We start from the raw sequence: 140,664 nt of genomic DNA, 5'->3' as shown, positions 1-140,664 counted from the left end.
ATCCATATCTAAAACATAACTTCTTTTTAAGTGTAGACATCACTTTGTGTCCTTCGGTTTTTTGCCTTGTGTTACTTTTCATGCTCATTACTGATTCAGTTGGAGAACCTGCAGCCTCCATGTCATCAACTTGTCGCTCTGCACACTCTTCAGCTCTGTCAGTCATCAACACTTGCTCCAGACTAAGAGTTTCTCTCAGAATTCGTCATCTGAATTAATCTGTCAAGAATCCATTAATGACCCTAAGACGTATAGCGTCTTCATCATTTAATTAATTGAATTTACAGTGTTTTATGAGCATCTCGAGTCTCTCCACAAAGTCTTTAATGGTTTCACCAACTCTTTGCTTTGTTGTTCATTAACGAAAATATATATTTTATACTCAACATTTTGTACCGGATTGAATTTAAGATTCATTGTTTATCTAGTCTGATGATATGTGATTTCTTCATCAGTTTGAGATACTTGATATTCTTTTTGGTATCAGTCTCTTCAAGTGCATCATTGAAATCATTAAATGTCTCTAACCAAGCAGTCCATCTATCACAAATATTTTTCTTTTTGCCCTTTTCGAAAGGTGTTGATGGTTTGAGGAACGCAGCAGTGTTGTAAACCGGCGTGGAACCTACTGACACCGCTGGTGGATTACTGGAACATGGTGTGGATAACTCATCAGTGAGACCATGCAACGTGTTGGCCTCTAGCTCATCTTTAATTATGGTGGGAAACGTGGATTTCTTTGCAGCCTTCTGAGAAATGCCACTATTGCAAAAGGCGCTGTCAGCTCTTTATTTCTTTAAGACCGATGAAGTTTTTCTGAGCCCCACTCCTCATCTTTGTGGGCACCCACCTCGGGTATGTAGGGCTCCGGAAGCACAACCACGTGCACTCCTCCCTGGCCCACTTCTGGTATGGATGGCTCCGTAAGCACAACCCCGTGCACTCCTCCTTGACCCACTTCACAGCTTGCTGTGGTATGATGACTGTCTTTAAACAATTCGGTACGTTGCATACTATTTTTTGGGAACGTCAGTTTGTAGGTCTTCCAACTGCCTAAATCTGTCTTCAGCGTTCTACTCTGTATAATGTAGAATTCTATCTTGTATGGCACCTGAAGGTATAGCCTTAACAACAGGTTCTTGGCTAATAACATGTAGATTCTTTGCACTGGTTTTGTACTCTTTAACTGCTTCACAGCAGCTAGAGCTGCACTTTGACTCCACATGCATGAAGCATTGATTTTGTACTTCGACAGTGACACATGTGGCTCGACGAGCAGTCTGCTGGACCATGGCAAACTTTCTGAGAGAGCACAGTAATTCTTTGGGTTACTTATCCCATCCCCGTCACCAGTTGTTGCATCTACCCCAGCTTGGGCAACCGCAAATGACTAAACCACACACACAGCTTAATATTAGACATCTTTATTCTGCTGCCTGTGATCACAAACTCAACATTCTAAACCAAGCTTTCATTGCGTTCTGCTCTAACACTGACATCACAGCTCTACGGAGCATGGTCAGAACCAAAAGAGTTTCATCGTAAAACTCGCAGGACACTACACTATCATGACGCTAATTCACGGCGTTACCCTTCAGAGAGATAGATGGATATACTAAGGTGTAAGACTAACCTTAGGGATGCAACTCAAATGCTTTCCTAAAGAGCCAGATTTTTAAATCAGTCCTGAACCGTTTCCGAAGAGGTCAGGTGTGTGATCTGTGAGGCTCCATGAGTACCAGTCTGGCAGCCGCATTCTGAAGCAGATGTAATCTTGCAATATTACAACTGGGGAGGCCTAGATAAATGCTATTTGAGTAATCCACTCTCGCGCTGATGACAGCGGCCAAGATAGTTCACATCGCATCAACCGAAAAAACACAGTTTTACTTTCTTGATGGTATGTAAAACAAAAAAACATTTTGAGACCACAGCGTTAACCTTTGGCCTTAGAGACAGCTGTTGATCAACTGCTGTATCTAAGCTCTTTGCTGCTGGCTTGGGAACCGGTAATGGTCACATTTTATCGGGCCAGTAAAAATTGGACGAAGATGCGCAATTATAATGAAAAAACACTACTTTGGTTTCTCCGTGTGAGGAGTGTGGTGTATTATATGGTATGGCTGTGTAGCCTTACCCTGTAATACACTCACAAGACTGCCTTGGGTCCAATCAGGTTTGTTTGTAAAAACCTTCAGCTCAACCCTGGGTAGCTGTGACTTCAAGCAGCAAGGCACAAACAAAGGAACTTGTGTAAAGCATTTAGAAGCAATAAAACAATGGAATAAGAATGTTACTCAAAGCAAAAAAAATCCAACACCAATTTATAAAAATTTATTACATTTTAATGAATTTTTAGACACCAAGATGAGCAAAATCCACCTGGAGGTTCCAGAGATAACTTTGACCTTCAAAAATCATTTCTTGCGGTGTCTACGGGCAGCTAGCGGCAAATCAATGAATGTGGCTACTGACTTGCTGGAGTGGGCTACTTCTGCTTTAGTGGCCCTGGTGTTGGTTCCAGAGGATCAGTCAGCGGGTCACTTATTTGTTCTGGGACTCAGGAGTGACTTTTCCATGAGCCACAGGCACAGTCATTGCTAGCTCAAGGTGCAGCAGGTGCAGTCCAGCAGACGATACCGTCTCTTCTGCCAGGTTCAGGAGTCAGCAGGACAGTCCTTCTTTGGTCCACAATGAACTGAGGTTCAGGGTGCCATATTAATGCCCAAAAACTGCCCTGGGGGCATTCTGCAGACACTAGCCAATGTGACGACTTCCGGCTACTAGTGGCATCTAGCTATCCAGCACTGCACTATTCTGCTCCCTCCCAAGATGTCTGAACCTCTCCTTGAACGTTAGGAGCATGGTAGCCCTCCTTAGAGGTGTGGCTACCTGTGGTCTACACGTCCACAGGAAACTGTTTGGGCACTGGTCTTCCCTGTCTGTTCCTGCTGCGAGCTCGTCTACCTGAACAAAGGGGTAGGCTTTCTAGATTGTGATCGCCATTTGCCCACCAAAGGTGGCTTTGCCTTTGAATCACACATTTTGAGCCAGAACCCTGAGTGGCGTCCTGCAAGGTGAGGTGAAACCTCCCTCTGTAGCAGGCTGCCATTGTTCCTAGACTGGGACTCGGTCACACCTCTCCCGAGGAGGGCAGAAAGCTGCCTGTAGCCCAGTAAGACCACTGTGCCAGCTGGGCACAGAGGGGAGAACTTTCTAAAGCGACATTAAATCTGACCTGGGCATCAAGCCAGGTTCAATGCCACAATTCATTTGATAGCTTGAAGTACCCATCTTAGTAGTCCCGTTCAGGAGTTGGCCGGACCGCGGGGTCAGCGGACAACCATGTGTTGGCCAATGGGGCTATTAACTTTTCCACAGCAAAATGACAATTTGGATGTTTTGCTGTTAGGTCTTATAGAATTACATTCCCTGCTTAATAATATATCGCTCGGTTGTTTAGGGCTCTATAAGCCTTCCACAGGGGAGACTTACATATATTGTTAAGGAAAGAGGGGGCTTTGCCATTGGTTTAAATGCCAAAGTCAAGTTAACAGTTTAAAGTTGCTCTTGCAGGCTGCAGTGGCCGGCTGGGAGCCATTTTGTACTTTGTCACGTGCAGGGTGGCACAACCAGGGTGGCATCCCTGGGGACACTCTACTCGTACATGATTTGGGTAACGTGGGTACCATATACTAGAGACCTATAAATAAGTCAGGTTATGCCAATTAGGGATCGCCAATTCAACATATTATTTGCAAGGGGTTTGAACACTGGCACTGAGGTCTGGAGCCCAGGCCTCAGTGCACTCAGATCCCAAAAAACAGCAGCATCTGTCCAAAACTTTGGGGTGATCATGCAAAAAGAGCCATTTTTTTACACTCCGATTTTAACTTTAAATAGTTATTCCTCACCAAGCCACTGATAAAGCACATCATATCTTGAAGCAGGGACTAGGACGCAGCTCTGTTATCAAAAGATGATCAAATCTGAGAGTCGTCAGCATAATTAGAAATCCAACACCTTCTACTAGTCATTTGCTTTATCAGGGGTTGAATGTAAATGTTGAACAGATGAGGCGAGGGAGACAAACCTTGTGGGGCCCCACTATCAACTTTAACTTCTGGTTCCCTAAACGAGGTAAAATGGATCACCTGAACTCTATCAATGTAAGTGCCATCTGAGGAATGCCAGAAGCCCTTGCACGGTGGAGCAGGATGCTATGGTCCACCGTATCAGAGGCTGTGGAAAGATCAAGCAGGAGTAATGGCGAAACCTGGCCCACATCCAAGTCTTTCCAGGTCATGAATGACTGAAGGAGCTTCAAAGGCAAGAAACCCTCTGGGCCTGCCTGCACCAGGATCGCGCCCAGCACCAGGAACCCTGGACAGATCGATGCCCAGCAATACTCTGCACACCTTCTGAGGTTGCTAGCCCCAGTATGCCGTTCCCCCAAATGCTGCCACGCCTCACACCACGGTACGAGCTTCCACCTACACCCACTGCTGGTTCTCCAGCAACAACCTACAAAGAACACCTTCCACACCCCACCCAATACACATGTAACGCATGCCACACAAGTGCCAACAACACCTACACCACACCCTACACCACATGCCACAGCAAACCCACACATCAACACCCACTTGCATGCATGCTTCTGACCATACGATCACTCAGCAATCACACAACCGAAATATGGGACCTGGTGATCAGTGACCTGTGAGAAGTTGGCCTGGTATATGCTGTCCACTAGTTATAGTGGGCACCCTGTTTCAGTTCAAACAACCCCTTATTGGTTATAGGTTAAAGACAACCTTTATTGAAAGCTATCCTAGTGGTAGCTATGGAGAGCAGCCTTCAGGCTAAATCTTGAAGGAATGTAAAGCAGCTTGTTTTACCAGTCTATAATCTCTTGAGTTCCTAAATGAAAGATATCCACGCCAGGTATATATATAAAATATATGTATTATTACTAAACACACCCTCCTAGTCTCTTTATGAGACTAGACGTCAAAAAACATAAGCTACACTTCAATAATCACAGTAAAATAGCACAAATACACGTCAGGCCCTAGGGGCGAGCCAAACCATATACCAAAATAGTGGTATAAGAACCACGACTTAACTAGACACAAGGCCTAGAGCCTGTAGAATCGCTGTGACCCCAAGGAACCACCCAAGGTAGTAACACAGGGGACCCACGGGGGCCGTGTGCAGTGTGTGAACACAGCCGCGAGCTCCCGTTAGCTTCTTTGGGGAAAGTCGCGGTTAGATTTTTAAAGATTAGCAACACTTAGAAATGAGTCAGGACCAAACCTTTTTGGACTTAGGAAGTTCTAGGGCTAGCACCCACAGGAGCACCGGAGTACTCGTGTTACCTCACCCAGGGAAGCCGGGTGCATAGGTGTCTTTTGGAGTCGGGTCGCGTCGTCAATTTCAATAGGAGCTGGCGAAGAAGTGCTGCTGCCGTGAAGATGCGAAGTGTCCGAAGAGGTCCAAGCCTGGATCGAAGATGAGAAGAACCTGAAAGCAGTGGGGACAGAGTCTGGGTCACTAGCCAGTGACCAGGAAGGCGATGGACAGATGCCCACCAATGTCGGGGATTTCAGGTGATTGTGAAGCTTGACTCCTCAGCCACGAGGACCAGGAGGCGTCGAGGACAACCAGGAGCTGGATTCGAGATGTCCCACAAAGGATGTCAAGTGCTGTAGCATCGGTGCCCGGATTGGACACAACAAGCCTTGGCAACAGCAACCCACGCAGAAACGAGAAAGATGCTTCGATGCAGACCAGCAAGGTCTGTGGGACTCACCACTTGATAGGGAGTCGGTGCACATCTGGAGCAACGAGGGAAGCCCAAGGACATTCAAAGTTACCCCCTCAGTGACCCACTAGTCAATGGATCAGGGATAGCGAAGGGACCTCTAGACGAAACACAAAATGGCGGCCTACGGGTCACTCGGAATTACCAGGCTGACAATCTTCTGTGGATTCAGTGCTCGAGGTGAGGGCTATAAGACAGCCCAAGCACGACTTCAAGAGACGTCGTGAAGTCAATGCACTTGCAGAAATGCACTGTGACCAGGAGTTCCGGTTCCACGCTACTCACAAGGGCTGCGGGTCTCAGCTTTGCTGGGGACTCGGGTCGGCCTCTGAGATGTCTGGAAATCCTCTTCCTGGGCTGCAACTACATCGGAGTCCGGCGGGAGCTTCGGAAATGCAGACCGGCAAATTGCTTTGTTGGTGCCTGCCAAGCAGGGGAGTCACTCCTTGACCCCAAGGGAGATTTCTTCAGTCCTCTGGTCTTGAGCAGAGCGTCGAAGGTCCAGGACTTGGCTTCAGAGTTTCGTCCAGGGTAATCTAAAGTTCTGGTTACAGAGGTTCCTTACTTATACCTAAGGAAGGGGTTGGACTAGCTCTGAGGACCCACCTATGGGAGGGTTTGGAAAGAGGGGTGGCTACACCCATTTCCTTTGTCCAGTTTCGTGCCAGAGCAGGGGCTGGAAGACCCTGAACCGGTCTGAGCTGGACTATGCACAGGGACACCAAATGTGCCAGCCGTGCAGGACTTCAAAGCACTCAGAGAGTGCTCCCACCCAGCCCCAATACACATAATCCTGTCTGGGAGGTGGTTACACCTCCCTGTGACAGGAAACCTATTGTCCAGGCCTCACCTGCCGGAGGTTTGGTCAGCAGTAGGAGGCCAGACTTGTGTCTGTGACTTCAGCATCCATTTTGTGATGCCAGGGCTCTATTAAGTTTCTTCTGGGTATACCAGTTCTGCCATGTCTCTCCCTCTAGAAGGGTGGGATCATACTCCCTGTGGGGGTATGATTCCAAGTTGTTTGACACCAAACATGAAATGTTTCCGTCTAGCCAATCCAAAGTTAGCATTTACCGTTTGGTTATAATGCATTTATGAGTATATGGTCAGGCTGCACTACTGACAACCCCGGAGAAGAGATTCCGAAGGCTGCAGAGGGGCTCAGCTCATGCCTGGGCACCCCCTCACATATAACCAAGCACCCTGCCTTCAGGATTGATAAGTCCTGCCATTGCGGTGACTGATAGGTTTGTATGTGCAGTATATGGTGAGATATAGCGAACATTACCACCACCGATTGTAGCTGTACTAGGGGGAACAGTTGCCTTAGGGGCAATGGTGGATGGAGTAGATTCTTTGGACTTAGTGTAGTCACTGGTCCAGTGAGTTTTCTGCTTACTGATTTTGCACCATGGTTTCTTTTGGCCTTTTCCCTTGTTAGACTGTGAATCCCCACCTGAAGAAGAGTTTTGAAGCCCTTGTGAAGACTTCTGGTCTTTATCTTTCTACCCACCCTTGTCAGAGGTTTTAGGATCTTGCTTCTTGGGTTCACCACCTTGGTTCTGTACCTTCTGCCTCACCCTGGTTCTGACCCACTTGTCTGCCTTCTTTCCCAATTCTTGGGGAGAGGTCAGATCTGAGTCTACCAGGCACTGGTGCAACAGCTGATTCTAACAATTATTAAGGGTCTGCTCCCTCATAATCAAATTGTTCAATCTTTGATAGTCATGCACTTTGCTGCCAAGTAACCAACCTTTCAGAGCCTTAGTAGCACAATCTACAAAGTCTACCCAGTCCTTAGTCTGTGCCTTTTGGGTATCCCTAAACTTTAACCTGTATTGCTCAGTGGTTAGGCCAAACCCATCAATTAAGGCACTCTTCAGACTGTTGTAATCATCTGCTTCCTCCTCTCTAACAGTGAGGAGATTATCTCTACCTTTGTCTGCAAAGGAGAGCCATACGATTGCTGCCCACTGCTTCTGGGGGACCCTTTGTACTTTACAGGCCCTTTCCAGTGCAGTTATCCATTTGTGGATGTCATCCCCACTCTGGTAGGGAGGGACACTCTTATTCAGGTTTCTATGGTCATAAGACCTCTTCCTATCTCTAGGGATGTTGCTGCCACCATGTGACTCTGGTCCCACATTTTTGTCTAGCTCTGTAGAGCTCTAGGGCCTCCCTATCTAGGGCTACCTGCTTTCCTCTGATTTCAAGCTGAGCTTCCTCATACTTAAACAGTCTCTCGCTTCTCTCCTGAGAGGTTTCCCTCCTATGAGAGGAGATTGAGGTCCCTACTGATGAGTTAGAATGGTTAGACTCCCTGGAAGAAGATCTTAACCTTCTAGGCCCACCACCAACTCTCCCAGGAGGGACAAAGAGGGGTCCATTATGGTCCTCTCCACCACTTTTTAGGGGAGTAGGATTTTCCAGGTCCAGATCATTGTCATCTGCCTGGCCAGCCTCAGAGGTCAGCTCATGGGGAGTTACACCCCTAGGCCATTCCTCTGGTGCTGCCCCACCCACTCTGCCTAGCCCTTCAGATCCTAAAGATCTGCTAAGGGCATCCAGCCTGAGTACCTCTATGAGATGCTGGGTGGTTGGACCTTTGCCTGTCTTCAGTTTCCTAGCTGTACATAATGCTCTCAGTTCCATGAATGGGAGTTTATCATACTGGAAATCTTGGGCCCCATTGGCTTCTGGAAAGGACCTACTGGTTCCTGGCCTTGAAGACATTACTAGTGTGGTGTGGTGTATTGCACTACCTACTCTAGTGTGTCCTACTAAATTCTCTTGAGTTGTAGAAAGGGTGTGCTAGCCCTTAACACACAACTCTAAGTTCAGTAGAACTTACTGTATTCTAAAGCTTGTATTATATGTACCTAGGGTACCTTTAGTGGTTTTCAGTTAGTCACTCAATTGAGATTATCTGGCAAAACAATAGCAAGCTGGAATCCCACACGCTGCACACCAATGTGAGAAGTTGGCCTGATATATGCTGTCTACTAGTTATAGTGGGCACCCTGTAAGAGTCCAAACAACCCCTTATTGGTTATAGGTTAAAGACAACCTTTATTGAAAGCTATACTAGTGGTAGCTATGGAGAGCAGCCTTCAGGCTAAGTCTTGAAGGAATATAAAGCAGCTTGTTTTACCAGTCTATAATCTCTTGAGTTCCTAAATGAAAGATATCCACTCCAGGTATATATATAAAATATTTGTATTTATTACTAAACACACCCTCCTAGTCTCTTTATGAGACTTGAGGTCAAAACACATAAGTTACACTTCAATAATCACAGTAAAATGGCACAAATACACGTCAGGCCCTAGGGGCGAGCCAAACCATATACCAAAATAGTGGTATAAGAACCACGACTTAACTAGACACAAGGCCTAGAGCCTGTAGAATCGCTGGGACCCCAAGGAACCACCCAAGGTAGTAACACAGGGGACCCACGGGGGCCGTGTGCAGTGTGTGAACACAGCCACGAGCTCCCGTTAGCTTCTATGGGGAAAGTCGCGGTTAGATTTTTAAAGATTAGGGACACTTAGAAATGAGTCTGGACCAAACCTTTTTGGACTTAGGAAGTTCTAGGGCTAGCACCCATGGGAGCACCGGAGTACTCGTGTTACCTCGCCCAGGGAAGCCGGGTGCATAGGTGTCTTTTGGTGTCAGGTCGCGTCGTCGATTTCAATGGGAGCTGGCGAAGAAGTGCTGCTGCCGTGAAGATGCGAAGTGTCCGAAGAGATCCAAGCCTGGATCGAAGATGAGAAGAACCTGAAAGCAGAGGGGACAGAGTCTGGGTCACTAGCCAGTGACCAGGAAGGCGATGGACAGATGCCCACCGATGTCGGGGGATTTCAGGTGATTTTGAAGCTTGACTCCTCAGCCACGAGGACCATGAGGCGTCGAGGACAACCAGGAGCTGGATTCGAGATGTCCCACAAAGGATGTCAAGTGCTGCAGCGTCGGTGCCTGGATTGGCCACAACAGGCCTTGGCAACAGCAACCTACGCGGAAACGAGAAAGATGCTTCGGTGCAGACCAGCAAGGTCTGTGGGACTCACCACTTGGTAGGGAGTCAGGGCACGTCTGGAGCAACCAGGAAAGTCCAAGGAAATTCAAGTTACCCCCTCAGGGACCCACTAGTCAACGGACCAGGGATCGCGATGGGACCTTGAGACGAAATATAAAATGGTGGCCCACGGATCACTCGGAATGACCAGGCCGACAATCTTCAGTGGATTCAGTGCTCAAGGAGGGGGCTGTAAGTCAGCCCAAGCACGACTTCAAGAGACGTCAAAAAGTCAATGCACTTGCAGAAATGCACGGTGACCAGGAGTTCCAGTTCCACACTACTCACGAGGACTGCGGGTCTCAGCTTTGCTGGGGACTCGGGTCAGCCTCTGAGATTTCTGGAAATCCTCTTCCTGGGCTGCACATACTTCGGAGTCCGGCGGGAGCTTCGGAAATGCAGACTGGCAAATTGCTTCGTTGGTGCCTGCCAAGCAGGGGAGTCACTCCTTGACCCCAAGGGAGATTTCTTCAGTCCTTTGGTCTTGAGCAGAGCGTTGAAGGTCCAGGATTCAGCTTCAGAGTTTCGTCCAGGGTAATCTAAAGTTCTGGTTACAGAGGTTCCTTACTTATACCTAAGGAAGGGGTTGGACTAGCTCTGGGGACCCACCTATGGGAGGGTTTGGAAAGAGGGGTGGCTACACCCATTTCCTTTGTCCAGTTTCATGCCAGAGCAGGGTCTGGAAGCCCCTGAACCGGTCTGAACTGGACTATGCACAGGGACACCAAATGTGCCCCCCGTGCAGGACTTCAAAGCACTCAGAGAGTGCTCCCGCCCAGCCCCAGTACACATAATCCTGTCTGGGAGGTGGTTACACCTCCCTGTGACAGGAAACCTATTGTCCAGGCCTCCCCTGCTGGAGTTTCGGTCAGCAGTAGGAGGCCAGACTTGTGTCTGTGGCTGCAGCATCCATTTTGTGATGCCAGGGCTCTATTAAGTTTCTACCGGGTATACCAGTGCTGCCATGTCTTCCACTCTAGAAGGGTGAGATCATACTTCCACACCAGTTATTGGTGTGGGGGTATGATTCCAAGGTCTTTGACACCAAACATGACATGTTTCCATGCAGCCAGTCCAAATTAGCTTTTATCGTTTGGTTATAATGCATTTATGAGTATATGGTCAGGCTGCACTACTGATAACCCCGGAGAAGAGATTCCGAAGGCTGCAGAGGGGCTCCGCTCATGCCTGGGCACCCCCTCACATATAACCAAGCACCCGGCCTTCAGGATTGATAAGGCCTGCCATAGGGGTGACTGATAGGTTTGTATGTGCAGTATATGGTGAGATATAGCGAACTTATATCTCAGTAAGGGTTGCATGCACCACCTTACCCAGGCTGCAGTAGCAGACCTGTGGTGTCATTTTGGGTGGCTTTCCAGGGGTGGCATAATACATGCTTCAGCCCCTGGTAGGCCTCTGGGGTACCTATGCCCTGGGCACATAGTATACCATACACTAGGGACTTATAATGGCACCTCAGATCCAATCTGAACTGTACCTAAAGTACATGCAATCAATGTAGAGAGGAAGCAGATAGGCTGGGGCCCTGAATAGCAGGGTCCCAGCGAGACTAAAGTCGAAAAACAGTGAAACACCAGCAAAAAGTGGGGGTAAACATGTGAAGCAGATCCTACTCTCCTACATGACCCACCTGACATCCTCTTCTACTCAGAGACCTGACTGAACCCCTCATCACCTCCAAACATCCCTATGGCAATCCCAGCAGGCTACAAGATCGCTCAACAAGACTGCGTTCACAAGCCAGAGGAGAGTTTGCTATTTTCTACAAGAATCCATCAAATGCACAATATCCAGAGAGAACGCCACCCTATTAATGGAACACGTGCACTTCAGGCTGTAAATCTTCGTAAATTCACCCTGAACGGAACTTTGCCTACCAACCACCCGGACCACGAGCCACCTTTACTTGCTCTGCTCGTCATCCACTACAGAGTCTGCATAATCCTCAGTGACCTCAACTTTCACCTGAAAGACTGAAACGACCACTGCTCCACAGCACTCCTCGAAAGCTTGAGCAACTTTGGACTCACCCAGCTCTTCCCAGTACCAAAACACACCGCAGGACACACTGAACCCCATCTTCACCACAAGTGACCGCATCAAATACAACTCCACCAGACTGCTCACACAACAACTCCATCATCCACTTCTAAATCAACATACCTAAATTCAACACCCCTATCAACTTCAACATTCTAAGCCACAGCTGGGGCAATATCACAGAAGCAGAATGCCTCAGCACGCTCAGCACGGATCATGTTATCCCCACAGACACCTCGACAAAGACTTCACCAGCTTTAACAACTGGATCGAGAACTGTGGGGTCTCCCTGGTACTCATCAAACCCAACAAGCATAGACCAAACAAGCAGGCCAGCTAGTACACAGAAGGCTTCTGAGATTCCAAATGACACTGTAAACAGCTAGAAAGGAAATGGAAAGCCAGCCATGACACTGCCAACAGAACTACCCACAAGGCTGTGTTCAGACGCTATCACCAGCAAATAAGACACACCAAGAAAAAAGCACCAGTGGATCTCATCGAAGGAAGCTCCAACAGCTGCGAGGCAATCTTCTTTATCATCAAGGATTTCACCTCGCTCTCAGCCACTGTTAACAACGTGGCTGCCTCCCAACAACTCTGCGACAACCTATCAGGCTTCTTCCATAGGAACATGGCAAACATCTACAGCAACTTCGCACACCAACCCAACCCCAGAGAACTCATCACTAACCTACTGATCCCCAACCAAGACGGTCACCTGACCGCATGGACAACCCTCACCAGAAACAACACAGGGGCAATCATGCACACCATCCACTCCGGGGCCCCAACGCACCCGTGCCCCCACCACATCTACAACCTAGGAGCATCACCAAGCAGCACCACTCTGACCCACATCATCAACACCTTCGTCACATCTGCCATTTATTCAGATAAATGGAAACTGACAGAAATCAGCACCCTCTTCAAGAAGCCCACAGCTGGCCTGAATTCAATCAGCATCCTCCGACCCATCTCCCTGCTCCCCTATCCAGGCAAAGTGATTGAGAAGGCCATCAACAAGCAACTCAGAATCCACCTCAAACTAGACAACACTCAATCAGTATACAGAAACAACCACAGATCTGAAACAGCACTCATCATGGCCAATGATGACATTCAAATCACCTGGGGCCAAGGAGAAGTAGCGGCCCTCATCCTGCTCGACCTCTCCCCGGCCTTCGACATTGTCTCCCACAACACCCTCATCAGAAGATTCCAGGAGATTGATACAAGGATCCGCTCTCAAACGGATTTGTTCCTTCCTCGTGGTAAGAATCCAAAGGGTCAGGCTGCCACCCTTCACATCAGACCCCCCTCTTTTCTACATATCCATGACACCTCTCAAGTCAAGTCAAATCAACCTTAGTCAGCCATATTAAAATAGACCACCAAAGTAAAATACAAAAGCACACATAATGAGATAAAACATGGCAGATTAAAGCAGCGCCCTCAAAGGTAGGATCAAGGTACAGACACCGAGTTCCATACATGATGCAGTGCTGCATAAATAAAACGTCTGCCATTAAAGTACTAGAAATTCAGGGATTGAAGTGTAATACAGCAATTAAGATTATTTGATGAATAAGAGAAGCAAGACTAAAATGAGTCACAAAGCACAAAGATGTCCCCCTTATATTCAGAACTCCAGCCTCAAAAAGGCACAGCCAGTAAAGACGATCTCTGCTGATCCCAGAGATTGTAAAAAGTGCAGTGATGTAAGGAGTGCTGAATTAACACAGGTTTGAGAACCATAGACCTGTAAGCAGAGTAAAAGGTGCAGAAAAACATTATATGTAAAGTGCTTTGTGCTGTCACCTGCTCACGTGGGCAGGAGATTACACTGAGGAGAAGGGACCATTCTATGAAGTATGTTAAGGCGAAACCTGAGGAAGTTTAAACACTGATAGTGCTGTGCATCATACTGTAGGAATCGCTGAATGCTCCTAGAGGTGTCACGCTGCAAATAGGAGCTGTAAGAAGACATAAGGTTGGCTTAGATGATGGCCAGCTATATGGTGAATTGGTGAACACCAGGTCAGCTGCTAGCACAAGGCTAGTGGTTCCACGAGTGCGCAGGAATTTCTTGCTGTCACTGCCCATTAAGAGCCCTTGGCGGGGAATATGGGCAAAAAAGACACAGCATAGGATGGAGCCTCTGTTCTTCTGGCCTGAGAAACAGGGAGGTTCTGAAGAACCTTTGCCTCGTGCCAGCTGCGTGGTAAATCTGGAGGAAAGAGCAACACACCATTAGTACGTCAGTCGGTTGTAGGAATTAGATGTGAGCAGGTATGGTTCAACATTGTTGGCCCATAGGACCCCCCAGCATCAGGTAACAAGTACTCTTGGTTGTGGTGTATCATTCCAGCAAGTATCGAGCGTCGGCGCATGTGCGAACTGCGACTGGAAGGCTGTAACTAGTGCTCTCGAGGGACCTTCTCTAGAGTTGGATTTCACTTACTGAGAGATCCCACTGAGGGGAGTGAGCTTCAACCCCTATGAACTATTTGGTGGTCGCCCAGTGTGTGGCCCGTTCACCTTGATCAAGGGGGGGGAGGGGTGGGGACAAGCTTCAGAGTCACTACTAACAGATAGGTGTGGACTATGTGACCTCAGGAGGTCGATGGTTCAATGCATGGATCAGGCTGAGATAAACCTTCAAGCTAGTCATGAGTTAATAAAAGAGTAGAGTGACCAGAAAGACACCGACTGGGAGGCAGAAGGGTCAGGATTTGGTGCTGAAGCCAAGTTGTCTAGGTTTAGGGGATAAGTGGTCTGGGCCATTCAAGATGGTGCAGAAAATGTCTGATGCAAACTAGGTGGTGGATACAGGTGCTACACGGGAACCTAAAAGGGCATACCATGTGAACCTGCTGAGGCCGTACCTCCAGAGAGATTACAAAATGAAAATAAAGTAACGGTGGAGTCTCTCCAAAGGAAGCTGAGGAAGACAGTGAGGCTCTTCCTGACTTGCTGCATAGTGACATAATGGAAGGATCTGTGGAAGGGGTACAGCATGCTCCTGAGTCTTCACCTGAGCAGCAGAATGTAAGGAGATACTGGCACAATTTTCCGACCTAGTCTTAGTGACTCTATAATTGACACCTGCCTGTGTTCATGAGACTGAAACAGGTGATAGTCTGCCTGTCAAAATCAAGACTTGCTGCATGACTGACCAAGTTTACGATTGCATTAAGACAGGGGTGGTCAAGATGTTGGACACCGAGGTGGTTTCTTGATCTCTTAGCCCTTGGGCTAGCCCACAGGTCCCTAGTGCTCATGGGGTTCTGGCCTGGCTGGGTGCTTCAAAGTGCGTGAGCACCTACGACCTAGCCAGCAGCTACTGGCAGGTTGATGTAGGGCGTATATCTAAGGAGAAAGACCACATTTGATATCTTACAAGGGTTATTCACGTTTAACATAATGCTCTTTGGGTTGAAAAATATCCTGCCACTTTCCGACACCCGGTGAACCATGCTCTATTAGGGCTAGAAGAGTTCTCTGTGGCATACTTGGATGACATTGCAGTGTTTAGCAATTCATAGGAGGACCATTTGGGGTACGTAAAACAAGTCTTACTCAGTGTAGGAAGGTGGATATCTGACTATGGTTACCCCCAAATTTTTGCCTAGTGTCTAGCTGGTTTTTCGACTTAGTTGGCCTGAGATCCTGCCATTCAGGCTCTCAGGCTCTCTGCTCTCTCTGTAAAATGGACTCCATGTACCCTAGGTACATACCCAATTGGTTGGATCACCCTGTCAGCCCCTGTACCAGTGTACACTAGGTACCCAGGGCATTGGTGTATCCAAGGCCTGCCAGGGGCTGAAGCATGTATTATGCCACCCCAGGCTTGGCCTAACAATTTGACACAACTGGCTGATCCCTCAGCTGGGGTAAGTTGGTGTAATCACCTCTTACTTAGGTGTAGTATACCTATACCTAACCTTAAATGGGACACCTGGTAACCTATAAGTCACTCCTATGGCAGGCCTTAACAATCCTGAAGGCAGAGTGCTTGGTTCCATGTGAGATGGTGCTCTGGCATGAGCTGAGCCTGTCTGCAGTGGTCGGAACAACTTCCTTCTACTGTTTCCAGATATCGTCATACCATATACTCTTAAGTGCATTATGAACCTCGCGGTTAAATGCTATCTTTGGTTTGGCTTTATCAAAACATGTCGAGTAAGGTGTCATACGAATTGGAATACTAACCCCTCGCCAATTCTGGCGACGGGGTTAGCATTCCACCCTTCTAGAGGGACACGACATGTACAGTACCTGAAACCCGGGTAAAAATCAGACATAGCCTCAGCTCCACAAAATGGATGCTGCCACCACAGACACAAGTCTGCCCTCCTGCTGCTGGGAGTCCTTCCAGCTTGGGAGGTGTGGACAAAGGGTTTCCTGCCAGGGGAGGTGCGTGCACCACCCCAGACAGGATTTTGTGTATTGGTCAGGTAGGGCTTGAAAGAAACCAGACATGCCTGTGGCTCACAAGGAGCCTCGGTGCATATGCCAGTTCAAACCGGTCCTGGGGCACACCAGTCCCGGGCCTGGGGCGAGCTGGACAAAGGATTGGGGGTGTAACCACCCCCCTTCCTGGTCCCACCCATAGGGAGGGACCTAGCAGGTAGTCCGGCCCCTAGAATCCGCTTAAAGGTAGGAGCTGTGTCCTAAGACTTCAGACATCCTGGAATCAACTTAACACTAAGAAGAAGACGGGAACTTCGACGCTCTGCTGCACAGAGGACTGAAGCCAATCTCCCCTGTGGTCAGGGAGTGACCACCTTGCTAACGCAAGCACCATCCAGCGAATCAACGTCTGCTTTGCCGCCGCCTCCCGCCGGAGCCCGAGCCCAGAGACTGACAAGACCTGGACCTCCAGACCTCTCACCGCCCGATCCACAGTCCCTGAAAAGAGGAGACCCGTGGAGGCACCGAGACACGTGGAGCCAGCCATCTTGGATCGACTACGACAAGCTGACAAGTGCAACAACCGAGGCTCCCTCCAAGTTGTGCTTTGGGATCTGAGAAGCCCAACTCTCGAGCAGCATTTGCACCAAAGGTGAGCCCTCCAGCATCTCCACGATCTGCGTGGGGCCCTTCTGCATTTTGCCACTCGACGCGCCTAACCGGTTGCTGGCCCGCTGGCTAGTGGCCATCTTGGCGACGAACTCTACAAAAAACACCGCTGGTCTGGTTGCTCCAGACTGGCCCTTGCTCCTCTCCAAAGGAGCAATCCCTCTGACCTTGCTGGTCAGAACCAACAGCTGATTTCCGAATCCTCCTACAATTGCTTTTGCCAAGGCTTGTTTGCTTCGACCAAGTCGCCGACACCGCCGACAGCGAGAGCCTGCGTGGGACAGCTCGTGAGCCGACTCTTGGACGTCGTCGACCTTCAGGGACCACGTGGCTGCGGAGACAAGCTACCCCTCATCACCTGTTTGCACCCGACATCGCCTGGTACCTACCTGGTGCCACGCCGGTCACTGGCTAGTGACTGTGAACACTGTCCCCTCTGCTTTCAGGTCTTCTGCAACTCCGATCCACCCTTGGATCCACCGCATCTCTCCCGGACCGACCGCCTGCAGCATCTTTGTCCCAGGCTCAACGGAACAGATAGAAGAAACCCGACGCACTTTGAGGCCTATGCACCCGCTTCCTGTGGGTGAGGTAAAGCTGGTACTCCGGTGCCCATGTGTAGTAATACATCTCTAGTGCCTGTGTTCCAAATCTTAAGTTCCTAGTTAACCCGGAAGATCTCCTTTGCAGTAACTTTGTACTTTTTACGCACCCATTGAAACCTATGGGAGCACGCGTGTGACTATTTGCTCTGCACACGCCACCCGTGGACCTCCTGGTCACTAACTAACGTTAGCTCCTTGTAGGCCCAGCGATTCTAGAGGCCCTAGGCCTTTTCCCTTTTCTGTTCGTGGTACTTATACCACTATTTTAGTATATGGTTCGAGTGGCCACCAGGGCCTATCCATATAAAGTGCAACTTCTGTGTATTCTGTGATAATCTTGTTTGACGATTTGTGCTCCTGTGCTCATAAAGAGACTAGGGGTTACTTTGAGAAATAAATACATATATATTTTGAATATATATCTGTGTGGTGTCCTTTCATTGGTATAAAAGGGGGTTGCATTTGGTAAAACAGCTGGCTTAACACGCTTCACGAGTTTAGCCTCAAAGACTGCTTAGCCTACGCTACCACTAGGGCAGCTAGTCCGAAAAGGTTGACTTACAACCACACCATAAGGGTTGCTTGGCATGGTACAAGGTGATCACTTTAACTAGTGAGCATCATATACCAGGCCAACTTCTCACATTGGTGAGCAGCGGTTGGATTTGAGCTTGCTGTGTTTTACCATTGTAATCTCTTGGTTACCAATTGAAAGATCACATAGGTACCTGTAGGTACATATAAAACAAGATTAGATATACATAAGTTCTACTGAACTTAGTTGTTGTAGAGCAAAGGGAGTAGCACACCCTGACTACAACTACTAGATAGGTTTAGTAGGTAAACCCAAGTGTAGGTAGATTGCAACACATCCACCCACACTTAAGAGCAATGGCCGGGGCAGAGGGGTCCACTGTACCCATCTCTGTTGAGAGTGACCCCCAGAGGGCACCATCCAGCTTTGCTACCCTTAACCAGAATGAGCTCAGGCATTTGGCAACTCTTAGAGGCCTTAAACAGCCCAAGAACCCTACCTCTGCTGAGCTCAGAGAACTCTTACAAAATGATGAGAATCAGAGAGAACTCAGGAAAGCTTCCCAGTTAGCCCCCTTAGGGTCAGGAACAGGAGGCCCCCCTTCTGAAGATACTACAGAGGTACCCAGTTCCAATAGCCATCCCTTAGATGAGAATCATACTACAGGGGAGGAAAGTGGTGAGGATACAGAAAGTAGTGATGATGAAGGGAGAACTAGCCCAGTGCCAAGTATTATACTTGGCCCAGCTAAACTAAGGCTATTGGGGACTGACAATGGGTTTACCCCATTGGATCTCCCCAGTGGACTTAACACAGGGCTTGGGAGGCAAAGGAATCGCTCAGGTGACTCCAATGCTTCTCATGGCTCTAGAGGCTCTCAAGGTCACTCCAGGAAAAGGATGACCACCCCTCAGAGGAGGGAACATGAGGCCAGAATGCAGGAAGCCCAGCTGAGGATCAGGAAGCAGGAGCTAGAAGTAGCCCTGATGGAAGAAACACTGAGGAAGGCTAGGCAACCTAGAGAGAGTGGGTCTATACCCACTGGTGGCAGCATTGTCCCTAAGGACAAAGATAGGGTCTTTGATAATAGGAACCTGTCTAAGGTTGTGCCCCCCTACAAAAGTGGGGATGACATCCACAAATGGATAACTGCTCTTGAGAGAGCCTGCAAGGTACAGCAGGTTCCTGAAGACCAGTGGGCAGCAATCCTCTGGCTCTCCTTTGAAGGAAGAGGCAGAGACAGACTCCTCACTGTTAGAGAAGAGGATGTCAGAAATTACAGAGTCCTGAAGAGTGTTCTGGTAGATGGGTTAGGCTTAACCACTGAACAGTACAGGTTAATGTTCAGAGACACCCAAAAGACACAGACTCAGGACTGGTCTGAATATGTTGAATGTGCAACTAAGGCTTTGGAGGGTTGGTTGCTGGGAAGTAAGGTATCTGATTATACAGGATTGTACAATTTGATGATGAGAGAGCAGATTTTAAGTAATTGTCAAAACCAGCTTCTCCATCAACACCTGGTAGACTCAGATTTGACCTCTCCCCAAGAATTGGGAAAGAGGGCAGATAAATGGGTCAGGACCAGGATCAGGCCTAAAAACCAGGGTGGTGACCAAAAGAAAGATACCACCAAGCCTCAAGAGAAGGGTGGGGATAAAACAAAAGAGAAATCTTCCTCAGGGCCCCAAAACTCCACACAGGGTGGTGGGTCCCAAGCTCCCTCCTCTACCACAGGTAAAAAGCCTTACTGCCATGAGTGTAAAACTCCTGGGCATTGGAAAACTGACAGCAGTTGCCCAAGGGCTACAAACAAAACTGTTCCTCCAATTACTCCTGTCACACCACCTATTACTGTCAGCAGTAATCCCCCAGGTGGTGGGAGTGCCCCCAAAAATTTGGGTGGGTTTACTTGGGGAACACAGGGGGACCCTGGCTTAGCCAATTCCCCTGCAGCAGATACTCTTGTCTGTGATGGTGGCATGGGGTTTGCCAACTTCACTGCCTGTCCCAACACTTTGGGTAGGTACAGACAGGAGCCCTACATCAATGGTACAAAAGCTGAGGCCTACAGAGACACTGGAGCTAGCATCACAATGGTGGCCCATTGGCTAGTTCCCTCTGAGCAGCTTTTGCCTGGTTTCTCCTACCAGGTGACCAACATTGATGGCAAACAGAACAGTCATCCCATGGCAGAGGTATGTCTCAGCTGGGGAGGTGTCACTGGCCCTAAAAGGGTGGCAGTGTCCCCAACCTTGCCTGTAGACTGCTTACTGGGGAATGACTTAGAACTCAGCTTGGGCTGGAGTTGAACAAGACACCCATTCTAAAATGGTAGGCCTTTCACAAAAGGGTAGTAGGGTTGTGCCATTCACAACCCCTGTCCAAATAGATTTCCTCCCTGGAAAGGTTGGAAGGGCAGTGGTAGCCACAGCCCAGGCACAGACAGACTTCCCTGTAGAGACTGGCAGAGCTGTGACAGTCACAGCTCAAACACAAACTGAGTGCCCCCCTGAAAAGGTTGGCAAGGCTGTAATGGTCTCAGCCTATACTCAGACTGACATAGGTGTAGTGAAGCCTGAAACTATGGATCACTCCACACAAACAGAGAGTAGTGGGGAGGAAGAAAAGTCTCCCTCTCCCCAGACATTAGGAAAAAGTCAGCCTCCTCAGGGAGCTGACCTCACCCCTTGTGAAGGAACTGCCCCAGAGGTAGCCAGGCCTAGCCTGGCAGAGCCTCTGATGTCAGTGGCCCCTTCCAAGGTGGGACCCAGTCTGGTGCAGGTAGCTTGCCTCTCTCTACCCTGCCTCAGTCAGCCCAGGGCTGCAGAGGTCAGGGAGGCCAGTGGACCCCAAGAGGGCCCCTGTCCACAAGAACACCCCCATCAAAAGAATGAGGATTGCCTGGCTAGTAGCCCTAGTCAGGTGATGGGTAAAAACATTCCTGAGGGATCTCCTTTACAGGTAGTTAGGGACCTCCCCCGGGGGGATTCTGTTGGGCACAGGCAAACATGGGACCTTAGGGCCCCAAACCTGACCTGTCCCTCCAGTAAGCCCACAAAAGGGACCCAGCCTCCAGCTTTAGGTAGCCAGAGGCTGACCCTGAGAGCACAGTGCAACTCAGTTAAATAAAGAAAGGCATTCATGGTGGAGGATGATTGGAGGAAGCTGAGGCCTCACTTTGAGGACACTCACTTCAGTACTCCATCTCAACACCAGCCTTTTACTTTACCAAGACACACCAAAGGTAGAGATTCCCTATGGTGGAGACCCTCTGATACCCTTAGGGTGAGGGATTGCTTAGTGGACCATGAGACAGGGGGTAACCATGCCAGTGCTGGTTCCTCCTTATATGGCCACTTGGGCAATATAGGCTTACCTGGTCAAGGTCAGCCTTATCTCCCTTCGTTTGGGGGGGGGGGGTTGTGTAGGAAGGTGGATATCTGACTATGGTTACCCCCAAATTTTTGCCTAGTGTCTAGCTGGTTTTTCGACTTAGTTGGCCTGAGATCCTGCCATTCAGGCTCTCAGGCTCTCTGCTCTCTCTGTAAAATGGACTCCATGTACCCTAGGTACATACCCAATTGGTTGGATCACCCAGTCAGCCCCTGTACCAGTGTACACTAGGTACCCAGGGCATTGGTGTATCCAAGGCCTGCCAGGGGCTGAAGCATGTATTATGCCACCCCAGGCTTGGCCTAACAATTTGACACAACTGGCTGATCCCTCAGCTGGGGTAAGTTGGTGTAATCACCTCTTACTTAGGTGTAGTATACCTATACCTAACCTTAAATGGGACACCTGGTAACCTATAAGTCACTCCTATGGCAGGCCTTAACAATCCTGAAGGCAGAGTGCTTGGTTCCATGTGAGATGGTGCTCTGGCATGAGCTGAGCCTGTCTGCAGTGGTCGGAACAACTTCCTTCTACTGTTTCCAGATATCGTCATACCATATACTCTTAAGTGCATTATGAACCTCGCGGTTAAATGCTATCTTTGGTTTGGCTTTATCAAAACATGTCGAGTAAGGTGTCATACGAATTGGAATACTAACCCCTCGCCAATTCTGGCGACGGGGTTAGCATTCCACCCTTCTAGAGGGACACGACATGTACAGTACCTGAAACCCGGGTAAAAATCAGACATAGCCTCAGCTCCACAAAATGGATGCTGCCACCACAGACACAAGTCTGCCCTCCTGCTGCTGGGAGTCCTTCCAGCTTGGGAGGTGTGGACAAAGGGTTTCCTGCCAGGGGAGGTGCGTGCACCACCCCAGACAGGATTTTGTGTATTGGTCAGGTAGGGCTTGAAAGAAACCAGACATGCCTGTGGCTCACAAGGAGCCTCGGTGCATATGCCAGTTCAAACCGGTCCTGGGGCACACCAGTCCCGGGCCTGGGGAGAGCTGGACAAAGGATTGGGGGTGTAACCACCCCCCTTCCTGGTCCCACCCATAGGGAGGGACCTAGCAGGTAGTCCGGCCCCTAGAATCCGCTTAAAGGTAGGAGCTGTGTCCTAAGACTTCAGACATCCTGGAATCAACTTAACACTAAGAAGAAGACGGGAACTTCGACGCTCTGCTGCACAGAGGACTGAAGCCAATCTCCCCTGTGGTCCGGGAGTGACCACCTTGCTAACGCAAGCACCATCCAGCGAATCAACGTCTGCTTTGCCGCCGCCTCCCGCCGGAGCCCGAGCCCAGAGACTGACAAGACCTGGACCTCCAGACCTCTCACCGCCCGATCCACAGTCCCTGAAAAGAGGAGACCCGTGGAGGCACCGAGACACGTGGAGCCAGCCATCTTGGATCGACTACGACAAGCTGACAAGTGCAACAACCGAGGCTCCCTCCAAGTTGTGCTTTGGGATCTGAGAAGCCCAACTCTCGAGCAGCATTTGCACCAAAGGTGAGCCCTCCAGCATCTCCACGATCTGCGTGGGGCCCTTCTGCATTTTGCCACTCGACGCGCCTAACCGGTTGCTGGCCCGCTGGCTAGTGGCCATCTTGGCGACGAACTCTACGAAAAACACCGCTGGTCTGGTTGCTCCAGACTGGCCCTTGCTCCTCTCCAAAGGAGCAATCCCTCTGACCTTGCTGGTCAGAACCAACAGCTGATTTCCGAATCCTCCTACAATTGCTTTTGCCAAGGCTTGTTTGCTTCGACCAAGTCGCCGACACCGCCGACAGCGAGAGCCTGCGTGGGACAGCTCGTGAGCCGACTCCTGGACGTCGTCGACCTTCAGGGACCACGTGGCTGCGGAGACAAGCTACCCCTCATCACCTGTTTGCACCCGACATCGCCTGGTACCTACCTGGTGCCACGCCGGTCACTGGCTAGTGACTGTGAACACTGTCCCCTCTGCTTTCAGGTCTTCTGCAACTCCGATCCACCCTTGGATCCACCGCATCTCTCCCGGACCGACCGCCTGCAGCATCTTTGTCTTCAGGCTCAACGGAACAGATAGAAGAAACCCGACGCCCTTTGAGGCCTATGCACCCGCTTCCTGTGGGTGAGGTAAAGCTGGTACTCCGGTGCCCATGTGTAGTAATACATCTCTAGTGCCTGTGTTCCAAATCTTAAGTTCCTAGTTAACCCGGAAGATCTCCTTTGCAGTAACTTTGTACTTTTTACGCACCCATTGAAACCTATGGGAGCACGCGTGTGACTATTTGCTCTGCACACGCCACCCGTGGACCTCCTGGTCACTAACTAACGTTAGCTCCTTGTAGGCCCAGCGATTCTAGAGGCCCTAGGCCTTTTCCCTTTTCTGTTCGTGGTACTTATACCACTATTTTAGTATATGGTTCGAGTGGCCACCAGGGCCTATCCATATAAAGTGCAACTTCTGTGTATTCTGTGATAATCTTGTTTGACGATTTGTGCTCCTGTGCTCATAAAGAGACTAGGGGTTACTTTGAGAAATAAATACATATATATTTTGAATATATATCTGTGTGGTGTCATTTCAGTGGTATAAAAGGGGGTTGCATTTGGTAAAACAGCTGGCTTAACACGCTTCACGAGTTTAGCCTCAAAGACTGCTTAGCCTACGCTACCACTAGGGCAGCTAGTCCGAAAAGGTTGACTTACAACCACACCATAAGGGTTGCTTGGCATGGTACAAGGTGATCACTTTAACTAGTGAGCATCATATACCAGGCCAACTTCTCACACTCAGTATACAAGTGGTGAAATTACCCATCAGGGCAAGTACCAGGTGGTGCAGTGGAATGCCATTCAGTACTGGAGTGGGAGGTGCCCACTGCTCAGCATAAAGTGTGGGTTTTCGAGGACTGACTGGTTCCTACTAGAACTTTATAGTTAACTGTGGATCCATAGTGGCCGAGGGCAACTTTTAATGAAATCTTCATATTGTTTCTGTTGTGCTGTTCCAGTTGCATTTCCTCCATTCATTCAAGTGCAGTAATGGGCCAATAATGAAGTAAGTAGAATTTTATTTCAGTTCATTAAAACACAAACATCCTGCTTAGCAATAAAAAGTGCATAGTGTCCAAAATGTGCAGGCATTTACCTGTTAAAATTCACATACAACTGCAATCCCTACAAAATAAGGAAAATTGATAGAATTAAAATGAAACATTTAAAAACATTCTACTAATCTAAATTCACAGGTTAATTAAATCTCATAATTGTAAGAAAGGGCAGGAGGGGCGGATGACCTGAAGTTCGTATACAATGTAGCGTGTGCCAATAAGCACTTCTTGCTACACGGAAACCAAGTCTCATGTTGTAAGCTGCCCGGCCCCCTAGCACAGTCGGTTTGTCGGGAACAGCTACTTGCAGCTTTTAAACAAAGATTCCTCATCACAGGTTTTTGCTGTTTGTACCCTGCCTACTCTATTCATAAATTTATCTTACAGTCACAGCAGCAAAATCTTTGCTCATATGAAAATTATTGCTTGGCGGCCCTTTCCAGTTAAAAACCTGGCAAAGCCAGTATTTGCCTTCGTTAAAAACAGAAGACCTAGTTCACACCAAATGAACTTAGAGTTGTTTTTTGTAAACACAATCTACGTAATCCTGAGTCAGGCTAAGCAGAGCATTCTGGCAACAGAGAGTGAGACGAAAATTGGCCAAAACATAGTTGTAATCGACTTATTTGAAAACATCCTTTGAATGAATCGCCAAAATACCTTTGTGGCTGGAGGCGTTTGTGTGAGTTAATCAGTGGCCAAGCGTGGCTCCTTTGGCTGAATGTTGGCTTATTATTAATCAAGGAAACCATATTTACTTGTTTGGTCAGCAATTGTCTACAGGTCTTTAAAGAAGGATAACTGAGCGGTGTGAGAAGTTGGCCTGGCACATGCTGGTCACTAGTTAAAGTGGCCACCTTGCACCCGTCCAATTCGACTCTTATGGTAGATAGGTTTAAGACAACCTTTTAAAGAAAGCTATCCTAGTGGTAGCTGTGGAGAGCAGCCTTCAGGCTAAGTCTCTGAGGAATGTAAAGCAGCTTGTTTTACCTTATAATCTCTTGAATTTTCAAATGAAAAGACACCACACAGGTATATATATCAAATATATATGTATTTATTTCTAGACACACTCTACTAATCTCTTTATGAAATTAGAGCCAGGTAAACATTCAAAAGATCAACAGTTCTCAATAAATTATGCACAAATATGGCTGTAGCCCTAGGGGCGTACCAGACCATATACTAAAAAAATGGGTTAACAAACTCGACTTGCAAAATGAAAAGGCCTAGGGCCTTGGGAATCGCTGGGGCTTCACTTCTGCAGTGTTAGCAGGTAAGTAATCAGCCCACGGGAGACGCGTGCAGTGTCTAAACACAGTCGTGGGTTTCCTATTGGTTTCAATGGCGTAAGTCGCGGTTTGTATTTTAAAGTTTTAGGGCACTTCAGAGAAGTCAACAAGCAAGCCACTTACAGGGTAAGTATTTCGAGGGCCAACACACACTTGAGCACCGGAGTGCACGAGTTACCTCACCCAGGGAAGCTGGGTGCATAGGTGTCCTTTGGTGTCGGGTCGCGATGCTGTTTTCAATGGAGACCAATGAAGACTTGCTGCTTGTGACGACTGGAGAGGTGTCCCCTGGAATCCAAAGATGGATTGAAGATGCAGAGGACCTGAAAATTGAGGGGACAGAGTTCAAAGTCACTTGCCAGTGACCGGTAGCCAGCAAGATGGATGACCACAGCTGTCGCGTCGCTTCAGGTCGGTGATGGTGTTTTGTCTCTTCGCTCACGAGGTCCAGGAGGGGTCAACAATGACCAGCAGCTGGATTCGGAGTGTGCCACGAGGTCTGCAGCTGATGACGGTGTCGGCAACCGGATTGGAGCCAACAAGCCTTGGCAACTGCAAGTCTTGTGTGAACTGAAGATTGACGATTGTGCAGACCAGCAAGGTCTGATGGACTTACCCAGTGTGGGTAAGTGGGGGCAGGCCCGGAGCAACCAGGAGAGCCCTTGAAGTTGATGAGAAAGTCTTCGGGTGAGTCACTAGCCACCGGGCAAGCAACCGCGAAGACGCCTTTGCAGGAAAAGTTCCACAGGAGCCCATGGTCACTCGCGACTGGGTAGGCTGCTGATTTTCGGTACCAGACCTGCTAGAGACTTGGACTACAGATGGTCCAAAGCACAAGTTCGTTGAACGTTGTTTAGGGCTTGCACTTGAAATCAGTGCACGGTTCCCTGGTATTGCTGTTCCTCGTCACTCGTGGGGTCCAGATGCCACAGCTTAACTGGGGACTCAAAATGGCTGTCGAGAGGCCAGGAAATCCGCTTCAGGGGATGCAGGGACTTCGGACTCCGGCGGGAGCGGTGAAGTTTGCAACCGCCGATGAAGAGTTTTGGTGCCTGCCAAGCAGAGGAGTCACTCCTTGACTCCAAGGGAGATTCTTCAGTCTTCCAGAGATAGTGGAACGTCGAAGGGCCAGGATTCTTCTTTGTAGAGCGTCGTCCAGGGTAATCTGGATTGCATTGGCAATGCTTGGTATCTTATAGTGAAGATAGGGGAGGGACTAGCTCTATGACCACTCCTCTAGGAGGGTCAAGGTAGTGGGTGGTTACACCCACTTCCCTTTGTCCAGTTTCACGCCAGAGCAGGGGCAGATAGCCCCTGAACCGGTTTGAGCTGGCATATGCACAGAGGAGCCTACTGCTCCCCCAGTGCAGGACTTCAAAGCACTCTAAGAGTGCACCCACCCAGCTCCAATACACTAAATCCTGTCTGGGAGGTGGTGACACCTCCCTGTGACAGGAAACCCTTTGTTGGGCTTCCTCCACTGCGAGTTTCGGTCAGCAGCAGGAGGGCAGCCCAGTGTCTGTGCTGGTGGCATCCATTTTGTGATGTATACACACTTCAAGGAGAATGGGGGGACAAGGAGCAGATAAGTAGGAAAGGGAAAAAGGTCCTGTACCAATGCTCCTAAAATTAATACACGTGCAAAGTAAGGTAACAGTTCCTAAAGAAATATATATGCCAGTATGGTCTACTATGCAAGAAGGGAAGAAATGGAGAGATGACAAAGGGTGTCAGGCAAGGTTCGAGAGTGGTAGTGAAATGGAGACTAGAAACTCCTGGATGGTACTAGAAGTGCCCTCACACACCCTTGCGGGTGCAAAGCATCATCATCGGGCGGTGCTCCTCGTGGGGGTGGCGCTGCAGTCCCTCACGGGCCCTCGGAAGGGCTCTCTATCGGAGATCTTTTAGTGGAGTCGCCGTAGTTGTGCGTGTGGGTGTGTGGGGAAGAGGGGTGTGGTGGTGAAACTAAAAAGACCTAATGGTGCCCTAACTATTTATTGGTGGGTCCAAGAGGTCTGCTAAAAATAACGGGGAATGATGTTATATAAACATTCTGAGTGGGGAAGAAAAAGGATGTAAATACGTCCCACTGCTCTCGACCCGTAAGAGTGAGGGTTTAAAGTGAGAGAGAGGGGGTACAAGTGGTGGTCACTTGTACCCCCTCTCTCTCACTTTAAACCCTCACTCTTACGGGTCGAGAGCAGTGGGACGTATTTACATCCTTTTTCTTCCCCACTCAGAATGTTTATATAACATCATTCCCCGTTATTTTTAGCAGACCTCTTGGACACACCAATAAATAGTTAGGGCACCATTAGGTCTTTTTAGTTTCACCACCACACCCCTCTTCCCCACACACCCACACGCACAACTACGGCGACTCCACTAAAAGATCTCCGATAGAGAGCCCTTCCGAGGGCCCGTGAGGGACTGCAGCGCCACCCCCACGAGGAGCACCGCCCGATCCATTTTGTGATGACAGGGCTCTAGGAGATTTCTACCGTTTAGTACAGTGGGTACATGTCATCCCCAGTTACTGGTGTAGGGGTATGATTCCAAGTTGTTTGACACCAAACACGGCATGTTTTGATGCAGTCATTCCAAAGTTAGCATTTACCGCGAGGTTATAATGCACTTAAGAGTATATGGTTTAACCGCATCCACAAACAGCAGCAGAGAATAGACTCTGCCAGCTGCAGAGGGGTCCTGCTCAGGCAGAAGCACCCCCTCACATAGTAAACCAAGCACCCTGCCCACAGGATTGATAGGGCCTGCAATAGGGGTGACTGATAGGTTTATATGTGTGTGTATGGTGAGATATAGGAACCTATACCTCAGTGAGGAGTGCTAACACTACCTCACACAGGCTGCAGTAGCAGACCTGTGGTGTCAGATTGAGAATGCTTCGGTTCCGTGAAGGGTTTAGTTGGTGAAGGAAGAATGCCGCTCAAAGATAACAGAACCAAGGGTCGAGTTTGAAAAATAAATACGGTGCTGCAAGATCAGGGGAAACAAACCCTCGCAAAAAAAGAACCCCTGCGAGTTGGGGTGTAGGAGACACCCACTACAAATAGAAACAGGTTCTGCGCACACGTTAAGGGATATAAACAATGTTGTTAAAACATAGGGTACGGTAAAATACACAGTTGAGGTCAACACCAGAAATGTCTTTGTAGTGGGATTTAATAGTACGTTTCTTCAAATGGTTTGAAGGGACAAAAACAACCAGCCGACACGTGTTTCGTCAACGGGAAACAACCCGTGACTCTTCAGGGCTGGGAAGGACACAAAGAAACAAAGTAAAGAAACAATTGGGTCAAAAGAAAACACATGGTGAGAAACGGCGGGAAGTACCGGAGGTGGAGACCTCCCAGGTATGGTGTGGAGGAAGTGAATAGAGGTGAAGGTGAACACAACATTACAAGGTTACCAAAGGTAAAATATAATGGTAAACAAATAAGTGGTACAAGGTGAAAAGAAGTGCGACACAATTATTAAGGGAGGCCAATTCATAATTGTAAGGCAAGAGCCTGGTCGCCTATGACACGTGCAAAATCAGCAGGTGTCAAAACGGAGCATAAAAGTGGAGTCAAAAACACGTAAAAACAGATATACTGCCAAGGGTAAATGCAAATAAACTACAAGGTGCAGGCAAGGCTACAAATAAATGCGAAAAGCGTGAAATAACTAGAAAGGAGGAGCGGGGAGAGAGGAAAACAGCAAAATGGTAGAGAACAAAAACAGCGCGAGTAAGTGACATCTTAAATCAGAACGGTATGGTAAAAGCCCCACCAGTGTCGGAAGCCAGTATTACGTAAAGAAGAGGAGAAGTGAGTGGGTTTGCAATGAAACAGGAGACATTAAAGTGCCAAAACGTAACAAATTACAACGCACAATTAAAGGGAAAAGGTTCCGATACAGTAAAACACGAGCTAGAGTAAAGTGAAAGCGAGAACGCAAGGAGTGAACAAGCTGCGGGCGTGAATGGAAAAGGTAGAAGGGAGAATCTACCTGAGTGGAAATGACCATGGCTAATATGGTAATCAGTGAACGTATGTTCCAACGGTGGTGGATGAGTGGAGACGCCACGGCCAATGAAGCGGTAAAATCAGGGTATGAAATTGACGGATATGTCAATCCAAAAGTCGATCTGAGGGTAAAAAAGTGAAGCATAAAGGCCACACAAGCAATGAGAGTCACTGGCCGTTGGGTGCTGGCAGAAGGCTTACCGTAGTGTTCAGGCAATCAGGGTGGAATCGTCTCGAGCTCTGTAGCGGGAGGAGACGAGCTAACAGGAAGTGAATAAAAAGGAAACGAAGAAAGACTAGACCGTGTAGGGGCTAGAGGGCGGACCGGAAGTGAGGGAGTATGGTCGGGAAGAGGCCACCATGTGCAATGGGGTGGAAGTAAAGGGGAGAGATGTGCAATGGAGGAGGGATGAAAGGATATAATAATGGAGGCGATATCAAGCAAAGCAGAAATGCCAGGCAGCACAAAAGGAGGGAGAGGCATCACAGAGAGAGAGATACGTAAGTACTGAAGTTAATGAATAAGATAGAAAAGAGCAATATTAGCGTCACTGAAAACAGAAAATAGTAAAACAGAGGGAGAACACAAAAGAGTAGAAAAGGCAGTCACAGATAGCAGCAATATCAGATAGCACTGGGTAGTAATGCGAAAAAAAGGGTCAACAAGAACCAGAAGGGCTGGCAAAGAAGGAGAACGGTATAGAGGCTGTCAACGTAAATTATGGCAGTATAGGGTGAAAAACACATGCAACAATGTGCAAATGATGAGCGCAAAATGATACAAAGCTCAGGGTATAAATGCAAAAGAAACATTCAAAGCAGAGCAAGTGAGAGAACGTTCAGCAAAGAGACAAGAGTACATCACAGTCTAGTGAGAGAGGACTAGGAATCTAAAAAGTACTGTAATTCATGATCAATGTTCAAGCCGTGTCTCACAGTGTGCAAACGCATTATCCATGTTGCCTCCAGGCGACGTAGTCTCAGTTCATGGTTCCCACCTCTAAAATTAGGTGGCGTGGTGTCCATACCAAAAAAGGTGAGTTTCTTTTGTGTTCCTTGAGTGGGGCAAGACATCACATGTAGGGCCATCGGGTATCTGGCATCTCCATTGCGCATTGCCCTTATATGTTCCAGGATGCGTTCTTTCAAAGGTCTGATGGTGCTGCCCACGTACTGTCTTTTGCATGTGCATTCAAGAATGTAGATCACATTTTTCGTGTTGTAGTTAATATTACACTTCATATCATACTTGTGATTGGCTGCACCTGTGAACGATTTGATACCGTTTTGTGTCCATTTGCATGCCCCACAGCAACCGCATCTGAAGAAACCTTTGGTGTGTGGAGTGAGCCAGGTGGTGCTCATGGTAGTGCGCGGGACTGTGGGGCTGAGTCTGTTTCTTAGGGTTCTTCCACGTCTGAAGGTGATCTGAGGTTTGGTGGTGATAAATTCCCTAAGTGTTCTGTCTTTAAGCAAAGTGTTCCAGTGTTTGTTGAAACTATTTCTGATAACAATGCTGACCTCGTTATAGTCAGTGATAAGTCTAACCGGTTGGGTCTTAGAACCAGTTTTCGTTTTGTTGATCAGGGTTTGGTTTCTCTGTATCTTCCCAATCCTCTGGGCCGCCTTCTGTAGAATGCGAGGTTTATAACCTCTGTTGATGAATCTCCCTTTCATGTCATTGAGACAGGCCTCAAACTCACTCTCTTCACTGCAGTTTCTGCGTGCTCTTGTGAATTCTCCGTAGCGAATGGCCTGTATCTGATGTATGGGGTGCGAACTCTCTGCATGGAGGATGGCATTGCAAGATGTTTCTTTGTGGTGAAGTCGACTGTGAAGTGTATTGTCTTTAACGTACAATTCTACGTTTAGAAAAGTAATTTTGCTCATACTGGAGGTGCAGGTGAAGCGCATATCCATGTCATTGGAATTGAGATGTTGACAGAAATCAGTGAGGCTATCTTGTGTGCCAGACCATAGGAGGAGGCAGTCGTCGATGTGACAACCCCAATAAATGATGTTGTCAGTCCATTGAGCCCTTTTGGGGCCCCATATCCATTCTGCCTCCAAAGAGCCCATATACAGATTGGCAAACGATGGGGAAAATTTAGAGCCCATGGCTACGCCTTTGATCTGCATGTACCACTGTCTGTCGTATATGAAGTAGTTATTGTTGAGAATGATCTCCATCATGGTTGAAAGCATGTCAGTGTGTTGCCATAGTGAAGCCGGTCTGTTTTCTAGAAAGTGTGTAACTGCATCTAGACCAAGATCGGGTTTTATATAGGTGTAAAGAGAAATCACATCTAATGTGGCCATGATCATGTCAGGTTGCCATAGGACGTTATCAAGAACACCCAGAATATATTTGGTGTCCTGGATGTAGGAGGGTAAGTTTTTGACCATGGTGCTGAGAAACAGGTCGACATATTTTGCCAATCTCTCTGTAGGTCCCCCTATGCCCGATACAATGGGTCTACCAGGAGGGAAATTGGCTTGTTTATGAACCTTGGGCAGAGTGTAAAGCCAAGGGAAAGTGGGTCTCACTGCCTTCACGTAGAGTGCCTCATCTTCATCAATAAGACCTAGAGTATGCCAGTCTGAAAGGTTCTTATTAATCATGATGGTCAAAGGGCCCGTTGGATTGTCATGGAGAGGTTCATAACACGTGTTATCCTGAAGTTGCGTAAGGATCCCATGATGGTAGTCAGTACTGTTCATGACCACCACGTTGCCCCCTTTGTCTGCCTCTCTGATGATGATTTCAGTGTCTGCGCTTAGTGTTTTAAGAGCTAGGCGTTCGCACCTGTTGAGATTGTCTTTAGGTCTACGTTTAGACCTCATAGTTTTGTTTTCGTACTTGTCAAGGTCTTCTAAAACAAGGTTATAGATGACATCTATGGAATTCCCTCCTGGTAAGGTGGGTGTCCATTTAGATTTGGTTTTGAGACCACTAGAGATGGTAGAGTCCGTGTCTATATCGAGGTCCTGTAAAAGGTGTTCCATACTCAGGGGAGGATCATCTGTGTCCGTAAGTGACAGTAAGAGGTGTGTGGCTTTAATGTCTGCATGTTAGAAAACATGGTGTCTATGATGTTCTTAGATCTGTTGTCTCCAGATGGTGTCCCTGAGAAATGTTTTTTAAGTTTGAGACCCCTAATGAATTTAAAAAGATCTATTTTGGATCTGCAAAGGTCTCCTGTCTCATGAGGATTAAAGTTGAGGCCTTTGCTAAGGAGGGAAATCATGTTGTCAGTGAGGTTTTTGGAGGAGAGATTGACTACCTGCACTTCTAAGGTGGATGTAGCTATTTCCTCCCGTCCCCGGACCTTAATTTCTTCTTGTACTCTTCCCTTCCCTGATCGTTTACCTCTGCGGGTTTTCTGTCCTGTGTACCTAATCTTTGTTGTGACCTGTTCTCCCTTCTTATGGCCTGTATCTCCCGTAAAAAAACAGAAGTGGTATTTTTTTGAGCAGAGTGACCCTGGATGTCAGGTTCACTGTCGCTGGTCTGGATTGAATTGAGTGAGGAGGAACTTGAGGAGATTGTGCTCGTGTTGGCCCTTGAGATCGTCTCCCCACGGGACGTGTTTTGAACTAATAGATCATATTTGCGGGCGAAAGTGAAGACTCGTCCTTCTCTGTAGTCTGCCTCGTCTCTCTTCAGCTGTCTGGTCTTCCTATCCTTGATGTCGTTTTGGTGTTTGTTCAGGATTTCATTGAGTATATTGTAGTTTTTTTCTGTGGCTTCTTTGAGATTTAAGTCTTGAATTTCTTTCTCTAGAACAGAGATTTCTAATTGTAATGCAGTTACCTTACGTTCAGCATTTTCGATAAGAATATGTATGAGTGTATTAGAGTTCACAGTTAGAGCTTCCTCCCATCTCCCGAGTAGGTCGTCATCGAGGTCGTCGAAAGTAGGAAAGATCTGTGAGCGGAGTCCCCTGGGTACTCGGTTAAGTCTGAGGTATTGTTTGAGGGTGGCACTGTCCCACCATCTGGAATTCTCAGTTTTTTTCAGTCTTTCTAATTTTTGAAATTTTTCTTTGAGTCCTTCTCTATGTGGTGGATTACCACTGGTGGAGGTACTGGTTGTAGGAGTTCCTTTAGCTAGATTATCAAAAAGCTCTGATGCGACCTTATCTCTATTCATAACAGATAATGGATAATAAAGAGTTTGTGGTGTTGTGGCTGCCCTTCCTGTAACAAAGAATGAATTGGTTCCGTGAAGGGTTTAGTTGGTGAAGGAAGAATGGCGGTCAAACATAACACACCAAGGGTCGAGTTTGAAAAATAAATACGGTGCTGCAAGATCAGGGGAAACAAACCCTGGCAAAAAAAGAACCCCTGCGAGTTGGGGTGTAGGAGACACCCACTACAAATAGAAACAGGTTCTGCGCACACGTTAAGGGATATAAACAATGTTGTTAAACCATAGGGTACGGTAAAATACACAGTTGAGGTCAACACCAGAAATGTCTTTGTAGTGGGATTTAATAGTACGTTTCTTCAAATGGTTTGAAGGGACAAAAACAACCAGCCGACACGTGTTTCGTCAACGGGAAACAACCCGTGACTCTTCAGGGCTGGGAAGGACACAAAGAAACAAAGTAAAGAAACAATTGGGTCAAAAGAAAACACATGGGGCCATATGTAGGTAAATTATTTTTACCGATTCTTAAATACCGAATTTTACCGAATCGGTATTTAAGAATCGGTAAGTTATATGTAGGTCAACAATCGGTAAACATTACCGAATCGGTAAAATTCGGTAAACATGAATCGGAATTTACCGAATCGGTAAATACCGAAGCGGTATTTTCCGAATCGGTAAATACCGACGTGGTATATTCCGATTCGGTAAATACCGACGTGGTATATTCCGGTTCGGTAAATACCGATTCGGTAAATACCGAATCGGCAGTTCAAAAACACATGACTTCAAGCAGCCAATCCTGTGCAACCTCAACCCCACCCAACCAGGGAGTGGCCACACCCAGGCAGGTGCACACAATTAGCAGACTCTGGAGAGGCTGGGAGTGCTGAGGAGAGGAAGAGAGCAACTGCCAGATTCAGACCTGGAGACTGCAAGAATGGCCAGCCAGGACACAGAGAGGGAAGGAGGGGAGAGGAAGCGAAAGCTCAAATTCAGCCTAAAGGAGCTGCAAGTTCTGGTGGAGGAGGTCGTGAAGCAGCACCAGAAACTATTTGGGAAACTGTCACAGCAAGTGCCTGAGTCAGAAAAAAGAAAGATCTGGCTTGGAATCCAGGCACAGGTGAATGCCATAGGAGTGACCCCCCGGGACATCGATGTCCTGAAGAAGCGGTGGTATGACATCCGCATCATCACAAAGAGGAAGGTGGCAGATTTAAAGAAAGAGGCCAGCCAGACAGGAGGTGGACGCAACAGAGCACCAGCACTGACAGAACTGGAGGAGCTAGTGGAGACAACGATTGAGCCAGAAAGCATCGCGGGGATTGGGGATGCTGACAGCTCCGCCAGAGGCACCTCCAAACAAGGTAAGACGCTTGCACAGCAATGTGCCCCCCCCTACCCCTATCCCAACTCCCAAAATGTGCCATGAGAATCCCACTCCAGTACAGGTATTAGTGCATGCCTGCAATGCATCATGGGAGATGTAGTCCCTGAAAGGCCAAACATGATACGAGGACATTGAGATACTGTCTAGAAATTGTATTGTCATGTCATCAAGACAAAGCTTCAGGTACACTTAGCTGCTGTTGCTTTTCTGTCCACAGGCACTACTGCGCACAGAACTGGCCATGAGAAGGGAGAGAGGGCACACCACACACCCAGCACAGAGAAGGCCACCACCAGTTCCGGCCAGGGAACGGCACCACAGGCAATTACACCACCCCAGCCAGCATCACCGCTCCTGCATGCATCCCCAGTCCTGCAGGTTTCACCACCATCTTCACCTCCTGCACAGCACAGGTTGAGGAGGCGTCCTGCAGCTAGGTTGGATGTGACCGACTCATCATCCGAGGAGTCGAGGTGCCCGGAAACGTCCACTGTACCCCAGGATGTAACCCATGCCAGTGTGCCTTCCGAGTCTGAGGGAGAACACACAGTTGGCAGACGGCGCCGCAGGGCTCGGCCGCAGAGTCCACCTCCCCTTGGGCCGGGCCATGGAGTGTTCTCAGGTCTTGAGGGCACCATGGTGAAAATACAACGCGTCCAGGCAAGGGCAATGGTGTCCGTACAGCGACAGATGCGTGGCCTAAACAACACCTTTGGAAACATTGAAAAGGGCATCACCACCATGGCAGGGGGCATTGCTGATATGGCAGCGGGCATGCGGGACATGTCCCAATCCATCATGCAGCTGTGCTCAAAGTTCGATGAGGACAGGGCCACACGGCGCAGGGGACATCAGAGGAAGGATCAGACCTCGAGGGCAGTGAACCGGCTGGCGACTGCCACATCGCTGATCTGCAGGCGCTCTGTGGCGATGCAGGAGGGCCTTGCACAGTGCAGCACAGATGTGTCCAGGGGAATGGTTAGGGTCACAAGTGCACTAGAAGTGCTGCTCACCAGCCAGTCTGCCGCAGCTGGCGCTTTGGATGCTGGAGACACAGAAGACACAACCAGCAGGAGCAGCATAACCCCCCCTGTCCCAGACACTCGTCGGAGCAACAGGCGTCAACGTGGTGCCACTGATACCCCAGCCAGTGAGGACGCCCCCTCAATTCCATCCCGCACTGCTGCGCGTGGGCGCAAACATTAATGCCCCATGCGAAACAATGACACATTTGGGTGAAGTAACCCTTAACTCACAAAATTTTATTTTTCATTGTTGTTGCAATACAGTTTCCTTTGTGTTGTGGCGTAGTGCTGCCTGGTTAAACTACGTCATGGCATCCAACTACAGGCTGTGTCCCCTTACTCATTCAGAAATAGTTGGATGTGATCTCAGCCCGTCTCACTCTTCCATCTGTTGCTGTTTGTACTCCTGCTGCGTTGGCCTCTGCATGAGCAGTCTCATCATCATTGTCCTCAATATATGTCTTTTCGACCTCTGTGCCTCTCTTTGTGGCAAGGTTGTGCAGCATTGCACAAGTGGCAATAATCTTGCAGCAGAGGATGGGTGTGTACTGGCGTGCACCTCCACTCTTATGGAGGCAGCGAAACCTGCTCTTCAGTAGTCCAAACGTGCGCTCCACCACATTGCGAGTAGATTTGTGTGCCACATTATATCGTCTCTCACTCTGGGTTGATGGGTGTAGGTAGGGAGTGAGGATGAATGACCGCACGGCATATGCACTGTCCCCTAGGTGAGTAAAAGGGAGACATCAGTCACATGCCTCAATACACTATGATTTGCACTGAGTACTATGTAGCGACACTCTTACTTACCTAGCAGGTATCCTTCTCCAAATTCTCCCGCAAGCAGTCGTGTGTAGATCCCACTGTTCTGGAAGATGTAGGAGTCATGGGTGCTCCCAGGGAATTTGGCAACGATATCAGTGATGATGTTCCCTGCATCGCAGATTACTTGCACATTGATGGAGTGGGTGGACTTTTTGTTTCTGTAGATGTGCTCAGTGGCAGCTGGTGGGCAGATTGGGATGTGTGTGCCATCTATACAGCCAATGACATGGGGGAACTGTGCCATGTAATAAAAGTCAGTTTTAGTTTTCTGCAGTTCAGCCTGTGTGTTTGGGAAGCTGATGTAGTGGTGCATTCTCTGCATCATGGCATCCAGGAACTTCCTGAAGAAACGGGACAGGCAACTCTGGGATACACCGCCCACCGCAGCTATCACCCCCTGGTAACTGCCAGATGCAAGTAGGTGTAGGCTGCAGAGTACCTGCACATGTGGTGGTATGGCATGCGCCCTTGGTGTTGGCTGGTCCAGGAGTGGGTGCAGGTCCCTTATCAGGTCCATGATGGTTTGGGGGTGTAGCCTGTACCTGTCATGTATCTCAGCCTCAGTCAGTTGGAAGAGTGTGATGCGCTGTGTGTAGATGCGTTCCTCCCGTCTCCATATCCTCAGTCCTGCTGCCTGTAGACGTAGCCGCCTTGCAATGACATACAGAGCGGCCATGTTGTCCATGCTGTTGCATTTTGGGATTGCTTAAATGCACTGTTGAAAATTACCACCTGCTTTCTATCAGTGTTAATTACCGACTCTTATTTACCGATTTTGAAGGATTTCTTAATTACCGAATTTACCTACATATCTTTTTCCGTTTTACCACTTCATATTTACCACTTCATATTTACCGATTCGGAAAATATGTATTCGGTAAATTTGAAGCGGTATTTTTGAAGTCGGTAAATTTTAATCGGTATTTACCGATTCATATTTACCGAATTTGTGTTTTTGGCCTCCTACATCTCAACTATCTAAATACCGGTCGGTAACGGGTTTTTTACCGAATTTCGGCCGTTACCGTTCGGTATTTGGCTACCTACATATGGCCCATGGTGAGAAACGGCGGGAAGTACCGGAGGTGGAGACCTCACAGGTATGGTGTGGAGGAAGTGAATAGAGGTGAAGGTGAACACAACATTACAAGGTTACCAAAGGTAAAATATAATGGTATACAAATAAGTGGTACAAGGTGAAAAGAAGTGCGACACAATTATTAAGGGAGGCCAATTCATAATTGTAAGGCAAGAGCCTGGTCGCCTATGACACGTGCAAAATCAGCAGGTGTCAAAACGGAGCATAAAAGTGGAGTCAAAAACACGTAAAAACAGATATACTGCCAAGGGTAAATGCAAATAAACTACAAGGTGCAGGCAAGGCTACGAATAAATGCGAAAAGCGTGAAATAACTAGAAAGGAGGAGCAGGGAGAGAGGAAAACAGCAAAATGGTAGAGAACAAAAACAGCGCGAGTAAGTGACATCTTAAATCAGAACGGTATGGTAAAAGCCCCACCAGTGTCGGAAGCCAGTATTTCGTAAAGAAGAGGAGAAGTGAGTGGGTTTGCAATGAAACAGGGGACATTAAAGTGCCAAAACGTAACAAATTACAACGCACAATTAAAGGGAAAAGGTTCCGATACAGTAAAACACGAGCTAGATTGAGAATGCTTCCCAGAGGTGGCATAATACATGCTGCAGCCCCTGGTAGGCCTGTGAAGTACCAATGCCCTAGGTACCTAAGGTACCATATAATAGGGGCTCATAAGGTACCACAGTATCCAATCACTAGTGCATCTAATATGCACACCAATCATTTAAGGGAGTAAGCAGATAGGCTGGGGTCCTGGATAGCAGGATGCCAGCCAGACTAGTCAAAAACCATTCAAACACCAGGAAAAAAGTGGAGGCAATCATATAGTCAGATTCCACCTTCCTACATAACCTCCCCCCCCCCCCCCCAAACGAAAGGAGATGAGGCTAACCTTGCCCAGTTACGCCTTTATTTCCTGAGTGGCCATATAAGGAAGAACCTGCACTAGCATGGTTGCTCCCTGTCTCATGGTCCACTTGGGAAATCCTACCCCAAGGGGTTTGGGAGTTTTTCCAAAGTCTAGGGAAATTACCTGTATTGTTTTCTGGTACAGAAGTAGGCTGGTGGGGTGTCTGAGTCTGGAAGTGAGGCCCTATTTGGGGTGGTCTCAACTTCCTCAGCACACTGGTCACCATGGAAGCCTTTCTGTCCATGACTGTCATATCTGGCCCTAAGGGTCAACCTCTGGCTGCCTACAGCTGGGGGTTGGGTCCCTCTGGTTGGAATAGTGGAGGGCATTGGAATGTTTGGGGTAACTATCCCCCAGGTTTCCCTGTGCCCAACAAAGTCCATCTGGGGGGTACCTGTACCTAGGGGTAAGGGGGATCCCTCAGTTTGTAGAGGAATATTCACCTGGCTAGAACTACTCTGCTGGGTGTCCCTAATCTGCTGATGAGGGGGTTCCTCTGGACAGGGGCCCACTAGGGGTCCACTGACCTCCCTGACCTCTGCATCCCTGGGCTGACTGAGGTAGGGTAGAGAGGGGCAGGATACCTGCTCCAGACTGGGTGCCACCTTGGAAGGATCCTCTGCCATCAGAGTTGTGGCCAGAACTCGCCTGACCACTTCTGGGGCAGTTACTTCACAAGGGGCAGGGTCAGTTCCCTTAGAAAGCTGACCCTTACCTTTAGTCTGGTGGGGGAGGACTGTTCCTCACCCCTATGCTCTCTGTTTGTGTGGAGTGATCCATAGTTTCAGGCTTCACTCCCCTTACTTTCTCCTGGGGTGGAGGTGAGGCCCTCAGGGTCTCATCCACTCTGTCAGGGATGCCTAACATTCTTAAATGGGAATTGTGGTCTACCTCAGCCCAGGCTGAGATCTCTAGATCATTCCCCAGTAAACAATCTACAGGCAAGGTTGGGGACACTGCCACTCTCTTGGGACCAGTGACCCCTCCCCAGCTGAGATTTACTACTGCCATGGGATGGCCTGTCCTAATTCCATCAATATTGGTCACCTGGTAGCTAAACTCAGATAAAAGCTGTTCTAGGGGCACTAGTCTCCTTGTCACCACAGCCTTCTGACCATTGATCATAGGCTCTTGTCTGTACCTGCCCAAGATACTGGGGCTCATGGTAAAGTTGGCAAACCCCATGCCACCATCACAGACTAGAGTTGCTTGTGTAGGGGACCTGGTTAGGCCAGAGTCCATCTGAGTTCCCCAAGAAAACCCAACTAAGTTTTTGGGTGCACTCCCACCACCTGGGGGATTACTACTAGTAGTAACAGGAGGTGTTGGAGCTGCAATGGGAGGAACATTTTCTTTATTGCCATTCTTTGGACAGTTGGAGTCAGTTTTCCAGTGTCCAGGTTGCTTACACACATGACAATATGGTTTCTTATTGGAAGAGGAAGGATTTTGGGACCCACCCCCAGAACTGAGTTTTTGGGGCCCTTCAGAGGACATTCCTATTTTATCATCCCCACCTTTCTCTTTGGGCTTAGTGGAATCTTTCTTCTGGTCACCACCTTGGTTCTTGGGCCTAACCCTGGTTCTGACCCATTTGTCTGCCTTCTTTCCCAATTCTTGGGGAGAGGTCAGATCAGAGTCCACCAGGTACTGGTGTAAGAGTTGGTTTTGACAATTATTAAGGATCTGCTCTCTCATAATTAAATTATACAATCCTTTAAAGTCAGTGACTCTACTGCCAACTATCCAACCCTCCAGAGCCTTGGTAGCACAATCTACAAAGTCCACCCAATCCTGAGTCTGTGTTTTCTGGGTGTCTCTGAACTTGAACCTGTACTGTTCAGTGGTTAAGCCAAACCCATCTATTAATGCACTCTTCAGGGATTCATAGTCATTAGCATCCTCTTCTCTAACAGTGAGAAGCTTGTCTCTGCCTTTATCTGAAAAGGAGAGCCACAAGATTGCTGCCCACTGTGTCTGGGGGATCTGTTGAACTTTACAGGCCCTCTCCATAGCAGTTATCCATTTGTGGATATCATCCCCACTCTGGTAGGAAGGAACAACCTTGGACAGGTTCCTATGGTCTGGAATGTAATCCCTGCTTCTATGGACACTGATGCTGCCACCAGGGGTTTCTAACCCCTCTTTTCTAGAAGCTCTCTGGAGCTCAAAGGCTTCCCTATCTAAGGCCAATTGCTTGGTTCTGAGGGCAAGCCTAGCTTCCTCATACTGGAGCATCTTGAACCTTCTTTCAGAGGAGGTCTCCCTGGGAAAGTTGGAGTTCCTCTGTGGAACAGATTCTCTTCCAGAGTGATATGACCGGTCAGAGTCCCTTGAGAGGGACCTAGGCCTGTCTCCCACTTTGTCAGTTCTCTTAAGGAGAATTCCTCTGTTCCTTTCAAACCCTTCTGAGTTTGGCCCTTCAATCACAGACTCCAGGTCATCCTGATTTTCATCATCAGACCCAGAGACTATGGTTGACCCACTCCCTGATGCAGACCCACTTGCTCCTAGAGCTTGTTTCAGGTCATCTGCTACTAACAGATCTATCAGGTGTTGTGATGAGGGACTCCTGCCCACCCTCAGTTGTCTTTTCAAAGCATAAGGCCTTCAGGTCAGTGTAGGCCAGGTCTTTGTACTGAGATGGGGTGGACCCACTGGCTCCACCCTGGTGAGACATACTAGTGTTGTGCAGTGTTGTACTACCTACACTAGTTGGGGCCTACTGAACCTAGCCTGAGCTGTAGCAAGGGTGTGCTTATCCCTTCACAAACAGATCTAAGTTCAGTAGAACTTATTGATACTAGCTTGACTTTATATGTACCTTGAGTACCTTTAGTGGTTTTCAGTTAGTAATTCAAATAGAGATTTTCTGGTAAAACAATGGCAAGCTGGAATCCCACATGCTGCCCACCAATGTGAGAAGTTGGTCTGGCATATGCTGGTCACTAGTAATAGTGGCCACCTTGCACCAGTCCAATTTGACTCTTATGGTAGATAGGTTTAAGACAACCTTTTAAAGAAAGCTATCCTAGTGGTACCTGTGGAGAGCAGCCTTCAGGCTAAGTCTCTGAGGAATGTAAAGCAGCTTGTTTTACCTTATAATCTCTTGAATTTTCAAATGAAAAGACACCACACAGATATATATATCAAATATATATGTATTTATTTCTAGACACACTCTACTAATCTCTTTATGAGATTAGAGCCAGGTAAACATTCAAAAGATCAACAGTTCTCAATAAATTATGCACAAATATGGCTGTAGCCCTAGGGGCGTACCAGACCATATACTAAAAAAAATGGGGTAACAAACTCGACTTGCAAAATGAAAAGGCCTAGGGCCTTGGGAATCGCTGGGGCTTCACTTCTGCAGTGTTAGCAGGTAAGTAATCAGCCCACGGGAGACGCGTGCAGTGTCTAAACACAGTCGTGGGTTTCCTATTGGTTTCAATGGCGTAAGTCGCGGTTTGTATTTTAAAGTTTTAGGGCACTTCGGAGAAGTCAACAAGCAAGCCACTTACAGGGTAAGTATTTCGAGGGCCAACACACACTTGAGCCCCGGAGTGCACGAGTTACCTCACCCAGGGAAGCTGGGTGCATAGGTGTCCTTTGGTGTCGGGTCGCGATGCTGTTTTCAATGGAGACCAATGAAGACTTGCTGCTTGTGACGACTGGAGAGGTGTCCGCTGGAATCCAAAGATGGATTGAAGATGCAGAGGACCTGAAAATTGACGGGACAGAGTTCAAAGTCACTTGCCAGTGACCGGTGGCCAGCAAGATGGATGTCTAATCACAAGAGAACTCCACTGTGTGTGTGGAGAAGGGAACAAGAGGCTTGGGGTTCTAGGAGCTAGCAGCCTCCAATACTAAATGTTTACCACAAAAAGCTGCTCCTAGTGTGATAACCCAAACGAGTTACGAGAACGTCATGAGTGTGGGCATCTCACAAAAAGTTACGGACTGGTCTAACACACCACCTGGTGTCATGCTTCATCATTGACCAGTCCTCGCCCTCTAAAACCTTCGTTTGATAGAGGGCGAGCATACACTTGACGACAAGGATGCACTTCTAAATGACTAAGTGGGGGCCTGTGATATTGTGAGTCGATTTAAAAATCATTATAGTAATCAGGAGTGTTTTTAATGTGACTGATAACTATATGATATTAAAAATATATGTGATGGTGAATGGGGTAATTAGTGCCCCCTAACCGTCTCGTGAGTGGTCAACATGTTTCTGCTGTATCGGCCCAAATGGGTCCAAGGCATTCATCAGGACCTAGTGATATCAGGGGGGGCTCCGTTCTTACCAATCGGTGGTAAGATACTACCACTGCGTGGGTGTGGCGAAGACCACCCTCCACTTCCTAGATGGCTTCCAACGGTGAAGCCCTAATTCTATGGACTACTTGTCCCATGGGGGAAGGGGAGGAAAGAAATCCGTTTTTTTGTCCGCTTGTGACAAGTATTGGATTGCTGCTGACTCCTATGCGTCCGCTCCCGGTCCTCCCGAAAGCAAGATGGATGGCCACAGCTGTCGCGTCGCTTCAGGTCAGTGATGGTGTTTTGTCTCTTCGCTCACGAGGTCCAGGAGGGATCGACAATGACCAGCAGCTGGATTCGGAGTGTCCCACGACGTCTGCAGCTGATGACGGTGTCGGCAACCGAATTGGAGCCAACAAGCCTTGGCAACTGCAAGTCTTGTCTGAACTGAAGATTGACGATGGTGCAGACCAGCAAGGTCTGATGGACTTACCCAGCAAGGGTAAGTGAGGGCAGGCCCGGAGCAACCAGGAGAGCCCTTGAAGTCGATGAGAAAGTCTTCGGGTGAGTCACTAGCCAACGGGCAAGCAACCACGAAGACGCCTTTGCAGGAAAAGTTCCACAGGAGCCCACGGTCACTCAGGACGGGGTAGGCTGCTGATTTTTGGTACCAGACCTGCTAGGGACTTGGACTATAGATGGCCCAAAGCACAAGTTCGTTGAACGTTGTTTAGGGCTTGCACTCAAAATCAGTGCACGGTTCCCTGGTATTGCTGTTCCTCGTCACTCGTGGGGTCCAGATGCCACAGCTTCGTTGGGGACTCAAAATGGCCGTCGAGAGGTCAGGAAATCCGCTTCAGGGGACGCAGGGACTTCGGACTCTGGCGAGAGTGGTGAAGTTTGCAACCGTCGATGAAGAGCTTTGGTGCCTGCCTAGCAGAGGAGTCACTCCTTGACTCCAAGGGAGATTCTTCAGTCTTCCAGAGATAGTGTAACATCGAAGGGCCAGGATTCTTCTTTGTAGAGCGTCGTCCAGGGTAATCTGGATTGCATTGGCAATGCTTGGTATGTTAAAGTGAAGATAGGGGAGGGACTAGCTCTATGACCACTCCTCTAGGAGGGTCAGGGTGGTGGGTGGTTACACCCACTTCCCTTTGTCCAGTTTTGCACCAGAGCAGGGGCAGGTAGCCCCTGAACCGGTTTGAGCTGGCATATGCACAGAGGAGCCTACTGCTCCACCAGTGCAGGACTTCAAAGCACTCTAAGAGTGCACCCACCCAGCTCCAATACACTAAATCCTGTCTGGGAGGTGGTGACAGCTCCCTGTGACAGGAAACCCTTTGTTGGGCTTCCTCCACTGCGAGTTTCGGTCAGCAGCAGGAGGGCAGCCCAGTGTCTGTGCTGGTGTCATCCATTTTGTGATGCCAGGGCTCTAGGAGATTTCTACCGTTTAGTACAGTGGGTACATGTCATCCCCTCTAGAAGGGTGGGATCATACTCCCACACCAGTTACTGGTGTGGGGGGTATGATTCCAAGTTGTCTGACACCAAACACGACATGTTTTGATGCAGTCATTCCAAAGTTAGCATTTACCGCGAGCTTATAATGCACTTAAGAGTATATGGTTTAACCGCATCCACAAACAGCAGCAGATAATAGACTCTGCCAGCTGCAGAGGGGTCCTGCTCAGGCAGAAGCACTCCCTCACATAGTAAACCAAGCACCCTGCCCACAGGATTGATAGGGCCTGCAATAGGGGTGACTGATAGGTTTATATGTGTGTGTATGGTGAGATATAGGAACCTATACCTCAGTGAGGAGTGCTAACACTACCTCACACAGGCTGCAGTAGCAGGCCTGTGGTGTCAGATTGAGAATGCTTCCCAGGGGTGGCATAATACATGCTGCAACCCCTGGTAGGCCTGTGAAGTACCAATGCCCTAGGTACCTAAGGTACTATATACTAGGGGCTCATAAGGTACCACAGTATCTAATATGCACACCAATCATTTAAGGGAGTAAGCAGATAGGCTGGGGTCCTGGATAGCAGGATCCCAGCCAGACTAGTCAAAAACCATTCAAACACCAGGAAAAAAGTGGGGGCAACCATATAGTCAGATTCCACCTTCCTACAAGCGGCAACCGGCCCACACTGCCCTGAGGATATGTCTGTCAATGTTTTGGTGCAAATTACAATAATTTAAAAATAAAGGATAATGTGGGAAGCTAGAAACCTGTGATAACCTCTCTCCTAACATCTGATGACCCGGACGTTCTGTAGTAATTGGCCAAAGTATAAAACAAGCTGAAGGCTAGAGGGGAATCCGCGAGATTTAGGTCAAAAATAGACATCATTGGCCAAACAATTTCTGTCATATAGGTCAGAGGCTGTTACTGCTCCATATTTCTGAGGGTTTTGTTTAATTTTACTCTAGTAAAATATGGAATCCTTTTAATGTATCTTTGAATTTTAATCAAACGCACAATCATTTTTAGACGGCTTCCAAAGGGCTTCCATTTTTAGACGGCTTCCAACGGTGAAGCCCTAATTCTATGGACTACTTGTCCCATGGGGGAAGGGGAGGAAAGAAATCCGTTTTTTTGTCCGCTTGTGACAAGTATTGGATTGCTGCTGACTCCTATGCGTCCGCTCCCGGTCCTCCCGAAAGCAAGATGGATGGCCACAGCTGTCGCGTCGCTTCAGGTCAGTGATGGTGTTTTGTCTCTTCGCTCACGAGGTCCAGGAGGGATCGACAATGACCAGCAGCTGGATTCGGAGTGTCCCACGACGTCTGCAGCTGATGACGGTGTCGGCAACCGAATTGGAGCCAACAAGCCTTGGCAACTGCAAGTCTTGTCTGAACTGAAAATTGACGATGGTGCAGACCAGCAAGGTCTGATGGACTTACCCAGCAAGGGTAAGTGAGGGCAGGCCCGGAGCAACCAGGAGAGCCCTTGAAGTCGATGAGAAAGTCTTCGGGTGAGTCACTAGCCAACGGGCAAGCAACCACGAAGACGCCTTTGCAGGAAAAGTTCCACAGGAGCCCACGGTCACTCAGGACGGGGTAGGCTGCTGATTTTTGGTACCAGACCTGCTAGGGACTTGGACTATAGATGGCCCAAAGCACAAGTTCGTTGAACGTTGTTTAGGGCTTGCACTCGAAATCAGTGCACGGTTCCCTGGTATTGCTGTTCCTCGTCACTCGTGGGGTCCAGATGCCACAGCTTCGTTGGGGACTCAAAATGGCCGTCGAGAGGTCAGGAAATCCGCTTCAGGGGACGCAGGGACTTCGGACTCCGGCGAGAGTGGTGAAGTTTGCAACCGTCGATGAAGAGCTTTGGTGCCTGCCTAGCAGAGGAGTCACTCCTTGACTCCAAGGGAGATTCTTCAGTCTTCCAGAGATAGTGTAACATCGAAGGGCCAGGATTCTTCTTTGTAGAGCGTCGTCCAGGGTAATCTGGATTGCATTGGCAATGCTTGGTATGTTATAGTGAAGATAGGGGAGGGACTAGCTGTATGACCACTCCTCTAGGAGGGTCAGGGTGGTGGGTGGTTACACCCACTTCCCTTTGTCCAGTTTTGCACCAGAGCAGGGGCAGGTAGCCCCTGAACCGGTTTGAGCTGGCATATGCACAGAGGAGCCTACTGCTCCACCAGTGCAGGACTTCAAAGCACTCTAAGAGTGCACCCACCCAGCTCCAAAACACTAAATCCTGTCTGGGAGGTGGTGACACCTCCCTGTGACAGGAAACCCTTTGTTGGGCTTCCTCCACTGCGAGTTTCGGTCAGCAGCAGGAGGGCAGCCCAGTGTCTGTGCTGGTGTCATCCATTTTGTGATGCCAGGGCTCTAGGAGATTTCTACCGTTTAGTACAGTGGGTACATGTCATCCCCTCTAGAAGGGTGGGATCATACTCCCACACCAGTTACTGGTGTGTGGGGTATGATTCCAAGTTGTTTGACACCAAACACGACATGTTTTGATGCAGTCATTCCAAAGTTAGCATTTACCGCGAGCTTATAATGCACTTAAGAGTATATGGTTTAACCGCATCCACAAACAGCAGCAGAGAATAGACTCTGCCAGCTGCAGAGGGGTCCTGCTCAGGCAGAAGCACTCCCTCACATAGTAAACCAAGCACCCTGCCCACAGGATTGATAGGGCCTGCAATAGGGGTGACTGATAGGTTTATATGTGTGTGTATGGTGAGATATAGGAACCTATACCTCAGTGAGGAGTGCTAACACTACCTCACACAGGCTGCAGTAGCAGGCCTGTGGTGTCAGATTGAGAATGCTTCCCAGGGGTGGCATAATACATGCTGCAACCCCTGGTAGGCCTGTGAAGTACCAATGCCCTAGGTACCTAAGGTACTATATACTAGGGGCTCATAAGGTACCACAGTATCTAATATGCACACCAATCATTTAAGGGAGTAAGCAGATAGGCTGGGGTCCTGGATAGCAGGATCCCAGCCAGACTAGTCAAAAACCATTCAAACACCAGGAAAAAAGTGGGGGCAACCATATAGTCAGATTCCACCTTCCTACAAGCGGCAACCGGCCCACACTGCCCTGAGGATATGTCTGTCAATGTTTTGGTGCAAATTACAATAATTTAAAAATAAAGGATAATGTGGGAAGCTAGAAACCTGTGATAACCTCTCTCCTAACATCTGATGACCCGGACGTTCTGTAGTAATAAGCCAAGGTATGAAACAAGCTGAAGGCTAGAGGGGAATCCGCGAGATTTAGGTCAAAAATAGACATCATTGGCCAAACAATTTCTGTCATATAGGTCAGAGGCTGTTACTGCTCCATATTTCTGAGGATTTTCTTTAATTTTACTCTAGTAAAATATGGAATCCTTTTAATGTATCTTTGAATTTTAATCAAACGCACAATCATTTTTAGACGTGGGATCTCTCTCGTACTTTTAATGCACACTCTCTAAACAGTTTATCATCACTCCCTCATCTTCACTGATGGAAATAATAATGTAAGTCAAGTTAATCATGCAAGCATTAAAAAGGAGGTTTGGGGGGAACACCACGTCTTGTGTGACACCCCCCAATTAAGTACTTAACTGGAGTGCCAACATTTTTTCACTAGCAGCACCCCTTAATGAAAGAGATGTCTCTCTTATACACCTTCTCTAGCAGCACCGGTAGAAGGCTGGTGGGTTAACACTTCTTCTGGCAAATGCAACAAATCTAGGACTGCTGATCGACCGACCACTGGTCCAGAGTGGCTTGTCCTAGAGATCCACAAGGGCTGGTTTGGTACGGATACCTGCCCATCAGTGCTTAGTGTTCACAGAGAACAGGCAGCCATTGTTGATGGAGATGGCTGCTGAGTGCTTATGACTTCAGGCTTCTAGGCAGACTCCACATAATTTATTGATAGTCTATAGATCATTAGTACAACACCTGCTTCCAGACTCTGAGATAATAACCTTCCATTGGCAGCTGCAGTTACATATAACTCTAGGAAACCACCCGTTTATATATTTTATGTTATGTATATTTAGGCTTTCCTGTTTTCAGTTTCTATATTTGGTAAATTCTGGTGGTGTTATTTCAGTGTATTCCAGTGATTTCAATACTTCAAAAAAACAGTGCTTTTCAGTGGTTACTCATTTTCGCGCCATAAAAAACAACTGAACCGGTGTTTATGGGACGCTTCGCTTTTATTATTGCTTGCATTCTTAATTGGTGCATGGTATATAGACAGTCTGTGTACAGTGTATATAAAGTTAAAATACATTTTTACAAGTCGAATTTATTGTAGTACACCATACAATATTTCTTCAGTGAATCTTTGGTCATTCGCGCTCTCTCTTTCCTACCCATGTACACTTTTATTTGGGAAAAGGCCCTCTCGACATTGGCACTTGAGACTGGCAACGCCAAAACAGACAGTACACAATTTGCCAACTCTGGCCACTGACGTAGCTTTCCATGCCAATACTGGTGCACCTCAAGGTTGATATTGTCTGGGCCAGGTTCTGAAACATATGAGTTGAACTGGGTGCATATGCCCTCAGAGGTGTTAAAGCGGTCAAAAATGAAGCTGTTCTTCGCAAAGTCTGGAGAAATTTCCCCTTTACGGAAGGGATCTAACACTTGCGCAGAGTACCAAAGTGAGGCTTCATTGGCTTCAAACGCCATGGTTGGTGAAGGGACATTTCTATGCATCATAGCTAGCCATTTCTCATGCATTGTAAAATAAAATTTCCTGAATTGGTCCTCAACACTTCTTTGCTTACCAAGTGGCAAGCATTCTAACAGGGAACATGTTGCAGTGCCAAAGTCACTAAAAGTGTCGCCTAGCCTACTCTCGAGGAGATGTTTGACATCTACACCAATGATGCTGAACACTTGGTAGACCAGGGTGTTTTCTGACTCAAGTTTTTTGATTATGTCCACTACAGCAGTCATGTTTTCCTGTAGAAATCTAAGAATGCAGTACAATGTACTTTTTTTGACATCACTATCAATATGCACCCGAAGATCCTCACATTTCTTGCCTTTTGCATCATCACTAAGCAAAAAATCAGTAAACGGTCGCCACATAGATAATATTGCATTCACGGCCTCTAGGACTGAGAACCACCGACTAAATGACACAGTTGGGATGACTTTTTCTTTGCTGCCACACAAAACACAAAATGAGAAATATTTGCGTTTTAGTTCCCGTGCATAACGAAACAGTGCACCTGAATGGACTACAAAATCAATAGCATTCTTCATTAGCTCAGAAGATTGGAGAGCTGCTTTCAGCATATCATCTAGCAAATGGCATGGATCTCTTACAGGGAAACACTTCAGCTCAGGTATTGCTTTTGAAAGGTCATCACATAACTTTTTCATATACGTAGCGGAATCGCTGCAAATACAAACAATATCACTCCATTCTTTGTTAAACTTTGTAAGAACTCTCTGCAGCAGCATTCCAAGTGACACTGCGTTGCATGTTTCCAGTACATCTAGATCTGCCATGATGGTACGTCTGTACCATCCATTTTTTGCATCACAAAATGTGATTAGCACTGCCACTGCTGGGTCGCCACGCATCTCTGGGGTTTCATCAAGGGTAACAGAGATCTTTACATCACCCTGGAGTAACTCTGAAATATGTTCGATATCTGCAAGGAACACCTCTGGTAGGTACTTGTCATACGTTTGCGTTGCTCTTGGTAATGTTTTGCATGCTGGTGCACGCTTGCGGAACAGATTCCCAATCGGTCCATCGGCTTGGTGTAAGCTGGTTCCAGATTGCACTAGGGCACGTACAAATTCAGTATATATCTTAAATTATTCACATAGTGAAGACAGACAATTGATTCAGCTGTAAAGAACTGGTGGAAAGGGAGCAGAACGTCTCCCAAAACCCCCGAGGTCAGGATCTTCTTCCTTTACTCCTACCAACTGACCCACAAAATGCAGGAATGGCTTCCCTTGCCAGCCACTATTGCTGTTTTGTCATGGACATGGTTCTCCATCTTGCTGGGGCAGTGAAAGTGACGGGCATAGAATGAGAGAGAGCACTGCACGTACTTATCACTGGCTTCTGGTCACTGCCTAACCATTCGGTCCCCTGCATGCACTCAGTGCAACCTTGACGTTAGGGTGTAGTAGAATGTCCCTTCTTACTTGTTTTTTAAATATACACACAGTGCGGAAGCGGAGACGCCGTGATTAAGCTCGGATTTAATACATGATCAAATGTCTTCAAAGTTAAAAGAATGCATTTCTGTAACATGTAGGTGCATTTCAGAGCTTTCCGAACTCGCGCATTTGAAGGTGCGGTCATTTGTGATGTGCACAAAAGCGGCTTCGTGAAAAAGAATTTGCCCAAAATCACACAGTGCGGAAGCTGAGACGTCGTGATTAAGCTCGGATTTAATACATGATCAAATGTCTTTAAAGTAAAAAGAATGCATTTCTGTAACATGTAGGCGGATTTCAGAGCTTTCCGAACTCGTGCATTGTGCAGTTCAACTTTCCCAAAGTCACACAGTGCAGAAGCAGAGACGCCGTGATTAAGCTCGGATTGTGTAGGAGATGAGGGAAGGGGAAGTGAGGGGAGGGAGAAAGCAAAGGGGAGGCGGGGAATAGGGAGAGAGCGAGCGAGGAAAGGGGTGAAGGTTGGCGAGCTGTGACACAAACAAATACATGATCAAATGTCTTTAAAGTTAAAAGAATGCATTTCTGTAACATGTAGGCGCATTTTAGAGCTTTCCGAACTCGCGCATTTGAAGGAGCGGTCATTTCTGATGTGCTCAAAAGCGGCTTCATGAAAAAGAATTTGCCCAAAATCACACAGTGCGGAAGCTGAGACGCCGTGATTAAGCTCGGATTTAATACATGATCAAATGTCTTTAAAGTTAAAAGAATGCATTTCTGTAACATGTAGGCGCATTTCAGAGCTTTCCGAACTCGCGCTTTTGAAGGTGCGGTCATTTGTGATGTGCACAAAAGCGGCTTCGTGAAAATGAATTTGCCCAAAATCACACAGTGCGGAAGCTGAGACGTCGTGATTAAGCTCGGATTTAATACATGATCAAATGTCTTTAAAGTAAAAAGAATGAATTTCTGTAACATGTAGGCGGATTTCAGAGCTTTCCGAACTCGTGCATTGTGCAGTTCAACTTGCCCAAAGTCACACAGTGCAGAAGCAGAGACGCCGTGATTAAGCTCGGATTAAGGTAAAAAATCAGTGACACTCGGTTTAAACCGAGTAAGCTGATTTTCATCTGGTAGGGTACTGTCGGGCAGATTCGTTTTTAACCGAATTCCAGACAGCCTATGTATATTTGTATAGCACACTAATCACTCATGAGAGCATCCAGGCGCTTTGCAAGTAGTTAGACAACTGACTCCTTGGTAAGATTATTCGACGGTCTTCAGCTTCTTTCGGAACTCGAGAAGCAATGAGGAGACTCTGAAGTGGTGTGAGAGGTTGTGCCACACTTTGGGGAAGATATAAGAGAATGCACCCCATCTGGCTAGTGACAGTCTGGCTGAGTTGAGGTGCCGGGGAGGTAAGTGGAAGCGGCTGTTGAGGTACAAGACCAGTGCTGTGTAGTGACTTGCATGTGTGTTTGAGCAGTCTGAACTGGATTGGGTTTGTTTTTGGGGAGTCAGTGAAGTCCCATGAGATGTTGGTTGATATGGGTGCGGCGAGGTACGTTGAGAGTGAGCCTCGCTGCCGCGCTTTGGATGGTTTGGAGCCTGTTCTGGAGCTTCTGAGTGATCCTTGTGTAGAGTGTGTTGCCGTAGTCAACTCTGCTAGTAAAGTAATCAGGGACAGTGGAACCTTTTTCCTGTTTTTTTCATGAAGCCATTTGTAGATCTTTGCAGCATATTGAGGTTGTGGAAACAAGTGGAGGGCGCTGCGTTCACCTGGGCTGTCATGTCCAGCTTGTCGTCCGGGATGATTCCAAGATTTCTGACGTGAGCAGCGGGGGTGGGGTGGGGTAGGGTAGAGGTCAGTTGGGCAGGTATTGCCAGGCCCCCCTTAATAACTTAATAGTACTTTAAATGTACTACAAAGTGCTGTTCCCAAACTGCACTTTTGTAGTAACTTACAGTTTTATTTCAAGTCCCTACCTACATAAGTTTCTATTGGATAGTGTTGCAATATAGTGGTTAGCCGTGTGTAGTGCTGAGCGTACTACAAAAGCGTAAGTTGCTTCAAAAGTGCAATCTCTGAGTACTGAAAAATAGTGCGTTTACTCAAGTAAATATGTTCAAAACTGTAAGCTACCTTTATGAATCAGGGCCCCTAATGTTTCTTCTTTAAACATTCCTTGAATATATATTCCCAGTATCTGTAGCTCTAATTCTAGCTGTTCCCGGGCAGATTTTTGCCTTGTAGCCGCCACAGTTAACGCTTTTAAGTCTTGTTTGTTCCTTCCTTTTTGTTTTGGACCTTTAGGAAAATCAGGTATATTCATCTAATTGATAACTATTCATCCTTCTCTGACTAAGCGCTCCTATACTGTATGTCTCAACATGTATGTTACAGTATCTTTGTCCTGACATGCTTTTAGCTTATATTCGATGACAATGATTTCTATATAAGTTTCAAGCACTAGTTTCTCTGTTTTATAAAATACACTCTTCAGTGTTGCTTTTCTTCATTGCTCAATGCTCTGCTCCACCCCCAAGTCAGAAAGTGATAATAATTGTATTTGTCTATCAGTGGCTCTGACAATTCTTCATCATGTCAGAAAAACCAAACCATGTGGTCTTTTGTATCATATCATTCAAAGCCGACTCTCCTCTGGAAGATCATCTGTGTAAATGTCGGCTCAGGAAGCGGGTGTAAGTAGGATTAGCACCTGAGCACAACAACATAGAAAACACAAGACATTGCATGCCCAGATGCCAGTGCTCTGTGGAGCTATGAGGTTACAGGAGGCTGTTCTGCACATTCAGTGAGACTAAACTTTCATAAATGGTACAAGATTCAGCTCTGCATATTAACACTCACTAAAGTTCTAGCAGGAACAAAACACCAACTTCTGAAACACAGTGACAACCCCCAGTACTCACTGCAGTTGTGAATTTATGAACCAGGGATCTACTATTTTTGTTGTGTTCTTCACTTTAAGTCCACTTAATGTCTTACATGTAATTCTTTTTCAAAGATATACAGACCTATCAACTCACCTGCTTTTCGCACGAGCTACAATCTTTTTACTTCCTACTAAATTCCTTTGTGGGGTCACGCTCTAAAAAAAGTGTTTATTTTTAACTTTACCATAATAGGATCACCCTTTTGAACGCCTTACTTCATCTGGATGTTTAGATCATGAGGTTGCATAGTAAGGGCATAGCTATGACTGGACTTTCAGCTCATTGTTGGTCATCGCTTGATTCATCCAGTATCTGAGCCCTAAACCCTCTGCCGCCTCCTGAAGGAAGCCTTGGCTGCTCCACTTGACACTCTTGACAAAGGGATACACCTGGTTATCCAGATGGAGGGCAGCAGCACACGGGTCCTGGGTCACTCCTGGTTAAACAGGACCTGCAGTAGCTAGGGGTCAGGAACCAGGACCCTGCATCTCCATCCATAACAGGGTGTGTTGGCATTCACAGAGCTTCAGTTTATCTGTTTTGCACTAACTGGAAAACCTGCCCAGTTGGTGGCCAATGTATGTCTGATGTTTAACAGCGATTCTCAGAAACATGGGTACTAAACAAAGGAGCCCGGAGTCACCCAAATATCCTTACAAAACACAAATTTAATGCACAGATCTCATTTTTTTATACGAGTATGACATCACTTTTGCTGTTCACAAAGCCTGACTTCATACTTATTAAAAGAATCAATCACACAAGTTTTTGTTTTAATTAATCTTCTCCCGGTCATGCTGCCCTGCCAAGTAACGCACATCTGGGGTTGTCACTTACGCAGTTATTGCTGGTGTCCTCATCACTAAAATCATTATAGCTCCTCTGTGCATGACCAGGTGCAGTTTCTCTGTGCAGTTAGATAAACTCAGCAGCCAGAGAGTTCGCTGTTCTGCCCAATGCAGGTATGAGCCGAGCTTAAGTTGAGGAAAGGTGTCTCGTGCGGCTAAGTTGTTTACTTTCACTGGAGCCAGTAAGAGTCGCCAACATTGCCTGTCACTGCTTGTTGTAAAGTTGTTTACTTTTACTGGAGTCAGTAAGAGCTGCTCACATTGCCTGTTACTGCTTGTTGCAAAATTATTTACTTTCACTGGAGTCAGTAAGAGTCGCTCACACTTGTTTTAAAGTTGTTTACTTTCATGGAAGTCAGTAAAAGTTGCTCACATTTCCTGTTAAGGCTTGTTGTAAAGTTGTTTACTTTCACTGGAGTCAATAAGAGCTGCTCACATTGCCTGTTACTGCTTGTTGTAAAGTTGTTTACTTTCACTGGAGTCAGTAAGGGTCGCTCACAATGCCTGTCACTGCTTGTTGTAAAGTTGTTTACTTTCACTGGAGTCAGTAAGGGTCGCTCACAATGCCTGTCACTGCTTGTTGTAAAGTTGTTTACTTTCACTGGAGTCAGTAAGAGCTGCTCACATTGCCTGTTACTGCTTGTTGTAAAGTTGTTTACTTTCACTGGAGTCAGTAAGAGCTGCTCACATTGCCTGTTACTGCTTGTTGTAAAGTTGTTTACTTTCACTGAAGTCAGTAAGAGTTGCTCACATTGACTGTTACTGCTTGTTGTAAGGTTGTTTACTTTCACTGGAGTCAGTAAGAGCTGCTCACATTGCCTGTTACTGCTTGTTATTAAGTTGTTTACTTTCACTGGAGTCAGTAAGGGTCGCTCACAATGCCTGCCACTTCTTGTTGTAAAGTTGTTTACTTTCACTCAAGTCTGTAAGAGTTGTTCACATTACCTGTTACTGCTTATGGTAAAGTTGTTTACTACATGTTCATCCAAAGGGCAAATCACTCAGAGCTATCGTCACATGTGTGCCAATATAAATGATGGAGCATAAATCTTTATACCTAATAAGTTGAGTGTAGTTGTTAAACAGGACCCTCCACTGGTCGTGTAGACCTTTGGTTGGCGACTGGAAGCGTGTGAAAGCCGCGAGCATCAGCACACATTTCATATGACACTGAAACCAATTTGGCTCCACAGAAACGACAGAGAGTATAGCGTCTAAACCATAAGGGCTTTATTAGCAAATTAGTCAAAGTTACAAATCAATTAATCAGTAATCAATTTATAAGATAAGCAAATATATTCAAATGATTTTACAGTATAAATATGTACATTATGAATAAAAGAATGTAAAATATAATGACATCATGAACAAGGGAGAGTATAATGCAGATTGGTTCCATAAAGGAGCTTTCCTATTCTAAATCAAACATCGAAAGGTGCTAAGGAGGTTTTCTACGAAGAAGGTGTCAGCATAAGAGGAACAAAATTAAGGTTCTGAGAAGGGCACGGGCACTCAAGCTTAGATCCCAACACCCTGGGAAGGCGAAATTAGCAGAGTCAAAAAAGCTCTGTTCTCAGCTAAGTCAGGACAGGATCTGCTCAATTCTTCTAAGGAACAATTAATACATGAAAGAACATTCTGGAAGCTTCTTCTCATCGCTTTCACCGGATGATCATATCATTAGAGGGTGGTCTCTGGAAGCAGATAGGCTCCCTAGTTTCCCGGTGCTAAACAAAGAAGTCTATATCTGCGCGTCCATGCACGGATTCCAGTAGACTATCTATCTAACCGCTCCCAACAACAAACAAAGCCCTTATAACTATTGAGAGCTTCTTGATGCCGCACCCGCAGAAGGAGTAAGAAACGTGAAAGCTCACAGTGCATTTTACAGAGGAATTATTTGTGTGGCCAAGACCTGGTTAGTAGTTAGGCCAACTTTAGAGAGGGATGGCTTCTTAACAAGTGCAGATACAGCCGTAACTACATTGATTATATTTTGGTTCTACGAGTGAGGCTCTCACTATGAGTAAATACAGCTACCTACCTCTTTGGATTAATACAATGCACACACATAGTGGGATTAACACATGATGAGTATATCTGACGCATGATTGTATGGAGCACTAAATTATGCACCTCCAGTAATTTACCACTTTGTGGGAAGCAGGTTCACCACTGAAATACTGACAACACCAACCTCTGGGAAAGAAAATACTGAATTTACAGATATTGAGAGATTGTGTATGTGTGAGAGAAAGTGCAAGAAAGAGAGCACATTCTAGAGGCGGAACAAGGAAGTACTTGCAGAAAGAGAGAGTGAAAAGATATGTATGATATGCAGTCATAGGAATTTAGAAAGACATCAGTAGAAAAGCATGAGAGTGAGAGACTGCAGATGAAAGGGATGCGAAGGAGAGAACCGGAGTTATTGAGGCACTTCGAAGGCCACTATCCCTCCCACAGACCAAGTAACATTCAATGTAATTTAAATTAATATTCTCAGAATTGATACTTTTCCAATTCTATTGATTGACAACAACATCATTACTACTCTTTTTTTCTATTAGCGCCAATAGGTCTGGCTTATTTTAGGTGTATATTCATTGTTGTGTGATAAGTAAGACCTCTAGCCAGGGACCTGCTCTCTCCCCCAGTAGCTCCACCATTGTGCCGCTGATAGGTATCTGGTAGGGTTCGACCCTGCCTCTGCTGCTACCTGCCTTGTTGTGCCCATTTTTTTCCTGTGTCATCCTTCTCTCATCTTGTTTATTGTAGGTGTGTAGGTATGTTAATCCTGTTAATTTTGTCACTGTGGTTTGTCACAGTTTTTGCGCGTTTTGCTCATTTTGACGCTGCGGTTCCCCCGCGGTCCTTCCACCCTACCGCTCACCCTCCCGCCTCCCAGCTGAGCTTCCCTTCCTCCTCCCCTATTTAATAGCCGCCGCTGCGCAGCCACGCTGCTAGCTCTCCAAAGGCAAGCCCATCTGCGCCCGTCCGCGACCCGACTGCAAGTAGCGCCAGGTACCCTGGATCACCAACCATCCACCGCTATGAATCAGCTTCACTCCTCGCACTCAACCCCGGGAGGAGCAACAACTGCCAACTGTCCACGCCAAGCACAACCCACGGACAGTTCTCCTGCCATCACTGCCGCCAAACCTTCAACACTATCCGCACCCCCACGACCACCACCCCCGCACCAAACTCCAACGCCTCCGAAACCCCAAGGTGCATCCTCCTCAACGTGCTCTCCCTGCACAGACACACCGTAGAGATCTGGGACCTCCTCAACACCCTCTCGCCAGACGTCGCCTTCTGTACAGAAACATTGCCCGCCACCTCCTCCGCCCCCGACATCGCCACCGCCATCCACGATGGGTACAAGATCCAGAGGAAGGACCGCCCCAACCACTCAGGAGGAGGACTCACCATCGCATACAAGAGCTCCCTCCACCTCCACCACGAGTGACTCCTTCTCAAGCACCGAACACCTTCACTTCCAGATCCAGACCAGCCCTAGAACCACACTTGGCGGCACCCATGCCTACAGACCCCCCGGACCTCGTGCCTCGTTTGCCACTACCATCGCCGACCTGATCCCACCCCACACCATCGCCTCCATGAACTTCCGCCTCGACAACCCCAACTCCTCCACCCTCCTGGACAACTTCACCAACATTGGCCTGAAACAGCTTGTCACCATGCCTACCCACAAGGCAGGACACGCCCCCTCTACCCCACCTTCGTAGGAGGTAACAACATCCACTTCAGCCACACCATGCAACCCCCATGGACAGACCACCACTACATACACTTTCTCATCGAAAAACCCACGCAGCTCAAACCTGCACCGCGCCCTCCATGAAGGAACTGGAGCAAAATCATCGAGGAGCAGCTCAATTCCACCCTCAACCATGATGCCCCCACCACCTCAACCCACGCTAACCTCACAGCTAAAGAAATCCACAGATGGATCTCCAACTGCACAGATGAACTCGCACCCCTACGTAACTCCGACAGACAGTGCCCCAGGAAGGCCACCTGGTTCACCACCGACCTCTAAGAATCCAGATGCACCTGCAGACGCCTCAAGAAGAACTGGAGAAACAGCAAAACATCAGAAGGTCACACCACCTACAAGAACGCAATAACGGATTACCACCAACGCATCAGATCCATCAAAAGGAGCTTCATCCAAAACAAGATCCTCGCCCATTCCAGCAACTCCAAGGAACTCTTCAGCGTCATCCAGGAATTCACCAAACCCCCCAGCGAAGCCACGGACATCTCCCCCTCCCAGGACCTCTGCAACAAATTCAGATCCTACTTCCATCTCAAAATCAAGGGCCTTGGGGGCGTGGCCAAGCCGCGGGCTAAGATGGCCGCACGGCGTTGAAGCTCCGCCATCGACCCGGCGCAAACCCTGCTTTCCTCGCCCTCCTGATGCGGGCGCGGGATGCCAGACACCGCCGCTGACCCTACTACGGCCCTGGAGTGCGCTGGGATGCAGAACGGACCTCCCGGGCCACGGGGGCGTCCGGCGACGACCACACCATCCTGAGGCCTAAGATGGCGGGCTGATCCGGGGATTGGGGATGCGAGTGCGTGGAAGGCGGCCGGCAGGTACCCGGGGGGCTCGGAGGGGGGGGCATTGAGCACCGTGGTGCTGTCTGGCGGGGGCCTGCTTCTCTCCCTGTGCCGTTGCAGACCGGAGGTCGACCGGGCGCTCGGCTCATGCCCTGCGCTCCGGGCGCGGCCTCGCTCGTTATCTCCTCCCGGGGGCCCCGGGCTGATTCGGTCGGGGAGCCTGGGAGGGGTGGCGTGACGGTCTGCTAGCGGTGGGGTTGGGGCTCGGCGCTGGGCCTGGCACCCGGGTTGTCTTTGCCTCGATCCTTGGGCCCTCTCTGGGTTGGCCATGTGCTCTGCGGCCGGTTTGTGCGATCCTCCCTTGCCCCTTCCGGCGTCGCCGAGTCGCGGCTGCTGAATACATCGCGCTGGTGCACTTGCTGTTCCATTGGGACCCTGCTGGCTCCATGGAGTTGTGGCCCTGGCCTGCTGCACAGTGAGGTGGAGATCTGTCCGGTGCCCGGTGGGCACAACAACGCCCGTGGTCCAGAACGGCTTGGCTGGGGGTTGGCCTGCGCCGTTGGACTGACGCTCCATCGTACCGGCGCCTCCCCTGCTCTACACACGACTGGCTGGTGGCCGTCTGGCGGTTGTGGGCGTGGGTCGCAAAGACCCCAAACAGAAAACGCTGCAGTTCGAGAAACTATCTGAGCAGCCCGCGGAAACCCGCCCTGACATGCTGGACCCGGCTGGTGGAGCGTCCGGCGGCTCGACGGCCCGTGCCCCGTCCCCGGACTGGCTACAGGAGATGCGAGCCGGCTTCAGGGCCCTGGATGGTCGCTTTGACGCCCTAGATAAGACTCTGGAAACTATGGGGGCAAAATCCAGGCCCACGACAAGCGTTTGGGAGAAGCTGAGGCCCGGATCTCTGCAGTGGAGGATAAATCGGTGCAGGAGATCAAAAGGGTGGACAGATTGGAGCGCATATTGAAGGAAGTGGCCAGCAAAAACGAAGATTTGGAATCGCGCAGTCGGCGCAACAATGTGCGAATTATTGGGGTTCCGGAGTCCACGGCCACGGGCAGGCTTGATGTTTTTGTGGAACAACTGTTGGCTGACATCTTTGGGAGAGACTCCTTCACTCCTGGCTTCATGGTGGAGCGTGCTCACCGCTCCCTGGGGCCAAGACCTAACCCGGGGCTTCCGCCTCGCCCGCTGATTGCCCGCATCATGAACTTCCGAGACCGCGACACTGCCTTGCGGCTTGCCAGAGAGAAGGGCGAGATTACCTGGCAGGGCTCAAGACTCTCCCTCTACCCAGACTTCACTGCCATGGTCCAGGAGGCCAGGCGTAAGTATGCGGGGGTGAAGGCGGCGCTCCGGAACCTGGGCCTCAAATATGGCATGCTCTATCCGGCCCGGCTTCGGGTCGAGGTTGATGGCCGAGCTCGGCTATTTGACAATCCCGCTGCGGTGCAGGATTTTTGCCGTAACTACAAGCCGCGCAGAGGCCCGCCGGGGGGGGATGAGGGTGGACGGTCTCCCCCTGGTAGTGGGTCTGCGGGCAGCCAGGTCCTGTTCTCGACCTCCGGTGTCGGCTGAGACGGCGCCCGTCACCTAACTTTGTACTGTTTGACTTTGGCTATTTGGGGACGTATTAACATTTGGAGTATATTTGTACTGCAGCGCTGGGTTGATTGCGGATCGTTGTCACCCCCCGTTGGTTGAAACCGTTGGGATCGTTTTTGGTTACGATGCTCTGCTTTTTCCTGTTTGGTTACACTTGGTATTACTGTCTAGAGCTGTGTTCTTTTTTTTCAGGATTGGGATTGCCTCACGTTTGCGTGGTTTGGCTGGGTGGGGGGAGGGGGGTAGGGGTAAGCAATTTTGATTCTTCTAATATGGCTATGTGTGAACAAACTTTATTGATACACAGTGACATCCCGGTTTTGTTGCTCCCATCACCTGCTGACTGGCATCAATGGCCCATATAGGTCTGAATGAAGCTCCTCTCAATCTATCGTTAATGACTTGGAATGTCCGGGGCCTAAACAACCGGAGTAAATGCAAACAAATACTGCACTACTTAAATCGGCACCAGGTGGACATTGCTTTTCTTCAAGAGACTCATCTGCACGCTCCAATGACCTCCCGCTTTGCAGCGTCCTGGGGCGCTCACCGATACTTTGCCAATTACAGTAATTACGCCAGAGGCACTGCGGTGCTGATCCATAGGAGAGTCCCGTTTCAGTGCCAGACATTTCTGGGAGACAGGGAGGGGCGCTACTGTATTGTAAAGGGGGTTTTGATGGGCCATGTGGTCACTCTTGTCTGTGTGTATGCTCCCAACACTGATTCCCCGGACTTTTTCCATGCGCTTGCTGCCCAACTGGTAACCCTAGCGCCGGCTGGCGTCCTGCTGGGCGGCGACCTAAACATGTTGCTGGATGTGGGGCTGGATAGCACCTCTGGGGCCACAGATTCTAAGCCTAGGGCAAGGCGCGCGTTTCAGGCCCTTTGCCGTCGGTTCTTGCTTACGGATATATGGCGCAGGCGAAATCCGAACACTACTGAATACACACACTTTTCAGGACAGCACAACACTTGGACCAGAATTGACTACTGGCTCCTCTCCCCGGGCCTGTCCCCTTGGTTCCGCGCGTTGAGGGCGTTCCCGAGAACGTACTCGGACCATTCCCCGGTCCTACTTGGCTTAGACGTTCCTCGGCCTGAGGGTTTTGAGCGGCAGTGGCGTTTCCCTGGGAGGGCGCTATTGGATGACCTTTTTGTACACGAGGTTTCCGAGGCGATAGAGGACTACTTCACCATAAACACTGGCTCGGTGGACTCGTGGGCAGTACTCTGGGATGGGTTCAAGGCATGTATCAGAGGGGTTTGCCTAGCTAAGCACGCGGGGGTCCTGAAGGTACTGCGCGCAACAATCACACAACTGGAGACACAGCTAGACGCGCTAGACACTGAGGCACAGCAGGCACCCTCTGATGAGGTATTCACCAGGCGCTTACGCCTGTTGTCCGACTTCCGGGAGGCCGCGGACAGGGAGATCCTTTATCTGGGGAAATACCAGGTTGCACGTAGGTACGGAGAGGGGGACAGGCCAGGGCGCACGCTAGCGCAGGCCTTGCGACCACCATACAGCAAGTCCCTGATCGCCGAGGTGCGGGGCACGGATGGTGCGCTCCGCACAACGCCCGCTGAGATCCGGGACGAATTCCTGGCCTACTACACTGATCTAAATATCACCAAGTTAGGTGACTCTGCGGCCGCTCGTGCGGCCTATCTAACGGAAATCGCTCTTGTGTTCCTGGATAGGGGCATGAAGGAGTTCATGGCGGAACCTATAACGGTGGCGGAAGTGCGGGGGGCGATCAAAGTGCTTCGGGGCTCTTCAGCCCCGGGCCTTGATGGCTTCTCCGCTGACTTTTACAAGGCCTTTTCTGATCTGCTGGCGCCCAAGCTAATAGAGGTGTATGCGGAGGCCTTGGAGCGTGGCTCCCTCCCGTCTACTCTGGGTGAGGCAGTCATTGTGCTACTCCCGAAACCGAATAAGGACCCGACGTTATGTGGGTCGTACAGGCCCCTCTCCCTCTTAAACACTGACTATAAGATCTTGGCCAAAATAGTGGCCAACAGGCTTTCCCAACTGATGGAATTCATTATATCGCCCGTGCAGTCTGGCTTTGTCCCCCGCCGCTCGACGTCGCTGAATTTGCGTACGCTCTTTACGGTTCTGCACAGAATTAACCCGACCACACCGGCTGCAGCGATCCTCCTAGACACCGAAAAAGCATTCGATTCCCTTGAATGGCCTTTCTTTCTTTCCGTCATGGAGCGCATGGGCATGCCTGCGAACTTCCTAGCGACTGTTAGACTCCTCTATAGTCGCCCTACGGCCCGTTTGCGTATCAACGGCATGCTATCTCGCCCCTTCTCGCTCACGCGCGGTACGCGGCAGGGTTGCCCGCTTTCACCGCTCTTGTTCATTTTGGCTATGGACCCCCTGATTCGGCATTTCCAGGAGCGGCACCTCCACAGGGGTCTCCAGTTTCGGACGGGCCCATTGCTGGCCTCTCTCTATGCCGATGACACAATCCTGTATGTCAGGGAGCCGCAGGCCAACCTTGCCCCCTTGATACATGAGATCCTTCGTTTCAGTAGCCACTCGGGTCTGGGCATAAACTGGCGTAAGTCCATCATCTTTCCATTGACTAGTGGCACCTCCCCATGGCAGTGTGAGTTCCCTCTGGAATGGTGCTCGGACTCGGTGCGGTACTTGGGCATACAAATACATTTGAGCACGGACGAAATCATCCGCCTCAACTATGGCCGCGCGATTACGCGACTGGAGACTTAGGTGGATGGGTGGCTGCGGCTCCCGCTCTCTATGTCCGCTAGGATAGCCATTCTTAAAATGATAGTGCTCCCCAAATTTTTGTATCTTTTCAATAACATTCCGGTTCCTCTTTCCCGAGCTTTTTTCTCCACCCTGCGGTCCCTCCTGATTAGACTGGTCTGGGGCGGGAAGCACCCCCGGATCTGCTGGGCAACTCTCACACTCCCACAGGATCGAGGAGGCCTTGGAGTGCCTGATTTATATTTATACTACCTAGTCGCTCAGTGCGCACATGCCTATGCCTGGTATCACCCTGACGCTCGGATCCCATTCCTTCGCCCAGAGGCGGACTTTGTCCTCCCGGTTCGCTTGTCGGCGGTGTTGCCCAAAGGTGTCCCCAGAGACCCAATGGACATCCAAACGGTATCTACCACCAGCTGGGCTTGGAGCAGGCTCTCGCGCTATTTGGCTCATCCTCTGCTGTATTCCTCTTCCCTCCCGATAGCCAACCCTGGGCTGCTACCGGGTACCGATGAAGCACTGGTGCAACGAACGTTAACGAAATTTGACCTCACCAGAATCGGGGACCTATACCCGGGTGGGCACATTTTCTCGGCGTCGGAAGACGCGCGATTCAGTGATGCTACATTCATGGACCGGTTCGTTCTTCGCCGGCTATACTGCGCCGCTCGGGCGGAGATTAAGGGATTTCCCCTCGAGCCGGCTTCTTTGGAACCCCTCACCACCCTGATTGACAACGATACGGGGGCACATATTGTTTCCAAGCTATACAAGGCGTGCGCAGCTCGGGTCCCCTGTACGGACGATCGTGCGCGGGAGGAGTGGGGAGCGGACCTGGGTAGGCCTATCACGGACGAACAATGGACGGCATGTTGCAAGGTCACCGACACGGTATCACTGAACAGTCGTCACAAACTCCTACACTATAAATTCCTGCGCCGTTGGTATATGACCCCTGATAGACTCCATGCCATTGACCCCGCGCGGCCGCACGCATGCTGGAAATGCGCTACACCACATGCCGATTTTGCTCACATGTCCTGGACGTTTCCGAGACTGCAGATGTTCTGGACACAGGTTCACAAGATCCTAGAAGAGATGCTAGGGCTTACGCTGGTTCCCACTCCTGAGGTCGCATTGTTGGGTTATACCGTCAATTTCCCTAAGAATGTCCGTAAACTGGCCTCTCTGGGGCTTCTGCTAGCCAAGAGGGAGATTGCAAGGCACTGGGGGAGGAAAACAGCTCCCACGTCCAAGACATGGCTTACGGCCATGGCTTTCTGTAGCACGAATAGCGAGATCTACTCTAGTCTTCTCCCCACGATAGCGCGTCCTAGGGACATCTGGGGCCCTTATAAAACATACATTGCAGGCTTACCTGGCGCGACCCCGCCATCCTCGAATCCCGGAATAGCTCCCACTGGAGTGGGGTAGGTCGTACCAGACCAATGTTACGCAGATGTAGTGGTCTTGTGGGGGTGCGGACGCAGGGATATTTAGCTCCTGGGGTCAGGTGCTGTGTGCTACAAGGCGTTTTCCCATGACCGAGATATGAGCAGGGGAGGGGGGTGGCTTTGGTACCCTAGAAACAGATCACTGGTCAGGGATCCCCCTGGTTCAGGTCAGACAGATGTTGATGATGGATTGGTAGATGGGGTCTTGTTGTCGGTTGCATTGATGATGTGGTATTGTTTATCTAAGAACCGGAAATGTCACAATGTGGCTACTTATTTGCTTTCTGTTGTTCGCACAGCCGCAACTTTGTCTTGTTTGATTTGTCTAATTTCAATAAAACTTTTCCCAAAAAAAAAAAAAATCAAGGGCCTTTACAACCACTTCAACAACCAGACACCTGACGCCGAAACCACCTCCTTCTCCAGCAACACCAGCCAGCCCGCCATCTCCTCCAGGACCCCAGTCACCAGTGAAGACACCATTTCAACCATGAAAGGCATCCCCGCAGGAGCCCCCACGGACCCCTGACCGCCGCACAACTTCCACAGAGCCGCCACCACCATCGCTCCAGAACTACGACGCACCATCAACGCCACCTTCAAGAACGGCACCTTTCCTAATGACTGGAAACGCGCAGTAGTCATACCCCTGCTCAAGAAGACCTAAGCAAACCCCACAGACCTCAAGAACTACGGACCCATCTCCCTCCTCCCCTTCACAGCCAAAGTCACCGAGAAGACCGTCAATGACCAGCTAACAAAATTCATCGAAGAAAACTCCATCCTCTGCTGCTCCCAATCCGGATTCCGCAGCAACCAAAGCACCGAGACGGATCTACTCACCCCAACAGATGACATCTGCACCCTCCTCGACCAAGGACACACTGCAGCCCTGATCCTACTCGGCCTCTCTGCAGCGTTGGAAATCGTCTCCCACTGCACACTCACCGGCAGACTCCACGACAACAGCATACAGGGAACCGCCCTTGACTGGATCCACTCCTTCCTCACCGGCAGAACCCAAAGAATCAGGCTGCCACCCTTCCTCTCCGAACCCACGGAAATCCACTGCCGAGCACCCCAAGGATCGTCACTCAGCCCCACGTTCTTCAACATCTACATGGCCCCCCTCACCACCATCGTAAGACAGCACGGACTCAGCATAGAATCCTACGCCGACGACACCCAGCTCATCCTCTCCCTACCAAGGACCACATCACCACCAGACTCAATTTCTAGTAAGGAATGAAGGACGTTGCATCCTGGATAAGCAGCAGCTGCCTGAAGCTCAACTCGGAGAAGACAGAGGTCATCGTCCTCGGACTCTCCGCCTCTGCATTGGACAACACCTAGTGGCCCACCACCCTCGGCAGCCCTCTCACCTCCACTGACCACGCCCGCAGCCTCAGCATTGTAATTGACTCCTCCCTCTCCACGACCTGAAAGGTCAACGCTGTTGCCTCCAGCTGCTTCAACACCCTCCGCATCCTCTAAAAGATCTTCAAATGGATCCCCCCCCCGAATCAAGGAAGACTGTCACTCACACATTCATAACCAGCAGACTGGACTACGGAAACACACTCTACGCCTGGATCAACAAGTCTCCGCTCCGCAAACTCCAGACCATACAGAACACCGCAGCCAGACTCGTCCTCGGCATCCCTCGACACGAACACATCACCCAACACCTGCGGATCCTCAACTGGCTCCACGATGAGAAGAGAGTTACCTTCAAGATACTCACCCACGCCTACAAATGCCTCCACAGCACCGGACCCCAATACCTCAACGAGAGAATCTCCTTCCACGTACGCAAGTGAAACCTCCAATCCACCTACCTCGCTGAAACCCAGCGCATCCGCAGAGCCAGAACAGGTGGAAGAGCCTTCTCGTACATCGCAGCCAAAACCTGGAACGAATTCCCGATCGACATCGGACGTGCCCCCTCCCTGAACATCTTCAGGAAGACACTCTAGACCTGGCTCTTACTCCCAAGCGCTTTGAGACCCTCACGGGTGAGGAATCGCCCTGATTGATTGATTGAAGTATGGATGCAGCAACAGAAAACCCACAGAGAGGCTCTCAGATACTTGTCATTTCTTTCATTTACTCAGAAGTAATGTATCATTTGAAGTGTCATTCATCACACTTATTGAAACCATAGATATGTCACACATAAGCAACTGGAACACTTGGCAGCTGTGGACATGGGCTTTAGGAGGAGAGCGCCCTCAAAGTAGGGTTGACACCTTTTCAAGAGATATATACTGGCTATTTGTTGTTGTTTTAAGATTTTGCAAAGGCCCAGACATGATACTAAGTAGGACATTTAACAAAATTGTAAGTATTCAATTGTAACATGACTTTTCTGCCTTTATTTTAATTATTAGTCAGGGATCGTGGAACGCAGCTACAGAACATATTTATAAGTGTTTCTCTTTATATTTGCTGTTTGATTTATGCACCGATAAAGAGTAAAAAAAACTGGGGGCCTCATTTATGAGGTTTTGCTGTAGGGCAGCACCGCAGGCCTTCCTTCAGCGCTGCCCTGGGGCAAAAGAAAAGGGCAGGAATGCGCTGTATCTATCAGATACGGCGCATTCCTGTCCTTTTCCCCTACACCGGCGCACAATGGCTGCCATGCGCCAAAGCAGGCACCTTTGCACCATGGGAAACCTTCCTGCACAAACACAATCGCTAGAGGCTTGTTCCTCTTTCTATGTGTGCTGCAGAATACACATAGAAAAAGGGAAAATGAGGAACAATAAAGATATTTCTCCTTGTTGTACCTCTCTTACACCTCCCCTGGGGAGGCGTACGTTTTTGGCGCTGCCTCAGGTTTACGATTTCTCATAAATCTGGGGCAGTGTCAAAAAGCTATGGATGTTGCTGGGAACAACACCCATTGCACATCCCTTTAACACAGAAATATTTGTTAACAGGAACGATATTTACGAGGCAGGATTAAGCCAAACAAAGTGGCTTAGTGCTGCCTTGTAAATATGGAGCAGGCTCTTTTGTGACATTCCGGCGGCGCAAGGAGCCTGATAAATGAGGCCCTACGTCTTTAAGGGATTGCTTACTTTTGTATCGACCGGGACATTAAAATACCAGTGGTGTCGGTAGAAACCGGACATGTGGCAATCCTAATTCAAAGTGTGAAAGCACGCACAAACTTGTTTGTTGATATTTACAAACTTTTTCTTGACTCTTTACCATAAATACCAACAGACAGGGGCATAGCTCGGTAAGTCAGGTTGCAGGGGAGTGGGGGCGGGACGAGCTTCAGATTGCCCAACAAACATGCTGGCATTCAATGTTAAAGTGCACGAGAGGAGTTTAAGAGGCCGTGGAAAAGGAGAGGAATGCAGGTTGTTAGGGTTCCTAAATAAGAGAAATAACAGGATGTTGCTAAAATAACAAACATATTTGAAGCCTTTTAAAACAGAGATAGGGAGGGAGGGTGTGTGTGGTGAAACCCGGTAGACACCGCGCTATACCTAACTGAAAGCAAATGTACCCAACCATTTGTCAGTAAAAACATTTACTAGAGGGGTGTAATACCCCAAACACCCCTCCCCCCAAAAGCTACGCCCTTGCCAACAGCCCGATCAGGTTGAAAACTCATGATGTTTTAAGCCAAAAATGGCTTTCTTTTAGCTGCCTCCCACCTGAAATTCTCTGTGCTTCAATAGGAGTCAGAGGGGGAAACACATTTCCCTAATTTAGAAAACTCTCCCATTTTCTGGTTGTAAAATGTTGGCATGTATGCAACCACCACCTTTGAAATATTTGAAGATTTACTCCGGTCAGTAGCAGGAGTAAACCTGTTGTCAGAGTGGAAAATGGAAGGAAACAATCCCCTAAGTGATGGAGGAGGGAAAGGTTTTTCCCATGAAGACCATAAGAGAAAAATACAAAGTGTAGTTGTGCTAAGGGGAGACATTGTCACATACATAATTCTATGCTATATACAAGTATGTGCAAAGAAAGGCCTTTGGATTAAGGTAAGGGGGAAATATCAAACTGTTTTCCAGAAGCATTTTTGAAACTCATGAATGTGTAAAGCTTCACAGGTGAACTCGTGTTTTGTCTGTAGGCGCAGAGAAGCCAGTCCTACAAAGAGAGCAGTAAATAAATGAGTGTAACTCAAATAAGTACAAATACAGATATTTGGAGATGCCATAAATTCGTAAATCTACATTAAAGTAAATTGCACTGAGTGTCAAATCTCAGGGCGTCTTAAAACTAAATGTTTATGTGACCCCAGTGCAGAGTGCGGCGTTTGCTTGGGAGGAAGCAGCTGCACAGTCCTTGAACTGTGAGTGTCTGAAAAGCATCCATGTCTGGGACATCCTGGAGGCGGCGGTTCCGTCAGCGGCCACCAGAGGTCGCCCCTCGCCTGCTGATGAAACCCACCGAGTACATTGCGTAAAAGGGAGAAGGGTTTCCTCTTCCGGGTCAGCGGCGGCAGAGACAGCACCAGCAGCGGCTGCTGACATCACTTCTGGCCTCCGCAGAGGAGGAAGGATCCATTGTCTGACTGTGCAGTTACCTTCATCTACAGACCCCCCGGGGTCCCCAGATCTGCCCCTGCCCCCCCTCAGACCCCAGATCTGCCCCTCCTCGGATCCCAGATCTGCCCCTCCCCGCCCCCCAGGAGGGGGCGAGAGCCTGGACATGTCTGCACAGGTTACTGCTCAGGTAGGAGATTGTCAGCACCTTCTGCTGTGTTTGTAGAAATCGACTGAATAATCCTGGAGGGAATTTCTGCCAAGAGCCGAGCTGAGCTGGGCGCTTCAACCGGGGAGGGGGACCCCTGAGGGGCTTTCCTTCCAGCCCTGGGGGTGTTTGTGGGCGTCATTGGTGTTAAAGAGGGGATCTGTGCACTGCACTGCATCTTACTGGAAGAGGTGTGGCGCCGCGGCCAGGGCGACTGACTCCGGAATCTGGGGGTCACGGTTCGATCCCGGCGCAGGCGGCAGATTAGCCCAGCACCATGTGACTCTGGGCAATAACTTGCTTAATCTTCCCGACGGCCCCCAGCGCCTAGAGACCCTTACGGGTGATTGTTCGCGCTTTACAAATGTGGATATTATTATTATTACTGCACTGTGAGGAATCTGTACACTGCATCTTACTGCACTGTGAGGAATCTGTACACTGCACTGCATCTTACTGCACTATGAGGAATCTGTGCACACTGCACTGCATCTTACTGCACTATGAGGAATCTGTGCACCTGCACTACTCTTTACTGCACTGCGAGGAATCTGTGCACACTGCTCTGCATCTTACTGCACCATGAGAAATCTGTGCACCCTTCACTATTCTTTACTGCACTATGAGGAATCTATGTCACTTCACTGCATCATACTGCTCTATAAGGAATCTGTGCTCCCAGCACTACTCTTTGCTGCACTATGAGGAATCTTTGCCACTTCACTGCAGCTTACTGCACTATGAAAATCTGTGCGCACTGCATGGGATCGCACTATGAGTGGAAAGGATTCTTTAGGCACCGGTAACCATAAAATCTGTATGAACTGCAATGGTTTTACTGAGCTTTGAAAAATCTGTGCACACTGCACTGCTGGGTGATACACTGCAAGAAATCTGTGCACACTGCAGTGCGTTTTACTGCACAGATCTGCAGGAACTGCACTGCTTCTAACTACACTGAGAAAGATGTGCATCCTTTACAACGTTTGCGTAAACTACGAAAGGTATTTACAACCTAAATAGAACATTGGTGCACACTGCACTGCTCTTTTCTCTACACTATCGAAACAATGTCTGCTGCCTCATCCATCTATACACATTTGTTAACTACACATGTCCAAGTGTGTGTGCGTGCACGTGTGTCTGCGTGGTCCACTTATCTTCTGAAGACTGTAGGAAGGATGGTGTGTGCCCATTCAGGAGTCTCTGTGCATGATTGCACAATATGGTGGTGGATTTCCTGTAGATTGTGATTTGTCTATTAAGGACCAAAATGCCTGTCTGTCCTTTTGTTTAGGGCTTCCCACCTGATGATTAACCTACCTTGTTGGTGGTGAGGCGCATCCACATCCTTTCCACTGTAAGAGCAAGGTTCCATCAATTTAGTCAAAGGTGTGGAATTTGATAAAATATCTACTTGTCCTTGGGATGTGATGCTTTAGAAATCTACTTGTAAGCAAATTCCCTTTTCCCTTTTGGAGTCGTGCAGTATGGTGACACATTGTGACAGTACTCTTATGTCAGAACTCTGATAGTAGTCTCTCTGATTATGGTATGTCTTGCTTCAGTTTTTAAATTCTGTCTTGACTCTGATTTTGTCACCTTCAGAAAAAGTACATAAAGGAGTTGGAAATAACCTGTGAATTTTTGCATACCCACAAACTCACATGTTTAAGGGTATTCAGCAACTCTTCTCCCATCTCTTAACACACTGGAAACATTTGTAAATTTCTCCTGACTAGTGGATGAGAAAGGGTTTTTTCCAGGGTGGGCAGAAGAGGTGTGTGGGTAAAGTGAATTTTCAATCGCTCAGCAGACGTTTCCACAAAATATTTGCTCATTCGAAAATGTGGTGCACACAGGTTTGCTCGGACAACGGTTTGGAGGTCTGCTTCAATAACCTCTTGTTAATCCCTGAAAGTTTTCTTAAAGAGCCGGCCCCAGTAGGAAGCTGGCTCTGTATATACTATACCAAAGTAAAGTACAGCGTGCACAGAGTCCAGTAGATCCAGATAGGCTTACGTAGATCGCTCTAGCCGTTAGGCCACATCCTCTCCTAGTCCAGAAATATTTTCAAGAAGTACGAATTCCTACTTTTGTGACTTCTCTTTAAGAATTGGGCCTCTAATTAGGCAAGGCATTAACTAATACCTTTTGTTCTTATTAAAATTCAATCTCTCTCTCTCAATCGATCTCTTGTCTGGCTTCACTGTGAGTGAAAGCATTCTGCTCTCTCACAAGAAGCACATCGCCACCTAAAGTAGTTTTGTTCAGTGGCAGGACCAATTGTGGAATGTCTGCTTTTTGAGACCCCAAAAATAATTTTGCTTTTTGCCAACGTTTGTTACAGTGGTGACGGTCCGGCATCTCCCACAACAATATAGTTTTACTAAAGCCATGTCAAAACAAGACACGCATTGATAAAACCATACGACTGACCATGAATGTCAGACCTATTGGCCTAGTCAATGCTTGTTTATTTTTCTTGTTGGAATTGGTTAAACATATTTTCCATTATGAATATTTTGGGGAAAAACCAGCATGCATCAACTAATTTTACTAAATGATGCTTCAAAAATATGGTACCTAAAATTTCACAGTAGTTTAACAAAATGTTTTTTTTCCCTAGTTGCATCTTTGGGTGAACATTTTATGTTGAAAGCTTCCTTTCAAGCTTCTGCAAATATTTGCATCTAATCAGACAGCATTGTGGGAGCATTATACGTAGCTTCATATTGTTAAAGTTTGCAAACGTGTACATATGTTTTTTACTGGAACCACTGTCAGTAGTGCAGTCTAAGCTTACATTTCCCTAGATCGCTCACCCTAACATGATAGGTTTTGGATTATTGAACCATAAATACTAGTTCAAACAGCATTAACATATGAAGACATTTATTATCCTAACTGCAGACAATCCCCTTCCCTGTTGTATAGTGTGTTACTGTAAACTGGCAGCCCAAAGGTTTGTGCTGCAGGGGGTTGGGCCTACATCTCCCAAGCACACAATAAACATGAAAACGTATTGTCATTGACCCTAAACAATGTGTCCTGGGAATCGTGCTACGTGTATTTCTATTTTAGACATATTTTTTTTTTTTTTTTTTTAGATTGGTGCCGATACAATAGTAACATATACCTGCCGTCATAATCATTTTCTGTTAGTACAGAGCGTGTATTTCCATATAATGAAGGGACCTTCTAAAAGCACTATAAACAGCCTCAAAATGTTACAGTTTTTATACTGGACCCACTGTACTTTCTTTTAGCGCTTATAGTAAAAACGAATGCTTTGGTTTTAATTATTCATATATGCGAATTTGAAGAACTTATTCATATTAACTCATCTTCTCCTGACAGACATTCTTTAACAGATGTCTAACCTGTCCTCTAAAGGGTTTGTGCTGGTGTGGGATAGGCCTACTTGTTTAGTAGACAAAATAAACATGAAAACTTGTTGCCCTTGACCCCACAATAATATGTCCTGTGCATCGGACTGTAGGGGTTCCGCACCTGGCCACTGCAGCTTCTTCTTGCCCCCTTTTCTGAACATCGGAATTCCGTGGCGTGACTGGTCTAACTCCAATAAACAAACCCACCTAGACTCCTTTGGCGTGCTCTTACAGCTTCTAATCTACGCTGTCGACCCAGGCAATCGCATCTTAAAAACACCTTTCTTACATTGCACCTTGAAGGGTTATGGCCCAGCGACACCGCTGGTCACTATTTAAACAAATAACAGGTTAAAGCCCTTTCATCCATGAAGCGTACGGAAACCTTGTCAAGTAGGAACTACGCAGGTTACAAGACAGAAAGCTTCTGTGGTGAGAAATTGCCCACCTCTCTTGTCCCCTGTCCACACCAGTGAAACTACGATTTATTGATATTCGCTTTCTACTTTCTCCCTTAATGGAGTTTAGACCCTCATGGCCGGCTCTTAAAGATCGCTCAAAGCAATATCCGCAGCACTTTTCTTTCCTGATCTTACTGTAACCGTCCTTTAGCTAAGCTCGATAATTGTCGCTGATCATCCTGGTGTGTAGACAAGATTACTATTATTTTTACTTTCACCTGACTTCCCTGTTGAGAATTTGTAAAACTTCCAATACACTTTCACTGGTCTCCGTGTTACTGTCTTGATCTCTTGCTTTATACACAATTATTAGTTCTCTTTCTTCTTCTCTTTGATGCTATATGTGCCTATCTCACAGACACTGGGCTTTTTGGAGCTCCCTGCATACCCATCTCAAAAGTGAAAGAGAGAAAGAAATATGACCCAGCAGGAACTTGAAGATAGAAAGACATTTTTCTTTCAAACACCCCTCACCCACCCGGGTTGCCCCTTGGTGGCATGCTTCATCATAGGGTCCATCCCTGCCCTCCACGGATAGGGACGTGCTACTACCAACGGGTATGTGGGAGCACTAGATTGGAAAATATGGGTGTCCCTATACACCTGACCTGACCACCTATGTTGTCTTAGACAGGAGTGGGTTTATTTAAAGTTGAAAAAAAGTTTAAAAATACCAGATTAGTAAATCCAAAACAAATGTATTTCCTACCCCTAAAGTGGTATACTAAAATCTGGGGATGTGCGGGAAAAACTCTAGGCTTGAATACCTATCGTTTCCCTGTAAGGTCAACAAGTTTCATGCCCTACCTTAAGGCATTTCATCAGGACCTAGAAAGAAGAAATAATGCTCACACTCCAGTTGTCGCACTGAACACAATAGTAGTAATAAAAATATACAAAAACAAATATACAGCACCTAATTGGTCTGTTTAAATATAAAAAAAACTTTAAAGGCGACCATCATTTGGCCCCATGAGTCCTTCGAGGAGCTAAGGAGGGGCGCCTGTAGTCACACCTCCGTCAAAGCTACTCCCTCTCAGTAGACCGGTGTGTACTCGCTCGAGGCTGGGACCATGCACACACTCTTTCCCTGATACAGAAGGGACCCTTTTTGGTTATTTGCATAGCATTGTGGAGGACGGGTCCCTATTATGCCTCCCCCTCATGTTTTTGATATCAATCTCAATAGTCTAATAAATCTGATATGTATAGTTCGAATGTTAACACCCCCTGATAGGGGATTTGTAGTGTAACTTATATTTAGGGCTCCCGGGTTTTATGGTATTTTTTTTTTTTTACATTTCCATCTGTATTTATCCCTATTTATTTTTTGCTACTTTGATCGGTATTTGTCCATATTTATTTTGGGTTTGGTGAAAAAATGAAGCTGAACTTAGTATATTTCCACATTTATTTAACTGATAAATATTCACTCCTGCTTGAATGGCTGCCAGGTTTTAATGCTATGAACACCTGCATAAGATAATTCAAGGCACTTGTGTGAAAATATGCACATTTCCATATCAACCTTGTGTATATCTACTGCTGTTTAAGACTCTTTACTTAAATTTATTTTTAAGTTCCCCTTCTTCTTCCGAGTAAAATGATACCTCACTTATGTGGGTGGGCCAAGGGCCTGTGACTGGGAAGGGCCAAAAACATAGGGATAAATGGTACAGCACAGTGAATTCTAAGCGCTACATTTTTAGCCGATTCTGCATTGGACACCCACACAAGTGAGTTATCATTTTACTCGGGAGAACAAGGGGAACGCTGGGTGGTAGAACTGTGTGCTGGCACGGTGATCCCACACACAAATGTGTGGAAAAAGTGATTTTTTCAGCTACATTTTAGGTTTGCAGGGGATTCTTGGTAGGAAATCATTGAGGGATCCACACAACCCATACCTCCATGGACTCCCCAGAGTATCTAGTTTTCAAAAATGTGTGGGTTTGGTAGGTTTCCCTAGATGGCTGCCGACCTCCCGCCAAAAAACCAGGTACCTCCCCTTGCAAAACCAGTTAATTTTGTGATAGGTAATTTTGATGTCTACATAATATGTTTTAGGCCCTTGCCTGTCGCAGGTGCTTGGCCCACCCACAGAAATGAGGTACCATTTTTATCAGGAGACCTGGGGGAACGCTGGGTGGTTGGAATTTTCTGTCAGCCAGGTGATCCCACAATGTTCGCACATAGAAATGTGAGAAAAAAGTGATTTTTTTAAGGTAAATTTGAGGATTGCAAGGGATTCTGGGTGGGAATATGTTGGGGGATCAATACAAGCCACACCTCCCTGGAGTCTCAAGGGTGTCTAGTTTTTAGAAATATCTGGTCCAAGGCAGATATGGACAATGGCAGTAGCAACCCGACCGTATGCACCCCCGGGATTACCCAGGTCAGCCTCTGCCCCCACCTTGGCACCTCCATGCATGAGGAAGTGGAGCAGGAGAGGTGCGTTCCCATGTCTGAGGTCCCCTATCTGTTACCAGACGTGGTACATGAGTGAGTGACACCTGTAAGAAGCTTGACATGCCTAACCATTGGAATGATGCCCCAAGGAGGTGCCCCTACCCGTCGCATGGAATTAAATCCCATGGCCTAAACTGAGCAGGCTACCATCCACACCACCCATGCAGTGGCCTACCTTGGAAAGAACATGAGCGGGCACGATCGCCCCCAAGATGACCGCGGTGGCAGTAGAGGGCAGAGAGGCTGGAAGCCCCCAGGTTACAGAGAATGGCACTATTGTTTCAGAAAAAATATCAAGACCAGCCATTCTTGCTTAAAACCGTTTTATGAGCAGAAAAAAATAATCCCAGGACAACCCCCACAAAATGCGTGTTCCCAAAACCAAGCCTAGAGCAACGCAACTTCATTGTACAGTCAGCCCTAGAGAAATCAGGCAACCAGTGCTCTGCCGCAGCAGGGAAAGATGGTAGGGCCACCACATGGCAACAGCCACAGCAGCCAGGGAGCCCAGCCCAGCAAAGGACTGGGGATGCAGCAGGGAGAGGTGATTGTTTGGCGAGGCAATGCCTTCGCACATACAGAATACAAACATGCAGTAATACCAAACCAGCCCCCAACAGGGCGTATCCTCTTCCTACCGTTGTTTAAAAAAAAATTCCTTACCTTCATCCACAATGGCTTTTATGCCGCAAAATGCTGTAGATCAAGAGTCTGTGCCAGAGTTCGCCATCCAGGTTCCCGCAGGGGATTAAGTCTCCCTCCACTGTTGAACCCTCAGCGGGGTTGGCTGAGGTACGCAGGTCTCGGCAGCCCTAGGGTTTCCACCAAGTGGAGGCCACTGTACAGTTCCAAAATGAGGCAGATACTCTAGTGTCAGGAGCCAGGTTTACCACACAGCTAGGACGAGGCCTATAGGAGGGCTCGAACGCCAACACAGATTCCCCATGCCAGAAAATCTGGGACGTTAAGTAAATAGCTACACATGGTTGGAAGGGAAGATGCATCTCGTAATTGTATGGAAAGTTACACAGTATTCTTTGTGTTTCAGAAGCAAAGGAATGATACCTCTCAGCACTTATGCTAACTGCGTAATAGTACTGCACATACCAGACCTGCAATAGGGGATCTCCACGTTGATGGATTACTACTAGCACCGTGGTAACTTCGCCTATGCACAGCTCATTCCCAGATGGCGTGGCCTCTGCACCCTCATGACCATACACACCCCAACCCTGGTCTTCTCTAGAAAAGATCTTTCTGAGTTTTTCCAACATCCGCTGCCGAAGACAACAACTCTGTTGCATCCGGCTTGAAGAAGAAGAATTGCTGATTATTTTGGGTGAGCTCAGTAAAGGACTGTCCTGAAGATTTCAAACTGTTTATGGACACTCAGGTGAATGCAGGGGGTCCCTTACAGACAAAAGCAAATGCCTGCTGGCTCCAAATCACCAGGTGGGAACTACTGAAGAGGATCAATGGCACTGAGTTTGGCCTTAATGCTATCGGGGAACAACTAAGAGCCATCTGCCTCATGGTAATGCAACATCAGATTGTGTTGTACTTGATGATCGCGATGGAGGGAGGGGTGTGTGCCAAGATCTGTGCTTCTTGTTACACGTTTATTCCTGTTACATGTTTATTCCTGAAAATGATCTTGAAAACGGAACTCTCGCTCTTGCCTTTCAAGCACTGCATCGTCCACAAGTTGACTTGAAGTGGGAAGGGGGTGCCCTGGAGCAGGACTGGTTCCATAGTATTTTTTCCAGGTTCCCCCTATGGGTGACCAGGCTGTGCACATCACTACTACCTGCTGTCATTTTTGTACTATTATTTTGTGGTTTCCTACAAGTGGGCGTTTCCAGCTGAAGAAACACAGTGCTCAAATTAGGTAGCATGCAAATAGCTAGGGAAAGAATAGCAGAGAGAACAGAAACACACCCAGCTTCAAATAATGTGACTGTCATGACAGATGAGAAAGATCATGTCATTGAAAATTCAACTAGAGGTGGAATGTCAATATCGATAAATGCAATGTCGAAATATGCCGTGAGAGATGTACACATAACAATGTTGATATTGGTAAAAACAATGCCAGTGTATGCCATGACAAGTGCACGCATAATAATGAAAATGTTGATAACTGTGATATCAATGACCGCCATGTTATATGTTCATGTAATAACGAACTCGCATCATTACTGGCGAATTCACCCGATTTGACCTCCTCATCAACCCCGAGTCAGAGATATGAGGTCAGACAGGTCCTGTGACCCAAACCACAGCCTCCCGATTGACAGGTCACAGATGGGGTTACACTTAGCCCAAAAACAAATGCACGAGCAGGCAAAACCCAGATTGATCCCACAGATAGGCAGCTACACCACAACAGGTCTGAGGAAACTGACCCCAATAAAACACGTTTGACCAAATGCGCGCGCTCACAAAATATCAAAAAGTCAAATATCGCATGTAGTTAGGAACACTCAGCAAATCAGAACACAGCATGCACACTACACGCAGTGATCACATGCTCCTCATGCGGACATGTGACCACATTCACGCTGGCCCACATCGAGTCACCACAAAGTTGAGAGCCATCTGCGTCCCCATTATCAGATGGCTGGATTTATGGTTCATGCCTAGGACTGGTTCCAGAATGCATGATCGATTTATTGTACATCAAGAAATGTATAATGCGCAGCCAAACCCTCTGCACATTGAGACAGTATTCAGACACACCTCTGTTGAGGCTCTCCCGGCCTTTGCATTTAATTAAACCAGCTTATTCCTGTTTTGCCAAACGTCTCTTGTCTTTTCATTTTTCCAAGGGAAATTCACATCTGAGCAACACTTTTGACAGTCAAAGCTGTGTCGTTGTGACCACTGATTCAGCACTGCACATCAGGGAGCTGCAAACAATGTGCCTTCAAGCTTTACAGGTTTTAACCTCGGCAAACTGATTCTCAGGACCAAAACGGCTTTTCCACCTGTGGTGGTTCCCTCTTTTAATCTGGGTCCGGCCGTTGCACTTTATACATTTTTCCTTCACTGCATCCCACCGAAGAGGAGGAGAGTTTACATTGACTGGTCCCTTGAAGGTCTGTCACTTTTTATATCAACAGGACATAGAAGTTTCTAAAGATTTGTCTTTGTCTGATATATGAGCAAAGAAAATGGCAAGGAGTTAGCAAAGAGGACTCTGTCACAGTGGATTGGTGTTTGCATTAAGCTCTCGTATGCCTTTACTAAAAAGAAACTGCTTCCCACTACTTAGGATGGCGTGCTGCTGCAGTATTTATTCAGGGGTTGAGGACTCCGCAGGTAGAAGTATCCATCAGAAGAAAAAGTTACTTACCTGAACTTTCTATCTTTCTGATGGATACTCTGTCTACCTGCAGATTCCCCACTGGTCCCATCCACCTCCCTGTTCTAAAGGACGGTCAGGCATGTAAGTGATAATAAAGTTCCAATTCAAGACTTTTGCATTCCACATTCACTGCCTCAAACAGCTTGTAAAGAAATGGACAACAAACTGACGTTGGGGCACTTGCGTGGCACCATACGACTCTAGAGACGTCGCTTCTGCTCTTTAACTGATGTTTAGAGGAAGAAGACACCACCTACAGCCGCAGGATCGCCATTACAAAATTTCCAGATCCAGTCTGGCATCTGCGAATATGCAAAAAGCAATAAATCTGGAGGTAGATTGAATGACCGCAATACATATAGTTTACGTAGATAAAAAGGGCTTCTGGCTGCACACTGAGGGTGGGTAAGTGTTTGGAATTTCAGTTAATCTTTTCCAAAACTCTCGCATGTCATGGATGCCTTTGATCAGTGTAAGTGATGAGCACATTGTTTTCCACACTGACTGTATAAATAAACTCATCCTCTATCTCTTCACACAAATGTGAGCTATGTGCCTGAATCAGAACTCTTGGAGTAAGCCCCCTGTCTCATATCCTCTCATTTGACAAAGACGTCCACTCTCAAAAGAAGTACACCCTAAAGAAGGGGGACCCACTACCAGTTCATATCAGATCCACACCCTCCCTGAAAGTGTTAGAATTAGAACTCAATAAAGTGCCTGTTAACTAAGTTCTGCATTTTATCTTTTCTCAGGAGTGATTGCTCTGGCCTCCTTCATTAGAGATATTCGGTATCTTTTCCTCCCACTCCTTTTTTCTCTTTTCCACTTCCTTTCCACCATCTGAGTATGTTCTCATTCCTGTATGCACTTCTCTTGTATACATGTTCAGAATTTAGATTTTCCTAAGTGTCAGATAGTCTCAGATGTTATGCATTACTTCCTCTACTCAGGAGCACTTGCTTTATCTATACATTAGTCACGTTAAAAGAAATTACAAAAAGACTGCAGTTCCAAGAACCCATTAGAGTGCATGACTACAGAAGACTGAACCAGGTGCTCCCTCATGGCACACTAGATCAGTTAATCCTCCCACGCATTCACTCAGTCCTCTTCTCTGATGATGCACATTGAAAACAAAATGGGTGCTTGGAGAGTGCTGTTTTTTTGCTAAGTTGCTGTGTGAACACTGGTAAATACTCCGGTTTTCTGAAAAAAATAAGATGTGACATGTTCAGCCAAACATGTTTATGTAAATATCTCTGTGAGGTGAAATATCCCTTGATAGGTTTCAATGATAGTAAAGGAAAGATGATTTTACAACAAGTTAAATGTTGTGTATTCATATTCCAGTATGTTTGCAGGCAGTAATTTTGGGTTTCTTTGCATCCAACAGAAAACAAGCCTTGAATGCACGAAATGTTTTTGAATAAAGAACACAATACTTTAAATCTTCAAGAAACGGTCTGAACTAATGAGCTCCAGTATTCAAGAAAACATCAGCGCAGTTGGAGACAGGAACTTGACCATAAACTGAGCAATCCTGGAAGAAGCAGCAAAGGGCAATTCAGTGAGTGTAAGAGCCTGAGCTGTGCGCCTCCACGCCACAAGACGAAGAAAAGACCTCTAGAAAATAAAAGCATCAACACTGGCAAACTACCTCATGTGTAAACATGTGTGCAATACCAGTTTTGATCATGGGATCGGTATGGTGTGATTACAGCAGTGTTCTGCGTCCTAAAATGACATCAGACCATTATTTAGTGTTCTAAGTGCATTTTAAACTCTTTCTGGCACCATACGGAGCAACCAGAGAAAGGCACAACAGAGTGGAGCCAAACATGTGAAGGGTAAAGGAAAGAGGAGTTCAGCTTCCTAAAACACTGAGTACTATCTTGATTTGCACCACCCCGAAGTAGGATGAATCTTTACCTGTAAGTTTGCAAAATCATTCTCCAGTCTAAAGGCACGATCACCCACAAAGAAGAACTACACATGTTACGAGTGTGGCAAGTATTCAGTGACCATTGTACTTAATTGTTGAATAGGAAAACAAATGTGCAAAATGCCACACACACCCAGAGAATGTGAAAATAAGTCCATTATCAGCCATGTTGGCCCATCAGGTAACATTGTCATGAATGTAGACAAATATATACCTGACCCAGAGACATTAACCAAGAGAGTAAAATCAGACACCTGCAGCAAGAGCTTTAGTTTCTCATCGCTCTTAAATCACCATCAGCAAACACACCCAGGAGAAAAACCGCTCAAATGCACTGAATGTGTGAAGAGCTTTATTCGATTATCAGACCTGCAAAGACACCAGCGAACACACACAGGGGAAAGACCATACCATTGCAGTGAATGTGGACGTAGTTTTTGTGAATCTTCAGCATTAAGGAAGCACCATCGAACACACACAGGAGAAAAGCTATTCAAATGCAGTGAATGTGGGAAGAGCTTTGCATATTTATCAAGCCTGCAAAAGCATTACCGAACACACACAGGGGAAAAACCATTCAAATGCAGTGAATGTGTAAAGAGCTTTAGTCTGTTATCATACCTACAGATACATCAGCGTACACACACTGGGGAAAAACCATTCAAGTGCAGTGAATGTGCAAAATGCTTTTGTCAGTTATCACACCTAAAACGGCATATGCGTACACACACTGGGGAAAAACCGTATCATTGCAGTGAATGTACAAAATGCTTTTGTCAGTTATCACAACTAAAACAGCATAAGCGTACACACACTGGGGAAAAACCATTCAAGTGCAGTGAATGTACAAAATGCTTTTGTCGGTTATCACACCTAAAACAGCATATGCATACACACACTGGGGAAAAACCGTATCATTGCAGTGAATGTACAAAATGCTTTTGTCAGTTATCACACCTAAAAAAGCATCAGAGAACACACACTGGTGAAAAACCATTCAAGTGCAGTAAATGTACAAAATGCTTTTGTCAGTTATCATACCTAAAACGGCATATGCATACACACACTGGGTAAAAACCGTTCTCTTCCAGGGGATCCTCATCAAAGTCATAAGTGTGGTTCGGGTGTGTCCCCTGGCACCGCTGGGTTGGTTCTGAAAAACCCAGTACTTCATAAGCATTAGAATATTCCCGCCCATGCGCGGGACCCCGGAAACACTATATTATATGTGGGGCACATATAAATATCCATATATATATATATATACTTACATATATATAATAAGCAATTGCAGCCCAATAACCATCAGAGCTGATACATGCTGTAAGGAATTTCCACTAAACATATAAAACATGCACTAGAAACAGGAGAAACAACCATAAACTTGTTTAGAAACTGTTTTAATGCTCAGTAAACAATAGAAATTCTGATAAACCACTGAAAGCATAGTAAGCTCCCAGGCTGCATTGCAAATACCCAGTCTAACAAGACTGAAAAGCTAACCTGTAGCTGTATAACAATAAACTGACACCGTGCCTTTAAGGCACACCTACCCCCCAGCTTCCCATCATGCCTTCAGGAAGGATCCTGGCAACACAGCTCCACTTTTTCTGATTTCTCTCAGAAAAGAATTTCACTTTTAACAACTTTTATACCTTACTTCGACGTTTTCCATCTGTTCAAGTAAGAAGCTGTCTTTTTTTGACAGATTTAGGCATTTTTTAATACCTAAAATGCCGTCTCTTTTTGATCCTTGCCCTTCTTGTGGCAAAAAGGCCAAGAGTGTGTCAGTGTTCCCCCCCGAGGCAAGCGCTAGCGGCGATCCACAGACTTCCGCGTCCCGAGACGTCCGGAACTACAGCCCCCAGAGGGCATGGCGCGTCTCGCGAGAAGACGCGCTTGGGGCTTAAAACAGGAAGTCTCCTTGCCTCCGGTTGTCGGAAATTCCAGTGGCTTGTTCACGTTCCCGTCCGATCTGCGTTCCACAGTCCGTGACCTTTGCTGTACGGTAAGGGTGCTTGCACCAAAGATTCGTCTGAACCTTCGTGGTAGAGCGGCTGCTCCTACGAAGGCTTACACTCGGTATCCAGAGGATTTGTCCGGCCTGCATTTTCGGCAGGCGGAGCGAGAGAGAGCCTCTCCCCGGATCTTGTTCGGCCAGCATTGTCGGCCGGTGGGGTGGTGGCCTCACGACTGGGCTTGCAGGGTTCATTGGCACTCCTAGAGCTCGCAAGTGCGGGGCCCTATCATCGATATTTGTTTTGCTCATCTCCATAAAGATTGAAGTGTGAAGTGAACACGAAGGGAGAGTGTGGTGACTGCGTGCAGAGGATTACAGTGATGGGTGCAGTTTGTTCCGTTGACTCTATCTTAACAGGGGTTATCACGAGTGGTAGAGGGCTGCACTCTACCCCTGTGAAGTGCGGTGGAGTCGATAGGAGGGTAGGTGCCAGGTCATGCTACGTTGCATAAACAGATCAGAGTAGGAGGTTAGCATAGGGGCTGATCCTTGTTCATTTTGTCATTTATACAGTCCAACATTCTGCCTCAAGCATTGCCAGCCCACCTCTCAAACCTGCCTTCTTACGTTACCTACGTCATGTTATGAATGGATATTATTTTCCTTTACAGGTACAAGGGCCATGGGCAATACCACATGCGGTACACAGTTTTAAGGGTTGTATATGTTAAGATGATTCTTACTGGTGTGTGCTCTGTTCTTTTCTCATTTCAGATCTCCCTCCCCGGTGTTCCCTTCCTTTCCTTCCCTCACTTGATCCTTCCGCTGACCTGCGCTGTAACAGCATTCAGGCTTGGTTAGATCAAGAGGTGGACCCCCTCATTCTTCAACCCGCTCCTGAGGACCGGCCGGCATCACAGAGTGACTCCCATAGGGTCTGTATCCTATATTTGCCTGAGGACGATGATCCTAAGACCTGTCCTCACTGCCAGAACCTGTCCAAACGAACTTTGAAGGACAGGGAAAGGATTCGCATTTATGGCCTGGCGAATCCATCTAGAGGAAGATCTCCGGTCAGGAAGGGTTCCAAGAGGGTTCCAAGAGGTCCAGGACGCCTTCTAGAAGTAAGTCTTCGCGTCCTTCTACTTCAGCGTCGGGCTCGGCGCTGAAAAAAGACCTTCAGATGGGACATATCTCCTCAAAAAGACCCTCGACAGCGGGCTCGCCGTCGAGAAAAGGTACGTCGTCGATGTCGAAGAGTCATCCGCCGTCATCAACCCGGCGACGATCGGCGTCCAGAGACAAGACCCCTCTGCCGCCGTCAACCCGGCGACGTTCGGCGTCGAGAGATAAGACCCCCCTGCCGGTGTCGACCAGGCGACGCTCGGCGTCGAGTAGCAGGGATCCTTCGCCGGCGTCAACCAGGCAACGCTCGGCGTCGAGTACCAGAGACCCTCCGCCGGCGACAGCCAGGCGACGCTCAGCGTCGAGGAGTATCTCCCCTCCGTCGTCGAGGGTGGGCTCTCTTCCGTTGTCGCAGTTCCACCAGCGGTTGACGTCGAGAGCGAAGAACACTCCTCCGCCATCGTCAACCAGGCGATGATCGGCGTAGAGGATGAGGTCTCCGTCGTCGTCTCGACGGCGTTCGGCATCGAGGGCGAGAAATACCCCTCAGCCATCGCCGCGCAGGCTGTCGCCGTCGAGACTGGTCGCAGCTCCGCCGTCGTATACTCGGCATTCGCCGTCGAGAGAAGGGGTCCCTCCGTCGTCGACTGTACGTCGAGGCACCATTCGTCGCCTACCACTCATCGGCGCAGGTCGCCGTCGACAAGACGTTCGACGTCAAGCAGATGGGAGGCTCGACATGCACACAGATCGCCGTCAAGAGCACGCTCGACGTCGAGACAAGCCTCAGTGAGGTCTGGGGACTCCGTGGTTCTGTTGACTGAGTCGGCTTCGTGCCATTCATCCTCACGCTCGTCCAGGAGGGCTTCTCCAAGGTCAGCGACGCCACACAGCCGTTCCAAGGATGCTGTCCAGGTCCGCAGATCCCCTTCACGACCGCAAGAGGCCATTTCTGCGGTTCAGCTGTCGCACGAATGCCTGCAACCCGCACATCACTGGCGGGATTCAGGGGCGACTAGGAGGATGCAAGACTATGCCAGTCTGCACCATTGGTCTCCTCTCCAGAGACTGGTGGAAGAAGTGAACAGGGTGAGTCCGCCTAGACGAGCACGCGAGAGGTCACCTGTGAGACAGCGCTCTAGATCGCGCTCCCCCAGGCGAGATGACTGTGCGGTGAGATCCAGGGATCAAGAAGATCGTGCTGGGAGATCCAGGGATCATCGGCGGAGTAGGAGAACACCGTCTACTTCCTCGACTTCATCCACCCGGTCCTCAAGGCGGGATTACTCCCCCACACTTTCGGACAGCCCAGTATCCAGGGTCTCCCCTATTGATGATATCAATACATATCATGAGGTCCTGCAGAGAGGCACACAGAAACTTAACATCCAAATGTCAGTCCCTCAGGTCATAACAACTGTGATTTTTGAGACTCTTCACCAGAAGACAGCGTCTAGACCTCTGCTTCCCTTGGTTCCGGGGATCCTCGAACCAGTTATGGACACCTTCGACCATCAAGGCGGTGCCTGCTCGCATCCTGAAAAAGTATAAGCCGGCTGCCTCTGATCCGGTGTTTGTTAAGTCGGACCCACCGGCAGACTCTGTGATAGTAGCAGCAGCAAGAAAGACTCACGCCGTTTCGGCATCTTCCTCTGTCCCTCCTGATAAAGAGAGCAGGTCCCTGGACTCATGGGGTCGTAAAGCTTGTACGTCAGCGGCTGCATCCCTGAAGGTCTCCAGCGCGGCGGCGCTGCTCGGCCACTACGATAGGGCCCTCTGGGACTCTTTGGATCGTTTTAAATCTAAGCTTCCAAAGGAGGACCAGAAAGACTTCGACGAAATAGTCACGGAGGGATCTCTGGTGGCTAATCAGTCAATCAGCACAGCGGCAGATGGGGCAGTGCTGGCAGCTCATTCTTACGCGATTGGGGTGTGCACCAGAAGATCGTCCTGGTTGAGACTCACAGGGCTGAAGCCAGACGCTCAGCAGAGAATACTAAACCTCCCATTCTCTGGCTCTTCTCTCTTCGGCACGCATGCAGATGAGGAAATGACCCGCATGAAAACTGAGCTGGACACTCTTAAGGCGGTTGGGCTGGAGAAGAAGAAGGAGTTCAAGCGCCGCTACAGACCCAACCAACGCAAAGGGCCTCAACAGAGGGTTCAAACCCCTCAGTGGACCCAGAGCAAAGAGTAGGGAAAATCGCAGTATCGAGGAGGAAAGTCTGGCAGAGGTAGAGGAGGCCACCAGCAGCAGTCCTCTTCCACAGCGAAGGCAGGAGGAAAGTCATGAACAGTGGCTTCCTCTGCCGCCGTTGCCCACTTCAGTGGGAGGGAGTGCTTCATAACATCTGGCAGAGTGGGTCAGCATCACAAAAGATCGCTGGGTGCTGAATATACTGCGCAATGGATATGCGCTACGTTTCCGTGCACTCCCAGAAGACATTCCACCAAAAAAGTCCCGTCCTCATCAATTACTACTGCTCCGAAAGGAAGTAAGGACCCTTCTCCAAAAGCGGGCTATAGAAAGGGTTCCTCCGTCTCAAATTGGCAAGGAAGTATACTCCCGGTACTTTCTGGTCCCCAAAAAGGATCAGGAGCACAAATTCCGGCCGATTCTGGACCTTCGCCTCCTGAACAAAGTCATAGTCAAGGAGAAGTTTCGCAGCCTGGCACTTCATCAGATATGGGATTGGGTGTGTTCGGTGGACCTCCAAGATGCGTACTTCCATATTTCCATAGCAAAGCGTCATCGCAGGTACCTGCGGTTTGTGGTCGGCCGCAAGCATTATCAATACAAGGTCCTGCCCTTTGGTCTCAAGTCGGCTCCGCGAGTCTTCACCAAATGCATGGCAGTGGTGGCAGCTGCCCTCCACAGAAAAGGTCTCTTCGTCTATCCATACTTAGACGACTGGCTGCTGAAAGGTCCATCTCAGCTGCAGGTGAGGCGCGACTTCCAGATATGTCTTCGACAGTTGCACGAGCTCGGACTTCATGTCAATATGGAGAAGTCAGTGCAGCAGCCCACTCAAACCATCCACTACCTTGGCTCCGTTCTGGACACAAGCGTGGGAAGAGCGTATCCTTCGGAGGAGAGACTGTCTTCAATGACACAGAAATGCAAGCTTCTGCTCCAGGTGCAAAATCCGCCGGTCCTGCAGGTGGCATCCCTGCTGGGGTCCATGGCGTCCTGCATCTTTCTCATCCCCCACGCCAGGCTCAGGATGCGGCCTCTGCAGCAGACTCTGGAGGACCAGTGGGATCAGTCAACAGGTCGCTGGGACGATCGTATATGTCTCTCCCAGGCGGCGAGATCCTCCCTCGTGTGGTGGACTCAGCAGCGGAATCTAATGGTGGGAGTCCCTTTTCACCTGCCACTACCAGTGCAATCGTTGGTGACGGACGCGTCTCTGCAAGGCTGGGGGGCACACATGGGGTGCCTTCAGATACAAGGGCGGTGGTTGGCGCAGGAACAGACCTACCACATCAATATGCTGGAACTTCGAGCAGTCCACCTGGCTCTGAAAGCTTTCCTACCGGCAATCGAGTCAGATTCGGTCCTGGTCCAGACCGACAACACGACAACCATGTTCTACCTAAACAAGCAGGGCGGAACTCGGTTGCGTCCTCTTTCTCTGGAATCTCAGGCGATCTGGCACTGGCATCTCGCCCGGAACCTCTCGGTGGTGGCAGTGCATCTTCCAGGAGAGCTCAATGTCAAGGCAGACGCACTCAGCAGGCACTTCGAAGATCAGCCAGACTGGGTACTGCACGACGAGGTTATGGCGGACCTTTTCCATCGCTGGGGTCGTCCGGAGATAGATCTGTTCGCAGACGACGAAAACACAAAATGCCTCGCCTTCGCGTTCAGATTCCACCGTCCAGGGACAAGGTGGAATGCACTTTTGATGGACTGGTCAGGGACATTTGCCTACGCCTTTCCTCCTCTGCCCCTGATCCCGAAGGTGGTGACCAAGCTACTCAGATCCAACATGACCATGATTCTGATAGCTCCAGACTGGCCACGGCAGTGGTGGTACCCGGACCTTCTTCATCTGTCGGTACTTCCACACAGGAGACTACCTTGCAGGCCGGACCTGCTGTCCAAAATGGGCAGGAGGGTTCTTCATCCCAACCTTCCCTCACTGAGCTTGGCAGCATGGCTCCTGAGGTCTTGCAATATGGACATCTGAATCTGCCTCCTGATTGTATGCATATTTTGAAAGAAGCGAAAAGGCCTGCCACGAGAGCGTCATATGCGTTCAAGTGGAAAAGGTTTTTTCTTTGGTGTAGGGAAAATCACCTTGATCCTACGAAGGGTCAGGAAGATGTCATTCTCCCCTATCTGCTATACCTAGCCAGATCAGGTTTAAAGTATGCCTCTATCAGGGTCCATTTGTCTGCCATTACGGCGTACAGACGATCACCTAGTCAGCCCTCTTTCTTCCAGATGCAGGTGTTTAAGGACTTCTTACAGGGGTTGAAAAAAGTGTATCCCCTTGTTCGAAACCCTTCTCCTCCGTGGGAGTTGAACCTGGTGTTATCCAAATTGATGGGCCCACCATTTGAGCCCATCCACAGAGCTTCCTTGCAGCATTTGTCTTGGAAGACCGCTTTTCTGGTAGCCATTAAATCAGCGCGCAGAGTAAGCGAGATCCAGGCACTGTGTATCAAAGAGCCATACACTGTTTTTCACCATAATAAGGTAGTCTTGAGGGCGCATCCATCTTTTCTCCCTAAGGTAGTGTCTGATTTCCATATCAATCAGTCCATTTCGCTACCATCCTTTTTTCCTAATCCTACGATCCCTGCTGAACGGTCGCTCCATTCCTTGGACCTTAAGAGGGTACTTAAGTTCTATTTAGAGAGTACCAAAGGCATACGAAAAACGGATCAGCTATTTGTCAATTATGGCGCCATGAGAACAGGCTTCCCAGCCGCTAAGAGATCCATTTCGAGATGGATTGTGTCCTGCATCACCTTAGCTTACCAGCTGGCGAAGCGGCCTTTACCGCTAACCCCCAAGGCTCATTCCACTAGGGGGAAAGCGGCCACAGTTGCTTTCTTGCATGACGTCCCAATGTCAGAGATCTGCAAGGCGGCAACCTGGAAATCGGTTCATACCTTTACGAGGCACTACTGCCTAGAATCTGATTCCAGGGCTGATGCTCAAGTAGGCCAGGCCTCCTTGAGGAATCTGTTTGGATAGATTTTTGCTCTATCCGAGCTTGGTTTGTTAAGCTTACTGATCACATTTTCTATGTTCTCCTTTGCCCGCAGGGGGATGAGGTGAGGCTCGCTATTCTATTCTAATGCTTATGACTATTGATGAGGATCCCCTGGAAGAGAAGGATTAGTTACTTACCTGTAATCCTAGTTCTCTTCCAGGGGTATCCTCATCAAAGTCATAAGCAACCCTCCCGCCTCCCCGGGCAAAGGATTGTCATTTTTTAAAGATGTGGTCATCCCTTTGTGCCATGGCTTTTTCAGTCTCCACAAAGAACAACTGAGCTAACTGCCACCCCTGAGGCATGATGGGAAGCTGGGGGGTAGGTGTGCCTTAAAGGCACAGTGTCAGTTTATTGTTATACAGCTACAGGTTAGCTTTTCAGTCTTGTTAGACTGGGTATTTGCAATGCAGCCTGGGAGCTTACTATGCTTTCAGTGGTTTATCAGAATTTCTACTGTTTACTGAGCATTAAAACAGTTTCTAAACAAGTTTATGGTTGTTTCTCCTGTTTCTAGTGCATGTTTTATATGTTTAGTGGAAATTCCTTACAGCATGTATCAGCTCTGATGGTTATTGGGCTGCAATTGCTTATCATATATATGTATGTATATATATATATGGATATTTATATGTGGGGCACATATAATAGTGTTTCCGGGGTCCCGCGCATGGGCGGGAATATTCTAATGCTTATGACTTTGATGAGGATATCCCTGGAAAAGAACTAGGATTACAGGTAAGTAACTAATCCTTATCATTGCAGTGAATGTGGAAATAGTTTTAGTGACTCTTCAACATTAAAGAGACATCAACGAACACACACAGGGGAAAAACCCTTCAGGTGCAGTGAATGTGCAAAGTGGTTTAGTCGCTTATCAAACCTCCAAACACATCAGAGAATACACACAGGGGAAAAACTATTGAACTGCAGTGAATGTGGAAGGAGGTTTTAGCGATTATCACACCTAAAACTTAATCAGCAAACACGTACTGAGGAAAAGCCATTTAAATGCAGTGAGTGTGTAAAGAGCTTTTTGCAATTATCAACCCTACAGATAAATCAGTGTACACACACTGGGGAAAAACTGTATCATTGCAGTGAATGTAGATGTAGTTCTAATGACTCTTCAGTATTAAAGACTCATCATCGAACACACACAGGGGAAAAACCATTAAAGTGCAGTGAATGTGGGAAGAGCTTCAGGGTTTTACCAAGCCTAAACAGCATCAGCGAACACACACAGGAAAAAAGCCATACCATTGCACTGAATGTGGAAGTAATTTTACTGAATACTCAAAATTAATGAACCACCAGCGAACAAACACAGGGGAAACACCATACAAGTGCAGTGAATGTGGGAGGAGCTTTTGCGATTTATTAACCCCAGGGACACATCAATGTACAAACATTGGGGGGAAACCATATCATTGCAGTGGATGTGGTAGGAGTTTTCGTAAATTATCAATCCTACAACTACATAAGCAGAAACATACCGTGGTGTAATACACATAAAAATAATCCTAGAAATGCAGCGATTTTGAGAAGGTTTTAAGTGCATCAGCAATAAAACTGACCTGTCTGTTGACATAGACAGGAGCAATAAAGGACAGTTATTGGAGGTAAACCTCTCCAAGATCCCCATACAAGTCTGAATGCGTTGCTCATCTTGAGCGAGGCGCACATTGTCTTCCACAATGCCCAGAGTTCTCATAGCCCAACCTTGTATAGAGGAAGGAGTTTACCAATAAAATACACATCAGAAGACAGAAAAGGAGCCCTCTTTGTTAGCCAAAGATGGTAGAAACAGATGCCTTCCACTGAGTTAATGTCAACTAAATGCTGAGTGCACGATGTTACTTCTGCCGCCAACCACCATCACCACCACCCAGCCAGTGAGTAACAGCAACAAAACTGCTCTTCAGGACACCCATCCTTATACGTAACAAACTACAGGATTCTGTAGCAGGATCAAACTAATTTTACTTTCACATTAACATGCCCCATTTTTTTAAATAAACACTTTATATTTATGAATATATGGTTTGTTTGGTCATTAGTGGCATAGTACATTTGAAATCTGACACTTTATAAATCTTTACTAAACATACCACAACAAAACATCTGAGGACAGCCCATTCATGTGCTGATAACATAACAAATAACAATTTAAGATTGTGCAGGTCATAGGTGCCGTCAATATATGCTTAGCACTGAAAGATGCAAAATCGGATCAGGAGTGAAAATGTCTGCGATCGGCCATCCAGGAAGAGGCAGGAACAATTCAAGACAGCACCGTGGTGCCTCCTGAGGCAAGAAGATGATCAGAACAGCATGTTCAGTTGTGACGGTTTATAGAGCATACTGTGCAGATCTATTTTAACATCATGTTATTTATCTTTCATAAAATTCTGCCCATTTATTTTACGTATCTTTACAGTTTGAGGGAAAAGAAGGGTACATTTTCCCCACAGTCATTTGATTAGTTAATTATCGAGGTCATGGCTAGAGGTCTCCATGTTTAAAAGTTCAGCATTTAAAGTTCTAGAGGACATATCCATTGCGTAACCTATCATCAAGATCATTATCCTAGTGCTTAACCTAACCATACTCTCATATAATGTGCTTTGCTTTCGAAATTTGTGTTTATATGACTTTCACAAGGGTAGATCAGTAACTGCCTAGACCTTTCAAGGTACACACTATAAAGTAGCCAGGCCGAGGACAAGGCTTCTCTTCAGCAGAGCGCAGGATTATTATTGGAAAACACAGAGCTGGAGACTGTGGGATAGAAGGCCGAGCAGGACAGACAGCTAACGAGTCCAATTTTAAAATGATTGTTCAACATAGGAAATTAAAAAAAGAGATTGGTTCTATTGGTATCATATTTTAGTGCAATCAATTAGTCTATAAAATGTGCGCAGTCATTACTAAAGTTTACATGATTGTACAGAAAGAGATGTTAAATGAGATTGCTCACCTAAACTATCAAGATAATTGGTGTTCTCAGCAGGGAGCCTGGCATAGGTGCCATTACAGGGGTCTGGTCTCGACAGCGTGATTGCTCGCAGAAGGGAGCCTGGCATAGGTGGCATTACAGGGGTCTGGTCTCGGCAGCGTGACGGCTCTCAGAAGGGAGCCTGGCATATGTAGCATTACAGGGGTCCAGTCTCGACAGCGTGACTGCTCTCAGAAGGGAGCCTGGCATAGGTGGCATTACAGGAGTCCAGTCTCGACAGCGTGACTGTTCTCAGAAGGGAGCCTGACATAGGTGGCATTACAGGGGTCCAGTCTCGACAGCGTGACTGTTCTCAGAAGGGAGCCTGGCATAGGTGGCATTACAGGGGTCCAGTCTCGACAGCATGACTGCTCCCACAAGGGAGCCTGACATTGGTGGCATTACAGGGGTCCAGTCTCGACAGAATGACTGCTCTTAGAAGGGAGCCTGGCATAGGTGGCATTACAGGAGTCCAGTCTCGAAAGCGTGACTGCTCTCAGTAGGGAGCCTGGCATAGGTGGCATTACAGGAGTCCAGTCTCGACAGCGTGACTGCTCTCAGTAGGGAGCCTGGCATAGGTGGCATTACAGGGGTCCAGTCTCGACAGCGTGACTGCTCTTAGAAGGGAGCCTGGCATAGGTGGCATTACAGGAGTCTGGTCTCGACAGCGTGACTGCTCTCAGAAGGGAGCCTGGCATAGGTGGCATTACAGGAGTCTGGTCTCGACAGCGTGACTGTTCTCAGAAGGGAGCCTGGCATAGGTGGCATTACATGAGTCTGGTCTCGACAGCGTGACTTTTCTCAGAAGGGAGCCTGGCATAGGTGACATTACAGGGGTCCAGTCTCGACAGCGTGACTGTTCTCAGAAGGGAGCCTGGCATAGGTGGCATTACAGGAGTCCAGTCTCGACAGCATGACTGCTCTCAGTAGGGAGCCTAGCATAGGTGGCATTACAGGAGTCCAGTCTCGACAGTGTGACTGTTCTCAGAAGGGAGCCTGGCATAGGTGGCATTACAGGGGTCCAGTCTCGACAGCATGACTGCTCTCAGTAGGGAGCCTAGTATAGGTGGCATTACAGGATTCTGGTCTCGACAGCGTGACTGTTCTCAGAAGGGAGCCTGGCATAGGTGGCATTACAGGAGTCTGGTCTCGACAGCGTGACTGTTTTCAGAAGGGAGCCTGGCATAGGTGGCATTACAGGAGTCCAGTCTCGACAGCGTGACTGTTCTCAGAAGGGAGCCTGGCATAGGTGGCATTGCAGGAGTCCAGTCTCGATAGCGTGACTGTTCTCAGAAGGGAGCCTGGCATAGGTGGCATTACAGGCGTCCAGTCTCGATAGCGTGACTGTTCTCAGAAGGGAGCCTAGCATAGGTGGCATTACAGGGGTTCAGTCTCGACAGCGTGACTGTTCTCAGAAGGGAGCCTGGCATAGGTGGCATTACAGGGTTCCAGTCTCGACAGCGTGACTGTTCTCAGAAGGGAGCCTGGCATAGGTGGCATTACAGGAGTCCAGTCTCGACAGCGTGACTCCTCTCAGAAGGGAGCCTGGCATAGGTGGCATTACAGGGGTCCAGTCTCGATAGCGTGACTGTTCTCAGAAGGGATCTCCCTCCCCGGTGTTCCCTTCCTTTCCTTCCCTCACTTGATCCTTCCGCTGACCTGCGCTGTAACAGCATTCAGGCTTGGTTAGATCAAGAGGTGGACCCCCTCATTCTTCAACCCGCTCCTGAGGACCGGCCGGCATAACAGAGTGACTCCCATAGGGTCTGTATCCTATATTTGCCTGAGGACGATGATCCTAAGACCTGTCCTCACTGCCAGAACCTGTCCAAACGAACTTTGAAGGACAGGGAAAGGATTCGCATTTATGGCCTGGCGAATCCATCTAGAGGAAGATCTCCGGTCAGGAAGGGTTCCAAGAGGGTTCCAAGAGGTCCAGGACGCCTTCTAGAAGTAAGTCTTCGCGTCCTTCTACTTCAGCGTCGGGCTCGGCGCTGAAAAAAGACCTTCAGATGGGACATATCTCCTCAAAAAACCCTCGACAGCGGGCTCGCCGTCGAGAAAAGGTACGTCGTCGATGTCGAAGAGTCATCCGCCGTCATCAACCCGGCGACGATCGGCGTCCAGAGACAAGACCCCTCTGCCGCCGTCAACCCGGCGACGTTCGGCGTCGAGAGATAAGACCCCCCTGCCGGTGTCGACCAGGCGACGCTCGGCGTCGAGTAGCAGGGATCCTTCGCCGGCGTCAACCAGGCAACGCTCGGCGTCGAGTACCAGAGACCCTCCGCCGGCGACAGCCAGGCGACGCTCAGCGTCGAGGAGTATCTCCCCTCCGTCATCGAGGGCGGGCTCTCTTCCGTTGTCGCAGTTCCACCAGCGGTCGACGTCGAGAGCGAAGAACACTCCTCCGCCATCGTCAACCAGGCGATGATCGGCGTAGAGGATGAGGTCTCCGTCGTCGTCTCGACGGCGTTCGGCATCGAGGGCGAGAAATACCCCTCAGCCATCGCCGCGCAGGCTGTCGCCGTCGAGACTGGTCGCAGCTCCGCCGTCGTATACTCGGCATTCGCCGTCGAGAGAAGGGGTCCCTCCGTCGTCGACTGTACGTCGAGGCACCATTCGTCGCCTACCACTCATCGGTGCAGGTCGCCGTCGACAAGACGTTCGACGTCAAGCAGATGGGAGGCTCGACATGCACACAGATCGCCGTCAAGAGCACGCTCGACGTCGAGACAAGCCTCAGTGAGGTCTGGGGACTCCGTGGTTCTGTTGACTGAGTCGGCTTCGTGCCATTCATCCTCACGCTCGTCCAGGAGGGCTTCTCCAAGGTCAGCGACGCCACACAGCCGTTCCAAGGATGCTGTCCAGGTCCGCAGATCCCCTTCACGACCGCAAGAGGCCATTTCTGCGGTTCAGCTGTCGCACGAATGCCTGCGACCCGCACATCACTGGCGGGATTCAGGGGCGACTAGGAGGATGCAAGACTATGCCAGTCTGCACCATTGGTCTCCTCTCCAGAGACTGGTGGAAGAAGTGAACAGGGTGAGTCCGCCTAGACGAGCACGCGAGAGGTCACCTGTGAGACAGCGCTCTAGATCGCGCTCCCCCAGGCGAGATGACTGTGCGGTGAGATCCAGGGATCAAGAAGATCGTGCTGGGAGATCCAGGGATCATCGGCGGAGTAGGAGAACACCGTCTACTTCCTCGACTTCATCCACCCGGTCCTCAAGGCGGGATTACTCCCCCACACTTTCGGACAGCCCAGTATCCAGGGTCTCCCCTATTGATGATATCAATACATATCATGAGGTCCTGCAGAGAGGCACACAGAAACTTAACATCCAAATGTCAGTCCCTCAGGTCATAACAACTGTGATTTTTGAGACTCTTCACCAGAAGACAGCGTCTAGACCTCTGCTTCCCTTGGTTCCGGGGATCCTCGAACCAGTTATGGACACCTTCGACCATCAAGGCGGTGCCTGCTCGCATCCTGAAAAAGTATAAGCCGGCTGCCTCTGATCCGGTGTTTGTTAAGTCGGACCCACCGGCAGACTCTGTGATAGTAGCAGCAGCAAGAAAGACTCACGCCGTTTCGGCATCTTCCTCTGTCCCTCCTGATAAAGAGAGCAGGTCCCTGGACTCATGGGGTCGTAAAGCTTGTACGTCAGCGGCTGCATCCCTGAAGGTCTCCAGCGCGGCGGCGCTGCTCGGCCGCTACGATAGGGCCCTCTGGGACTCTTTGGATCGTTTTAAATCTAAGCTTCCAAAGGAGGACCAGAAAGACTTCGACGAAATAGTCACGGAGGGATCTCTGGTGGCTAATCAGTCAATCAGCACAGCGGCAGATGGGGCAGTGCTGGCAGCTCATTCTTACGTGATTGGGGTGTGCACCAGAAGATCGTCCTGGTTGAGACTCACAGGGCTGAAGCCAGACGCTCAGCAGAGAATACTAAACCTCCCATTCTCTGGCTCTTCTCTCTTCGGCACGCATGCAGATGAGGAAATGACCCACATGAAAACTGAGCTGGACACTCTTAAGGCGGTTGGGCTGGAGAAGAAGAAGGAGTTCAAGCGCCGCTACAGACCCAACCAACGCAAAGGGCCTCAACAGAGGGTTCAAACCCCTCAGTGGACCCAGAGCAAAGCGTAGGGAAAATCGCAGTATCGAGGAGGAAAGTCTGGCAGAGGTAGAGGAGGCCACCAGCAGCAGTCCTCTTCCACAGCGAAGGCAGGAGGAAAGTCATGAACAGTGGCTTCCTCTGCCGCCGTTGCCCACTTCAGTGGGAGGGAGTGCTTCATAACATCTGGCAGAGTGGGTCAGCATCACAAAAGATCGCTGGGTGCTGAATATACTGCGCAATGGATATGCGCTACGTTTCCGTGCACTCCCAGAAGACATTCCACCAAAAAAGTCCCGTCCTCATCAATTACTACTGCTCCGAAAGGAAGTAAGGACCCTTCTCCAAAAGCGGGCTATAGAAAGGGTTCCTCCGTCTCAAATTGGCAAGGAAGTATACTCCCGGTACTTTCTGGTCCCCAAAAAGGATCAGGAGCACAAATTCCGGCCGATTCTGGACCTTCGCCTCCTGAACAGTCATAGTCAAGGAGAAGTTTCGCAGCCTGGCACTTCATCAGATATGGGATTGGGTGTGTTCGGTGGACCTCCAAGATGCGTACTTCCATATTTCCATAGCAAAGCGTCATCGCAGGTACCTGCGGTTTGTGGTCGGCCGCAAGCATTATCAATACAAGTTCCTGCCCTTTGGTCTCAAGTCGGCTCCGCGAGTCTTCACCAAATGCATGGCAGTGGTGGCAGCTGCCCTCCACAGAAAAGGTCTCTTCGTCTATCCATACTTAGACGACTGGCTGCTGAAAGGTCCATCTCAGCTGCAGGTGAGGCGCGACTTCCAGATATGTCTTCGACAGTTGCACGAGCTCGGACTTCATGTCAATATGGAGAAGTCAGTGCAGCAGCCCACTCAAACCATCCACTACCTTGGCTCCGTTCTGGACACAAGCGTGGGAAGAGCGTATCCTTCGGAGGAGAGACTGTCTTCAATGACACAGAAATGCAAGCTTCTGCTCCAGGTGCAAAATCCGCCGGTCCTGCAGGTGGCATCCCTGCTGGGGTCCATGGCGTCCTGCATCTTTCTCATCCCCCACGCCAGGCTCAGGATGCGGCCTCTGCAGCAGACTCTGGAGGACCAGTGGGATCAGTCAACAGGTCGCTGGGACGATCGTATATGTCTCTCCCAGGCGGCGAGATCCTCCCTCGTGTGGTGGACTCAGCAGCGGAATCTAATGGTGGGAGTCCCTTTTCACCTGCCACTACCAGTGCAATCGTTGGTGACGGACGCGTCTCTGCAAGGCTGGGGGGCACACATGGGGTGCCTTCAGATACAAGGGCGGTGGTTGGCGCAGGAACAGACCTACCACATCAATATGCTGGAACTTCGAGCAGTCCACCTGGCTCTGAAAGCTTTCCTACCGGCAATCGAGTCAGATTCGGTCCTGGTCCAGACCGACAACACGACGACCATGTTCTACCTAAACAAGCAGGGCGGAACTCGGTTGCGTCCTCTTTCTCTGGAATCTCAGGCGATCTGGCACTGGCATCTCGCCCGGAACCTCTCGGTGGTGGCAGTGCATCTTCCAGGAGAGCTCAATGTCAAGGCAGACGCACTCAGCAGGCACTTCGAAGATCAGCCAGACTGGGTACTGCACGACGAGGTTATGGCGGACCTTTTCCATCGCTGGGGTCGTCCGGAGATAGATCTGTTCGCAGACGACGAAAACACAAAATGCCTCGCCTTCGCGTTCAGATTCCACCGTCCAGGGACAAGGTGGAATGCACTTTTGATGGACTGGTCAGGGACATTTGCCTACGCCTTTCCTCCTCTGCCCCTGATCCCGAAGGTGGTGACCAAGCTACTCAGATCCAACATGACCATGATTCTGATAGCTCCAGACTGGCCACGGCAGTGGTGGTACCCGGACCTTCTTCATCTGTCGGTACTTCCACACAGGAGACTACCTTGCAGGCCGGACCTGCTGTCCAAAATGGGCAGGAGGGTTCTTCATCCCAACCTTCCCTCACTGAGCTTGGCAGCATGGCTCCTGAGGTCTTGCAATATGGACATCTGAATCTGCCTCCTGATTGTATGCATATTTTGAAAGAAGCGAAAAGGCCTGCCACGAGAGCGTCGTATGCGTTCAAGTGGAAAAGGTTTTTTCTTTGGTGTAGGGAAAATCACCTTGATCCTACGAAGGGTCAGGAAGATGTCATTCTCCCCTATCTGCTATACCTAGCCAGATCAGGTTTAAAGTATGCCTCTATCAGGGTCCATTTGTCTGCCATTACGGCGTACAGACGATCACCTAGTCAGCCCTCTTTCTTCCAGATGCAGGTGTTTAAGGACTTCTTACAGGGGTTGAAAAAAGTGTATCCCCTTGTTCGAAACCCTTCTCCTCCGTGGGAGTTGAACCTGGTGTTATCCAAATTGATGGGCCCACCATTTGAGCCCATCCACAGAGCTTCCTTGCAGCATTTGTCTTGGAAGACCGCTTTTCTGGTAGCCATTACATCAGCGCGCAGAGTAAGCGAGATCCAGGCACTGTGTATCAAAGAGCCATACACTGTTTTTCACCATAATAAGGTAGTCTTGAGGGCGCATCCATCTTTTCTCCCTAAGGTAGTGTCTGATTTCCATATCAATCAGTCCATTTCGCTACCATCCTTTTTTCCTAATCCTACGATCCCTGCTGAACGGTCGCTCCATTCCTTGGACCTTAAGAGGGTACTTAAGTTCTATTTAGAGAGTACCAAAGGCATACGAAAAACGGATCAGCTATTTGTCAATTATGGCGCCATGAGAACAGGCTTCCCAGCCGCTAAGAGATCCATTTCGAGATGGATTGTGTCCTGCATCACCTTAGCTTACCAGCTGGCGAAGCGGCCTTTACCGCTAACCCCCAAGGCTCATTCCACTAGGGGGAAAGCGGCCACAGTTGCTTTCTTGCATGACGTCCCAATGTCAGAGATCTGCAAGGCGGCAACCTGGAAATCGGTTCATACCTTTACGAGGCACTACTGCCTAGAATCTGATTCCAGGGCTGATGCTCAAGTAGGCCAGGCCTCCTTGAGGAATCTGTTTGGATAGATTTTTGCTCTATCCGAGCTTGGTTTGTTAAGCTTACTGATCACATTTTCTATGTTCTCCTTTGCCCGCAGGGGGATGAGGTGAGGCTCGCTATTCTATTCTAATGCTTATGACTATTGATGAGGATCCCCTGGAAGAGAAGGATTAGTTACTTACCTGTAATCCTAGTTCTCTTCCAGGGGTATCCTCATCAAAGTCATAAGCAACCCTCCCGCCTCCCCGGGCAAAGGATTGTCATTTTTTAAAGATGTGGTCATCCCTTTGTGCCATGGCTTTTTCAGTCTCCACAAAGAACAACTGAGCTAACTGCCACCCCTGAGGCATGATGGGAAGCTGGGGGGTTAGGTGTGCCTTAAAGGCACAGTGTCAGTTTATTGTTATACAGCTACAGGTTAGCTTTTCAGTCTTGTTAGACTGGGTATTTGCAATGCAGCCTGGGAGCTTACTATGCTTTCAGTGGTTTATCAGAATTTCTACTGTTTACTGAGCATTAAAACAGTTTCTAAACAAGTTTATGGTTGTTTCTCCTGTTTCTAGTGCATGTTTTATATGTTTAGTGGAAATTCCTTACAGCATGTATCAGCTCTGATGGTTATTGGGCTACAATTGCTTATTATATATATGTATGTATATATATATATGGATATTTATATGTGGGGCACATATAATAGTGTTTCCGGGGTCCCGCGCATGGGCGGGAATATTCTAATGCTTATGACTTTGATGAGGATACCCCTGGAAAAGAACTAGGATTACAGGTAAGTAACTAATCCTTATCATTGCAGTGAATGTGGAAATAGTTTTAGTGACTCTTCAACATTAAAGAGACATCAACGAACACACACAGGGGAAAAACCCTTCAGGTGCAGTGAATGTGCAAAGTGGTTTAGTCGCTTATCAAACCTCCAAACACATCAGAGAATACACACAGGGGAAAAACTATTGAACTGCAGTGAATGTGGAAGGAGGTTTTAGCGATTATCACACCTAAAACTTAATCAGCAAACACGTACTGGGGAAAAGCCATTTAAATGCAGTGAGTGTGTAAAGAGCTTTTTGCAATTATCAACCCTACAGATAAATCAGTGTACACACACTGGGGAAAAACTGTATCATTGCAGTGAATGTAGATGTAGTTCTAATGACTCTTCAGTATTAAAGACTCATCATCGAACACACACAGGGGAAAAACCATTAAAGTGCAGTGAATGTGGGAAGAGCTTCAGGGTTTTACCAAGCCTAAACAGCATCAGCGAACACACACAGGAAAAAAGCCATACCATCGCACTGAATGTGGAAGTAATTTTACTGAATACTCAAAATTAATGAACCACCAGCGAACAAACACAGGGGAAACACCATACAAGTGCAGTGAATGTGGGAGGAGCTTTTGCGATTTATTAACCCCAGGGACACATCAATGTACAAACATTGGGGGGAAACCATATCATTGCAGTGGATGTGGTAGGAGTTTTCGTAAATTATCAATCCTACAACTACATAAGCAGAAACATACCGTGGTGTAATACACATAAAAATAATCCTAGAAATGCAGCGATTTTGAGAAGGTTTTAAGTGCATCAGCAATAAAACTGACCTGTCTGTTGACATAGACAGGAGCAATAAAGGACAGTTATTGGAGGTAAACCTCTCCAAGATCCCCATACAAGTCTGAATGCGTTGCTCATCTTGAGCGAGGCGCACATTGTCTTCCACAATGCCCAGAGTTCTCATAGCCCAACCTTGTATAGAGGAAGGAGTTTACCAATAAAATACACATCAGAAGACAGAAAAGGAGCCCTCTTTGTTAGCCAAAGATGGTAGAAACAGATGCCTTCCACTGAGTTAATGTCAACTAAATGCTGAGTGCACGATGTTACTTCTGCCGCCAACCACCATCACCACCACCCAGCCAGTGAGTAACAGCAACAAAACTGCTCTTCAGGACACCCATCCTTATACGTAACAAACTACAGGATTCTGTAGCAGGATCAAACTAATTTTACTTTCACATTAACATGCCCCATTTTTTTAAATAAACACTTTATATTTATGAATATATGGTTTGTTTGGTCATTAGTGGCATAGTACATTTGAAATCTGACACTTTATAAATCTTTACTAAACATACCACAACAAAACATCTGAGGACAGCCCATTTATGTGCTGATAACATAACAAATAACAATTTAAGATTGTGCAGGTCATAGGTGCCGTCAATATATGCTTAGCACTGAAAGATGCAAAATCGGATCAGGAGTGAAAATGTCTGCGATCGGCCATCCAGGAAGAGGCAGGAACAATTCAAGACAGCACCGTGGTGCCTCCTGAGGCAAGAAGATGATCAGAACAGCATGTTCAGTTGTGACGGTTTATAGAGCATACTGTGCAGATCTATTTTAACATCATGTTATTTATCTTTCATAAAATTCTGCCCATTTATTTTACGTATCTTTACAGTTTGAGGGAAAAGAAGGGTACATTTTCCCCGCAGTCATTTGATTAGTTAATTATCGAGGTCATGGCTAGAGGTCTCCATGTTTAAAAGTTCAGCATTTAAAGTTCTAGAGGACATATCCATTGCGTAACCTATCATCAAGATCATTATCCTAGTGCTTGACCTAACCATACTCTCATATAATGTGCTTTGCTTTCGAAATTTGTGTTTATATGACTTTCACAAGGGTAGATCAGTAACTGCCTAGACCTTTCAAGGTACACACTATAAAGTAGCCAGGCCGAGGACAAGGCTTCTCTTCAGCAGAGCGCAGGATTATTATTGGAAAACACAGAGCTGGAGACTGTGGGATAGAAGGCCGAGCAGGACAGACAGCTAACGAGTCCAATTTTAAAATGATTGTTCAACATAGGAAATTAAAAAAAGAGATTGGTTCTATTGGTATCATATTTTAGTGCAATCAATTAGTCTATAAAATGTGCGCAGTCATTACTAAAGTTTACATGTTTGTAAATGTATGTTTTGTATATGAAATTAAACAAAACAATCTATTTAACTTAATGGAATTCAGCTGGTGATTGTACAGAAAGAGATGTTAAATGAGATTGCTCACCTAAACTATCAAGATAATTGGTGTTCTCAGCAGGGAGCCTGGCATAGGTGCCATTACAGGGGTCTGGTCTCGACAGCGTGACTGCTCGCAGAAGGGAGCCTGGCATAGGTGGCATTACAGGGGTCTGGTCTCGGCAGCGTGACGGCTCTCAGAAGGGAGCCTGGCATATGTAGCATTACAGGGGTCCAGTCTCGACAGCGTGACTGCTCTCAGAAGGGAGCCTGGCATAGGTGGCATTACAGGAGTCCAGTCTCGACAGCGTGACTGTTCTCAGAAGGGAGCCTGACATAGGTGGCATTACAGGGGTCCAGTCTCGACAGCGTGACTGTTCTCAGAAGGGAGCCTGGCATAGGTGGCATTACAGGGGTCCAGTCTCGACAGCATGACTGCTCCCACAAGGGAGCCTGACATTGGTGGCATTACAGGGGTCCAGTCTCGACAGAATGACTGCTCTTAGAAGGGAGCCTGGCATAGGTGGCATTACAGGAGTCCAGTCTCGAAAGCGTGACTGCTCTCAGTAGGGAGCCTGGCATAGGTGGCATTACAGGAGTCCAGTCTCGACAGCGTGACTGCTCTCAGTAGGGAGCCTGGCATAGGTGGCATTACAGGGGTCCAGTCTCGACAGCGTGACTGCTCTTAGAAGGGAGCCTGGCATAGGTGGCATTACAGGAGTCTGGTCTCGACAGCGTGACTGCTCTCAGAAGGGAGCCTGGCATAGGTGGCATTACAGGAGTCTGGTCTCGACAGCGTGACTGTTCTCAGAAGGGAGCCTGGCATAGGTGGCATTACATGAGTCTGGTCTTGACAGCGTGACTTTTCTCAGAAGGGAGCCTGGCATAGGTGACATTACAGGGGTCCAGTCTCGACAGCGTGACTGTTCTCAGAAGGGAGCCTGGCATAGGTGGCATTACAGGAGTCCAGTCTCGACAGCATGACTGCTCTCAGTAGGGAGCCTAGCATAGGTGGCATTACAGGAGTCCAGTCTCGACAGTGTGACTGTTCTCAGAAGGGAGCCTGGCATAGGTGGCATTACAGGGGTCCAGTCTCGACAGCATGACTGCTCTCAGTAGGGAGCCTAGTATAGGTGGCATTACAGGATTCTGGTCTCGACAGCGTGACTGTTCTCAGAAGGGAGCCTGGCATAGGTGGCATTACAGGAGTCTGGTCTCGACAGCGTGACTGTTCTCAGAAGGGAGCCTGGCATAGGTGGCATTACAGGAGTCCAGTCTCGACAGCGTGACTGTTCTCAGAAGGGAGCCTGGCATAGGTGGCATTGCAGGAGTCCAGTCTCGATAGCGTGACTGTTCTCAGAAGGGAGCCTGGCATAGGTGGCATCACAGGGGTCCAGTCTCGATAGCGTGACTGTTCTCAGAAGGGAGCCTGGCATAGGTGGCATTACAGGCGTCCAGTCTCGATAGCGTGACTGTTCTCAGAAGGGAGCCTAGCATAGGTGGCATTACAGGGGTTCAGTCTCGACAGCGTGACTGTTCTCAGAAGGGAGCCTGGCATAGGTGGCATTACGGGGGTCCAGTCTCGACAGCGTGACTGCTCTTAGAAGAGAGCCTGGCATAGGTGGCATTACAGGGGTCCAGTCTCGACAGCGTGACTGTTCTCAGTAGGGAGCCTGGCATAGGTGGCATTACAGGAGTCCAGTCTCGACAGCGTGACTGCTCTTAGAAGGGAGCCTGGCATAGGAGGCATTACAGGAGTCCAGTCTCGACAGCGTGACTGCTCTTAGAAGGGAGCCTAGCATAGGTGGCATTACAGGCGTCTGGTATCGACAGCGTGACTGTTCTCAGAAGGGAGCCTGGCATAGGAGGCATTACAGGGGTCCAGTCTCGACAGCGTGACTGCTCTCGGAAGGAAGCCTGGCATAGGTGGCATTACAGGGGTCCAGTCTCGACAGCGTGACTGCTCTCAGAAGGGAACCTGGCATAGGTGGCATTACTGGGGTCCAGTCTCGACAGCGTGACTGTTCTCAGAACGGAGCCTGGCATTGGTGGCATTACAGGAGTCCAGTCTCGATAGCGTGACTGTTCTCAGAAGGGAACCTGGCATAGGTGGCATTACAGGGGTCCAGTCTCGACAGCGTGACTGTTCTCAGAAGGGAGCCTGGCATTGGTGGTATTACAGGAGTCCAGTCTCGATAACGTGACTGTTCTCAGAAGGGAGCCTGGCATTGGTGGCATTACAGGAGTCCAGTCTCGACAGCATGACTGCTCTCAGTAGGGAGCCTAGCATAGGTGGCATTACAGGAGTCTGGTCTTGACAGCGTGACTGTTCTCAGAAGGGAGCCTGGCATAGGTGGCATTACAGGAGTCCAGTCTCGACAGCGTGACTGTTCTCAGAAGGGAGCCTGGCATAGGTGGCATTGCAGGAGTCCAGTCTCGATAGCGTGACTGTTCTCAGAAGGGAGCCTGGCATAGGTGGCATCACAGGGGTCCAGTCTCGATAGCGTGACTGTTCTCAGAAGGGAGCCTGGCATAGGTGGCATTACAGGCGTCCAGTCTCGATAGCGTGACTGTTCTCAGAAGGGAGCCTAGCATAGGTGGCATTACAGGGGTTCAGTCTCGACAGCGTGACTGTTCTCAGAAGGGAGCCTGGCATAGGTGGCATTACGGGGGTCCAGTCTCGACAGCGTGACTGCTCTTAGAAGAGAGCCTGGCATAGGTGGCATTACAGGGGTCCAGTCTCGACAGCGTGACTGTTCTCAGTAGGGAGCCTGGCATAGGTGGCATTACAGGAGTCCAGTCTCGACAGCGTGACTGCTCTTAGAAGGGAGCCTGGCATAGGAGGCATTACAGGAGTCCAGTCTCGACAGCGTGACTGCTCTTAGAAGGGAGCCTAGCATAGGTGGCATTACAGGCGTCTGGTATCGACAGCGTGACTGTTCTCAGAAGGGAGCCTGGCATAGGAGGCATTACAGGGGTCCAGTCTCGACAGCGTGACTGCTCTCGGAAGGAAGCCTGGCATAGGTGGCATTACAGGGGTCCAGTCTCGACAGCGTGACTGCTCTCAGAAGGGAACCTGGCATAGGTGGCATTACTGGGGTCCAGTCTCGACAGCGTGACTGTTCTCAGAACGGAGCCTGGCATTGGTGGCATTACAGGAGTCCAGTCTCGATAGCGTGACTGTTCTCAGAAGGGAACCTGGCATAGGTGGCATTACAGGGGTCCAGTCTCGACAGCGTGACTGTTCTCAGAAGGGAGCCTGGCATTGGTGGTATTACAGGAGTCCAGTCTCGATAACGTGACTGTTCTCAGAAGGGAGCCTGGCATTGGTGGCATTACAGGAGTCCAGTCTCGACAGCATGACTGCTCTCAGTAGGGAGCCTAGCATAGGTGGCATTACAGGAGTCTGGTCTTGACAGCGTGACTGTTCTCAGAAGGGAGCCTGGCATAGGTGGCATTACAGGAGTCCAGTCTCGACAGCATGACTGCTCTCAGTAGGGAGCCTAGCATAGGTGGCATTACAGGAGTCCAGTCTCGACAGCGTGACTGTTCTCAGAAGGGAGCCTGGCATAGGTGGCATTACAGGGGTCCAGTCTCGACAGCATGACTGCTCTCAGTAGGGAGCCTAGCATAGGTGGCATTACAGGAGTCTGGTCTCAACAGCGTGACTGCTCTTAGAAGGGAGCCTAGCATAGGTGGCATTACTGGGGTCCAGTCTCGACAGCGTGACTGTTCTCAGTAGGGAGCCTGGCATAGGTGGCATTACAGGAGTCCAGTCTCGACAGCGTGACTGCTCTTAGAAGGGAGCCTGGCATAGGTGGCATTACAGGGGTCCAGTCTCGACAGCGTGACTGCTCTCAGAAGGGAACCTGGCATAGGTGGCATTACAGGGGTCCAGTCTCGACAGCGTGACTGTTCTCAGTAGGGAGCCTGGCATAGGTGGCATTACAGGAGTCCAGTCTCGACAGCGTGACTGCTCTTAGAAGGGAGCCTGGCATAGGAGGCATTACAGGAGTCCAGTCTCGACAGCGTGACTGCTCTTAGAAGGGAGCCTAGCATAGGTGGCATTACAGGCGTCTGGTATCGACAGCGTGACTGTTCTCAGAAGGGAGCCTGGCATAGGAGGCATTACAGGGGTCCAGTCTCGACAGCGTGACTGCTCTCGGAAGGAAGCCTGGCATAGGTGGCATTACAGGGGTCCAGTCTCGACAGCGTGACTGCTCTCAGAAGGGAACCTGGCATAGGTGGCATTACTGGGGTCCAGTCTCGACAGCGTGACTGTTCTCAGAACGGAGCCTGGCATTGGTGGCATTACAGGAGTCCAGTCTCGATAGCGTGACTGTTCTCAGAAGGGAACCTGGCATAGGTGGCATTACAGGGGTCCAGTCTCGACAGCGTGACTGTTCTCAGAAGGGTGCCTGGCATTGGTGGTATTACAGGAGTCCAGTCTCGATAACGTGACTGTTCTCAGAAGGGAGCCTGGCATTGGTGGCATTACAGGAGTCCAGTCTCGACAGCATGACTGCTCTCAGTAGGGAGCCTAGCATAGGTGGCATTACAGGAGTCTGGTCTTGACAGCGTGACTGTTCTCAGAAGGGAGCCTGGCATAGGTGGCATTACAGGAGTCCAGTCTCGACAGCGTGACTGTTCTCAGAAGGGAGCCTGGCATAGGTGGCATTGCAGGAGTCCAGTCTCGATAGCGTGACTGTTCTCAGAAGGGAGCCTGGCATAGGTGGCATCACAGGGGTCCAGTCTCGATAGCGTGACTGTTCTCAGAAGGGAGCCTGGCATAGGTGGCATTACAGGCGTCCAGTCTCGATAGCGTGACTGTTCTCAGAAGGGAGCCTAGCATAGGTGGCATTACAGGGGTTCAGTCTCGACAGCGTGACTGTTCTCAGAAGGGAGCCTGGCATAGGTGGCATTACGGGGGTCCAGTCTCGACAGCGTGACTGCTCTTAGAAGAGAGCCTGGCATAGGTGGCATTACAGGGGTCCAGTCTCGACAGCGTGACTGTTCTCAGTAGGGAGCCTGGCATAGGTGGCATTACAGGAGTCCAGTCTCGACAGCGTGACTGCTCTTAGAAGGGAGCCTGGCATAGGAGGCATTACAGGAGTCCAGTCTCGACAGCGTGACTGCTCTTAGAAGGGAGCCTAGCATAGGTGGCATTACAGGCGTCTGGTATCGACAGCGTGACTGTTCTCAGAAGGGAGCCTGGCATAGGAGGCATTACAGGGGTCCAGTCTCGACAGCGTGACTGCTCTCGGAAGGAAGCCTGGCATAGGTGGCATTACAGGGGTCCAGTCTCGACAGCGTGACTGCTCTCAGAAGGGATCCTGGCATAGGTGGCATTACTGGGGTCCAGTCTCGACAGCGTGACTGTTCTCAGAACGGAGCCTGGCATTGGTGGCATTACAGGAGTCCAGTCTCGATAGCGTGACTGTTCTCAGAAGGGAACCTGGCATAGGTGGCATTACAGGGGTCCAGTCTCGACAGCGTGACTGTTCTCAGAAGGGAGCCTGGCATTGGTGGTATTACAGGAGTCCAGTCTCGATAACGTGACTGTTCTCAGAAGGGAGCCTGGCATTGGTGGCATTACAGGAGTCCAGTCTCGACAGCATGACTGATCTCAGTAGGGAGCCTAGCATAGGTGGCATTACAGGAGTCTGGTCTTGACAGCGTGACTGTTCTCAGAAGGGAGCCTGGCATAGGTGGCATTACAGGAGTCCAGTCTCGACAGCATGACTGCTCTCAGTAGGGAGCCTAGCATAGGTGGCATTACAGGAGTCCAGTCTCGACAGCGTGACTGTTCTCAGAAGGGAGCCTGGCATAGGTGGCATTACAGGGGTCCAGTCTCGACAGCATGACTGCTCTCAGTAGGGAGCCTAGCATAGGTGGCATTACAGGAGTCTGGTCTCAACAGCGTGACTGTTCTCAGAAGGGAGCCTGGCATAGGTGGCATTACAGGAGTCTGGTCTCGACAGCGTGACTGTTCTCAGAAGGGAGCCTGGCATAGGTGGCATTACAGGAGTCCAGTCTCGACAGCGTGACTGTTCTCAGAAGGGAGCCTGGCATAGGTGGCATTATAGGAGTCCAGTCTCGATTGCGTGACTCTTCTCAGAAGGGAGCCTGGCATAGGTGGCATTTCAGGAGTCTGGTCTCGACAGCGTGACTGTTCTCAGAAGGGAGCCTGGCATAGGTGGCATTACAGGGGTCCAGTCTCGATAGCGTGACTGTTCTCAGAAGGGAGCCTGGCATAGGTGGCATTACAGGAGTCCAGTCTCGATAGCGTGACTGTTCTCAGAAGGGAGCCTAGCATAGGTGGCATTACAGGGGTCCAGTCTCGACAGCGTGACTGCTCTTAGAAGGGAGCCTGGCATAGGTGGCATTACAGGGGACCAGTCTCGACAGCATGACTGTTCTCAGTAGGGAGCCTGGCATAGGTGGCATTACAGGAGTCCAGTCTCGACAGCGTGACTGCTCTTAGAAAGGAGCCTGGCATAGGTGGCATTACAGGAGTCCAGTCTCGACAGCGTGACTGCTCTTAGAAGGGAGCCTAGCATAGGTGGCATTACAGGGGTCCAGTCTCGACAGCGTGACTGCTCTCAGAAGGGAACCTGGCATAGGTGGCATTTCAGGGGTCCAGTCTCGACAGCGTGACTGTTCTCAGAAGGGAGCCTGGCATTGGTGGCATTACAGGAGTCCAGTCTCGATAGCGTGACTGCTCTCAGAAGGGAGCCTGGCATAGGTGGCATTACAGGAGTCCAGTCTCGATAGCGTGACTGTTCTCAGAAGGGAGCCTGGCATAGGTGGCATTACAGGGGTCCAGTCTCGATAGCATGACTGTTCTCAGAAGGGAGCCTGGCATAGGTGGCATTACAGGGGTCCAGTCTCGATAGCGTGACTGTTCTCAGAAGGGAGCCTGGCATAGGTGGCATTACAGGAGTCCAGTCTCGATAGCGTGACTGTTCTCAGAAGGGAGCCTAACATAGGTGGCATTACAGGGGTCCAGTCTCGACAGCGTGACTGTTCTCAGAAGGGAGCCTGGCATAGGTGGCATTACAGTGGTCCAGTCTCGACAGCGTGACTGCTCTTAGAAGGGAGCCTGGCATAGGTGGCATTACAGGGGACCAGTCTCGACAGCGTGACTGTTCTCAGTAGGGAGCCTGGCATAGGTGGCATCACAGGAGTCCAGTCTCGACAGCGTGACTGCTCTTAGAAGGGAGCCTGGCATAGGTGGCATTACAGGAGTCCAGTCTCGACAGCGTGACTGCTCTTAGAAGGGAGCCTAGCATAGGTGGCATTACAGGCGTCTGGTCTCGACAGCGTGACTGTTCTCAGAAGGGAGCCTGGCATAGGTGGCATTACAGGGGTCCAGTCTCGACAGCGTGACTGTTCTCAGAAGGGAGCCTGGCATAGGTGGCATTACAGGAGTCCAGTCTCGACAGCGTGACTCCTCTCAGAAGGGAGCCTGGCATAGGTGGCATTACAGGGGTCCAGTCTCGATAGCGTGACTGTTCTCAGAAGGGAACCTGGAAATGGCTGGCATTACAGGAGTCCAGTCTTGATAGCGTGACTGTTCTCAGAAGGGAGCCTGGCATAGGTGGCATTACAGGGGTCCAGTCTCGACAGCGTGACTGTTCTCAGTAGGGAGCCTGGCATAGGTGGCATTACAGGAGTCCAGTCTCGACAGCGTGACTGCTCTTAGAAGGGAGCCTGGCATAGGAGGCATTACAGGAGTCCAGTCTCGACAGCGTGACTGCTCTTAGAAGGGAGCCTAGCATAGGTGGCATTACAGGCGTCTGGTATCGACAGCGTGACTGTTCTCAGAAGGGAGCCTGGCATAGGAGGCATTACAGGGGTCCAGTCTCGACAGCGTGACTGCTCTCGGAAGGAAGCCTGGCATAGGTGGCATTACAGGGGTCCAGTCTCGACAGCGTGACTGCTCTCAGAAGGGAACCTGGCATAGGTGGCATTACTGGGGTCCAGTCTCGACAGCGTGACTGTTCTCAGAACGGAGCCTGGCATTGGTGGCATTACAGGAGTCCAGTCTCGATAGCGTGACTGTTCTCAGAAGGGAACCTGGCATAGGTGGCATTACAGGGGTCCAGTCTCGACAGCGTGACTGTTCTCAGAAGGGAGCCTGGCATTGGTGGTATTACAGGAGTCCAGTCTCGATAACGTGACTGTTCTCAGAAGGGAGCCTGGCATTGGTGGCATTACAGGAGTCCAGTCTCGACAGCATGACTGCTCTCAGTAGGGAGCCTAGCATAGGTGGCATTACAGGAGTCTGGTCTTGACAGCGTGACTGTTCTCAGAAGGGAGCCTGGCATAGGTGGCATTACAGGAGTCCAGTCTCGACAGCATGACTGCTCTCAGTAGGGAGCCTAGCATAGGTGGCATTACAGGAGTCCAGTCTCGACAGCGTGACTGTTCTCAGAAGGGAGCCTGGCATAGGTGGCATTACAGGGGTCCAGTCTCGACAGCATGACTGCTCTCAGTAGGGAGCCTAGCATAGGTGGCATTACAGGAGTCTGGTCTCAACAGCGTGACTGTTCTCAGAAGGGAGCCTGGCATAGGTGGCATTACAGGAGTCTGGTCTCGACAGCGTGACTGTTCTCAGAAGGGAGCCTGGCATAGGTGGCATTACAGGAGTCCAGTCTCGACAGCGTGACTGTTCTCAGAAGGGAGCCTGGCATAGGTGGCATTACAGGAGTCCAGTCTCGATTGCGTGACTCTTCTCAGAAGGGAGCCTGGCATAGGTGGCATTTCAGGAGTCTGGTCTCGACAGCGTGACTGTTCTCAGAAGGGAGCCTGGCATAGGTGGCATTACAGGGGTCCAGTCTCGATAGTGTGACTGTTCTCAGAAGGGAGCCTGGCATAGGTGGCATTACAGGAGTCCAGTCTCGATAGCGTGACTGTTCTCAGAAGGGAGCCTAGCATAGGTGGCATTACAGGGGTCCAGTCTCGACAGCGTGACTGCTCTTAGAAGGGAGCCTGGCATAGGTGGCATTACAGGGGACCAGTCTCGACAGCATGACTGTTCTCAGTAGGGAGCCTGGCATAGGTGGCATTACAGGAGTCCAGTCTCGACAGCGTGACTGCTCTTAGAAAGGAGCCTGGCATAGGTGGCATTACAGGAGTCCAGTCTCGACAGCGTGACTGCTCTTAGAAGGGAGCCTAGCATAGGTGGCATTACAGGGGTCCAGTCTCGACAGCGTGACTGCTCTCAGAAGGGAACCTGGCATAGGTGGCATTTCAGGGGTCCAGTCTCGACAGCGTGACTGTTCTCAGAAGGGAGCCTGGCATTGGTGGCATTACAGGAGTCCAGTCTCGATAGCGTGACTGCTCTCAGAAGGGAGCCTGGCATAGGTGGCATTACAGGAGTCCAGTCTCGATAGCGTGACTGTTCTCAGAAGGGAGCCTGGCATAGGTGGCATTACAGGGGTCCAGTCTCGATAGCATGACTGTTCTCAGAAGGGAGCCTGGCATAGGTGGCATTACAGGAGTCCAGTCTCGATAGCGTGACTGTTCTCAGAAGGGAGCCTAGCATAGGTGGCATTACAGGGGTCCAGTCTCGACAGCGTGACTGTTCTCAGAAGGGAGCCTGGCATAGGTGGCATTACAGGGGTCCAGTCTCGACAGCGTGACTGCTCTTAGAAGGGAGCCTGGCATAGGTGGCATTACAGGGGACCAGTCTCGACAGCGTGACTGTTCTCAGTAGGGAGCGTGGCATTACAGGAGTCCAGTCTCGACAGCGTGACTGCTCTTAGAAGGGAGCCTGGCATAGGTGGCATTACAGGAGTCCAGTCTCGACAGCGTGACTGCTCTTAGAAGGGAGCCTAGCATAGGTGGCATTACAGGCGTCTGGTCTCGACAGCGTGACTGTTCTTAGAAGGGAGCCTGGCATAGGTGGCATTACAGGGGTCCAGTCTCGATAGCGTGACTGTTCTCAGAAGGGAGCCTAGCATAGGTGGCATTACAGGGGTTCAGTCTCGACAGCGTGACTGTTCTCAGAAGGGAGCCTGGCATAGGTGGCATTACAGGGGTCCAGTCTCGATAGCGTGACTGTTCTCAGAAGGGAGCCTAGCATAGGTGGCATTACAGGGGTTCAGTCTCGACAGCGTGACTGTTCTCAGAAGGGAGCCTGGCATAGGTGGCATTACAGGGGTCCAGTCTCGATAGCGTGACTGTTCTCAGAAGGGAGCCTAGCATAGGTGGCATTACAGGGGTTCAGTCTCGACAGCGTGACTGTTCTCAGAAGGGAGCCTGGCATATGTGGCATTACGGGGGTCCAGTCTCGACAGCGTGACTGCTCTTAGAAGAGAGCCTGGCATAGGTGGCATTACAGGGGTCCAGTCTCGACAGCGTGACTGTTCTCAGTAGGGAGCCTGGCATAGGTGGCATTACAGGAGTCCAGTCTCGACAGCGTGACTGCTCTTAGAAGGGAGCCTGGCATAGGAGGCATTACAGGAGTCCAGTCTCGACAGCGTGACTGCTCTTAGAAGGGAGCCTAGCATAGGTGGCATTACAGGCGTCTGGTATCGACAGCGTGACTGTTCTCAGAAGGGAGCCTGGCATAGGAGGCATTACAGGGGTCCAGTCTCGACAGCGTGACTGCTCTCGGAAGGAAGCCTGGCATAGGTGGCATTACAGGGGTCCAGTCTCGACAGCGTGACTGCTCTCAGAAGGGATCCTGGCATAGGTGGCATTACTGGGGTCCAGTCTCGACAGCGTGACTGTTCTCAGAACGGAGCCTGGCATTGGTGGCATTACAGGAGTCCAGTCTCGATAGCGTGACTGTTCTCAGAAGGGAACCTGGCATAGGTGGCATTACAGGGGTCCAGTCTCGACAGCGTGACTGTTCTCAGAAGGGAGCCTGGCATTGGTGGTATTACAGGAGTCCAGTCTCGATAACGTGACTGTTCTCAGAAGGGAGCCTGGCATTGGTGGCATTACAGGAGTCCAGTCTCGACAGCATGACTGATCTCAGTAGGGAGCCTAGCATAGGTGGCATTACAGGAGTCTGGTCTTGACAGCGTGACTGTTCTCAGAAGGGAGCCTGGCATAGGTGGCATTACAGGAGTCCAGTCTCGACAGCATGACTGCTCTCAGTAGGGAGCCTAGCATAGGTGGCATTACAGGAGTCCAGTCTCGACAGCGTGACTGTTCTCAGAAGGGAGCCTGGCATAGGTGGCATTACAGGGGTCCAGTCTCGACAGCATGACTGCTCTCAGTAGGGAGCCTAGCATAGGTGGCATTACAGGAGTCTGGTCTCAACAGCGTGACTGTTCTCAGAAGGGAGCCTGGCATAGGTGGCATTACAGGAGTCTGGTCTCGACAGCGTGACTGTTCTCAGAAGGGAGCCTGGCATAGGTGGCATTACAGGAGTCCAGTCTCGACAGCGTGACTGTTCTCAGAAGGGAGCCTGGCATAGGTGGCATTATAGGAGTCCAGTCTCGATTGCGTGACTCTTCTCAGAAGGGAGCCTGGCATAGGTGGCATTTCAGGAGTCTGGTCTCGACAGCGTGACTGTTCTCAGAAGGGAGCCTGGCATAGGTGGCATTACAGGGGTCCAGTCTCGATAGCGTGACTGTTCTCAGAAGGGAGCCTGGCATAGGTGGCATTACAGGAGTCCAGTCTCGATAGCGTGACTGTTCTCAGAAGGGAGCCTAGCATAGGTGGCATTACAGGGGTCCAGTCTCGACAGCGTGACTGCTCTTAGAAGGGAGCCTGGCATAGGTGGCATTACAGGGGACCAGTCTCGACAGCATGACTGTTCTCAGTAGGGAGCCTGGCATAGGTGGCATTACAGGAGTCCAGTCTCGACAGCGTGACTGCTCTTAGAAAGGAGCCTGGCATAGGTGGCATTACAGGAGTCCAGTCTCGACAGCGTGACTGCTCTTAGAAGGGAGCCTAGCATAGGTGGCATTACAGGGGTCCAGTCTCGACAGCGTGACTGCTCTCAGAAGGGAACCTGGCATAGGTGGCATTTCAGGGGTCCAGTCTCGACAGCGTGACTGTTCTCAGAAGGGAGCCTGGCATTGGTGGCATTACAGGAGTCCAGTCTCGATAGCGTGACTGCTCTCAGAAGGGAGCCTGGCATAGGTGGCATTACAGGAGTCCAGTCTCGATAGCGTGACTGTTCTCAGAAGGGAGCCTGGCATAGGTGGCATTACAGGGGTCCAGTCTCGATAGCATGACTGTTCTCAGAAGGGAGCCTGGCATAGGTGGCATTACAGGGGTCCAGTCTCGATAGCGTGACTGTTCTCAGAAGGGAGCCTGGCATAGGTGGCATTACAGGAGTCCAGTCTCGATAGCGTGACTGTTCTCAGAAGGGAGCCTAACATAGGTGGCATTACAGGGGTCCAGTCTCGACAGCGTGACTGTTCTCAGAAGGGAGCCTGGCATAGGTGGCATTACAGTGGTCCAGTCTCGACAGCGTGACTGCTCTTAGAAGGGAGCCTGGCATAGGTGGCATTACAGGGGACCAGTCTCGACAGCGTGACTGTTCTCAGTAGGGAGCCTGGCATAGGTGGCATCACAGGAGTCCAGTCTCGACAGCGTGACTGCTCTTAGAAGGGAGCCTGGCATAGGTGGCATTACAGGAGTCCAGTCTCGACAGCGTGACTGCTCTTAGAAGGGAGCCTAGCATAGGTGGCATTACAGGCGTCTGGTCTCGACAGCGTGACTGTTCTCAGAAGGGAGCCTGGCATAGGTGGCATTACAGGGGTCCAGTCTCGACAGCGTGACTGTTCTCAGAAGGGAGCCTGGCATAGGTGGCATTACAGGAGTCCAGTCTCGACAGCGTGACTCCTCTCAGAAGGGAGCCTGGCATAGGTGGCATTACAGGGGTCCAGTCTCGATAGCGTGACTGTTCTCAGAAGGGAACCTGGAAATGGCTGGCATTACAGGAGTCCAGTCTTGATAGCGTGACTGTTCTCAGAAGGGAGCCTGGCATAGGTGGCATTACAGGGGTCCAGTCTCGACAGCGTGACTGTTCTCAGTAGGGAGCCTGGCATAGGTGGCATTACAGGAGTCCAGTCTCGACAGCGTGACTGCTCTTAGAAGGGAGCCTGGCATAGGAGGCATTACAGGAGTCCAGTCTCGACAGCGTGACTGCTCTTAGAAGGGAGCCTAGCATAGGTGGCATTACAGGCGTCTGGTATCGACAGCGTGACTGTTCTCAGAAGGGAGCCTGGCATAGGAGGCATTACAGGGGTCCAGTCTCGACAGCGTGACTGCTCTCGGAAGGAAGCCTGGCATAGGTGGCATTACAGGGGTCCAGTCTCGACAGCGTGACTGCTCTCAGAAGGGAACCTGGCATAGGTGGCATTACTGGGGTCCAGTCTCGACAGCGTGACTGTTCTCAGAACGGAGCCTGGCATTGGTGGCATTACAGGAGTCCAGTCTCGATAGCGTGACTGTTCTCAGAAGGGAACCTGGCATAGGTGGCATTACAGGGGTCCAGTCTCGACAGCGTGACTGTTCTCAGAAGGGAGCCTGGCATTGGTGGTATTACAGGAGTCCAGTCTCGATAACGTGACTGTTCTCAGAAGGGAGCCTGGCATTGGTGGCATTACAGGAGTCCAGTCTCGACAGCATGACTGCTCTCAGTAGGGAGCCTAGCATAGGTGGCATTACAGGAGTCTGGTCTTGACAGCGTGACTGTTCTCAGAAGGGAGCCTGGCATAGGTGGCATTACAGGAGTCCAGTCTCGACAGCATGACTGCTCTCAGTAGGGAGCCTAGCATAGGTGGCATTACAGGAGTCCAGTCTCGACAGCGTGACTGTTCTCAGAAGGGAGCCTGGCATAGGTGGCATTACAGGGGTCCAGTCTCGACAGCATGACTGCTCTCAGTAGGGAGCCTAGCATAGGTGGCATTACAGGAGTCTGGTCTCAACAGCGTGACTGTTCTCAGAAGGGAGCCTGGCATAGGTGGCATTACAGGAGTCTGGTCTCGACAGCGTGACTGTTCTCAGAAGGGAGCCTGGCATAGGTGGCATTACAGGAGTCCAGTCTCGACAGCGTGACTGTTCTCAGAAGGGAGCCTGGCATAGGTGGCATTACAGGAGTCCAGTCTCGATTGCGTGACTCTTCTCAGAAGGGAGCCTGGCATAGGTGGCATTTCAGGAGTCTGGTCTCGACAGCGTGACTGTTCTCAGAAGGGAGCCTGGCATAGGTGGCATTACAGGGGTCCAGTCTCGATAGTGTGACTGTTCTCAGAAGGGAGCCTGGCATAGGTGGCATTACAGGAGTCCAGTCTCGATAGCGTGACTGTTCTCAGAAGGGAGCCTAGCATAGGTGGCATTACAGGGGTCCAGTCTCGACAGCGTGACTGCTCTTAGAAGGGAGCCTGGCATAGGTGGCATTACAGGGGACCAGTCTCGACAGCATGACTGTTCTCAGTAGGGAGCCTGGCATAGGTGGCATTACAGGAGTCCAGTCTCGACAGCGTGACTGCTCTTAGAAAGGAGCCTGGCATAGGTGGCATTACAGGAGTCCAGTCTCGACAGCGTGACTGCTCTTAGAAGGGAGCCTAGCATAGGTGGCATTACAGGGGTCCAGTCTCGACAGCGTGACTGCTCTCAGAAGGGAACCTGGCATAGGTGGCATTTCAGGGGTCCAGTCTCGACAGCGTGACTGTTCTCAGAAGGGAGCCTGGCATTGGTGGCATTACAGGAGTCCAGTCTCGATAGCGTGACTGCTCTCAGAAGGGAGCCTGGCATAGGTGGCATTACAGGAGTCCAGTCTCGATAGCGTGACTGTTCTCAGAAGGGAGCCTGGCATAGGTGGCATTACAGGGGTCCAGTCTCGATAGCATGACTGTTCTCAGAAGGGAGCCTGGCATAGGTGGCATTACAGGAGTCCAGTCTCGATAGCGTGACTGTTCTCAGAAGGGAGCCTAGCATAGGTGGCATTACAGGGGTCCAGTCTCGACAGCGTGACTGTTCTCAGAAGGGAGCCTGGCATAGGTGGCATTACAGGGGTCCAGTCTCGACAGCGTGACTGCTCTTAGAAGGGAGCCTGGCATAGGTGGCATTACAGGGGACCAGTCTCGACAGCGTGACTGTTCTCAGTAGGGAGCGTGGCATTACAGGAGTCCAGTCTCGACAGCGTGACTGCTCTTAGAAGGGAGCCTGGCATAGGTGGCATTACAGGAGTCCAGTCTCGACAGCGTGACTGCTCTTAGAAGGGAGCCTAGCATAGGTGGCATTACAGGCGTCTGGTCTCGACAGCGTGACTGTTCTTAGAAGGGAGCCTGGCATAGGTGGCATTACAGGGGTCCAGTCTCGACAGCGTGACTGCTCTCGGAAGGGAGCCTGGCATAGGTGGCATTACAGGGGTCCAGTCTCGACAGCGTGACTGCTCTCAGAAGGGAACCTGGCATAGGTGGCATTACAGTGGTCCAGTCTCGACAGCGTGACTGTTCTCAGAAGGGAGCCTGGCATTGGTGGCATTACAGGAGTCCAGTCTCGATAGCGTGACTGTTCTCAGAAGGGAACCTGGCATAGGTAGCATTACAGGGGTCCAGTCTCGACAGCGTGACTGTTCTCAGAAGGGAGACTGGCATTGGTGGCATTACAGGAGTCCAGTCTCGATAGCGTGATTGTTCTCAGAAGGATGCCTGGCATTGGTGGCATTACAGGAGTCCAGTCTCGACAGCATGACTGCTCTCAGTAGGGAGCCTAGCATAGGTGGCATTACAGGAGTCTGGTCTCGACAGCGTGACTGTTCTCAGAAGGGAGCCTGGCATAGGTGGCATTTCAGGAGTCTGGTCTCGACAGCGTGACTGTTCTCAGAAGGGAGCCTGGCATAGGTGGCATTACAGGAGTCCAGTCTCGACAGCGTGACTGTTCTCAGAAGGGAGCCTGGCATAGGTGGCATTACAGGAGTCCAGTCTCGATAGCGTGACTGTTCTCAGAAGGGAGCCTGGCATAGGTGGCATTACAGGGGTCCAGTCTCGATAGCGTGACTGCTCTTAGAAGGGAGCCTGGCATAGGTGGCATTACAGGGGACCAGTCTCGACAGCGTGACTGTTCTCAGTAGGGAGCGTGGCATTACAGGAGTCCAGTCTCGACAGCGTGACTGCTCTTAGAAGGGAGCCTGGCATAGGTGGCATTACAGGAGTCCAGTCTCGACAGCGTGACTGCTCTTAGAAGGGAGCCTAGCATAGGTGGCATTACAGGCGTCTGGTCTCGACAGCGTGACTGTTCTTAGAAGGGAGCCTGGCATAGGTGGCATTACAGGGGTCCAGTCTCGACAGCGTGACTGCTCTCGGAAGGGAGCCTGGCATAGGTGGCATTACAGGGGTCCAGTCTCGACAGCGTGACTGCTCTCAGAAGGGAACCTGGCATAGGTGGCATTACAGTGGTCCAGTCTCGACAGCGTGACTGTTCTCAGAAGGGAGCCTGGCATTGGTGGCATTACAGGAGTCCAGTCTCGATAGCGTGACTGTTCTCAGAAGGGAACCTGGCATAGGTAGCATTACAGGGGTCCAGTCTCGACAGCGTGACTGTTCTCAGAAGGGAGACTGGCATTGGTGGCATTACAGGAGTCCAGTCTCGATAGCGTGATTGTTCTCAGAAGGATGCCTGGCATTGGTGGCATTACAGGAGTCCAGTCTCGACAGCATGACTGCTCTCAGTAGGGAGCCTAGCATAGGTGGCATTACAGGAGTCTGGTCTCGACAGCGTGACTGTTCTCAGAAGGGAGCCTGGCATAGGTGGCATTTCAGGAGTCTGGTCTCGACAGCGTGACTGTTCTCAGAAGGGAGCCTGGCATAGGTGGCATTACAGGAGTCCAGTCTCGACAGCGTGACTGTTCTCAGAAGGGAGCCTGGCATAGGTGGCATTACAGGAGTCCAGTCTCGATAGCGTGACTGTTCTCAGAAGGGAGCCTGGCATAGGTGGCATTACAGGGGTCCAGTCTCGATAGCGTGACTGTTCTCAGAAGGGAGCCTGGCATAGGTGGCATTACAGGAGTCCAGTCTCGATAGCGTGACTGTTCTCAGAAGGGAGCCTAACATAGGTGGCATTACAGGGGTCCAGTCTCGACAGCGTGACTGTTCTCAGAAGGGAGCCTGGCATAGGTGGCATTACAGTGGTCCAGTCTCGACAGCGTGACTGCTCTTAGAAGGGAGCCTGGCATAGGTGGCATTACAGGGGACCAGTCTCGACAGCGTGACTGTTCTCAGTAGGGAGCCTGGCATAGGTGGCATCACAGGAGTCCAGTCTCGACAGCGTGACTGCTCTTAGAAGGGAGCCTGGCATAGGTGGCATTACAGGAGTCCAGTCTCGACAGCGTGACTGCTCTTAGAAGGGAGCCTAGCATAGGTGGCATTACAGGCGTCTGGTCTCGACAGCGTGACTGTTCTCAGAAGGGAGCCTGGCATAGGTGGCATTACAGGGGTCCAGTCTCGACAGCGTGACTGTTCTCAGAAGGGAGCCTGGCATAGGTGGCATTACAGGAGTCCAGTCTCGACAGCGTGACTCCTCTCAGAAGGGAGCCTGGCATAGGTGGCATTACAGGGGTCCAGTCTCGATAGCGTGACTGTTCTCAGAAGGGAACCTGGAAATGGCTGGCATTACAGGAGTCCAGTCTTGATAGCGTGACTGTTCTCAGAAGGGAGCCTGGCATAGGTGGCATTACAGGGGTCCAGTCTCGACAGCGTGACTGCTCTCAGAAGGGAGCCTGGCATAGGAGGCATTACAGGCGTCTGGTCTCGGCAGCGTGACTGTTCTCAGAAGGGAGCCTGGCATAGGTGGTATTACAGAAGTCCAGTCTCGACAGCGTGACTGTTCTCAGAAGGGAGCCTGGCATAGGTGGCATTACAGGGGTCCAGTCTCGACAGCGTGACTGTTCTCAGAAGGGAGCCTGGCATAGGTGGGATTACAGGGGTCCAGTCTCGACAGCGTGACTGTTCTCAGAAGGGAGCCTGGCATAGGTGGGATTACAGGGGTCCAGTCTCGACAGCGTGACTGTTCTCAGAAGGGAGCCTGGCATAGGTGGGATTACAGGGGTCCAGTCTCGATAGCGTGACTGCTCTCAGAAGGGCTTCTCTTTGGACGTTTACAGGAAGGACTAGAGGTTCTGTGCTTGAGATGGTAACAGCTCTCCTGTGATGATAGGAAGAGAAGTGCTGCCACTAATCCTGAGATCCGGGTTGCACTTCTGGTTTGGGAATTGAATTCAGTCGTTTTTATCCAAGCAATACCTCATTTATTTAGGAAAGCAAAAAATATGGCTGTGTCCAGAGCACTCTTGTTAATAATCCTTATTAATGCTAGAGAATGTTGAGTGCCTGAATGTGTTCTGCCGCAAGAAGAATTTAAACACACACTATTCAAATTCAAAAGTGATTTTATTTTTCGTTTTTTAAGGTTCTTATATAGCGCTACTTTATTTATTGGGTGTTAGAGCATGTTCGATCTATTCCAACAGTACCTGTGGTGGGTGTAGAATAAAGGAGTCCAGTTTATAGAGCTTCTCATAAAGCTAAAATATGTTCTTGTTCAGAGAGGACCAGGCACTTCGGGCTACTTCTAGGCACGAAGGTGTTCTTTGGAAGAGAATCCAGCAGTGTTTTCGCTCCCACTGCCAGTTGAGTGGACTGTTAGAGCGGACGAATTCCATCAGCGTGGAGTAAATCTTCAGTACCCCACTGAATCCCACAGGTGAGCCTTCTCGCTGCATAACCTACATAGGCTCCCAATAAGGCATAGGGTCATTTTTAAAGCACTCTGTTACTGCTTTAAGGCGCTCTCCTTTCAGGGTCCCCAGTACCTACAGAGGATGGTGAAACTATATGTGCCCAAGAGAAATCTAAGATTGGCAGCAGCCAAGCAGGCCAGTGTGCCGAGATTTAAACGAGTTAGAACAGGAGGCAGTTAATTTAGCTTTTTCGCTCGCACTGCATGGAACAACTGTCCCATGGAAATTAGGTTAATAACATCTGAAGTCCTTTAGGAAGAACTTAAAATCTTGTCTTTTTGGCCTAAAGTAATCCCTTTATCAGCCTAGATTCTCCTTTACTGGCTACATGTCAGGACCTTAGCACTGGGACGCTCTGTTGGAGCAGCAATGCGCTTTATATAATTTAAATTATACATTTTAAATTAAATGAAAGAATGAGCTGCAATAAAAGGCAGATAAAACAAGGCAATGTAATCAGTATTACTAACCTGGTGAAAATAATAAACTGGATTTCTGGATATTGCTGACTATCACTAACGCTATTATGGGCATAGTGGGGGTACCCTCGGCCAGATCTGGAAGGTTAGCCTGAGCCCCCAAGCCTGGATAAGTGGACCGAGGAATCGGCCTGAAGTGGCATTGGCAATCCCCCTCTGCAGGACAGATTAGCATCAGCAGAGCTGCATGTCAAACACAGGATTAGCTCCAGGACAGTCGGGACTAGAGTGCTCCTCTGACCCACAAAGGCCAGAACGCAGTTTATATAACAACACTCTCACTGGTTAGAGGCACAGCTCTGTTGCAATGCCAGGCCTAGATATTAGAAGCTGTCTCCAAGCAGGCAACGCAAGCAAAGGGATACCTTGTTCTTAGCCTTGAAAATGTGCAGATTCACGAAACTAAACAACATGTACAGCGTCTTCTCAGAATAATGTCGTGAAAGCAGACGTGTAAAATAATACTGCTAAAACAATGTCAGCCTAAAACATTTAAAATATATCACTAACATGAAGAACCAAAGAAGGCTTAAGAAGGCCTCGCAACATCCTCCCCTTGGCCGTGAAAAGACAGACTTCTAAATAAAAGAAGGACCAAAAATATAAACCATATAAAAAATTGGTGACATTCACAATCCAAGCAAACAGAAGCCATATAAAAATCCGACAAATAAAATGTGTGAAAGAAAAAACAATTTATAAAAACAGGGGCCAAATTGAAACTGAAAGGAGGCTCCCAAGATATTATTCATAATCTCAGTGTCCAACGAATCCAAGATGAATTTCGCTACTGCAGACAATATTTCCACAACAGTGTTGTTAAGCAATTCCATGCAGCAGCGACCGGCATGACTCGCGGGTATAGAGGGGGGGCGCGATTGCGTGAGGGAGGGGAAAATATGAAATAAAAAAAGAACCACTTACCTTGCCGCCGCCTGGTCCTGCATTGCTGCTCCTGCTCTCCGGCTTCCGATTTCAGGAACAGGAAGCAGGCAGCCAGCCTCCATCCCCATAGCCAATCACAACACTGCATTCACAGCATTGTGATTGGTCTGAGCTCCGTGACACTGCGCTCAGCCAGGTGCAGAAGGGGTGGCCCTGTTCTTCATGCAGGCTATAATGCAGCCTGCATGCAGAAGTGGTTAAGTGAGCATGAGGGACGAACTGATAGTCTTCAGGAAGGCCATCAAAACCTTCCTCTTTGCTTTGGACTTGTAAGAGCTGTTATGGCCGTGTTCCCTGATACTGCTTGTTGTCCGGTTTCTTTTGTCCATTATAGCTCCGGGACGCCCCTTTGCTGGGGCAGCTGTGCGCTCTACAAATCCGGATAACATAACATAACATAACATAACAAACAGTCACTGCGCACTTTTAGGAGTGGACAAACCACTCCTCCACTGCCCTGTTCGCAGAGCAGCCCTGCCTGCCCGCAAAGCAGCCAAACATAAAATGATAATAACTAAAAGTTATCATTTTATGTTTTTACCTCTGCACAGCTTGAAAGCAGTCGGGCGACTCTCCTCCGTCATAGCGAAGGAGCCGCCCCTGATTCCAAGGAACAGATGTGGTCCACACCCACAGCTGATGCTGAAGGCGTGTCAGCCTTCAGTGCGCTTGCATCAGAAGAGCCGGAATCCAAGAACTCCGGAGCCAAAGCAACCACATCCAAGGAGAAAGAAGGCTCATAGAAAGCACCCTGAAGTAATGGCAAATCCATGATGGGTGTTACTTCGAAAATGGCTCCGAATTGGACGCATCAGCAGATCTATGTCCATAGACAGTACCAGTGCATTGCAAGGCTAACGTAGAGGATAAGGTGAAACAATGTACTCCATGTGCATGGAGTGATAAGACCCATAGAACGGATGGATGTCCTGTAGGTCAAGTGGCTACACTAACAAGCCCATGGGAGAAGGTAGCTCTAGATATAAGAGGATCTTTTCAAACTCTAGGAAGTAGTATCAGGAAGGCCCTAGTTATGGTTGATCATTTTTCCTGTTGACCTGAAGTTAAATGTGTGCCTCATGTGGAAACCAAAGAGATGATATAACTTTTGGAGGAGATGCTTGCCAGACTGGGTATTCCATCAGTGATTGTAACAGATAATGGGGTACACTTTGTATCTTTGGAGATGAAAATGTTTTTAAATAGACTTGGGGTGAGACACACAAGGGCGTCAGTATATTTTGCTCAGAGTAATGGAGTGGTTGAGAGGTGGAACAGGATACCGAAAGAGAGCGTTAAGTAAAGGTGGATATTGGAAAAATCTATCAGGAAAATGCTGTGAGCATATCGTGCTACTCCAAATGTAAACACAGGCGAGGCACCATATAAGTTAATGAGGGGAAGAGAATTTTGTTTTGAACTAAAGCAAGTTTGGATGTTTTCTCAAGGGAGGTTGAAGGAGAAGTGGAACAATGTGTGTTCAAGTGATAGTGGAAGAAAAGGGAGCAGAAAATTGTTTTCAAGTAAATGATTGGGTACGTGTGAAGTTAGGAAAAAGAGTCAAAAAAACTATGTCGAACTGTTCCCAACCTTTACAAGTGGCTACAGTGGGTTCTAACGTGGTTGACTTATCAGTTGGAAATATCAGGAAAAAGGGTACAGCTGTCGGGGTTCCTGATGTTTTATTAGAAAAGGAGGAGCCAATGAATGTTGAAAAACCAAGTGCAGCACAACACAGAGATGGCAAGAGTGGTGTGGGGTAGAGGAACGTACTTGTGTGGTGGAAGGATTTTTAACTGGGTTAGATGTCAACGTGTACGAAGAGTAATGGCTGTACGTATATGCCATGTGTTGTTATTAACATATTGACTTGTTCTTAAGAAAGTGGAATATGTTGTATCATAATTATATGTCATTCAAATTTAATGACTGGCCTGTTACATCATTAGATTCCCTGATGAGGTTTGGTTGCGGAGGATTACGGAGGGGAGGAGGAATCAAGTGGAGAGCTGTGCAGGCTACTCCATATCTAGGATCTTTCCAAAGATAAATAATTTCAAGTTTTATTTACTTCATGACTAGTTTACTTCAAGAAGCGATTGGGACAGTTGGAGGATGCTGCTGGTATATCATTTTGTGGGTTTAGTTTAATTTATTGCTATAACAAACTTGAATCATTTTAGTTAGTGTGTATATTTGTGTAACGCCCTGAACGTCTCAGGATCGTTTAACAGACACGATAATGAGAACGCAACCACTTGTGAAGGATTAGTTATTTTAATGAAGGCAAAAATAATACAAGGAATAAACAAAGGTTATAGTCACTGGAATCCTCCAGGCTAAGTACGTTACCAGCCCACAGCACGGATGGTCCTAACCGTCCTCTGCATATACGCCGATCCCGGCGTATGCCAACAGAGGGCAGAAATGAAATGGCCGACAATGCCAATCGGTAGGCTGTGAGGGGCACGAAGAGTGTTGGGGAGAATCGAGGAGTCAGGGAAACACCCAGCCGGGGTCTCTACCTGAAGGGAGCAGCCGCTCAACCTCTTCCTCAGACTGCACCTGGACGCGGAGTCACCTCCTGGTGATGCGTCACCGATACCCCAATCACAAGCAAAGAAGACTGAACCGAGAGCAGCCGCTCGATCGATCCTGTGGACTTCCGAGTCTGTAACGCGGCAAACACCTCCTGGTGTGCGTTACAGCTGGCAGTCCCTGTATCTCTGGTCGGGCTGGGAGTTACGACTCCAACCAGCAAAAGCGCCACTGCGCTTTGACTCAGACGAGTCAAAAAGCGAAGCTCAATGGTTATCCGGTAGAGCTTCCGGGTCCTTCACAGGTGACGATGGGGCAAGACACGGCCCATATAGTAACGACTCGACCTACCTCCGTTCTTGCCTTACTGGAGCACCACTCCTGAACACTGCTCTTCACTAAGCAGGTACGTCGGTGTAAACACAATATCCGACAGCGTTGTACCTCCCGGTTCCTCCCTTTATAGGGCGTTGTTTTCCTTGAGTTATGTAACAGCTCTCCTGTTTACATAAGGGCGTGTTTTCCTTGAGTTATGTAACAGCTCTCCTGTTTACATAAGGGCGTGTTTTCCTTGAGTTATGTAACAGCTCTCCTGTTTTACATAAGGGCGTGTTTTCCTTGAGTTATGTAACAGCTCTCCTGTTTTACATAAGGGCGTGTTTTCCTTGAGTTATGTAACAGCTCTCCTGTTTACATAACCTCTCAACCGCTAAGCATCCTGGGAGATGTAGTCCGTTTTCGCTGGTTACCGTTTTCCTCCCCTCGCATGACAGGAATTCTTGACAGTACATCCTCCCTCTCAGCGGCTCCCCACGGGTCCAGCGCTGGCAGGAAAACGCCGATGGAACAAGGAGACCAAGCGCGGAGCATGAACCCCTTCAGCCGGTTCCCATGACTGCTCCTCCGGGCCATAGCCTTTCCACGCAACCAGGTACCACAGCTTCCCCCTGCGCCATTGGGACGCCCGTATGCCCGACACTTCATACTCCACCTCCCACTCCACGCATACCGGCCTAGGTGTCCCAGACGGCTTGGAGGGTGCTGGTTTGAGCAATGATACATGAAAGACAGGGTGTATCCGCAATGACTGGGGCAAGCACACCTTCACGTTCACGGGACCCATACACTTGGTAATTCGATAGGGGCCCATGTACTTGGGATGGAACACACTGTTCTTTCGAAACCTCATGTTTCTTGTGGATATCCAGACGTAGTCTCCAGTGCGGTACAGTGGCCCGGGCCTTCTCTTCCTGTCTGCCGCAGCCTTGTATCTTCTCTTGGCCTCTATTAGGACAGCCCTTGAGCGCATCAACGTGTCTTTTATGTGTGCCACCCTGTCCGCTGTGGCGGGAATCCTGTCCTCTCTGAACGGATGTAGAAATGGCAAGAACCTGGGATGTTGGCCATAGTTGCTATAGAACGGAGATGACTGTGTGGAGCTGTGAGTGGCGTTGTTATAGGCGATCTCTGCAACCCATAGCAAGTCGACCCATTCTTCCCTGCCCTGGTCCACAAAACATCGCAGATACTGTTTGAGCGTTTGGTTCAGGCGCTCGGTTTGGCCGTCCGTTTGAGGGTGGTAGCTGGTGGACAGGGCGGTCTTAACATGCAGCGCAGTGCACCAAGTCTTCCAGAATTGCGCAGTAAACTGCGACCCCCGGTCCGACACGATCACCCCAGGTAATCCATGCAGTCGTACCACATTCTTTAGGAGTAGTGACGCCAATTCCCCGGCCGTAGGGACTCTCTTGCAGGGGATGAAGTGCCCCATTTTCGTCAAGTAATCCACCACCACCAGTATTGCCGTCATCCCCTGGTCTACCGGTAGGCCCACCACGAAGTCCAGTGATATACTATCCCATGGTCTATCCGGGGTCGGAAGTGTATGTAAGAGCCCTTGGGTTCGGCCATGGTCGGCCTTCATGGTAGCACACGTAGGACACTCCTGTCCCCACCTCCTGACATCCACTCTCATGGTTGGCCACCAGAAATGCCGTCCCATGCTAGCCACCGTTTTTTCAAAGCCCAAATGACCTGCGCATGGAGAGTCATGGCACCAGATGAATGCTTGTTTCCTTAGCCTAGGCGTGGGTATCAATAGGCACCTGCCCTTCAGGGGTATCCCGTCCTTCAGCTGCCATTCTCTGTGACTGAGGAGCCACCTCCGCCATGCGAATGACCTGATCCCTCTCTTTATTCCCCTCAGGAAAGTATCCGGTTGGATAACCCCCAATACCATCCTCGGGGAAATGATGGAATGCTCGGTCGCAGGCAATGGTTCCTTAACTGCAGATTGACGGGACAGGGCGTCCGCCTTCCGGTTTTCCGTCCCCGGACGATATGTGATGCGGAAGTTGAACCCCGCAAAGAAGATCATCCACCGCAGCTGTCTGGGAGAAAGGTGTCTTATGGCCGTCATGAACTGTAGGTTCCGATGGTCCGTGTACACCGATACCACATGTCTTGCCCCCATCAACCAATGCCTCCATGATTGCGAGAAGCTCCTTCTCCGCAATATGGTAGTTGCGTTCGGCGTCGTTGAGTTTGCGGGACATGTACGCAACGGGATGAAGCACCCCTGTGTCGTGGTTGCGTTGGGACAAGATAGCCCCCAGCGCCACATCTGATGCGTCCGCTTCCACCACGTAGGGGAGATCCGGATTCGGGTGAGCCAACACCGGTGCCTTACCAAAGGCGCTTTTCAGGGCCTCAAAGGCTTTGTTCGCTTCAGGGGACCAGACAAACTCCTTGGACTTCCGCAGTAGCTGTGTGATTGGGGCCACCAATCCTGAAAATCCATCTATAAACCGCCTGTAAAAGTTGGCGAAGCCAATGAAACTTTGGACGTCCTTCATGCTTTGGGGCACCGGCCATTCTTTCACCGCCTTGATCTTTCGTTCTGCCATCTCCTGTCCCTCTGGACTCAGCATCACTCCGAGGAATTCCACGGATGTGACGTGGAAGTCACACTTGCTGAGTTTACAAAACAACAAGTTTTCCCTCAGCTTTTGGAGCACAGCTTTGACGTGGTGTACGTGCTCCTCCACACTGGACGAATAGATGAGGATGTCGTCGATATATACGACCACGTAGATATCCAACTCCTCTCTGAATACCTCATTCAAAAAGTACTGAAAGGCTGCCGGGGCGTTGCACAGACCGAACGGCATGACGAGGTACTCAAAAAGGCCGAACCTGGTCTTAAAGGTGGTCTTCCACTCGTCTCCGTCCCTCATGCGCACCAGATGGTATGCCCCTTTCAAATCCAACTTGGTGTAGATACGAGCTTTCTTGACCTGTTCCAGGAGTACACTGATGAGAGGCAAGGGGTACCGATTCTTTACGGTTATCGCATTCAATGCCCTAAAGTCCACACAGGCTCTCAGCTCCCCATTAGCCTTCGGGATGAAGAAGAGTGGCGAGGCGGCCGGAGACTTGGACGGGCGGATGAATCCTACCTTGAGGAGTTTATCCAGGTACCCCCGGAGATGCACGTTTTCAGGCTCCGTCAGGGCATACAGCCTGCCGCTGGGAACGCTGGCCCCTGGCACCAGGTCGATCTGGCAGTCAAACTGTCTATGCGGTGGTAGCACTTCCGCCTTCACCTCATCAAATACATCCTCAAAACTGTGATAAGCCTGGGGGAGAGCCACATCTTTTTCTGCCGCTGTAGCCACCGTCTGACTCCCGCTCTCATCTGCGTCAAGGGATTCCGTTCCTATTCCACAATGCAGGATGCAATACGGTGACGTCAGTTCGATGCGATGTGTTGGCCAATCCACAGAGGGGTTGTGTTTCTGTAGCCACGGCAATCCCAATATGACGCCATATTGGGGCGCTCGGATGATGTTAAAATCGATTTGTTCCAAATGGTTCCTTCCACATCTCATCGGAAGGACCCCCGTGTGCTGCCCGATGGGCCCCGTCACCAATCGCCTTCCGTCTACAGCATAGACGTCTTCGGGTACAGCTTTGGGAAGAAGCACTAGCCCTAGCCTGCATGCCTCGTTGTGGTCCATAAACATGCCAGTGGCCCCTGAATCCACCATGGCCACAACGGGTATCCACTGGTCATGCACTCCCACGTGCACCGTGAGAAACAGGTGTCGTTGTCCCTTAGTGACCGAGTTGGAAAGTGAAGGGATGGATGAGTGACTCCGAGATGCCCCTTCTTTGGTCTGGGAGTCCTATAGTTTTCCGCCGGTACGTCCACCACGGCTGTTACCGACCGGTTGGCCCGATAACGTGACGTCTTCGGTTTGGCAGGGCATTCACGTACGTAGTGGCCTTTTTTGCCACAATATAGGCACAATCCTTGTTTACGGCGTGACTCTTTCTCCGTGGCTGTGAGGCTCGCTCGTATTGCGCCGATGTCCATGGGTTCTCCCTTGGATGCGGTGGAAGTTTCAGGACTTCCCACTGTCACATAGGATGGAAGGGATTTTCCTTTTCTCCCATGATCCCCCTTTCTTTCACTTAGCCTATGTTCCAGCCGTAATACCAGGTTGATAAGGCCCTCACATGTCTTGGGTTGTGGGTCAATATGAGCCACGGCGTCCTTGAGCTCATCGCACAGCCCGTGATGGAAGAGCGCCGTCTGTTTAGCAACAGGCCACTTGGTTTCCGCAACCAGCCTTCGGAACGCGTTGAGATACTGCACCAGGTCGTTGGATCCCTGTCTCAACTCAAGCATTTCACGGTCCGCAGTGTACGAGTCAGCCCTTCTGTCGAAGACCTTCAGGAATTCCTCGCGAAAAGCACCCCAATCACATAAGATGGGGTCGTCCCTGCTCACCAGAGGTACGGCCCATTGTGCCGCGTTTCCAGCCAAATAGGATATAAGGAAAGCCACACGAGCCTGACTCGTGGGGAACGCCCTTGGTTTGCATGATAAATGTAGCGCCACTTGTGTGAGGAATACCTGCACTGTATAAGGATCCCCACTGTACCTCTCTGGTGTTGCCAAGGGGACGGCTACCGGCATTTCCACTACTACCGCAGGGGTCTGGTTCGTGAGGGAGGTGCTGGGCATGAGCGGGTCCAATTGGATAGCATCCAGTCTGGCTTTTACATCGGCTGTTTCTTGCCTGGAGGCAGCCAATTCAATTTGCACGGTCGCTAAAGCAGCCAGCACATCATCAAGTGTTGCCATGTCTGTTATCGACCGGGAGACAGTTAGTGTTATTACGGTCGGATATTTTGTAACGCCCTGAACGTCTCAGGATCGTTTAACAGACACGATAATGAGAACGCAACCACTTGTGAAGGATTAGTTATTTTAATGAAGGCAAAAATAATACAAGGAATAAACAAAGGTTATAGTCACTGGAATCCTCCAGGCTAAGTACGTTACCAGCCCACAGCACGGATGGTCCTAACCGTCCTCTGCATATACGCCGATCCCGGCGTATGCCAACAGAGGGCAGAAATGAAATGGCCGACAATGCCAATCGGTAGGCTGTGAGGGGCACGAAGAGTGTTGGGGAGAATCGAGGAGTCAGGGAAACACCCAGCCGGGGTCTCTACCTGAAGGGAGCAGCCGCTCAACCTCTTCCTCAGACTGCACTGGGACGCGGAGTCACCTCCTGGTGATGCGTCACCGATACCCCAATCACAAGCAAAGAAGACTGAACCGAGAGCAGCCGCTCGATCGATCCTGTGGACTTCCGAGTCTGTAACGCGGCAAACACCTCCTGGTGTGCGTTACAGCTGGCAGTCCCTGTATCTCTGGTCGGGCTGGGAGTTACGACTCCAACCAGCAAAAGCGCCACTGCGCTTTGACTCAGAAGAGTCAAAAAGCGAAGCTCAATGGTTATCCGGTAGAGCTTCCGGGTCCTTCACAGGTGACGATGGGGCAAGACACGGCCCAGGGAGTAACGACTCGACCTACCTCCGTTCTTGCCTTACTGGAGCACCACTCCTGAACACTGCTCTTCACTAAGCAGGTACGTCGGTGTAAACACAATATCCGACAGTGTTGTACCTCCCGGTTCCTCCCTTTATAGGGCGTTGTTTTCCTTGAGTTATGTAACAGCTCTCCTGTTTACATAAGGGCGTGTTTTCCTTGAGTTATGTAACAGCTCTCCTGTTTACATAAGGGCGTGTTTTCCTTGAGTTATGTAACAGCTCTCCTGTTTTACATAAGGGCGTGTTTTCCTTGAGTTATGTAACAGCTCTCCTGTTTTACATAAGGGCGTGTTTTCCTTGAGTTATGTAACAGCTGTCCTGTTTACATAACCTCTCAACCGCTAAGCATCCTGGGAGATGTAGTCCGTTTTCGCTGGTTACCGTTTTCCTCCCCTCGCATGACAGGAATTCTTGACAATTTGAATATTTAATCAAATGTATAATCATTTTTAAATGTTGAATGAACGTTCACATTTTGATCCTTCATTTGCTTGTTTACTACCAGTGTTTATTGATTTTTGATTAGTTAATTTTAAAATGCATTTTAGTCATTGATAAATTCTTCTCTAAATTCGATGTATTGGTTTCATAGAATATAAATACATTCCAAAATAAATTTTGACGGGCTCTTTCCCTCAGATTGTGTCTCCTCGTTAGTGATTTTCTTATTTATAGGCAGTGAATGATTGGCATGTACATCTTGGTTCTTCCCTATCAGGAGACTGATGTGTGATGATTGACGTGTATATCTCGGTTCTTCCTCATCGGGGGATTGGCGTGTGATGATTGACATGTATATCTCGGTTCTTCCTCATTGGGGGATTGACGTGTGATGATTGACTTGTATATCTCGGTTCTTCCCCATCGGGGGATTGAAGTGTAATGATTGACGTGTATATCTCGTTTTTTCCCCATCAGGGGATTGACGTGTGATGATGGACATGTACTTCAGTTCTTTTCCATCAGGGGATTGACGTGTGATGATTGACGTGTATATCTCGGTTCTTCCCCATCGGGGATTGATGTGTGATGATTGACGTGTATATCTCGTTTTTTCCCCATCAGGGGATTGACGTGTGATGATTGACGTGTATATCTTGGTTTTTCCCCATCGGGGAGTGACGTGTGATGATGGACATGTACTTCAGTTCTTTTCCATCAGGGGATTGACGTGTGATGATTGACGTGTATATCTCGTTTTTTCCCCATCAGGGGATTGACGTGTGATGATTGACGTGTATATCTCGTTTTTTTCCCATCAGGGGATTGACGTGTGATGATTGACGTGTATATCTTGGTTTTTCCCCATCGGGGAGTGACGTGTGATGATGGACATGTACTTCAGTTCTTTTCCATCAGGGGATTGACGTGTGATGATTGACGTGTATATATTTATACTTCTTGTGTGTGTGTGTATTGTGCACTCCTCTGTAATCAAACTATACTGTTTATCAACACAATCAAAATGTGATGCGTGCTACACTGAATCATGTGTTGCCAAACACACGTCTACGGAATGTCAGATGGGAGGCCAAGTGCCGCTGGTAACTTGGGTACAGTATAACTGCATTTATCTGACAATATAAAGCATTTCTACTTGTGATGCATTCTTAGTGCAGTGTCTTTATTTTGATATAATAGTAAATTCACCTTATTCTTTATACAAAGACCAATCCTAACCTCATGAACCTTAACCCATAAGAGTCAACAAACATTATATGGTGATAGGTCCTCAGTGGATTCCAAGCGATAATACTATGCCCAATGCATTTCGGGATGGGGTCCCTTCTTCAGGGGAAAATCTAAATGAAAAAATGTGGATGTTTCCCACAGCAAAATTAATACACTTTATGATGTATAGAAAAACGGTCTGTGCAAAGTTCTTAACTACAAGACACCGTTATAAACACCCAAAAACAAAAAACACCACCCATGTGAACAAGAGCTCAAACCAGTGAAGGCCAAATGGATGAAAAGAGACGCCACAAACAAATGCTTCACCGAGCCCCAAATCATTAGACACTTGGAATTGCGTCAATAGTGACCGTTATCTTTCATCTATTCATGTCGTCAAACGTTTTGGGAAGGCTACTTCCATCGGTAACACCTGCTCCCTTTGATTTGGGGTTGTAAGTAAGGGCGTTTTTAAGCCCCAATGGTCTCTACCCGTAATTCTTAGCACCGCAAAGGTAGTACATATGTCGAAAACCACGCCTGTATAAATATATCACTAATTGGGCACCTATGATTACTGTGCAGAAAAGTTTGAGCTACCGGTACATGCCCCTTAAACCAGCCATTTAAGCAGATAATCCCAGTGCAGAGAGAATATTTACAAATTGCAGATCATGCTTGGATTGAGTACACACCAGAAAGATTGCATTGCAGGTTCTATAACTTTTTTACTTATCGCTGCCACCGCCCTCTATCTGGTCTGGAACTAAACTGCAATTAAAATCCCCTAATAGGAGAATAAGGGGGCACTGGGAATTATGTCAAGGTCGTCAAGTCTCTCCGGAATACCTCCCACTTCTCCTTCCACGTTTGCATACATCCTGGCAATTATTAAGGTATTTAGCTAGTGGCACCCGTCCTAGAGCTCCAGAGAGCAATCCAAGAGCCACTTGCTACTTGTCTGTGTAACTCTTCTCATATGCTGCATTTTGTAGATACCAATGTCATCAACCCACCTTTTATGCGCCCTGGACCCATTTTTTTCCCCCTTTTACAAATTACATAAACCCACTCAGATTAATTAGATCAACGGCCAACCAGGTCTCCTGTAAACAGATTATCTCTTTAACCTCCCAGAAGTTAGTGAGATCATTCGTCCTCATTAAGTTTCCCAACTCATGAACATAGAAGGAGACTACTCCCAAGCTGGCAAGTGCGACAGCTACCTAATCCACCTGTTTCTCCCTCCCCCTCCCATGAGCAGCCGCTCTCCCTATCAACGCTTAGAGGCTCAAATCTAATGTGAAGTGTGATTGGATCTATCATTCCTTCTCTCAATTGGGTCAGAATCGTCTTCTCAAGGGTACCCCAATTGTAACCCAATAAGTGGGAAAGGGACAGGGTTAGCTTCGCTCTGATCTCCATATTTAGTTGTTCTGAATTACGGCCAGCATGAGTAGCCAGTAACAGCACCTCTGGTCGTTGGGTCTCTGCCTCTCTTACAGGCACTATTCTTAGTCCAAGATTCTTGAGCTCAGATCTGGCCTTCGATACCAAGCTCACGAAAACTGAAGAACTAAAGCAAACTTTTTTGATTTCTCTTCCTGCTTTGGAACCTTTGAAGGCTACTTGCTCTATATCCCTTGACTTGACCTCCTCCAATGTATTACAGGTTGAGAATACCCTTAACAAACTTAACCTGTTTAGCAGCTTCCTTTTACTTGCTCTTTTCCACTTCCTGGTCACCTCCAAATGCAAGTATTTTCTCTGGGATTCCTGCGGAAGGTCTATGCCTGATCTTGGGCCGTATGTAAATCTGATTGTCCTATAACTGGGAAAACATGGCCCTTCGTTGACTTGAAGCTCCTTTCTATATGTGGGGAGGGATTTCTCCCGTTTATATGTATGAAAGTGAGCCTTTTCAGGGGCCCACCAGTGCAAGGGTTCGCCTTTCTTTGTCCTTTAGTTATTAGACCAACAAAATAGAGATTGGCACGGAAGCTGTAATATCAAAACAATAGATTATTATCACTCATAAGAGGGACTACATCGATACAGAACCCTCAGGCAATGTATGAGGCAGTACAAGGAGTACAGAAACCAGGGGTCTTTTATATGCATTAGTTGCATTGTCAGCATGAGACCAAAGGGAGGTACTGGCACATACAAGAGTAGTTATTGACTAACATGGGCATACAAACGAGTTTTGGTCAGCAAAGTGGGAGGGGAGACATTTCTGTTTGCATCAGTTAAAACAGCCTGACAATTACAAACTGAGACAGGTGCATTCTAGCAGCTACAGGCGTTTCTGAGCAGGCGCAAGGCTCTGGCTCAGCACTGAAGAAGTTAATTATAGTTGATGACTCAAGCGAAGTACAAGGGCAGGCAACAGTGAAGAGGGAGAAGCACATGGTTAGCACGTGGCTAACTAAAATGGCTGCCACAACCAAAACGGCTTCTGCTCATGCTCTTTAGAGCTTGCAAAACGCAGCTCAGAGGGATGAAACAGGCTGGGAGAGAAGGAAATATGGGGGTGTATCACGTCAGTTTCTTCAATCATGTTCATACCCTCCTTTTCCTGGCCATCTAATAACTCCAGGGGACCTCCTACATAGGAGGCCACTTGACCCACATTTGCAGAATCCTTCATCGCAATGGACCTGAAATTCTTTCCCACAAAGTCTTTGATGGAAACTGCCAGGACAATTGCTGACAATAGAGCATTCTCGAGAGCAAGAGAGTGTTTAACTCCAACATGGCTTGCCTCTTAATGGCATACAGATAAAACAGTCTCCGGGCATGGAGAATCCCTCATTTACGGTGTAGTGATTATCTCCCCACCGGCCTTGTTACTTCTTGCAGTCACTGTGGACTTGAAGCTTTTTTTTCCTTTGGAGAGGCATTTCTAGACAACCTTAGCACAGATAATCGGATTAGAAAACATTTTTAGAAGCACTTAAGATTTACAGTAACTTTCCTGACCTAATTCTCCTGCGTGCAGTGGATTGAGCCGCGCTACAGCGCCCTCGCCACCACCCTGTGCAACAGTGTTCCTGCTAGCCGCTGAACCTCAGATTGTTCACCTTCGAGTGCTTCTTCTCCTCTCATTCAGAGAACTATGGTGCAAACACCCCCCGGCTGGAAGCCTTCTGGCTTATCTGACCCACCAGGACCTTTGCTGATTGTCCCTTTTCATGCTCAATAACGCGTTACAGCAATCTGCCCAATACCAAGGTTTCCTGCCGGCTCTGCCGGAGGCGCAAGGGAGTAATAGCAATTACAACGTGGTCTGAGCCACGCATGCAATTACAGTGAAAGCGTTACCACGCATGCCTTTACAATGCATATGCTTTAACCACAAATATACCTTTACCACGCATTCCTTTACCACGCATGGCTTACAACAAAAATGTAAGTATTTTGCAGCTAAGTACAAAGCTGTTAAACATATAAATATATTCACTGAAAAAACCAAAGGTTACAGGGACGTTATATTTAGGCTAGGATTTCACTCATACAAAACCAGTGAAATTCAGCATTTATAGTTTCTTGAGCTAACGATAACTTACGCCCCTGCAGTGCACTGCTTCTGACCTCACACATCGCTCATGACATGGTCAGTGACCTCACTGATGGCATCTTAAATTACATCACTGATGACAGGTCCTATTCGGAAAAGATCCGAACTTTTGGACCACCGCATGGTGGCCACAAACACTGGGCCCTTTACCTATTCCCATTAATAAGGTAAAAAACCTGGGAGTTTACCTAGATAACAAACTTAGCGTCAGGGAGCAAGTGAATGCGGTAGTTTCATCTTTTTCATTTACTCTTAATTCCTGTAAGAAAATCTCGCTGTTTCTGCCTAAAGGCTGCCAACAGACAGTCATTACGGCTTTAGCCATGTCAAAACTAGACTACTGCAATAGTCTTTACCTTCGTATTCAAGAAGGGCTCATGAATAGACTGCAGCTTTTGCAGAATGCAGCTGCCAGACTGCTCACCGGCACGCTAAAAAAAGGCCCCTATCTCGGCAGAGATTAGAAGGCTTCACTGGCTGCCAGTTAAGAAACGTGTACAGTTCAAGGCGTTATGTATGGTACATAAAGCCCTTCAAGGAACTGGGCCTAATCATTTAAAAATGCTATTTCAATGGTACACTCCCTCAAGAGAACTACGCTCGGCAACAGCGAAATTGGTGACGGTACCTCTGGTAAAGAAAGCCAACTGGGGTGGTAGCAGATTTGGGGTAGGTGCTGCCAAGCCATGGAATGGTCGTCCGCTGCACCTCAGATGCATGATTAATCTACTTGCATTTAGGAAAGCCCTCAAAACGTGGCTTTTTACCAGTTAATATCTACCTGTTTCTGTCCACCAAGTAGGGTCTTAGTAGGACTTCAGTCAGCGCCAGGACACCTTCGGGTAACAGTTGCGCTTTAGAAGTAACAATAAAATAACATAACATGACCACAGATAACATCATCAAGTGTGTGTAAGTGTTTTTAAGAGTTCATGGGTGTTCAACATATCTACTAACCTACTACAAAAGTTACATTAGTATATAGTATGTGCACTACTACCGAGTGATACTAATTCTAACATATATTATGTGAGTGACTGTGTGACTATACCCTTGTGTGAATGGGTGTTTATGTGGCTGTATGGGTGTATAAGTGGGTGTGTGAGTAGCTGTGTGGGTGAGTGAGATGTTGCGTTACAGTGCTTGCGACGCTCTCTACCGGGCGGGCGGGCATGGACGCACAGCACGTCATGTCACGTCACGTGAGTGTCAGGAGGAAGCACTCAAATGTCTGCCTGACTGCCTGTCTCTCAGCTCCCAAATACAAGAAGAGTTGCTGCGTTGTATCACAGGGAGAGAGCAGGAAAGCACCATATCTACAGAGATATGGCACCCTCCCCTCTATTCCTAGTGCCGGCGCACAATCAGGCTGCCGAGCGCCACGCACACACCTTTGCACCATAGTGCAAAGTGTCTGCATGAGTCTAACATTGGTTTTGTACCGGAAGGGTACCCTTCCAGTGCACAATTCTATGCCTAGATTATCTTAAAAACGTTTCCCATGTTGCATGTGTGCTGTCCAGTGCAGCACACGTGCAAAGTAGGAAAGGTAAGCAGAAATAAAAGCATTTCTCCTTCTTAACACCTGCTTTCAAGTGGCGTTAATTTTTGGTGCAAAACCCTGTCTACTATTGTTAGTATAATGTGTTTTACATCAAACACCATTGGTGGCTGCCTGGGGCTGGTCATGTGTAACACCAATGGGACGCCCCCTTGACGCAGAGTAACACACAGCGGTGCTTTGCTCGGTTTCTTGTTAAATTGTCTTATAAATCAATGGAAATAATAAATGGTGCTGGGTTATAAATCCTCAAAAGGATTATGCGTCAGGTCTGCATTATAAGAGTAATACAAATCCAGTGCAAAAGCTTTGCAAATCTGGCCTTTTGTATTCTCAATCATTTCGCCTCTGGGAGTTTAACGACAATACTCCATTGACTGAACTGTTAAGAATGAAGAGAATCACATGTCATATTGAAAAATGTAACAAGACATATTCAAGTAATCGAAAATATTTAACACATTGGCTATCCAAAATATATCTAAAAAAAGCATATTTTCAAATTGGTAAAATTGACGGAAATTCTCCAATGAAAGAAAAGCCTAAAAGAAACGGACTGTCTTCACTACGAAATATTCACAGCGAAGCAAATAAATTCAAACCCTAATTTGTAAACATTGAAAAATATTGGAAACTGATGCAAACTTCATAACCATGTTGTGAAACATCCGATGATAGTTTACAAAAGGAATAAGAATATCAAGGAAATATGTACCACAAATTAAAAAACAAAGCAAACCAACTCAGATAGAGGAACACTCCCCTGCCACAATTTCAGCAATTGCTACAACATAATTAGAGGCCCTCTGATATACCATTTCTTAAAGGGTGAAAAGATTAAACTCAGATCCACCTCAACGTGTGATACATCCTTTTGTGTGTAGCTGAATAAACGCTCCAGTGGATTCGACAATGTGGGCAAACGGAGCAAAAAATCAAAATACATATAGTTGAACCCAAAAGTCCCTCAGACTCTGTATCATAAATCCAAAAAGATTGAGCAATAACATTGATTTTTTGTGTTATTTACGCTGATGCTGTAAAATAAGCTTGGTTGTCCTGTTGATTCAGTATTGGATTGTACCTGTTTTATCCTGTAAATATTGTAATATGGGGATTGTTGGTCAATTGATCCTGAAGTTTTGTCACAGGGTAAAACTCTCATTTCTGTTCTATTTTCCAATATTTCATTGTTTTTTTCTCGGATATGAGTACATTTTATCTTGTTTGTACTTGGTGGAACTGCTTGTGCTGTTTCATTTCCCGTTAACCGTTTACAACTATTTTATCTTGCAAGCAGAATGCATGTTCCACCTCTGTTTTCTTGTCATGTTATATCATGTTAAGTTATGTTATCTGATCTTTATAAATCACTCATTCACCCTACGCTATCTGTTGCGTCTAACCCACCCTGAGTACCCGCCAATGACCACACCACACACAGTTTAATATCACACATCTTTACTCTGCTGCATGTAACCGCGAGCTCAAGCGTTCATTGCGTTCTGCTCTAACACTGACATCACAGCTCTACGGAGTATGGCAGGAACCAAAATGGGTTCCATCTTAAAACTCGCAGGACACTACATCTGCCCCTCTGTAAATAAAACTTTATGGACCCGATTCACAAATGTAAAATGAGACTAAAGTCTAACTTTATGACTTTCGGTATTCACAAAGGGCACTTACTACTCGTAAATCCCCTTTGTGAATACCGAAAGTCATATGTTCAACTTTTGGTATTCACAAAGGGCATTTACAAGTAGTAAATGCCCTTTGTGAACACCAAAAGTCGTAAAGTTAGACTTTAGTCTGAATCGGGCTCTAAATGTTTTACTTTGCAGATCAACACACGTACACACTTACATTCCTTCAATGAGTCTTTTTGGCGCTTTAATCATACAGCCTGATCTGGTAC

General features: G+C 48.8%; 1 protein-coding gene across 2 annotated transcripts; it reads left to right on the top strand.

Moving 5' to 3' along the window:
• Positions 1 to 30,424: 30,424 nt before the first annotated feature.
• Positions 30,425 to 82,997, top strand: LOC146839110 (uncharacterized). 2 transcript variants are annotated; one of them, XM_085603126.1, is made up of 2 exons: positions 30,425 to 30,509; positions 81,309 to 82,997. In XM_085603126.1, the coding sequence occupies exon 2, from the start codon at positions 81,969 to 81,971 to the stop codon at positions 82,929 to 82,931; it is 963 nt and encodes a 320-aa protein (XP_085459252.1). In that variant the 5' UTR covers positions 30,425 to 30,509; positions 81,309 to 81,968; the 3' UTR covers positions 82,932 to 82,997. The 2 variants fall into 2 exon arrangements, with proteins under 2 accessions (XP_085459252.1, XP_085459251.1); XM_085603125.1 differs by lacking the exon at positions 30,425 to 30,509 and adding an exon at positions 70,032 to 70,205.
• The last annotated feature ends 57,667 nt before the right edge of the window (positions 82,998 to 140,664 follow it).

The sequence above is a fragment of the Triturus cristatus genome, chromosome 4_2 (assembly GCF_964204655.1).
Source record: "Triturus cristatus chromosome 4_2, aTriCri1.1, whole genome shotgun sequence".
Taxonomy (NCBI): Eukaryota; Metazoa; Chordata; class Amphibia; order Caudata; family Salamandridae; genus Triturus; species Triturus cristatus.
This window is presented reverse-complemented; position numbering and strand designations above follow the sequence as displayed.

Bases quoted from the DNA above. Each gene is read 5' to 3' on its own strand.
- LOC146839110 (XM_085603126.1), top strand. From the start codon at position 81,969: ATGTGCAAAATGCCACACACACCCAGAGAATGTGAAAATAAGTCCATT.